Below are 144,179 nucleotides of genomic sequence, written 5' to 3' on the forward strand. Positions count from 1 at the left end.
TCCCAGCATGGGAGAATTCTCCTGCTTAAGCACTGAGCGCAGGAGAATTCTCCCACGCTGGGATGGCATTGAGATGACAGGCGGGATCGCAGCTGAACGCTGCCATCCAGCTTGTCATCCTTCATAGACACTGCAGAGCGCAGGCATGCTTGCGCTCTGCAGTGTCTCTGAAGGATGAAAAGCTGGATGGCAGCACTCAGCTGCGATCCAGCCTGTCATCTCAATGCCATCTCAGCGTGGGAGAATTCTCCTGCTCAAGAGCTGAGCGCAGGAGAATTCTCCCACGCTGTCAGTGACGTGCATGAGGTGAGCTGAGTTCATAGGACATGAACTCAGCTCATCTGGATGCCGTCACAGCCAGACACTGTGAGCGCAAGCATGCCTGCGCTTCTCAGTGTCTGCGGCATGGCAAGCTGGATGGCAGCTTTCGGCGGCAATCCAGCCTGTCATGTGAATGTAGCAGAGCTGAAGCTGTCCTGGGAACCATGGAAAGGTAAGGATGAGGTTGCTTTATTATTTTACTTTTATTGCAGAAGACATTGGCTTCAGTTGGAATGGGCATGATGGTAAGTATGGTTTAATTTAGAACATTAAAAAATTGTGTGTTTATTTCAATTAAAGGACTTTATTCTGGGTGTTGTGTTTTTTTTAAATACTTTACTAGAAATTCATGGCAGTCATGTCTAATATTGGCGTGACCCCATGAATTTCGGGCTTAGGGCCAGCTGATAATGCCAAACTGGCCGTAACCCCTTTATTACCCAGTGAGCCACCGCACCAGGGCCCTGGATAAGTTGGGTACAGCGGCAGATGGCGCTTCTATGAACGCGCCATTTTCTGGGGTGGCTGCGGACTGCAATTTGCAGCGGGGGGGGGGCAGAAAGCTTGGGCCTCCCTGTGCTGCGGATTCCAGCCCCCAGCTGCCTAGTTGCACCTGGCTGAACACAAAAATAGGGCGAAGCCCCATGTACTTTTTTTTTAATTATTTCATGAAATTCATGAAATAATAGAAAAAAAAGGGCTTCCCTATATTGTTGTGTCCGGCCAGGTACAAATAGGCAGCTGGTGGTTGGGGGCAGCCCGTTCCTGCCTGCTGTAACTGGCTGGACACAAAAATAGGGTGAAGCCCCACGTCAATTTTTTTTAAATTATTTCATGAAATTCATGAAATAATAATAAAAAAAGGGCTTCTCTATATTGTTGTGTCCGGCCAGGTACAAATAGGCAGCTGGTGGTTGGGGGCAGCCCGTTCCTGGATGCTGTACCTGGCTGAACACAAAAATAGGGCGAAGCCCCACGTCAATTTTTTTTCAATTATTTCATGAATTTCTTGAAATAAGTAAAAAAAAAAATTGACGTGGGACTTCACCCTATTTTTGTGTCCAGCCAGGTACAACTAGGCAGCTGGGGGCTGGAATCTGCAGCGCAGGGAGGCCCAAGCTTTCTGGCCCCCCCCCACCTTCCAGCTGCAAATTGCAGTCCGCAGCCACCCCAGAAAATGGCGCGTTCATAGAAGCGCCATCCTCTGGCGCTGTACCCAACTCATCCATGGCCCTGGTGCGGTGGCTCACTGGGTAATAAAGGGGTTAGGGCCAGCTTAGTATTATCAGCTGGCCCTAAGCCCGAAATTCATGCGGTCACGCCAATATTAGACATGACCGCCATGAATTTCTAGTAAAGTATTTAAAAAAAAAACACAACACTCAGAATAAAGTCCTTTAATTGAAATAAACACACAATTTTTTAATGTTCTAAATTAAACCATACTTACCATCATGCCCATTCCAGCTGAAGCCAATGTCTTCTGCAATAAAAGTAAAATAATAAAGCAACCTCGTCCTTACATTTCCATGGTTCCCAGGACAGCTTCACCTCTGCTACATTGACATGACAGGCTGGATCGCAGCAGAACGCTGCCATCCAGCTTGCCATGCCGCAGACACTGAGAAGCGCAGGCATACTTGCGCACCTCAGTGTCTGGCTGTGACGGCATCCAGATGAGCCGAGTTCATGTCCAATGAACTCAGCTCACCTCATGCACGTCACTGACAGCGTGGGAGAATTCTCCTGCGCTCAGCGCTTGAGCAGGAGAATTCTCCCACGCTGGGATGGCATTGAGATGACAGGCTGGATCGCAGCTGAGCGCTGCCATCCAGCTTGTCATCCTTCAGAGACACTGCAAAGCGCAGGCATGCTTGCGCTCTGCAGTGTCTCTGAAGGATGAAAAGCTGGATGGCAACGCTCAGCTGCGATCCAGCCTGTCATCTCAATGCCATCCCAGCGTGGGAGAATTCTCCTGCTCAAGCGCTGAGAGCAGGAGAATTCTCCCACGCTGTCAGTGACGTGCATGAGGTGAGCTGAGTTCATTGGACATGAACTCACCTCATGCACGTCACTGACAGCGTGGGAAAATTCTCCTGCGCTCACCGCATGCGCAAGAGAATTCTCTCACGCTCACTGCATGCGCAGGAGAATTCTCCCACGCTGTCAGTGACGTGCATGAGGTGAGCTGAGTTCATTGGACATGAACTCGGCTCATCTGGATGCCGTCACAGCCAGACACTGAGGAGCACAAGCATGCCTGCGCTTCTCAGTGTCTGCGGCATGGCAATCTGGATGGCAGGTTTCGGCTGTGATCCAGCCTGTCATGTCAATGTAGCAGAGCTGGAGCCGTCCTGGGAACCATGGAAAGGTAAGGATGAGGTTGGTTTATTATTTTATTTTTATTGCAGGAGATTGTTGGCTTCAGCTGGAATGGGCGCGATGGTAAGTATGGTTTAATTTAGAACATTAAAGAATTGTGTGTTTATTTCAATTAAAGGACTTTATTCTGGGTGTTTGTGTTTTTTTTTAACTTTTACTATGGGGTTAGTAATGGAGGTGTCTTATAGACGCCTCTCCATTACTAACCTGGGCTTGATGTCAGCTGGCATTATAAGCTGACATCAACCCCAGCCCTATTACCCCACTGCCACCGCTACAGGACAGTGGGAAGAGCGAGGCTAAGTGCCAGAATTGGCGCATCCTGTGGATGAAACATTTCTGGGGCGGCTGATGGCTGTTGTTTCTAGCCTGGGAGGGGGCCAATATTCATGGAACCCTTCCTGGGCTATTAATATCAGCCCCCAGCTGTCTGCCTAGCCTTTGCTAGCTATTAAAATAGGGGGGACCCCACATCATTTTTTTTGGGGGGGTCCCCCATTTTAATAGCTGGTAAAGGCTAGGTATTCAGCTGGGGGCTGATATTAGTAGCCTGGGAAGCTCCGTGGGTATTACCCCCTTCCCAGGCTTCAAACATCTGCCCCAGCCGTCTGCTTAACCTCCGCTAGAGACTAAAATTACGGGGAACCCCACGCCAATTTTTTTTTTAATAAATCCTTTATTTTAACACTAAATGACAAGTACAGTAACCAACACTGTCACTGTACTTCTTATATATGTGACTGACATGTTTCTATCTATCTAATCTATGTGTGATGCGCTATTCTTTCTGTTCTAAATTGTCGGGTACCGGTGTATGCCGCTGCTGAATTGCCGGCTTTTCATGTTTCACTGTGAGCACTGTTCCCATCGATTTGGGCAATCACTGTAATGCCACAACCACCATGGCTGTGACATTACAGTGAGTGGCAGACAATCCCTGCATGATTGGTGCTCTAAATAGCGCCAAACATGCAGGACAGGGACCTGAGCTCCAGCCCGAGCATCTTGAAAGTACTCGGCGAGCTCCGAGCATCTCGAGTACTGAGATGCTCGGGCGAGTACCGAGCAGTGGCGAGCATGCTCGCTGATCACTACACTGTGTGCAGAATTATTATTAGGTAAGTTGTATTTCAGAGGATTATTTTTATTATTGATCAACAACTATGTTCTCAATCAACCCAAAAGACTCATAAATATCCAAGCTTAATATTTTTGGAAGTTGGAGTGGGGTTTTCTTAGATTTGGCTATCTTAGGAGAATATCTGTTTGTGCAGGTAACTATTACTGTGCAGAATTATTAGGCAACTTAATAAAAACCAAATATAATCCCATCTCACTTGTTTATTTTCACCAAGTAAACCAATATCAGTGCACAAAATTTAGAAATAAACATTTCTGACATGCAAAAACAAAAACCAACAAAATTAATGATCAGTATAGCCACCTTTCTTTATGATGACACTCAACAGCCTTCCATCCATAGATTCTGTTAGTTGCTTGATCAACATTGCGTGCAGCAGCCACCACAGCCTCCCAGACACTGTTCCGAGAGGTGTACTGTTTTCCCTCCCTGTAGATCTCACATTTTATGATGGACCACAGGTTCTCTATGGGGTTCAGATCAGGTGAACAAGGGGGCCATGTAATTAATTTTTCTTCTTTTAGACCTTTACTGGCCAGCCACGCTGTGGAGTAGTTGGATGCATGTGATGGAGCATTGTCCTGCATGAAAATCATGTTTTTCTTGAACGATACCGACTTCTTCCTGTACCACTGCTTGAAGAAGTTGTCTTCCAGAAACTGGCAGTAGGTCTGGGAGTTGAGCTTCACTCCATCCTCAACCCGAAAAGGTCCCACAAGTTCATCTTTGATGATACCAGCCCATACCAGTACCCCACCTCCACCTTGCTGGCATCTGAGTCGGAGTGGAACTCTCTGCCCTTTATTGGTCCAGCCTCTGGCCCATTCTTCTGGCCCATCAAGAGTCACCCTCATTTCATCAGTCCATAAAACCTTTGAAAAATCAGTCTTAAGATATTTCTTGGCCCATTCTTGACGTTTTATCTTATGTTTCTTGTTCAAAGGTGGTCGTTTTTCAGCCTTCCTTACCTTGGCCATGTCCCTGAGTATCGGACACCTTGTGCTTTTTGATACTCCAGTAACGCTGCAGCTCTGATATATGGCAAAACTGGTGGCGAATGGCATCTTCACGCTTGATTTTCCTCAATTCATGGGCAGTTATTTTGCGCCTTTTTTGACCAACACCCTTCTTGCGACCCTGTTGGCTATTTGCCATGAAACGCTTGATTGTTCGGTGATCGTGCTTCAAAAGTTTGGAGATTTCAAGACTGCTGCATCCCTCTGCAAGACATCTCACAATTTTGGACTTTTCAGAGCCCGTCAAATCTCTCTTCTGACCCATTTTGCCAAAGGAAAGGAAGTTGCCTAATAATTAAGCACACCTTATATAGAGTGTTGATGTCATTAGTCAACACCCCTCCTCATTACAGAGATGCACATCACCAGATTTGCTTAATTGGTAGTTGGCTCTCAAGCCTATGCAGCTTGGAGTAGGACAACATGTGATCAAAATACTCATTTGCCTAATAATTCTGCACGCGGTGTAGTTATGACCTTATAGGTGATATAGAAACAGAACTTTGTATTAATAGTCTTTAATAGTGGAGAGTTAAAGAAAGATCTCTTTCTGTATTAATAAAGCCATAACTGGTTAAGGGCCCTCTCCTATCTTCCATCTCCATCAATAAGGGCTCTTTCACATCTCACATTTTTTGATAAGTGTACTATCGATCATTTTTGCAGATAGCTCACGGTCCCATTAAAGTGAATATGCTTCTCACTGGTCTTTTTTTTAAAAAAAAGAAAAAATCTGAGACACATCCTTTTCTCCTTGCTGGCAATAACAGCACTTATCACATGCAGATTTTGCTGTGCATTTTACCTTAGCCAATGCAATCCACAGTGAAAATTGTCACAAGAAATTGACGAAATTAGAATTTCCACATTTCACTCTAAATATTTGAAACTCTGTATGCTACAGAAATCTGGAGCTTACGTTGTAACTGCTTGTAAGTGCTGATTCCATGTGCAGTTCACCATGAGACCAAGGTATACTAGGTGAGAATCACAGCGGGATATTATTTACTTATTGTAAAACTAGTGTAAATTATAAATATGGTCATATTCATTATTTAAGGCAAAACCTTCAGTAGACACACTACCCTTGAGAAAAAAGGAATGGTGATACATGAAGGTTATCTGTGGTCCCCGACTTAAAGGGGTGGTCCGGAGGTCAAAGATATTTTCATCTAAATCCCAATCTGTTTGACGTAGCACGGTGCTCTGGTACCTGGCTTGCAGAGACCAGCGCCGCCCCCACAGTCACTTTGTTAGTCATTAAGAGATAACTACAAGATTACCGTATCTGTTTTTTCTGTCACCCATGACGGCACAACGAGAGAGGGGATCCGCCCTTCAATGACAGGAAACCTTCAAGATAAAAAGGACGGCGCTTCTATCCGTCTCAGTGGTTTCCTGTCCTTGATGGGGGACCTTCCGACTCGTCGGCGGCGACAGCAGCAACTTACCCAGACCAGGGCTGGTCAGTTGTGGCAGGGCACAGTCTCTGCTGCGGCCGGTCCTGTGCATGCTGGAAGTGCCGCGGAGGGCGCCGACACTGGTCTCCTCGCGTGCAGGCGGGGGTTTGCGGCACCTACAGTATGGTGGCCGGCAACCCCGCGTCCCGGATGTGACGTCACGGGGCGTGACCGGAAGTGACGAAACCGTAAGTTGCGCTCTGATGACGCGCACTGGGACCTCTGACCCCCGGATTTTCGGGGGAGGTACCGGAAGCTGGCACAGTGATACTTAAGGGTAGATCACCGGCTAGGCAGGGGCGCAGTGCACTATAATGGCCTCACAGCAGCCCTCCCCACCGCATCAGCAGCAAGAGCAGCAGACCATGCTGCAGCTGCACGAGGAGATGGAGCAGCCGCAGCGTGTACAGCCTCGGTGCCAGAAGCGCACCCAGGAGCAGCGTCCACTGCAGAGTAGGAGCGGTGGGCATTCTGGGACACGCAGCACCAAGGATTCAAGATCCAGCCGGCATAACTCAAGCAGGATTGATGATTCTACGGTCTCCCGAGGAGAAATGTCGGATACCGTCCTGCCTCCCGTTCCGGTACCCTGTTTTTATCTACTGGGTGGTGAGTGAGCTACGTGAAAGTCGACGTATTAATATTAATGTAGACTTTTTTCGGGTTTTTTTCTCCCTCCCTCTCCTTCCTTCTTTTCCTCTGGTCAGGATGTCCCTAAAAAATGTACAGGGAAATCCAAATACAGGGTGTGTGCCCTGTGTGAACGGGGTCTGACTAAGGACTGGCCTAAAAAGTTATGCCAGCTATGTATTGAAGAAACAATTTCGGAGGGAACTCCGGACTTTGCTTCAAATTTAAAAACCCTTATTAGGTCTGAGGTGGAAAGATAGCTAAAATCGTTTTCTCAGGCAAAAGAAGCATCCCAGATCCATAGAGCAAAAAACCCCACTCACCCTTTCAGGCTCAGAATCCGATGAGGGAATGCTGGATGACTCTACTGACTCTTCCTCTTCGGACAGCGAGACAGGCACAAGTCATTGTTTTTCCCTGGAGAGTGTTGATAGCTTAGTTAAAGCCGTCAGGTCCACAATGGGGTTAGTTGACCAGAAGGCAAAAAAAATCGGTCCAATATATAATGTTCGGTACCCTGGATCGGAAGAAAGATAAAGTTTTTCCGATTAACGATAAGGTGCAGGGGCTTATCAAGAAGGAGTGGGATAGGCAGGAGAAAAAGGGTCCCCTTCCATCCTCCTTCAAAAGAAAATATCCCTTTGATAAGGAAGACACTGCATCCTGGAATAAAGCCCCAAAGCTAGATGTTGCGGTGTCCAAGGCTTCTAAAAAAATCTTCTCTCCCTTTTGAAAATACAGGGATGCTGAAGGACCCACTGGACCGGAAGGTAGATACCTTCCTTAAGGGTACCTGGGAATCTTCAGCGGGGGCATTGAAACCAGCCATAGCCGCAACCTGTACTGCCAAATCCCTCAGGGTTTAGTTAGACAGGTTAGAAGACCAAGTTAAAAACGAGTCACAGGACTCCATTCTGGCTTCTCTTCCAGTATTTAAAGGAACTGCGGCCTTCTTATCTGATGCCTCTGCAAATTCCGCCAGATTAGCGGATAGATCTGCGGCCCTGTCTAATGCCGGCCGTAGAGCAGTCTGGCTGAAATGTTGCCCAGGGGATATACAGACAAAAGGGAAATTATGTTCTCTTCCGTGTGAAGGAGATTTTCTTTTCGGTACCTCTCTTGACACAATTCTTGAAAAAGCAGGGGACAACAAAAGGGATTTCCTAAATCTTTCTTCTCGGCTTTCAAACGATCATTTCGGAGGAAGAAATTTCCCCGCAGAACATCCAAGGAAAAACCTAGATGGGAGGATTGTTCCAGGAGAGGAAAAGGGTTTTTATTCAGCAGGCCCTCCCAAGATAGTCGTAAACCTCCAAAATGACTCTTTATCCCAGGTGGGAGGGAGGCTCTCTCTCTTCCTTCCAGCCTGAGAAAGGATCTCTTCCAACAGGTGGATCCTCAGATTGATAAAATCAGGATTAAAGCTGGAATTTCTGAGGTACCCGCCAGAGATTTATCCTGACTGCCTTAAGATCCTCTCTACCGGAACAGCAGGCATTGGAGGAAGAGATTTCAGGCCTCCTTTGAAAGAATGTCTTACGGGAGGTATCACTACAAGAGGAAAGAAGAGGGTTCTATTCCCCCTTATTTCTTGTAAAGAAACCGGACAACTCATACAGAGTGATTATCAACTTGAAAGGCCTGAACAACTTCCTGAACATTCCATCATTCAAGATGGAAACAATAAAATCAACGATAAGCTTTCTATTTCCCGGTTGCTACATGGCAGTGCAGGACCTAAGAGATGCGTATTATCATGTGCCAATCCATTACCACTTTCAGAGATACCTCAGAGTGGCCGTAACTGTACAGGGAGTTGTCAGGCACTTTCAGTACAGAGCTCTTCCCTTCGGCCTAGAAGTGGCGCCCCGCATATTCACAAAGCTTATAGCGGAGATTACGGCTCATCTCAGGGAGGAAGACAGATTGATCATCCCGTACTTGGACGACTTCCTAATAGTGGGAAAAACTCACGATCATAGCCTAGCCCAAGTGGATCAGGTGTGCACCACCTTAAAAAACGTAGGCTGGTGTTTAAACCTGGAAAAATCAAAACTGATCCCGCAAACAACTCAGATCTTTTTAGGCCTTTCTCTGGATTCAGGTCGACAGGAATGCCGCCAGCAAGAACAGAAAAAATAAAAAATAAAGAACTTGGTTTTGGCAGCCATAGCAAACCCAGTAATGACTCTCAGGGGGGCCATATCTCTGCCAGGGTCTCTCACCTCCTGCATTCCAGCAGTATGATAGGCCCAATTTCACTCGAGAGTTATAGTGGGACGTCCTAAAAAACAAGGTCATCCTCCGGGGCCATCTGGAGGGCAGATTGACACTCCCTCACAATGTAATTCAGTCACTGCACTGGTAGTTAAGGACCAACACGTTCTGGACAGGAGTCCCCTCGGTTCCCCTTATTACCAGAGTAATTACCACAGACACCAGCCCAGAGGGTGCGGGGCGCACCTAGACAACCACCAGATACAGGGGACTTGGTCAGAGGGGGAGAGTCTGGCGTCTTCAAACATGTGGGAACTATGAGCCGAATAGAATGCACTAATCAGCTTCTTACCCCTTCTACAAGGATATCATGTAAAAATTCTGTCCGACAACCAGATCACTGTAGCATACGTGAATCACCAGGGGGGAACTCGCTCAAAATCTCTTATGCGGGGAGGATATTTTCTCTAGTGGAAGAGAAAGTTCTCTCTTTAAATGCCCTTCATATCAGAGGCGAGGACAACAAGGCAGACTTTCCTAGTCGCAGGCCACTATCGCAGGGAGAATGGACCCTAAGTCATTCAGTCTTCCGTCAGCTAGTTGCCATGTGGGGGTCTCCAGAAGTCGACCTATTTGCGACCCGTCAGAACAGCAAATTAAAAAAGTTCTGTTCACTGGATCTCAAAGAAAATCCTCTAGTAGTAGACGCCTTCAAGTGCAGATGGGATTTCAGTCTGGCCTATGCCTTTCCCTCAAAGTGCCTAATTCCAGCAGTGTTGAAGAAGATCTGAGAGGATCAGGCACGAGTGGTCCTTATAGGCCACTTCTGACCCAAGAGACCATGGTTCTTTTGGCTGAGAAGCATGTCAATCACGAACCCCTGGATTCTTCCAGAGATTCCCGACCTTCTTGCTCAAGGTCCTATATTCCATCCTCAGGTGAAAGGATTGCACTTAGCGGCCTGGAACTTGAGAGGTCGTTGCTAGAAGGTCGGGATTCTTATAGAATCTAGTTACTACTCTTCTAGGTAGTAGGAAACCGATCACTACTAAGATTTACGGTAGAACCTGGAAGAAATTCTTGTCATCTGAGGGATTCTCCCTGGATGGGGGGTTCCTGTAAAGTTCATTTTGGAATTTCTTCAGAAAGGGCTGGAAAAAGGCCTCACGGTTAGCACCCTAAAGGTCCAAATCTCCGCCTTAGGGGCCTTGTATAATTACAATCTGGCCGGTAACAAATGGATTTCCAGGTTCGTTAGGGAATGCAGTAGAGCCAAACCAGCCCCTATAATAAGGGTCCCTTCTTGGGATTTGAACTTAGTGCTAAACACATTCTACCTTTGAGACACTTAGCTCGGGGTCTATAAAGTTAGTTATCCTAAAAACAATACTTCTTGTGGCCTTAACATCAGCACGGAGGGTTAGTGAGTTACAGGCTCTATGTGCAGATCCACCTTTTACCTTAATTCTAGACGATAGAGTAATTTTGAGACCAGCCCCAGCTTTCCTACCTAAAATTGTATCCAAGTTTCACATGTCTCAGGAGATAGCCCTACCATCCTTCTGTCCTGAACCAAAAAATAGCAAGGGGGAAACATTTCATACCTTGGATGTCAGGAGATGCCTTATACATTATTTAGCATCCACAAGCTCATGGAGGAAGGGTAGGGCTCTATTTGTCTCCTTTCAGGGCTCCCGGAAAGGGACGAAGGTCTCAAAAGGCACTCTATCAAGGTGGATCCGAGAAGCCATCACGATGGCCTATACGGGGTCAGGCAGAGATCTTCCGGACAATCTGAAGGCCCACTCTACAAGAGCCATGGCAGCATCCTGGGCAGAAAGAGCAGACGTGCCCATTGAGCAAATATGTAAGGCGGCCACATAGTCATCTCTGTCCACTTTCTATAATCACTATAGGCTTGACCTTTCAGCCTCCTCTGATCTCACGTTTGGGAGAAGGGTTCTGCAGGCTGTGGTCCCTCTCTTACATACCTAATTCTCTCGTTGTGCCGTCATGGGTGACAGAAAAACACGTATATTACTTACCGGTAATGTTTTTTTTTCGGAACCCATGACGGCACCTTTACATTCCCTCCCTGTTACTATGGTGATCACCTTCCGGTTGGTGGGTATTGAAGTATTCACATGGGTGAAATTTGTATATAGTTAATAAGATTAATGTACTCTAACTGGAGTGTCCTCTCATGCTCTGTAATCCACTGAGGCGGAAGGAGGCACAGCCCTTTTTATCTTGAAGGTTTCCTGTCCTTGAAGGACGGATCCTCTCTCTTGTTGTGCCGTCATGGGTTCCGAAAAAACACATTACCGGTAAGTAATATACGTGTTTCCCAGTGAGAGCAATAGTGTAGCTAGGGAATGGCAAGGATAGGAATTTTTTTTGCGAGCATATTAGAAATTAGTTTATATTACAGCATCACATAGATGGGGATTTAGATTACATTTTTTTTGATCTAAGGCCTCATTCAGACATCCATTTTCACATACGTATTCTATCCATTTTCTTCACATATAGAACATGTATCCATTATAATGTCTAGGGCTGTTCACATATGTTTTTATTTCGGACCATGCATCTACACCAAATATTTACGAATATACGTCCATTTTTAATCCGAGTCACAGATCAAAATCTCCCGTACAAGTCTGTTTATTGCCATTATACTTCCCTGTTTACTTAGTATTTTACTATACTGGTTTCTATGCAGCATTATTGGGTCAGTATAGGTTTGTGGGCTCATTCTACTAGAATGGCTCCTTTGTGCAGTACATATTATTATAGCACCATTTATTCCATGGAGCTTTACATGTGAAAAAGGGGGTATACATAGCAAAAACAATTACAATAATCTTAACAGAACGAGTCAGCGACTGGTACAGGAGGAGCGAGGACCCTGCCCGCGAGGACTCACAATCTACAGGGAATGGTTGAGGATACAGTAGGTGAGGGCAGAGCTGGTCGTGCAGCGGTATGGTGGAGCGATGGTTACTGCAGGTTGTAGGCTTGTCAGAAGAGGTGGGTCTTCAGGTTTCGTTTGAAGGTTTCCACGGTAGGTGAGAGTCTTATGTGTTGGGGTAGAGAGATCCAGAATAGGGGGGATGCACGGGAGAAATCTTGTATGAGATTGTGGGAAGAGGAGATAAGAGGGGAGTAGAGCAGGAGATCTTGTGAGGATCGGAGGTTGTGTGCAGGTAAGTACCGGGAGACTAGGTAACAGATGTATGGAGGAGACAGGTTGTGGATGGCTTTGTATGCCAGGGTTAGGGTCTTGATTTCAGATTGTAAAGGCATTTTTCAAGCGGTTATAAAGTATTCTAATTTACTGAGATAATGACTTGTGTTTTCATTGGCTGTAAGCCATAATCATCAACATTAACAGAAATAAACACTTGAAATAGAGCACTGTTTGTAATGACTCTATATAATGAGTTTCACTTTTTGTATTGAAGAACTGAAATAAATTCACATTTTGATATTCTAATTTAGTGAGATGCACCTGTACCTGCCTGTTGTGGATTTCTACCCTACATCATCCCCCTTTGATCATTTTATTAACCAACTAGATCCCATTTTGGTCCAATATAGTCCACCCATAGTGATAAGATTTTTTTATTTTTCTTCAGTTTCACAGGCTTTATTTTAAATGTCCACAGCGCTGTCCTGCTTTTTATTGCAGATTTTAAAATTTCTTATTTCTATAGTAAATGGATGGTGGGCCCTGTGTTCTCCAGTCCGACACGCGTACTAGCACCTCGGGCATGCACACACATACGTCTTTAATAGCAGTTTTTCTGGTTGTTTCTCCTAGAACAAGAGACAAGCAGCAGACACATGGAGCTCACAGACATTCTTGCCAAGTGACACGAGTTATGTAAGAATGTCCATTCGTCATCAATTGAGAATCTGTATATCTGGGAACAGGATGCCTGGCCAGCCCTGGAAACAAGATGAGCAGCTCCTATGTGGGTTTGTAGGTGCTGGCACCATTTCTGCCTGACATGAGGAGTCAAACTACAATGTGGAGCACCATGTAGAGGTGATGGTGGAAAAAAGGTGAGAGCAGGGTCAAACACACTTCTCTTGTGGAGGTCAGGCAGTGGATATAAAGATGATTCTGGAAGCACTTTATTTCTTCTGTAGCCCTTTGCTTTAAAATTATGCATTCTCCCCTAGTATTAAAGATGCATTTTCCCCTTCAATCAACTGGGCATGGTGATGAGCAGAAGTCACACAGATGTATTACTCCGTGGTACACTATGGATTCTTTCCATTTCAGACAGGCAAGGTTTTTTTTTCTTTTTTCTTTTTTTTTCAGGGGACAGTGGCTTCAGGGGATTACGTGGTAAGGTGAGTATAATGTCACATGTAAATGTATAAACAGCTGTATTTGGCACATTTATTGTAGTGGTACATGTGACGAATGTACATCCTGGTGCGACTTGGTTCCCCAAACTAAAAAAAAACACTTTTATTCCTTCTGGTCTCCTAAGAGCAAAGACTAGACACTTTTTGCCCTGGAAACAGTTGCTCATTAATAACTTGAGCATGCCTATTTTCATGCAATTTAAATGGGGTAAATTTGCAATTGACTTGCTTTTTATATCTGCTGTCATTCTCCTGCAATAAGAGCTTTTATCTCACATTATAGCCATCGTCATGGAACTCAGCCACAAGTGCCTGCCCAGACCATGGCAGATTGTGCGCAGTAATTACATTCCAGGAAAAGGGTTAACTCCTAACATACCAGCCACTTCTCTCCAGTCAAGTGCTGTATAGAAATCAGTGATCTCCTTCCCACCCCTCTCGCAGCACCTGACAACCTGCTCTTCTAAATCTTGTACAAAATCACCACTTCCCACAATCAGCTGCTTTCAGAGTTGATGGCTTAATGTGTTATAGCAGAACTTATGCTGAGCTTTATAGTTCTACTAAGCCTATAACTCTGCTACCCAACACGCTAGGCGGCGAGTTGACCCTGCCAGAAACTAGGAAGTAAGGAGACTGGAAAGCAGTGTGCTGCTGAAGAGACAACTTGAGAATTACCTTTAAAACCCTCCATCACATACAATATCTGTTCTAAAGAGTTCACATACAATGTGACTGTCAGGCGCAGGCTAGAAAAATACCTATAATATCTAATGTTTGCAATTTCAGTGCTCTAAAAGTGATCAGTGATCTTCATAGGGATGTAATAAAAGAGACTACACATAATCAGGTGCAAAAACCCTTTACTTAACCTGGAGGGAGGGGATTTCCTCACAATCTGGTGAGGAAGGAGAAATGAAAGTAAAAGATGTGCCTGTCAGGCCTATTGTATGTGACGGAGGGTTAAAAGTGTTATAAAGTAGAAAACACTCTTGAATTGAGGACTCCTGAGATTAATTGCATCATTGAGATGTCTCATGCTTTCCATAAACTGTCAATTTCAAAAAAACAAACAAAAAAAAAAACACCATGGACAGACCGTGCTGAAAATCAGCGAGTGTCACCAACCTAATGCGGTCTCTTAGGTCAGCACAAACCTAGTGAGATTCTTTTTTAAAGGGAATGATCCACATATCGAATGTTTTTGCTGCCTTTGGCTACACAAGTTATCTAGCAGTAGTGCAGAGGTGTAACTATATCCCCTATACAGGAAACCCCTTTTACCATTTGTCTTTGCAAGTGGTAAACAAAATATAGCAAGATACAAGCTGCAGAAAGTGACTTTATTATGATGCAGTAGTGTTAATCATGACAATTGTACATCTACTACAGGTTTAAAACGTGCAATCAAAATTAACCTCCATTCACAAACAGAAAAATTTCAGGCACATATATATTTTTTTATATATAAATATTAAAAGGCTACATAAAACCTCTGTATGATGCATCTTCTAAGTTGGGCACCTGATTTACATGATGGACTAGCAGCCTTTGATTGACCCAAGTAATCAGGTGGCACACTGGATATGGATACAAGTCCTGGCACACTGGTCAAGCCACTTTTCTCACTGAAAAATACATTTTGGATGAAAACAGTATAAGCATTCAGCTATACATGTGTAAACCTGTGTCCACCAGCATCCTTCAAGATTGTGCCAATAGCAAGGCACAGTTTGGAAAAATTTAAATAGATGCAATACGTTTTTCAAGGTTTTGCTATGAAGTTCTAAATGAGTAGTATGAGATTAACAAAGGGGAGGGTGGGGGAGTGTACCTGCCACCAAGAAAATGCACCTCTCTGGGCCATATGCTTTGCTTGGTATTGCAGCCCTGCCCTGAATAGGGTGGAAAACTGCAGAAGACCCCTGTTCTAATCTCATCCAACTACTTTGTTCAGTTACATCTTCATAACACTGAGAAGTGGCACTGGCAATCTCTGCATCCCATAGAAGCTGGAGGAAGGTGGCACAATATATCCATGTTTAGTTACAGCTGCCTGCCCCACAGAAGTCAACGGTTGTAACTGCATCATGTGTGTCTAGCGCTAGCCAAAGAAAAATCTGAAAAAACTAACAATCTGTTCTAAGCAGTAAACCATAACATTTGAAGGCAGCTTTGGAAACAGTAGAGATGTTTTAGCAAAAATGGAGACAGGCCAAAGAAGCCCTTTATTAAGATATCCACAGTAGGTAATGACCGCTTACCTGTGGGCTTTAAAGACGTTACATTTGGAATTTATCTTACGATTTCAGAAAACTACATTCAGGAAAACAGTTCAAGTAACAATAAGGATTTATTGTGTGACAGGTTTAACTATTCACGAAAAAAAAATATTTTTGGCTTAAGCCCTCACTACAAATAACCCAACTGGTCATTTATTGCCTAGTTGTGAACCCTACCCAAGTGCGGCAGGATGATCTAGATATATAGATCTCTCAGGAAATTGACCATTACTGAAATATTAATTTAGAGCTTGAAAGGGTAAAGTCGTTGGCACTAAACCTTCTTAACAGACCAGTCATGTACATGTCTTGTCCCCCTGGTATAGGTTGGTCTTTCATTGAAATTCTGAGCTCCACATGGTAGAAGACAATAGAAAAAAAAAAAGCATTTGTAGGAGATCGGGGTACTGCTACAGACCTTTATGCACTCATTACTTAATGTGGTTTCTAGTTCCCACAGATAAAGGCAGGATAGAGCTTGGATGCCTAATATCTTAAGGCTGTTGGCTCATTTTTCTGATCAAGTTTAAGGTGCTGTCTGGGCCAGGTATAACATTTGCAAGGGACCAACACCGAATACTAATGTTGTATAATGCACTGTCAGGATGCCCCTCTGTTTCACACCACTGGCATACCTGCCACCATGTAACGACCAGCTTCTCTGCATGGTCTCAACTGGCATCAGCGAAAAAGAAAGCAGTGACTAGGTTAGGATTTCATGTTACAAACCCTCGCAAATGTTACACACTGGTCCAGACATTCCCTTTAAATAACATTCTAGCAGCCAAGACAAGTGGGGATGGAATATATTTACAAAAGTGAAGCCGTCAGCTGATTCATGGGGCCAGAGGCACAGGCAGCATGAATCAGACACCGCCTCTGTTATTGCACCCATGTGTTTCACTCTAAGGATGTAGCTTTGCATCAACAAAGCCAGACTGATTTCTGCCTTCTGTGATTAGGACACTGAATCTACTAACCTGTTCTCTACAACAGTATGCACTCAGCTCCCTCTAGTGGCGGCTGCAGGCAGAACTGTTACCAACAGATGTTACTGTTAAAGCCTCAAGAAGAAAGGAATTCATTAATTTATTGCAATACAATGGACTAGAATTGAAAAAAAAAACTTCATCCATCTTTCAAACAGCAGAGACTGCTGCTATTCTGGCTGAATTCTGATGTAGCAATAAGGCACTGGGGTTAAAAAAGACAAAGGCACAGGGTGAATGTAAGAACATTGGATTTCTCCCTGAAGTTTCAAGTGGTTTAAGGCAAAGATGACATATTTACATTGGCTTAGTCTGTATAGGACCAGAAATCTACAAAGCGTGCACTCAGCAGGTATGAAGCCACTAGAAAAAGCGGACATTGGGAATGTGTATCTCTGCAGAGTATAGCATTATCGAACTCATATGTCATCAGCTACTGGTACAGCAGCATCATTCAATAGGTCATCAGCAAATACTCTGCATATATTTGGGACAAGCAACAGCAAACCACCGGTCCAATTGTAGTGGTACAGCCAAAGCAGGAGAGCAAGAAGAGTGATGGAGGCAGCTTAGATCTGGAAAAGGCACTTCTAAGGAACTAAGCAGGAGATGCTGCAACCTGCGAATCTCCAGGTTATCGATGGTCAGGGCATATTGGAACTCTAGATTTACAACATTTAGAGCCACTTGCAGACCCCCATTACAGAACAATGGTAAATGCAAAGGCAGCACTGGACGTTATGGTACCGGAGACAGATTCTGGGGAGCTTTACGAGGAGTGGTCAGTTCTCCTGACATGGCCGTTTTAGCAAATACTTCAGTTCCCCATGAAATGACAATTCGGTAGCATATTACACCTCTGCATTGTGCTGTTACACTGTTCTTCCTCCTGGAAATATATGAATACGGGTAATAACCATTTACGCTGTCAAAATGGAAAGACCTTGCACACCATGTCTATTTAGTGCAGACAGTATCAACTCCACCCTTTGACGAAAGTAATGGTACCACCAAATTGTCAATTTATTTATAAGGTTGAATACAGGAAACACCACAATGCAGAGTTCAAAGACAAGTTGCTGCGGGTTTCATGAGGAATATAAGTAGGTATTAAAACAGACCTGTCAGGAGCCACCAGGTCTTTTCTAGACTTTAATCACACATGCAGGTTTTTTTTGGTTTTAAACCGAAGCCAAGAAGTACAAAAATCATACTTTCATATTTTTTCTTTCCTAGCTCTAAAGAACTCCAACAAAACTACGTTATTTGTTCTGAGACTTAAAACCTTTTTTAGATTTCATATTACCAGGTTAATTACTTGACTCCCAGTTGATTATTGGCTGAAGAGGAATCTAAGAAAAGGAGAACACATGGACTCAATAGCATTAAAGAAAACCAGTATGTACAATCAAGAGGATGATGACAAGTGATCAACCTGACACAAATTGTGTTAAGATCGTGCAAATGTGCAGAATGTCCCCAATAGCATCTAAATGAAGGAGTACGATGTCACAGTAAAGGCACTTAACTCTGAACAAGGAGGTTAAAAAAACAAAATGAAGTAAGCTAATAAAAGACTTGGACATCAGAATATAAACTCTTGGTTACAGCAGATTGGATATGGTGAACTGCAGCGTCACGTAAGCCAGCTTCATCTGACATCTGCCGGTGTAAGGACATCAGGACACGCTCCACACTGGAAGAAATCAGTGACAAGCGTTAGACTAGTCATCATACATACAGAAGTAGCAGAGCTGACCGTTAACTAACTCTTGGGGACATGTTCAAGGAGGACCCAAAGGCATGAGAATAAGACAGGAAAGGTGCCTAGTGTGGATCCCTCTCCATTAGCATGAATGTACATACAATACTATATTCCCCTGCAGAGAAATATATGGTGAAAACCTTGGATCGCCAAGTATTTACAAAACCAAAACTACAGCCATTAGATGAAATCAACTTCGTGACCAGGCCAAGTTTATCAAATCTGACGTGTGTCACTTTCTGGCAATAGCTCTGCAATGTTTCAACATATCCCAGTGAATTTGTGCTTTCGTGACACACACTGCTCAAAAAATAAAGGGAGCACTTAAAACACATGAGAGCATGGAGCAGATACCAGGAGATGTGGAGGGAGCCATAGGAGGGCAACAACCCAGCAGCAGGACTGTTATCTCCTCCTTTGTGCAAGGAGGAACAGGAGGAGCACTGCCAGAGCCCTGCAAAATGACCTCCAGCAGGCCACAAATGTGCATGTGTCTGCACAAACTGTTAGAAACCGACTCCATGAGGGTGGTATGAGGACCTGACGTCCACTGATGGGGGTTGTGATCGCAGCCCAACACCGTGCAGGACGCTTGGCATTTGCCTAGAACAAGAGGATTGGCAAAATCGCTACTGGCGCCCTGTGCTCTTCACAGATGAAAGCAGGTTCACACTGAGCACATGTGACAGACGTGAGAGTCTGGAGACGCAGTGGAGAGCGATCCTACAGCATGACCGGTTTGGCAGTGGGTCAGTAATGGTGTGGGGTGGCATTTCTTTGGAGGGCCGCACAGCCCTCCATGTGCTCGCCAGAGGTAGCCTGACTGCCATTAGGTACTGAGGTAAGATCCTCAGACCCCTTGTGAGACCATATGCTGGTGCGGTTGGCCCTGGGTTCCTCCCAATGCAGGACAATGCCAGACCTCATGTGGCTGGAGTGTGTCAGATGGATGACGGAATTGAAGCTATGGACTGGCCCGCCCGTTCCCCAGACCCGAATCCGATGGAGCACATCTGGGACATCATGTCTCGCTCCATCCACCAACGTGACGTTGCACCACAGACTGTCCAGGAGTTGGCTGATGCTTTAGTCCAGGTCTGGGAGGAGATCCCACAGGAGACCATCCGCAACCTCATCAGGAGCATGTCCAGGCGTTGTAGGGAGGTCATACAGGCACGTGGAGGCCACACACAATACTGAGCCTCATTTTGACTGGTTTTAAGGACATTACATCAAAGTTGGATCAGCCTGTAGTGTGTTTTTCCACTTTAATTTTGGGGGTGACTCCAAATCCAGGCCTCCATTGGTTAATAAATTTGATTTCCATTGATTTTTGTGTGATTTTGTTGTCAGCACATTCAACTTTGTACAGAACAAAGTATTCAATGAGAATATGTCATTCATTCAGATCTAGGATGTGTTATTTGAGTGTTCCCTTTATTTTTTTGAGCAGTGTATATTTTATGATAACTGTAAATTTAGGCCGTCATTTTTATGAATAAAAGCAAAACCTATCAGAAGTTTGACAAAATGTTCTAAAAATTAGCAGTTGTCAAACTTTAAATGATTAGCCCTTTAATCCAGACAGTCATACCACACAAAACAGTTAACATTTCCCTTATGTCTGCCTTACATCAGCACCATCTGTAAAAGGTTTATTTTTTTTGTTAAGGTGTTAAAATGCAGCTGCTAAAGTGTTGTTTTAAGATGTACTATACCCCATGTTCCGCAGCCTTATACTTTATATTGTCACTAAACCCTGTGGTAATGGCTAATGTGTCCTCGTTTCTCCTCCCAGTAATTCAGATAACCTGGCAGAATGAATTTAGACATTGCAGCTGAGAGATCACATCCTGTTTTTATTCTGGTGCAGCATACAAATACAGGGTGTACTCCCAGCGTTTCCCTATGAACGGTGAATGGTTTCCAGGGAAATTCCTAGCAGGAAGTTGTACAAGGGGTTTTGGCTGAGAATCCTAAAGCTGATGTGCTGACATCTAGTAGAAACTTGTTGTATTGCAGTTAAAATATTTAGGGGCATCATGGAAATGCCACCTTTACTATTTTGGATAGTGGGAAAATTTTGTGGTTTACCCCTTCACCGCTGGGTGATTATTTAAAAAAAAAAAAAAAGACATAGGGGAGAGGAAATTTAAGAGCCATAACTTTTTTTCCTTCCAAATAGCTGTATGAGGGTTTGTTCTTTTCAGGGCAAGTTGTACTTTTGAGTAGCCTGATATTTTCCAGTGCATCACCAGATAAAATGTAGGAACAAAAATTCTAGGTGCGTTAAAATTGCAAGAAGAAAAAAAAAAAAGTTGTTAAAGGCTGCACATGATGGCTGATCAAGTCTGCCATCATCTGCCGGGAAAAAAAAAAAAAAAAAGTCAGTCAGGGACACAACATATGACAAATCTATATTGTGACGGGCTTAAATATGGTACGCGAAATGTGGTTTTATAAATTGCCTGTTTCCTGCTTGATCAGTGATGCAAGAAGTTGATCTGAGCTCATATAATTCATAGGGAATTCATTCATCCAACCTCCCAACCTACTGTCTCCTTCCCCATCCTGTGTAGAATGTAGGGTCCTCTTCCCTTCGTACCAGTCTATCATTGTAAGTTCGTTTACTGTAAGTGATATTTGTATTTTGTATGTACTGAATTTTTTGGACTATAAGATGCACCTAGGTTTTAGAGGAGGAAAATAGGAAAAAAAATATTTAAGCAAAAAATGTGGTTATGATGCCCTGTTATACGGGAGGGAGTCTGCTGCCGACACTGGTATTGGGGTAATATCCTCCATCCTGGTATGTATGGCCCCTCCTTCCTGGTATACGTGGCCCCCCTTGAGCCCCCATCCTGCTGCCCACAAAAAAAAAAAAAAAAACACAAAAAAACAATCAATCATACTCAACTCCTCTCCTCCAGGTTTGTCCCGCTCTGCTGCTGACACGCTCACAGTGTGAGCCGTGCATGGCAGGGCGCGCATGGCGTCCCTGCCATGCGCTTTCAGTGTGAAAGCACGCACACTGTACCGCAGCGCGGCTCCTGCTGCCGCTCTGCGGTCAGTGTGCCTGCTATTAAAGACCATGGATATCTACTACAACCCATGGGAGTGGGTTGTAGTGAATATTCATGAGCTTTAATAGCAGGCACACAGACCGCAGCAGGAGCCGAGCTGCGGCTCCAGTGTGCCGGCTATTAAGGAAAATGAATATTCCCTGCTCCCCATGCCCATGGGCGTGGGGAGCAGGGAATATTCATTTTCTTTAGTAGCTGGTAGAGCGCAGGCTGTAGCAGTCGGCTGCTGCCTCCTATGCCCCGCTGATCCACCGCTGCTGCTCCCCCAGACCTCCTACCACACAGAGCCACAGTATATAAAGGGAGATAGTATTTGGACTATAAGACGCACCCCCCACTTTCCTCCAAAATTTTGGAGGAAAAAAGTGCGTCTTATAGTCCGAAAAAAACGGTAACTCCTTATGTACAGCACCATGGAATCAATGGCGCTATAATAAATAAAATTGTAGCAACGATTTAGTTTCTTTAAGGAAATTTTTTTCGGGACTTATTCAGTTTTGAAGTGACCCTGGAGACCTATATTTTGGAAAATCCCCAAGTGTGATACCATTTTATGAACAGCGCTCCTCAACATACTCAAAACTGTTGTCAGGTAGTTTATTAACCCTTCAGGTGCTTTTTCAGGAATTAATGCAGTGTGGCACAACCAGAAAGAAAAATGTTATTTTTACCTAAATTTTGCCAACTTCTAAATAGGTCACTATAGCCGGCAGACTCCAAGGCCATTATTTGGTGGTGAACTGCCATGGCAAACATCAGGACCACACAATCAATTTCAAGGTGCTGATTGGGTTAAAGAGGGAGACCCTACACTCTGTTAACCACCTAGAATTGTAGTCACTATTGACAGCAGCATCTAAAGGGTTAAAATAGCCATGGTCTGTGCCAATACTGATAGTCATTGATGCACCAGGGTGGCCACCAGTGTTCAGAACCTGCATTTTCATTCGATAGGAGATGTTATTCACTTATACCTCAAGTCCGCTTTAAGTCGTACTGGTGGTCACTAAGGGGTCAGTCTAAAACCTAAGACAAGACTGAGAGGTGTACTTACCAATGATAATTATGATGATGATCACAATTACTGCAATTAATATTGCCCACATCTGTAGAGAGAAGCAATTATGGCAGATCAGTCACCAGCTTCTTTACATGAGACATAACATCCTGACTGTATGACCCCCTCCCATCCAACATGATATTTACTGTGTGCAGTTCTGAGTTCCACCAAGCACTGGTGGGAGACAGTTTGCTGCATCCCCAAACCCCCCCCCCCCCCATATCATCTATAATACACAGCATCTCCCGGCTGTAGCTGCAGTATAACATGACATGGAGAAGACCGTCACCTTGCAGTTCTTCCACCAGTACTTCCTCTTCAGTTTGCCTGCACTGGTTTCGAACTGTGAAGCTCCAGCCTGCAGAGCATCTGCACGATCGTCCAGGTCAGAAAGTTTCTGGTCTCTCTCCAGGACTTTGTCTACATTGACTCTCATTATGTCAACCACCTAAAAGTTTGTGTTTTTTAAACAAAAACAGAATGAAAAGGAATATTTTTACAAGGAAAAAACAAAGTCAAGGAGTACACATAATATAGCCAGAACACTGCCATAAAACTTTGATGGCCATCATCAAGGACTCTTGACCAACAACTATTTTGCAGATCTTCCCATACACTTGCACTTCGTCAGCATACAGTGGTCTGAGAAAGAATTCACCCCCTTGACATTTTTTGTGTTTTGCTACCTCACAACCTGGAATGTTACTTTGAGGATTTTCATCAGTTCATGTAAAGAACATTCCTACAACTCTGAACATTTGGTTCTCTTTTATTGTGAAACAAATAGGAAAAAACAACTGAAAACTTCAGTGTGCATAACTATTCACTCCCCTAAACTCGTTACTTTGTAGAGCCTCCTTTTGCTGCAATTACAGCTGCAAGTCACTTTGGATAAGTCTATGAGCTTTCCACATCTGACCACTGGGATATTTGTCCATTTCTCAAGGCAAAACTGCTTCAGCACCTTCAAGTTAGATGGTTTCCTCTAGTGAACAGCGATCTTCACATCTGACCACAGATTCTCAATTGGTTTAAGGTCTGGACTTGACTAGGCCACTCCAAAACATTTACACGTTTCCCCTTAAAGCCATTCAAGTGTTGCTTTAGCAGTATGCTTGGGGTCATTGTCTTGTTGGAAGGTGAACCTGTGTCCAAGTCTCAAATTACACACTGAAACAGGTTTTGCGCAAGAATATCCCTGTATTTCGTACCATCCATCTTCCCCCTCAACTGACCATTTTTTCCTGTGCCTGCTGCCGAAAGACATCCCCACCGCATGATGCTGCCACCACGTTTCACTGTGGGGATGGTGTTCTTAGGTTGATGAGCTGTGTTAGTTTGGCACCAGACAGTTTACCTTGGTGGCCAAAAAGTTCAATTTTGGTCTCATCTGACCACAGCACCTCCCTCCAAACATTTGGGGAGTCTCACCCGTCTTTTGGCAAACTTAAAACGAGCCTTACAATTTTTATGTGTAAGTAAAGGCTTTTTTTTTGCCAATTCTTGCATAAAGGCCACCACTTGAGTGTACGGCTTATTGTGGTCGTAGAGACAGATACTCCAGTCTCTGCTTGGGAATGCTGCAGCTGCTTCAGGTCTTTGTGCTGCTTCTGATTAATTCCCTCCTTGCCCGGGCTGACAGATTTGGTGGGTGGCCCTCTCTTGGCAGGTTTGTTGTGGTACCATATTAATAAAATTTGCTAATGGATGTGATGGTGCTCTGGGGGATCAGAGTTCAGGATAATAGTGTATATACTGACAGACATGTGACACTTTAATTGCACACAGATGGATGTCATGTCACTAAGCATGTGACTTATGAAGGTACTTGCTTGCAACAGAAATTTTTAGGGGCTTCATCACAAAATGGGTGAATGCATATGGACATGCCAATTTTTAGTTATTTAATCCCATAAATGTATGCCTATATTTTCCCACTTCACCAATTTAAGACTATTTAATGCTGATGCATCACACACTAAATCGTATTACAAAAATATTTAAACACAGGTTGTAATGTAACAAAATGGGTAAAAAGCCAAGGGGAGGTGAATACTTTTGCAAGCCACTGTAGTTGCACCCCCTACAAATCTGAAGTTGTTGGTGCATGCCAAGTAAAGGCTATTAAAGGGGTTGTACACTACCATTTAAAATATGCCAAAGCTTTTTTCTGATGAAAAGCAACTTCTTTATAATTACCTTCCTCTGCCTTTTCTGCCTGTGAGCGGCGCTATCATTGGCCGCTCACAGGCAGCATGTGACCCCCCCCTGCTGACGTCCCCGCGGTGGCGGCTGGGTTGTGGGCGGGGTTATTTCCCAGTGTCACACCCAGCATCCACAGCGTGCTTTCCCAATGAATGGGGAAAGGGAGAGCGTGTGGTGGATGCTGGGTATGATGCACGGGGTAACCCTGCCCCCAGCCTGGCATCCACCGTGGAACACGGTAGAGAGACCCCCGGCTGCAGCCTGGACTTGTCGTGACGTCAGTGGATGTCAGAGCCGGCTGCAGCCGGGGGTCACATGATGCCTGTGAGCGGCCAGTGATCGCGCCGCTCACAGGCAGAAAAGGCAACTGGAGGTGATTACAAAGAAGCTGCTTTTCATCATATAAACGCTTTGGCATATTTTAAATAGTAGTTGACAACCCCTTTAATATTGTGAGGCCAGAAGAAATATTACATAAAGGCCAATAGCAGAACAAAGATCTGCTACTAAAATATAATTTTGTTAACAAATCAGCCAGAAATTAAAAACATACAACACAGAAAGAAGTTAAAACCCAGGAGGGGGTGACAAGCGGTAATGTATTACATACAAATAGGTGCAAACAGTTAATAGCAAGTACAGAGCCCAGGGAGTAAAGTATAGAAGATACAAGGACAATACACAAGTATGATTTTTTTTATTCATCCAATTTGGAGCCAGAAAATTGATGTCATGCACTAGAGCCAACACTTCACAGCAGAAAAGAAATTACACACTAAACAGATCTTTGCAACCTTCTGTCAAGCGTTTCATTTTCTTGCCTTTGCTACTAGAAATGAAAAAAAAAAAAAAAAAAAAGAAAAAAAAAAACTTCCTGCAAAACTCATCTTTGAATTATGGATTTTCCCATTCATAATTTCCAAAATCTCCGGCCCGCCACATCAATGTGATCAGCTGAATCGCAGCTTGAGGAAGTGTCAAGTAATTGGTTTCAAGAAAGGAAGAAGGGTAATTTGGAGCGACGGGATGCAAGTTTCTTTCCAGAGAAGGGGCTCGAGTGGACACGTCACAATCCATTGACAGATAGTAAAGAAAAACATTTTTTTTTTTCTTTACTAACAAAAGACAGACAAAAATAGATGTTTGCCGGAAACCAGTTCTCTGCATGAATTATCTGACAAGCCTTTGCTTTGAATGATGCAGGATAAATAATGTGTTTGTTCAGAACTAGGTCTGTGAACACTGCCGCGGAGATACTTCCAGTGTCACGAAGCCACTACCCTCTTCATAGCGCAATCAACCGACTGAAATAATACTGATCTAAAGCGGACGTCAGGGAAATTAACCCCTCTGTGCCAGACTCCCTGCCATAAGCTTTACAGTAAATTGGATAAGATGACAACATTGGACATCACCAGGCTACAAAAAAAAAAAAAAAAGCTGGTGTCCTGCTGCTTGTACCCATGTGACAGATCTATATAGCAGGAGAGGGGGCAACGTATTTTTTAGCAGATACCGGGGATGCTCACCTCATTGACCTGAGCTTGTGTCTGCTGGAGGCGTCTGTTACTGCTCGCAGCATCGCCGGGCGCTGCAGAGGACGACCTGAGAGGACCAGAGGAAGGATTAGACAGGCAACTGTTTAGGATTAGCTCTCAGAAATCAATGTTATTCCAGCAATGAACAAACATCTGATTAGATCTACACAGAAGTAACATCTAATGAATGTTCTACCTGAGAACGGGGCTTTGCAGCCTGGTCTTGAATGGAGAGGACGTGCTCATTATTGGGGTTTGCTCCATTTGTTGTCTATGGGAATGCCAGCAAGTGCTGTACTCTGCTATTTGACAGTCCCATAGAAAATGAATGGAGCGAAGGCTGAGCATGTGCACTTCCACACCAGCGTTCTCTGGGTTTGGACCCCAAGTGATCAGCATGTTATCCCCTATTTTATGACTAGAGGACTTTTCTTTAAATATTTAAATAACCTTTTAAATGTATCAAGTGAGCCACCACTATGCATCTACATGTGTATTTACAACTCTAAATATTTTTATTGTTTCATTCTGTATTAACGAGAAAAAAAAAGTTATTTTGTGCATGGAGCATGCAAGTACACCTATAAGTTTCCATGGTAACAACTTACAAATCCTGATCCTACCGGCAAATGCCATCCATACATCCCCTGCTGTTTGCCAACCTTCCAAATGCACAGAACAGATTTGGGTGTAGGAATATGCAGTTTTTTTTTTAGGTGACAAGAGCGGTAAACAGCAAACAAGACTGAAGACTGTTAGCAAAGTTACATCACTATTTTGGATGCTACGATGTGCCATAACTGCCGATTACCACAATTTACTAACCAGAGGACAGCACAGCACAAAACACACACACATAGTCCATCTGCTTCTTGGTGCCTCCACAAGGGCTGAAAATGCATCAGATCATTCTCATGTCAGCATCAACGCCACCATTATCAGCACCATGTTCAGGGAGGAGAGTGACGTCCCTGACGCGCAGCACCCCACGCTCTAAGGAGTAAGTGACCCCACTATAGAACATATGCATCCATCTGACAGTCATTACATTTAGTTAAGTGATTCTTACATGGTCTGTCAGGTGGGATATATTAGGCTACAAGTAGTTACTTCTTGAAGATAATTTCACAACCTTAGCAAGACCTGTGATGGTAAGGATATGCCTAATTTCCCACATTTTAGCCCAGAAAGGTACGGCTTAAACGGTGCACTTAACAAATTTGGCACATCTTTGGTGAAACTACAGATATGCAATAAAATCAACACCAGCAAACATATGTGCAAGTCAAAAAAAAAATACAGAAAACCTAGCATTTTTTTGCCTATTTACTTTAATAATGCTATCCACACTTCCTTTTGGTGAGTGCAGGACAAAATGATCTAATTGTGCAATTTTAGGGCAAGAAGTGATTTGCGACTGGCATGCAATGATTAGTATTAGGCCACAACCCCACTATCAGTATTCAGTTAGTATTTTTTCAGGAGTGGGACCCAAAACCAGGAGTGATAAATGCAGAATTGGTGACTTGTTTCTATTATACATTATACCATTACTATATTTTCTCTGATTGTTCATCACCTCGTTTTGATTCCCACTCCTGAGAAAAAATACTGACTGAATACTGATAGTGTGGCCATGGCCTTAGTGATGGGCGAGCGTGCTCAGCACAGTTTGATACTCGATCGAACAGTGCAAAGTATGACATGGGTATGTGCATCTCTCTGCTCAGTTTACTGCTCGATCATCAATTAGTATCTATCAAACATGACCCAAGGAAAGACAAATTAGACAAGGGTAATGGGTGCCAAAGGCTCATTCATGTGTGTGGGGAGTGATTTATAGCAGGTCTAGTACCACAAACTGCTGCAAAAGTGAATGCTGACTATGACCCTGGGTCACAGCGCTGCACCGGGTCCACTGGCACCGGCGTATGTCAGTTGGATGAGCATCCCCTGATGCACATTTAGCTGAAATGAAATGTATTGTTGCACAGGGGACCAGACATCTCCCTGCACTGCAATACACGCCACTGGCGTGCAGCTGATATCAGCATGCACATGACTGGGGCGCATGGCAGTGACATCATACACCATGGTGCGCACACCGACATCAGCTGTCGGCTCCTGCACCCGGTAAAGAAGAGGATGCTGCTTGGCGTGGGAACTGGGAGGAGAGGGTTGGGGGCACGAGGAAGAATTAGAATAGAATTTCTTTTAAGGTGTTGTAGAACAGGGCACATTATCCCCAGGAAGGGGGAGGGGAGGTGAGGTGGACGTTACCCCCAGGAAGGAGGCCAGGTTCAGAGACATTATCCCAGGAAGGGGCCCAGTATGGGGGACATTTTTACCTGATAAGATCCTCTCCCACCCCCTCCTTTCATTATAAGACCCTAACGTCTTCTCCTTCATTCTTGTTCTTCCAATTCATTATGATGCCATCAGGGCCTTATAAAAGAACACAGGACAGGGACTAAGAATATATGCACATATTCAGGATTTGCAGCAGAAAATTCTGCTGCAAATCCTGATGTGTAGTCATGAAAAATGCTGCGTAAAATAACTGGTTTTGACTATTTTTACATGCTTTTGTTGCGCATTTTCCTTACTCTTTAGTATGGGTGAAAAATGTTGCAAGAATTGACATTGCAGCAGATTAAAATTTGCATAAAGAAAAATTGTGAAACGTGCATGAATCTTATTCACCTTGCTTGTACTGTAAAACATTGTATATTTTTCACAACAAAAACGCAATGTGTAAATGAATTTGGGGAGAGTCAGACTGAGTTATATTTATTGGGCATTTGCAATTATAGTTAAGGGGGGGGGGTGCACAGCTCTGGATTATCAGTTTATGTCTTGAATGGTGTGTGGCTAATAGTATATTAGTGGTGGGGTACATCTTTGTATTCAGGGGGCGCAGTGCGGGGGATTTTTTATTCATTCAGGAGACAAATTTATAGATACACAATGCATTTAACCTTGTTACTTTTAGGGCTGCAGTGATCATTATGACAAGACAAGTTGTGGCTGGGAGATGTCGACATGAAGGTCTGACCAGATGGAAGAGAAAACAAAACAACCAAATCAGACGAGACGTTAGTGGTAAGTACCTGGATGTAATTTTTTCATACCATGCAACACAAGTAACAGAGTAATTCTGATATTTGTAAAACAACCTCAATTCTCACATTTGTGTCATAAGTCAGTGAACTGCCAGATTTTTTTTATTTTTAATTTTTTAATCAGACGGAACAAAAGGCAAAGGCTATGGGCCCACGATGCAGAAATGCTCCGGATTTTTCTTGAGCGTTTCTGCATCTTCCTGGCAGAAAAAACGCATGCGGATTGTACATGCGTTTTTCCTACCAGGGACAAGCAGAAGTGAAGCGTTCTTCACATGCATTTTCGCACGCGGGTTGTCAAGCGCTTTCCAAGCGATTTTAGCATCACTTGGAAAGTGCTTGTCAACTTGGTCAAACTATATAAATCAATGCCGTTTGCATAGATTTATATAGTGTGACCGTAAAAGAATGGTAAAAATTAAATATATACTTACCTTCTGATGGCCCCGGTGTCCTTGTCCCGGCTTGCTGGCAGCTCGCAGTAGACTAAAGGACCTGCCGACATAAGCGGTCGCGTAATACGTTACATGACTAAATGACGTCACCGCAGGTCCTTTAGTAGACTGCGAGCTGCCGGCAAGCCGAAACAAGGACATTGGGGCCATCAGAAGGCAAGTATAATATTTTTATTCTTTTTTTTTTTAAGGTACTATGGTACCCAGGTCCGGAGGAGAGTCTCCTCTTCTCCAAACCAGAGTACCATCAGCACACTGAAACGAATGGAATCCGCATCTGCAGAGATGTGGATTCCATGCGTTCCAGAGGAAGTCAATGGCGGCGAAAACACCAAGATTCTGCAAAATCATTGGTAGTGCTGCAGATTTTTCCACAATGATAATCCGCAGCGGAAATTTCCGCAGCATGTGCACAGCACATGCGGATTATCATTGGGGAACATGGCAGGCCTTCTACCAAGCGTTTCTGCAGCAGAATTGCCGCTGCTTAAACGCATAGTGGGCACACAGCCTTTAGAGTTTACAGATTCACATTTCTGTGAAAATCATGGATCTGAGAGTGAGACTGAGCATGTCTATTTCTCATCAGATTTTGAGGACATACTCAATAGGGTTGTGTGCTGTCCGAGAAAAAAAAAAAAAAAAAAAAAGCCAGGCAACACCGACCCAGGAATGTAGCATAGTCCCGTAGTATATAGAGTACGTTCTGGTTATAAGTAGCACTGTCCTTAAGTAGTAAGCTCTATAATGTATATAAATTCACTGTTGTACATACAGGAGTTTCTCACAAAATTAGAAGATCATAAAAAAGTTAATTTAATTTGTTTCAGTACAATACAAAAAGGGAAATGCATATATTAGAGTCATTAGAAACAGTGATCCATGTCAAGTGTTTAGTTCTGTTAATGTTGATGATTATGGCTTACAGCCAATGAAAACACAAAAGTCATTATGTCAGTAAATTAGGAAGCATTTGCAGGTGGTTTTGTTAACTATTCTAAGCGTTTAAAAAGGTCCCTTAGTCTGTTTCAGTAGGCTCCACAATCATGGGGAAGACTGTTGACTTGACAGATGTCCAGAAGGCAGTCATTGACACACACTCCACAAGAAGGGTAAGCCACAAAGTCTTTGCTAAAGAAACTGGCTGTTCACAGAGTGCTGCATCCAAGCATATTAATGGAAAGTTAACTGGAAGGAAAACGTGCGGTAGAAAAAGGTGCACAAGCAACTGGGATAACCAGAGCCTTGATAGGATTGTTAAGAAAAAAAACATTCAAAAATTTGTGAGTGGACTGCTGCTGAAGTCATTACTTCAAGAGCCACCACATACAGACGTATCCAGGACATGGGTTACAAGTGTCGCATTCCTTGTGTCAAGCCACTCATGACCAATAGACAACGCCAGAAGCGTCTTACCTGGGCCAAGGAGAAAAAGACCTGGACTGTGGCTCAGTGGTCCAAGGTGGTGTTTTCAGATGAAAGTAAATTTTGCATTTCATTTGGAAATCAAGGTCCCAGAGTCGGGAGGAAGAGTGGAGAGGCCACAATCCAAGCTGCTTGAGGTCTAGTGTGAAGTTTCCACAATCAGTGATGGTTTGGGGAGCCATGTCATCTGCTGGTGTAGGTCCACTGGGTTTTATCAAGACCAAAGTCAGCGCAGCCGTCTACCAGGACATTTTAGGGCACTTCATGCTTCCCTCTGCCGACAAGCTTTTTGGAGATGGAAATGTCATTCTCCAGCAGGACTTGGCCCCTGTCCACACTGCCAAAAGTACCAATACCTGGTTTACACACAACAGTATCACTGTGCTTGATTGGCCAGCAAACTCACCTGACTTTAACCCCATAGAGAGTCTATTATAGAGAATCTATGGGGTATTTTCAAGAGGAAGATGAGAGACACCAGACCCAACAATGCAGACGAGCTGAAGACTGCCATCAAAGCAACCTGGGCTTCCATAACACTTCAGCAGTGCCACAGGCTGATCGCCTCCATGCCACGCCGCATTGATGCAAAAGGAGCCCTGACCAAGTATTGAGGGAATTTACTGAAAGTACATTTCAGTAGGCCAACATTTCTGATTTCAAAAACATTTTTCAAGCTGTTATAAAGTATTCCAATTTACTGAGATAAATTACTTCTGTTTTCATTGGCTGTAAGCCATAATCATCAACATTAACCCCTTTACCCCCCCCACCTCACGTTAATGACCAGGCCAATTTTTACAATTCTGACCACTGTCACTTTATGAGGTAATTACTCTGGAATGCTTCAACAGAGCCCCCTGATTCAGAGATTGTTTTTTCGTGACATATTGTACTTCATGATAGTGGTAAAATTTCTTCGATATCACTTGCGTTGTGAAAAAAAAAAAAAAAAAAAAAAAACACAAACGGAAATTTGGCAAAAATTGAACCTTTTCGCAATTTCCAAACTTTGAAATTTCATGCCCTTAAATGAGATGTCACACAAAATAGTTAATAAACATTTCCCACATGTCTACTTTACATCAGCACAATTTTGGAACCAAAATTTTTTTTTTGTTAGGAAGTTAAGGGTTAAAATTTGACCAGCGATTTCTCATGTTTCTAACAAAATTTACAAAACCATTTTTTTAGGGACCACATCACATTTGAAGCGACTTTGAGGGGCCTTTATGACAGAAAATACCCAAAAGTGACACCATTCTAAAAACTGCACCCCTCAAGGTGCTCAAAACCACATTCAAGAAGTTTATTAACCCTTCATGTGCTTCACAGGAATTTTTGGAATATGGAAGAAAAAAAATAACATTTAACTTTTCACAAAAATGTTACTTAGACCCCATTTTTTATTTTAGCAAGGGTAACAGGAAAAAATGGACCCCCAAATTTGTTGTGCAATTTCTCCTGAGCACATCGATACCCAATATGTGGGGTAAAACCACAGTTTGGGCACACGGCAGGGTTTGGAAGAGAAGGAGCGCCATTTGAGTTTTTGAATGTAAAATTTGCTTGAATAATTAGACATGTTGCGTTTGGAGAGCCCCTGATGTGCCTAAACAGTGGAAACCCCGCACAAGTGACACCATTTTGGAAACTAGACCCCACAGGAACTTATCTAGATGTGTGGTGAGCACCCTGAACGCCCATGTGCTTCACAGAAGTTTGTAACTTTCCGCAAAAATGATGATTTAGCCCAAATTTTTAATTTTCATAACTGTAAGAGGAGAAAATGGACCCCAAAAACTTGTGCAATTTCTCCTGAGTACGCAGATACCCCATATGTGGGCAAAATACACTGTTTGGGTGCACGGCAGGGTTCAGAAAGGAAGGAGCACTGCGTGCCTTTTTGTACATAAAATTGGCTGGAATTGAGAGCAGACGCCATGTCGCGTTTGGCAGGCCCGGGATGCACTTAAATAGTGGAAACAAGTGACCCCATTTTGGAAACTAGACCCCTCAAGGAATATTTTGTTAAGGGGAATAGTGAACATTTTGCACAGAGGTACAACAGAATTTGATAACATGAGGTCATCACATTGAATAAGTTGACATTAATCTTGAGCGCAAGTGCTCGCTATGCGACTTTGCATTGGGTGCTTGGATATGCACCAAGTATCGTAGGTGCTTAAATGACATGCTCAAGTCCCCACCCTGCATGTTTCACGGTTATTAGACACCCAAAAAAAAAAAAAAAACCATGAGGGGATTGATCATGCATGGCAGGCAATCCACGCAACTTTTTGGCCACGAAGCATATGGGGCGTTGACTCAAGCACCCGCGATACTCTGCATACCCGAGCACCAAATGCAAAGTCAATTAGTGAGCACATGCGCTCAATGCTGGTCGCCATATCGTCATTTTTTCCCTTTACTTTTGAGCGCAAACCTAACCCCAGCGCTCATTTTTTACACCATTCCTCGTGCGGTATAAGTGATTAGACGACTTTATTCTTCGGGTCGGTGCGCTTACAGTAAATGCCAGGTTCATATCGGGTTTTTATGATTGACAGCTGTCACACTAAAAGACGCTTTTTTTTTCCCCAAAGACTAGTTTTTGCACTGCCATATTTTGGCAGACAGTCATGTGGTGGCTTGTTTTTTGCGGGACAAGTTGACATTTCTATTGGTATCATTTTTGGGCACGTGACATTTTCTGATTGCTTTCTGTACCGATTTTTGGGAGGCAGAATAAACAAATGCCAACAATTCAGGAATTATTATTTTTTTTTTTAATGCCGCTCCGCAAGTGATAAAATTGATAAGGTAGCTTTATTCTTCGGGTCAGTACGTTCACAGCGGTACCTCATTTATATTGTTTTTTTTTATCTTTTGGCGCTTTTACACAAACTTTTATAGAAAAAAATTTTGGGTATTGCTTTATTCTGAAAGATAACTATTTTTCGGATGATGGAGCTGTATGGCGGTTTGTTTTGTGCGGGACAAGATGACGTTTTCAGCAGTGCCATTTTTATTTACATTCGTCTTTTTGATTGCGTTATTCCATTTTTTGTTTGGCAGTATGATAAAAACAAACAAACAAACAAACAAACAAACAAACAAACAAACAAACAAACAAACAAACAAACAAACAAACAAACAAACAAACAAACAAACAAACAAACAAACAAACAAACAGCTTTACCATGTTCACTAAAGTAGTTAACTAGTGGGACAGTTTTATAGGTCAGGTTGTTCCGGATGCGGCGATACCAAATATGTGTACTTTTATTGGTTTATTTTTTTTCTTATTATGGGTACAATATATTTTTATTTTTGGGGGATTACTTTTCCCTTTTTTTTTATATTTTTACATTTTTTATTTCACTCTGTCACTTTTTTGCTTTTAAACTTTGTCCCACAATGGGACTTTATGCTATACAGCCGATTGGGCTGCAAAAAGTGAGAGCAGCAGCTCCTTATGCTATGCAGCTTGTCAGCGCTTCACAGGGAGAAGTTACTTTGGTCAAGCACTGAGCATGACCAAAGTAACTTCCTGCTGTCTGGTGACCTGGATATTGTCATGACGACATCGGGTCACCATGACCACATCCGGGAGCCGCTGCAGACAGTGCGGGACACCGGCAGAGGAGGCAAATATCGGCGCTTGCCTCCCCCTTTTATGGCGGTCATTAAGGGTACTTATTCCACAACACCGTTAAAATGCGTCGCTGTGGAATAAGTAAATAGCGCTGCCTGGCGGTGGCGATTCCTGCAGGTGTCAGCTGTGTGTGACAGCTGACACACTAGTATTGGCCCCAGCTGGTCTCCATGACGATCGGGGCCGATTAACCCCTTAAATACCGCTGTCAACTGTGACAGCGGTATTTAAGTTGTTTCAAGGGGGTCACAAGACCCCCTTAGTTACCAGACTCCGTGATGAGAACCGTGGGTCCCTATGGTTACCATGGTACCCTGAGATTATGTGAGGATCCCAGGGTACAGTGGCCTGTGAGATCCAGCAATAAGCTGGATCTCAGGCACAGTCAGTGAGTTTAGTAACTTACTGACATGTCTCACACTGCAATACAGTGAATAAAAAGCAATCAAAAAGTCATACGTAAAAAATGAGAAAATTATAGAAATAAAAATGCCAAGCCTTACGGGCAAAAAAAAAAAAAAAAAAAAAGTGTTACAGCTCTCAGAATAGGACGATGCAAAATCAAATTATTTTTTTATAAAATACTGCCTTAGTCTGTAAAAATAGCAAATAAAAAATATAAATCTGGTATTTCTGTAATTGTACCGACCCAAGGGACAAATTAGTCTTCTCAATTTTACTGCACAGCGAAAAGGCGCAAGAAGTAAATATATATCTCTCTATCTCAGAATTGCAGGTTTTTGTTCATTCTGTGTCTGAAAAATCTGAATAAACCGATCAAGAATCACTGTTCCCCAAAATGGTACAAAAAAAAAAAATCATCATCTCGTCCCACAAACAATAAGCCATCATACAGCTCTGTTCATTAAAAATTAAAAAAAAGTTCCAGCTCAGAATATAGGGACAAAAAGAACTACTTTTTATAAAAAAAAAAAAAAAAACAAAAAAAAAAAAAAAAACATTTTTACTGTGTGATAACAGCAAAACCTGAAATAAAATCTTGTATCGCTGTAATCGCACCGACACGAAGAATAAATCTGTCTCATCACTTATACAGTGAAAAAATAAAAATAACTATTTTGGTACTGCTGTCTATTTCTTCATTCGGCTTCCAAAAGAAAATCGGAATAAGGCTCGGCTCACGTTTATCCTGCACTCTCCGCTGAGCGCTTACATTGGGGTTTCTGTGTAAATTCAACAAAATTCAGACAAAAAGCCCAGATTGAGCCACTCATTTATGAGACCAATGGGAGTCCCTTTGGACTGGTCTCTGTTCCAGTAGTGTCCCATCATTTTAGGCTTTTTTTTTGTGAAAAAGTGTTGACCACAGATCTGTGCAGGCCTAATAAGATGGAGACCACCAGAGCAGACGCCAAAAGAGCTCCAAAGTGTCTCCATCGGCCTCCATTATGGTGAGTGGTTCCATTGGGGGTTTCGTCTGAATCACATTTTTGTGGAATTTACACGGAAACCCCGACATAAGTGCTCAATGTAGAACACAAGAAGGTGATCCAGCCTTATTCTGGAAGCAATCAAAAATTATGTACCCCAAAATATTACCAATAAAACCCCTTATTTATCCCACACAAAACCAGCCTATGGGACACTAGGACTAAAGGGGGTCCCACATTACTGGTAGAACAAAGACTCTGAAAAAGCCACATGGCTCCTGACCCCTCAAAATCCAGTGAATTCTGCGCTTCCAAATCCAAATGCCCCCTCCTTCTGAGCCCCACTGTCCCTAAACTGCAGTAGGCAGCCACATGTTTGGCATTATTGTAGCAGGGAGAGCACTTCATGTACAGTGTGTGTCACCAGGAGAAATGTATGGGGGCACAATGTATGAGCACTAAACTGGTATAAGAATAAAGCCTGGCGTGGATGTTGCATAAGTCACTGCAACAGTAGATGAATAATTCATTGAGATGTCTAATTTCTATAATGGGCTCACTTTTGGCGTTTTACTGCTGTTCTGGCACCTTAGGGACTCCACAAGTGTCGCCCATAAACTATTCTACCAAAATCTATGCTCCAAAAGCCAAATAGTGCTCCTACCTTCTCAGCCCTGACGTGTGGCCTAACAGCAATTTCTGAAGACATATGGGGCATCATCGTGTTCGGGAGAAATAGCATAATTATGGGGTCCGTTTTCTTCTATTATCCATTGCAAAAATTACAAATTTGGGGCCAAAACTACATTTTTGTGAAAAAAAAAAAAAAGAAAATTCTCAGCATGACGCCCTAATGTTATCAAATTCTGTGTAGTACCTGTGGGTCCAAAATGCTCACTATACCCCTGGATAAAATCCATGAGAGGTATAGTTTCCAACATGGGGTAACTTGTCGGGGTTTTCTACTGTTTAGGCACATCAAGGGCTCGCCAAATGAGACATGACACCCACAGACAATTCCAAACATCACTCCTTCCTTTCCAGGCCCTGCCATGTGCCCAAACAATAGTTTTACCCTACATATAGGGTATTTCCATACTCTGGGGCAATTGCACAACAAATTTTGGGGTTCATTTTCTCCTGTTATCCTTGTGAAAATAAAAAAAAATTGGGGCCAAAATTACATGCGAGTTAGATTTCTTACTTTCATGGCTCTAAGTTATAAACTTCTGTGAAGCACCTGGCGGTTCAAGGTGCTCACCACACATCTAGATAAGTTCCCTGAGGGGTCTAGTTTTCTAAATGGTGTCACTTGTGGGGGATTTCCACTGTTTAGGCACATCAGGGGCTCCCCAAACGCGACATGGCATTCGCTAATTATTCAAGCAAATTTTACAGTCAAATTTTAAGTCAAATAGCGTTCCTTCCTTTCCAAATGCCCAAACAGTAGTTTTTCCCCACATATGGGGCATCAGCATGCTCAGGGGGCATTGCACAACAAATGGTATGGGGCAATTTCTTCTGTTACCCTTATGAAAACGTAAAATTGGGAGCTGAAAGACATTTTATCCACAAAAATGTGAAAATTGTATTATCGCTCAATGTTATAAACTTCTGTGAAGCACCTGGCGGTTCAGGTTGCTCACCACACATCTAGATAAGTTCCCAAAATGGTGTCAATTGTGGGGGGTTTCCACTGTTTAGGCACATGAGGGGCTCCCCAAACTCGACATGGCATCCACTAATTTAATCAAATTTACATTCAGAAAGTCAAATGGTGCTCCTTCCCTTCCGAGCGCCCAAACAGTGGTTTACCCCCACATATGGGGTATCTGCTTACTCTGGAGAAATTGCACAACAAATTTTGTGCTCAGTTTTATCTCACCCTTGTGAGTCACTTCAAATGTGATTTGGTCCCTAAAAACTGGTTTTGTAAATTTTGTTGAAGAATGAGAAATTGCTGGTCAACTTTTAACCCTTATATAACTTGCTAACAAAAAAATAATTTTGATTCCAAAATTGTTCTGATGTAAAGTACACATGTGGGAAATGTTATTTATTAACTGTTCTGTATGACACCTCTCTGATTTAAGGACAAATATTCAAAGTTTGAAAATTGCTAAATTTTCACCAAATTTCCGTTTTTTTTTTTTTTTTTTCCACAAGTAAAAGCAAGTCTTATCACTATCATGAAGTTCAATATGTCACGAAAAAAAAAACAATCTCAGAATCAGGGGGATCCGTTGTAACATTCCAGAGTTATTACCACAAAGTGACAGTGGTCAGAATTGTAAAAATTGGCCTGGTCATTAAGGACATAATTGGCTCTGTCCTTAACCCCTTAATGGCCTAGGGCGTATTAGCCTGGGGCTTACTATCACCCCCAGTTCAGCGGGGGCTCTGGCGCTGAGCCCGCACTGAACCAGGCACATGTCAGCTGATTCTTACAGCTGACATGTGCCTGCAACAGCCACAGGTAGAATCGCGATCCACCCGTGGCTGTTAACCAGTTAAATGCCACTGTCAATCTCTGGCAGCAGCATTTAACAGTGACACACCGAAAGGGGGTATTAGCCCCGTCCATCGGTGATCCAGTCACGTGATCGCGTGTCACCGATGCGTGGGCATGACAACCTGGGGTCTCACTTGCTTTGAGCACCACCCAGTGGTTGGCACTCATAGCAAGTGAGCATTTCTCCTACACAGAGGAGATTTCCTCATCGCCTCTGTGTAAAAAACGATCAGATAAATGCAGCTTCTAGTCTCCTTTGGAGACTATTGAGGCATGCAGAAAGTGGCATGCAGAAAGTGGAAAAGTGTTTTTAAAAAATATATATAAAAATACACACAATTGGTATTGCCGCGTTCAGAATCGCCCGATCAATATAAAAAAAATTAATCAGATCGGTAAACGGTGTAACGAGAAAAAAAAATTCTAAAAACGCCAGAATTACGTTTTTTGGTCGTCGCAACATTGAAATAAAATGCAGTAACAGGCGATCAAAACATCACATCTGCACCAAAATAGTATCAATAAAAATGTCAGCAAGCCCTAGATTCCGAAAAATGGTGCTTTTTTTTAGTCAACTTTGGATTTTTTTCACCACTTAGATAAAAAAAACAAAAAAAAAAAAACGAACCTGTACATGTTTGGTGTCTACAAACTCAATGACCTGGAGAATAATAATGGCAGGTCAGTTTTAGCATTCAGTGAACGTGGTTAAAAAAACAAACAAAAAAAAACTTGGAATTGCATTTATTTATTTATTTTTTTTTGCAATTTCACTGCACTTGGATTTTTTTTCCCCCCGCTTTCCAGTATACGACATGGTAAAATCAGTGATGGCGTTTAAAAGTACAACTTGTCCCGCAAAAAATAAGCCCTCACATGGACATATTGACCGAAAAATAAAAAGGCTATGGCTCTGGGAAGAAGGGGAGCAAAAAATGAAAAATGCAAAAACTCAAGGTCATTAAGGGGTTAATGTATGTGTATATATTTTATGTATTCTTACCATAAAAGGAGGAGGCCAGACATTTGCTACACAGGGGCCTCAAGCTGTCAGTGTCCCCCCAGGTACAGAGTGATCTGTGTACTGTACACCTTGTGTATAATGAAAGAGGCATGTGTACTGTGCCCAAAAATATTGAAAAAAAATCCTAACCGTCAGGACTTTCCACAAACCTATAGGTACTTCTGCAAACTCTGGTGTGAATCATCAGCAGGCAGCTTATTTCCTTTCCCCATTATCATCAATGGCTGGTGGCAGTCAGGTGGTTAGTGACATAATGAAAGGTCCTTATGCTTTCAAGAAACTTGCATTGGAATTTCATTCAACAGTGTTTCCCCAAATTAGTGTTATGGCTTTGCGGAAGTTTATTAATTCGCCTGATCATTTGTTTCATTTGTGGTGAATATACAGTGTTGAATCAACAGCTGAATATTACAGACTGAAAAAAAGTATACTTCGGACTAAAACTTGGAGATCAAGATAAGGTTTGGGTGCCTCAAAGTGTCCAAATGGTGTGTTGAGCATCTCAGGAATTGGTTCAAGGTTGAGAAAAAAAGCTTTCAGTTATGGGATTCCTATGGAATGGCTAGAGCAAAAGAACCATCGTGACAACTATTACTTTTGTTCATGTAATGTGAAAGGGTATAATTCCAAATGGAAGCATTCCATTTCATACCCTAATCTTCACTCAGCAATTCATCCCATCCCCCATGGCACAGAAATACCAGTACCCAAGGCCCCTGCTACGTTGGAAGAGATGCCTAGCTCCGATGAAGGTGGCATCATACCTGAACCAAATGACAAATCAAGTTCTGACTTTGAAGATGATACAAGACCAAATCTTCCCCCCCCCCCTCCCCCAAGGATATGAAGGATTTAGTAAGAGACTTGAATCTTTCCAAAGATGCCGCTGAGTTACTCGGATTAAGGATCAAAAGCAGGAGTTTGTTACCAGGAGTGTCTCATGGTTCAGACATCGTGAAAGGAGTTTGTTCCTTACTTTGCACAGTAAGACAAGTTTGTTTATTGCATCAACGTCGAAGGTTTGATGGGTCAATTCAAAATCCAATATGATTCAGCGCAATGGCATCTTTTTATAGATTCTTCAAAAAAAGTCTCAAAGCAGTTTCTCCACAAAGGCTTTTTTTTTTTTTTTTTTTTTTACACTTCCATCCCTGTAGGTCATTCCGTACACGTGAAGGAAACCTACGAGAACTTTGAATTGGTTCTTCGTAAACTTAAATATGAAGACCACGGTTGGCAAGTGTGTGGGGATTTGAAAGTCTTGTGCATGCTGCTCAGGCAACAAGCTGGGTATACCAAATACCATTGTTTTCTGTGTCTGTGGGACAGTAGAGACCGACAAAATCAGTGGACCAAGAAGTTGGCAGCCAAGTCTGGAAAAAAATGTCCTCTGAGAAACTTTGGTACCTCCCTATAAAGTTCTTCTACCATCTCTCCACATAAAATTGGGCTTGATGAAGCAATTTGTAAATGGGGAATGATTCAAATACTTGGTCGCCACGTTTCCAAGCCTCTCGGAGGCAAAATTGAAGGACCAAAGTTAGTCAGACCAGACATTAGCAGGCTTCTAGCAAATTATGAGTTTGTCAATACCATGATGGATCCTCAAAAAGAAGGGTGGATTGCATTTATTAAAGAGGTCAGAGAAATTTTTAGGCAATAAAAAAAAAGATCCTGACTGCAAAAAGATCGTCAGACAAAAGCTGAAAGCATTTCAAGCTTTAGGTTGCCTGATGAATTTGAAAGTGCATTTCCTCCATTCCCACCTAGACTACTTTCCTGAAGATTTGGGAGCTGTGAGTGAAGAGCAAGGTGAACAATTCCACCAGGCCATTAAAGAGAAGGAAAGAAGACACTATGGAAAATGGAACATTATAATGATGGCAGACTGTCGGATGCTTCAGAGAGACATTCCAGATGCTACTCACAAGTGTTAAAGTACCAAGAGGAGCTTCAGAGGAAAAAAAAATAAAATAGATTTTAGTGAGTGTTAGAGAGCTCATTTCACTTCAAAAATGATTTTCATGAAAAATTTGTAATATAAAAAATAAATTTTAAGTATTTTCATTTATTTTGCGGTATTGCCTTATTTAACAGTTACCTAAATTGTTAGGAAACGTAATGTCCTATGACAAAATGGAGGTCATTTTCGGATTCAGCGCACCAAAAAACAAAATTACATGGAATAACCAAAACGGCTCTTGAAATTTTATTTTTTGCAGACCTGTGTAATTACATCAAAAAAAAAAAAAAAAAAAAAAAAAAAAAAGACACCACACAAACATTCCCCTTAAAGATCCACAAAAATTAGTACTTTAGGAATGCCAAGTAGAAAGGCCCATACTGTAGTAACCATATAGTGAATTTAAATTTTAATTTAAATAGGGGAGCAGTGAGACTAAAAAGAAAGCTGATCAGTGAATATGAATAGCGGTACCAGAGCGCCAATAACAGGGCAAAAATATTAAAAGGACTGATTTATTAATACACACACACACACACACACACACACACACACACACAACGCGTTTCGGTGGACACAGCCACCTTCATCAGGTGTGACAAGCAGCAAACAATTGATCCTTATATACATTTGACTAGGTATACAATTACTTAAAAGGGGCGGGGCCAGATACAGAGTAATACCTCTATATAAACCCTTTGAGTTCATATATGCTCAATAGAGTAAAAAGGATTGTTATAAAATAATGCCTAATGAAGCATATAGGGTTCTTATAAAAAGGATTCGCTGTAAAAAAAAAAAAAAAATCCCCCCCCAAAAAATAAAAAATTTTTCTTTAATTTTTTTTCTCCTTTCTCTCTCTCCTCCCTCCTCCCCTCCCTCTCTCCTCCTCCATATAAAAGATATATATAATAAATTTGCTAAAATATGAAAACAATTATTTAAAAAGTTGTCTTCTCTATATTAAGGTTCAAACCTTCAGGAGACAAGGTTCCCATTTTGAAAATCCAATAATTTTCACGTGTAATGAGACGATTTAGTCTATCAGGGTGTGTATCAACTATATGATCAATGATAGTTAGTTTTAGGTTATTAGGATTTTTTTGATGTTCTTTTAAGAAATGATTAGAAACACTATGTAGGGGAAAGCAGTTTCTAATGTTTTGGCGATGTTTATTTAATCTTGAGTGCATTTCCTGGATAGTGCGGCCAATGTATTGCAGGCCGCAGGTGCACTGGAGCAAATATCACATATGAGGACTGACATGTAAGTCTAAAGCGAATGGGATATATCTCTCCAGTGACCGCAGAGACGAATGTTTTGCCTCCGTTATCAATGGATTGACAGCATAAGCATTTAGGGACATTACATTTATAACATCCATTATTGCTAATAACGTTTTAGAGCTAAGGGATACCCCCGGAAATTATTAGAGGATGCTTTCTCCAAAACTAGATCCCTATCACAGAACCTGTGTATCAACAAATCCAAGAATACCAGCCAAGAGCCATACAACGATTTCAGTTTAAATCTGATTACTACTTATGGTAAACCTACGCAAGTGTTATCCAGTTTATTAAAAAAATACTGGTTCATTTTAAGTAATGATCCAATATTAACTGGTCATTTACCGGAATTTCCTCATGTCATATATCGGAGGAGTAAAAATCTAGGAAACTATATAGCCCCTAGCAATACAACAATTGGTAGAAGACCGAACCATTCAGCTCCTATTAGCAATAATGGATGTTATAAATGTAATGTCCCTAAATGCTTATGCTGTCAATCCATTGATAACGGAGCCAAAACATTTGTCTCTGCGGTCACTGGAGAGATATATCCCATTCGCTTTAGACTTACATGTCAGTCCTCATATGTGATATATTTGCTCCAGTGCACCTGCGGCCTGCAATACATTGGCCGCACTATCCAGGAAATGCACTCAAGATTAAATAAACATCGCCAAAACATTAGAAACTGCTTTCCCCTACATAGTGTTTCTAATCATTTCTTAAAAGAACATCAAAAAAATCCTAATAACCTAAAACTAACTATCATTGATCATATAGTTGATACACACCCTGATAGACTAAATCGTCTCATTACACGTGAAAATTATTGGATTTTCAAAATGGGAACCTTGTCTCCTGAAGGTTTGAACCTTAATATAGAGAAGACAACTTTTTAAATAATTGTTTTCATATTTTAGCAAATTTATTATATATATCTTTTATATGGAGGAGGAGGGGGGAGGAGAGAGAGAAGGAGGGAAGAGGGGAAAGGAGAGAGGGAGGGGAGGAGGGAGGAGAGAGAGAAAGGAGAAAAAAATTTAAAGAAAATTTTTTTTTTTTTTATTTATTTATTTTTTTTTTTTTTAATTTTTGGGAATTTTTTTTTTTACAGCGAATCCTTTTTATAAGAACCCTATATGCTTCATTAGGCATTATTTTATAACAATCCTTTTTACTCTATTGAGCATATATGAACTCAAAGGGTTTATATAGAGGTATTACTCTGTATCTGGCCCCGCCCCTTTTAAGTAATTGTATACCTAGTCAAATGTATATAAGGATCAATTGTTTGCTGCTTGTCACACCTGATGAAGGTGGCTGTGTCCACCGAAACGCGAAGTGTGTATTAATAAATCAGTCCTTTTAATATTTTTGCCCTGTTATTGGCGCTCTGGTACCGCTATTCATATTCACTGATTGTCCTTTTCCCCCTGTTGGGGTGCGGTAGAGCTGCCTTTAATCTATTGTTTTTTCACCTGTGGGAGCAATTTAATTAAAATTACTACCCTGGTTTTCCAACCTGCGCCGCCTTAACCCCTCCGGAACGCTGCCGGGGGTGTTGGTGAAGCTGGGCGTCTATCTCGGCAATACATGCTACTAACCTGACCACGTGATATACCACCAAGAGATCAGGATCTGTGAACGCCGCTGGAAATAGATGACAGCCACCAACAGAGCGGAGCTTGTGGAGCTTTACACTGGGGTTGTGCAGAGGTGCACAACTTCATAAGGTTAGTAGCCATCCCCACACCCCTCTACAAATTGCAATACTGAGTCACCCATTGCGCCTTGTTCTCTCCTCTCTTTACATAAAAAGAAAGCTGGACCCTTTTGACAGGCCTTTAACCCCTTCATGAATTTTGACACAACCATACGTGAAAGGACTGGAACCTCGATCCAATCATGATGGGTAGATCATGACATGGCAGGAGCTGTGCCAGCATGATCACTGCCAGGAGTTCAGCTTAAGTTATAGCTTACACCCTGCTTTCACTGCCAGGAGTGAGAAAAAAAAAAAAAGTACACATTTGGCATCGCCACATCCAGAACGACAACCTATAAAATTGTCTAGTTAACCCCTCCAGTGAACAAATTTAATAAAAGTGTGGCATAAAAACTATGCTTTTTTATCATACCGAACAAAAACGCAATCAAAAAGTCAAATGGAAAAAAAAATTGGCATCACTGAAAACGTAATCTTGTCCTGCAAAAAACAAGCTGCAATACATCTACATCAATGGAGAAATAGAAAGGTTATAGCTCAATAAAGGGATGCAAAAACAATTTTCTATAAAAAATAGTTTGTGTAAAAGTGGCAAAACAAAAAAAAAAAAATTCATGTGGTATCGCTGTAATGGTACCAGCCTGAATAAAACTGACTCACTTTCACCATATGGTGGACAGCATAAAGAAAAGCTCTAATCACTTATACTGCATGAAAGCGGCATAAAAAAATAAAGCCAATTCTTCACCTGATTTGTTTATTCTGCCTCCCAAAGATCAGAGTAAGACTCAGCGCACATGTATCCTGCGCTCTGCGCTGAGCGCTTACACCAGGGTTTGTGTAAATCTCTGAAATAAGCGATTCAGACGGAAACCCCGGCAGAAGATTCCCTGCAATGAGGCAGATGATGCCACTGTGGATGCCATCTGACCTGTGATCCAGCGGTGTTTGTACTTTTATGCATGCCTAAAAAAAAAAAAAAACTGTCTGCCACAGTTTTGTGTACATCTGAGAAGGACACTGGAGGCCACACCGAGTCCAGAGTAACTCAGCCACCTCATTATAGTGAATGGATCCCGCAGGGATTTCATCTGAATCACATTAGAGATTTAGTGCTCAAAGTAGAGCACTGGATAAATGTGATCACAAATGTTATGGAAAGTGTTCCTAACAAAAGCAAGTCTCCACTCAGGTCTGTCAATGTTAACGGAAATATAGGGGGCTTCCACGTTACTGGTAGCACATAGGCTCTGGAAAAGCTATGACTCCTTGCCCCCAAAAGCAATCCAGAGAATTCTGTGCTCTCAAATCCAAATGCCCCCTTCCCTTCTGAGCCCCACAGTGTGTCTAAACCACATTTAGCATCCACATGTTTGGCATTCTGTAGCGATGAGAGTACGCCTAATTTACAGGTCCATGTCTCCAGAAGTATGAGCACTACAACAGGAGTTTGCAATTGTCCCTCATCAACATCTGCTACTGTTTCTGAAAACACCCATGGAGTTAAAATTATCACTACACCGGTAGATAAATTCCCAGAGGGGTGTAATTTCCAAAATGGGGTCATTTGAGGGAGGTCTGCTCTTCTGTCATTTAGGGGCTTTGTATTTGGAGTCCACAAACTATTCTACAATAATTTGTTCGCAGAGTCAAATAGTGCTCTGTCCATCCTAAGTCTCACCGTGTGGCTAAGCAGTACTGTACAGCCACATATGGGGTATTTCTACATTCAGCAGAAATTGTGTGACAAATTTTGCTGCCTTTTTATCAATTTCCTTGTGTAAAAGTGTAAAATCTGGGGACAAAAAAAGTTGGTCATAAAAACGTAATTATTTTTTCTTCACCACCCAATGGTATAAAATTCTGTGACCCACCTGTGGCGTCAGTATGATCACTGCACCCTTAGATGAATTCATTAAGAGGTGTAGTTTTTAAAATTAGGTCACGTGTGTGTGTGTGTGTGTGTGTGTGTGTGTGTGTGTGTGTGTGTGTGTGTGTGTGTGTGTGTGTGTGTGTGTGTGTGTGTGTGTGTGTGTGTGTGTGTGTGTTTCTGCTGTTCCGGCATCCTTAGGGGCAATGTCAATGTGACATGGCATCTGCAAACCATAACAGTAAGGCCATGTGCCCATGATGCAGGAATGCTGCAGATTTTACATGCGTTGTTTTTTCTGCCAGGTAGAAGCATTTATGAAGCGTTCTTCACATGCATTTCCGCATGCGGGTTGTCAAGTGCTTTTCCAAGCAATTTTAGCATCATTTGGAAAGTGTTTGACAACTTGGTCACACTATATAAATCCATGCAACCAGCATGGATTTATATAGTGTGACGAAGTTACAATGCTGCAAATGCATCAATAGTTTAAAAAAAAAGAATAAAAATGGTGAGAAATAAAAACAATCAGCGGTCTCGTGACCTGTCACATGACTAAATTATGTCATGGAAGGTCTTTTTACCACCGTGAGCAGCCACAGGGCCATCAGAAGGTAAGTATATGTTTATTTTTTATTTTAATTCTTTTTTAATTACAGGTACTATGGTACCCGGGTCAGGAGGAGAGTCCGCGCATTGAATCACATAATGTCCGCGCATTGAATCACATAATATCCGCACGTGTACATGTAGTCATGCGGATGTTATGCGGTCCAATGCAAGTCAATGGCGGCTAACACACAATGATTCCGCAAAATTAATGGACATGCTGCAGATTTTTCTGCAATGATAATCCGCAGCGGAAATCGCCTGTTACCCTTATGAAAAGGAAAGATCTGGGGCTAAAGCAACATATTTGTGGGAATAATGTGATTTATTTTTAGTTTAATGTTGTAGAATTCTGTGAAGGACCTGCAGGTTCAAAGTGCTCACTGCAACGCTAGATACGTTCCCTGAGGGGTCTAGTTTCCAAAATGGTCACTTGTGGGGAGGGTTTCCATTGTTAAGGCACATCAGGGGCTCCCCAAATGCGACATGGCATCTGCTATTTATTACAGCCAATTTTGCACTCCAGAAGTCAAACGGTGCTCCTTCCCTTCCAAGCCCTGCATCCAAACAGTTTTCCACCACATATGGGGCATCAGTGTACTCAGAAAAAAATTGCACAACAAATTGTATGGTCCATTTTCTCCTGTTAACCTTTTGAAAATGCAAAACTTGGGGTCAAGTCAATACTTCGGTGGGAAAGGTAAAAATTTCAATTTTTTCCTTCCTCACTGCTTGAATTCTGGTGAAGCCCCTAAAGGGTTAAACTTCTTGAATGTGGTTTTGAGGGGTGCAGCTTTTAAAAGGGTGTCACTTTTGGGGATTTTCCATCTCTTCAAAAGGGATGTGGTCAAAAAACACAAAGACACACACACAAACACAGAAGTGGTTTTGTAAATTTTATTGGAAAAAAGGGGAAGTTGTTAAAATTTTTAACCCTTCTAACTTCCTAAAAAAAAAAAGTTTAAAAAATGATGCTGTAAAGTAGACCTGTGGTAAATGTTATTTATTGTCAATTTTGTCTGGTATAACTATCTGACCTAAGGGCATAAAAATTCAAAGTTAGAAAATTCCAAATTTTTCACTTTCAAATTTGATGTTTTCATAAATAAACAAATCATAACTACCTAAATTTTACACAAATATGAACTACAACATGTCACAAATAAACAATCTCAAAGACAGGGATACGTTCAAGCATTCCAGAGTTATTACCTCAAAATGATACTGGTCAATTGAAAAAAAATTGGCCTGGTCAGGAAGGTGCACACAGGCTGGGGAGGTGAAGGGGTTAATACAATTTAGGAATCACAATTTTTTTGACAATTTGCATATTTTCTAGCTTTGATGTGCAACCTAGAAAATCTACTTCCTGCTTTAAAATGTCTGTATGGGACAAGAGCAGCATCAATTTCTCTGGGAGTCCCAAGAGTTTTTCACTTTTAAAGGGCACCTGACAGGTGATACATGCTGCCCACAACGAGAGCAGCATGTATCAGTCACTGGCTGCACGATCACAGCCATGTATGTTTCTCTGAAACTACGGCGTTAGAGATGAAAACATACATTTAATAGCTGCCGGGGACAGAGCCGATCAGGTGACTAGTCATATAGGCAGGTCCCTGGCAGCTTCTACTTGACTGCTGCCAGTGATTGGCAAGTTTCTGCGTGTGCATATTGGCAGAAACTTGTCAGTCACTGTAAGCAGGCGGTGAGAAGCAGCTGAAAACCCAACTGTACGACTAGTCAATAGCACGGCTTGGTCCTCAGCAGCTATCACAAGTACGCCTTTCTCTGGAACGCTGTAGAGTTTGAGACAAACATACAAGACTGATCCAACAGCCAGTGCCTGATACATGCTGCCCACACCGAGAGCAGCATGCATCACCTGTTAGGTGCCCTTTAAGACCCCTCATTCACAGACTACTGCCCAGTGAACCAGTGATTGGGATAGGGACAGTCACAACACTAATGGGGATAACCTGATATCCTGGGGGGGGGGGGGGGGTTGTCGGTCTCAAGAGCACAGATGTGGGGAGCAACGAACTATCCGCTTGTGGTTATATACAAGTCATATCGGTAATAAGTCTATTTGTGCAGTGATCTACTGATCTTTTGTCCAAGAGTTTCAGGTCATTCCTATATTTGACATTTATGAATCTACAGGATGAGAAAGACAGCAGTCATTGATTCCTCATAAAAGTGAGACATCGCAATGGGTGAAGTCAGCCCCGTCCTATAACCCATCCTCTGCCATCTATAAACAGAACGGCGCTTTTAAGTTTGGCCCGTACTGTAGAGAACCTCAGGCCAGAACTCCTTACACAACGCTAAGGACTTGTGAAAAATCACTATAACGTGAAGATTGCCAAAGCTTCTACGGTCAGTGAAAAACAGAACACGTGTGGCAATGTGCAAAGCTAAGATATCCAGTTGGTATCTATAAAAGAAAGGGATGTGTGAAAGAGTAAAAGCACATGGAGGAGTTCTCTTTGCAATTAAAGAGAATCTGTCACCAGATTTTTAGCTACCCCCATCTGAGATCAACATGATGCAGAGACAGACCGATTCCAGCCATGTGTCACTTACTGGGCTGTTAACTAAATTTTATAAAATCACAGGTTGATCTGCTGCAGATCTAGTAGTTCTCTGAATGCTGAGCTCTGGATATCCCCACCTACACCACTGTGGCAGCTTTCTGTGTACACTGTGCATAGGCAGAATCAGTGGTGTGGGCAGGGATATACAGAGCCCACGAATGTAGACGACTACATGGCAGAAGTTTACAAGTCCTCTAGTGATAATCGCCTGCTGATAAAACAGCGATTTTTATAAAAGCTACAGCCAGCAGTCCAGTTACATTGCTGGAAACAGGGTCTGTCTCCACATCATGCTGCTCTCAGATTAGGTAGTAAAAGCACATTATAGGTTCCCTTTAATTGTATCTATGTGCATCTAGGACATTTGCGCACTGAAGTTAGGGAAAGTTGCTGTGTGGCTCCTGTGCTACATGCAGCAGAGCGGTATAGGGTGTGACGGCGTGTAACTGTACAGGAGTATACAGATCACTGTGATATCATTATGTAATGGTGCCGAGGAGTCATTAAACCTCAGGAACAAGGCCAAGTGCAGTGCAGCCTGTTCTACATGGAAATTGCTTCATCTCCTGGCCGATCCTGGCAAAAAAATGACCAAGTATGCAATGGACCAGGCAACTGTTAGGTGGATTCATAACTGGCTTAGTGATCGGACTCAAAGGGTGGTTGTAAATGGCTTCACATCCAGCTGGATGAATGTCTCAAGTGGGATACCACAGGGCTCTGTCCTGGGACCTGTATTGTTCAACATCTTCATCAATGATTTAGATGAAGGAATTGAGGGTAAACTGATTAAATTTGCTGATGACACAAAGCTAGGAGGGATAGCTAATACTAGAGAAGAGAGAGAGGATTCAAAAAGACCTAAATAAACTGGAGCAGTGGGCAGCAACCAACAGAATGGTTTTTAACAGGGAAAAATGCAAAGTACTACATCTGGGCAATAAAAATGAAAAAAGCATATACAGAATGGGAGGAATAGAGCTAAGCAACAGTACATGTGAAAAAGACTTAGGTATACTAATAGATCATAGACTGAACATGAGTCAACAGTGTGATGCAGCAGCAAAAAAGGCAAATACAATTCTGGGATGTATTAACAGAAGCATACAGTCTAGATCACGTGAAGTCATTATCGGTCTTTACTCCTCTTTGGTCAGACCTCATCTGGAATACTGTGTACAGTTTTGGGCACCACATTTTAAAAAAGACATCGACAAACTGGAGCAAGTTCAGAGAAGAGCGACCAGAATGGTGACCGGTCTGCAAACCATGTCCTATGAGGAACAGTTGCAGGATTTGGGAATGTTTAGCTTGCAAAAAAGAAGACTGAGAGGAGACTTAATAGCTGTCTACAAATATGTCAAGGGCTGTCACATTGTAGAAGGATCATCTTTATTCTCATTTGCACAGGGAAAGACTAGAAGCAATGGGATGAAACTAAATGGGAGGAGACACAGATTAGATATTAGAAAAAACTTTTTGACAGTTAGGGTGATTAATGAGTGGAACAGGCTGCCACGAGAGGTGGTGAGTTCCCCTTCAATGGACGTCTTCAAACAGAGGCTGGACAGACATCTGTCTGAGATGATCTAGTGAATCCTGCTTTGAGCAGGGGGTTGGACCAGATGACCCAGGAGGTCCCTTCCAACTCTTCCATTCTATGATTCTATGATCCCTCCACAATCTACGTGTTCACACCAGGAACAAACATTAAACCACAACCTGCAATGTTCTCCACTACGGACATTCCCAGGCTGGTGCCTGACTGTGAACCTGAGAATTAGGATTAAGGCTATGTGCCCACGATGCAGGATTGAAGCAGAAAATTTCCGCAGCATTTCTGCATATTCTTGGCTATAAAAACGCTTGCAGATTACACGCGTTTAAGCGTTTTTTTGCAGTGTTTTTACATGCAGATTTGACTTGCGTTTTTTCAAGTGCATTGTGACCTCAAATCCGCATGCGGAAACACACAAATAATGGACATGCTGCGGATTTTTCCGCAAGGAAATTTCTGCAGCATGTGCACAGAACATGCAGATTTTCATTGGGGGATCATGGGGCATGGATTACCAAGCTTTTACGCTGCGGAAATTCCGCATCAAAAATGCTTGAAAAAACACATAGTGGGCACGCAGCCTTATAATCGAGGGTGAAGACAAATATCTGGGGCACATTGGGAGCAGGATGGAAAGGACCAAGGTTGTGGAGTCTGTAAGCCAAACCTTCGATTCAGACTCCTCAATTTCCATGACACTGACTCCAACTCAACGACTCCCTCATACATGGTTCATGTTTAAGTGATAAATTTACGGTAGGACACCTTTTTCTCAGCTAAAAGTCTAGACCCTTAGATCAGGAATAGGACATTTCATAACTTTCCCAAATTCTTATGAAAAAAAATATTCCCACAAACTGCATTGAATTACTGTACCCAATTTATTATATATATTAGGAGTTTGAGTCGGTCCATTTCATACCAACTCCAAGTCCACCAAAAGGGGCACCGACTCCACTGTAAAGGACACTGCAAAACTGGTCCTAGCTGATCTAAGGAAACATGGAGGATTGCGAGCACTGCAGAGGCAACCAATGGACCAGCAGGTTGATGGCCATGGTAGCCATTCAGATGAATGTATGAACAGGTCAGATATTCATAAAATAATCCCTTTACAATTCTTTCCATTAGTACAGTGCTTCCATGGGGACATTTCCTATAACTGCTTGTGCTGGATCATTGAGCTACACCACTGTCCTACCACATTAGCTGTATTTTTCCATAGATTTTCTCTTCTAGAAACCAGCTGTAGGGGGGGATGCAGCGGAAAGACCCCCCCCCCCCCCCCTCCCAACCTTAGGAACCTCTATACATTGTATTACGTTGCATTTACACTTTGTATCAACTGTTTTCTGTGAAAATCATTGTTCTTGGCAAAAATCAAGACCTTAGCCAGTGTGGTATAAAAATGTAGGGGGACAGTTTGCTGCCAAAGATTTAATAGAAGACTTGAGGCCAATTTAGACAAGCTCATAAATTGGGACAGAACTCACTTGAAGATCATTGGCTTCTTTAAAAATTTCCAGCAGTCGCCTGAAGATCAAGCAAAATGCTCACTTATCTGGAGATTTAATTCTCGCTTGAACGATTCAAGGATTGTGCCACTTTTTTTACGCTGATAACCTATTCACAGTACTGAGCACCACGGATCCACTCCGATTCATTGCATAGGGCAGACCTGCAGTACCCGACAGCAGCCGCTACAAAGTAAGCAGAGATGTGGCGCTCCGCAACTGCCAATAACCAGCAGCTGGACAGCACTAGGAACAGCCATTTCGGTAGGAATTCCAAATATGACTCCCACCAATCTGATATTGACCTCTCTTAACCCTTTACTGACAGAATTTTATTTTTTGTGCTTCTGTTTCCCCTGCCCCCTCTTCAGAGAGCTATAACTTATGTTTAGATTGCTGACCAGTGCTGTGGCGTGAGTCGTGGAGTCGGTATAAAATGGACCGACTCCTAAAATATATAGTACATTGACTTCAGTAGTACAATGCAGGATGTGCTGTAAATATTTTCATAATTTGGGAAAGTTATGAAATGTCCTATAAATGTCTGTTCTGTTCCTGATCCAAGGATCTCGGCTTTTAGTTGAGATGAATCTGTGCTGCACTTTATGTACACGCTCAGTAGTGAGATGAATCTGTGCTGCACTTTATGTACATGCTCAGTAGTGAGGCAGTGAGATGAATCTGTGCTGCACTTTATGTACACGCTCAGTGAGGCAGTGAGATGAATCTGTGCTGCACTTTATGTACACGCTCAGTAGTGAGGCAGTGACATGAATCTGTGCTGCACTTTATGTACACGCTCAGTAGTGAGGCAGGGCTGTGGAGTCACAGAAAGTGAGGAATCCGAGTTGGAGGTTTGGCTTACTGACTACAGCCCTGGCTGAAGGTAAAAGATATCCATGACTAAGGGTGTTACATGCACCAGAAACATGTTGGCGTTTCACTGGATTGTAACAGATATTTAGTAGAATTTTTAATTTAAATGAAAAAAAAAAAAGCTTCAGGAATTTTTACCTGTATAGCTGGACTTCTATTCCGATTACTTCTCTTCCCACCCGAGCAGAGGCTGAGCATGTACACATCCACTTCTATCATTCTCCAGCCCTCTTCCCCACACACAAAAAAAAAAACACGACAAAGCGAATGACACTCAGATACTGCACTGCCCACCCCAGCACAGGTCATACAATCTCCACATAGTAATGCATTGCATAGACCTGCAGGCGGTGACACTGCCCTCTGCTGGTACATACATTAATATTTTTATTTCATTTTACTCACTTCTATAGCACCATTAATTCCTCAGCGCTTTACAGACATTATCACTGTCCCCATTGGGGCTCACAATCTACATTTCCTATCAGTCTTTGGAGTGTGGGAGGAAACCAGAGAACCCTCAGGAAACCCACACAAACAAGGGGAGAACATACAAACTCCATGCAGATGTCGTCCTTGGTGGGATTTGGACCCAGGACCCCAGGGCTGCAGTATGCACTAAACTTCAAACTTGCAGCTTACACAGATCTAGCAGAAAGCAAAAAAAATGTGAAGATATCATAAAATGAATCATACACCAACTGTGGGCTCATTTACCTGGCGGAGTGTGAAAGGGTTTCTTTAATCTGTCAGGCTGGTATAAATCCATATCGCCTCTCCATCCTACAACTCTATGATAGGATAATCTGCTGCATTATCCAGTAAACATACTGCACAGCATTGGTGTATTCACCATGGAAGCCTACAAGCGATGTAGGCTTATACAACGGATCCATCAGAGGAGCTGATCCTCTGAAAATCCTCTGACATAGGCTTTGCTGTAGACCATATTCAACTGTAGGGAGTAACCACATGCTGTCTCCGGTTATTTGGGCAGTGGAAGGCGTGATCCTCAGGGCCACCCTCCATCTATATAGAATATGTATAGAGTAGGACACCAGAAATCTTATCACTATGGAATAACTTACTCGTGAGGCATTATAATAAGGACGAATCTAGTGATAAGAGTGACAACAAATACATCTCCAAATAGGGCCGTCTTCCACCACGAGATAATCTCATAGTTCCCATGGGCCAGTTCAACCCCAGTACGAGACATATGACAATATTAACCACTAGAATAACGAGCAGAGCTCTAATATAACCACTCAGATTTATTCCATGACTGAGTATAAGGGGTTAACTGGTGTAAGATTCCCCACAGGCATTTGTGTGCTCTGTGATCAGCAAAAGAATTGAGCTATACTGCCCTCTAGCGGCAAGCAAATACACGCCTACTGGCAAGAATAGAAAACCCCACTGACAAACTGACTTTGTTCATGCAATATGTCTGCACGTGGAGGAGATTTCCATAGCAAAGTTTTTTTACATGCAGATTTGGTTGTGAATTTTAACTTCAGCATTGCAAAGGAAAGAAAGCTTAAGGCTATGTGCCCACGATGCAGAAAGGCTCAGGATTTTTTCCTGAGAGTTTCTGCATCTCCCTGGCAGAAAAAAAACGCATGCGGATTGTACATGCGTTTTTCCTGCCAGGGACAAGCGGAAGTTAAGCGGTCTTCACTTGCATTTCCGCATGCAGGTTGACAAGCGCTTTCCAAGCATTTAGAATCACTTGGAAAGTGCTTGACAACTTGGTCACACGATATAAATCCATGCAACCAGCATGGATTTATATAGTGTGACCAGAGAGAATGTCAAAAAATAAACCTATACTTATCCTCCGATGGCCCCTGCAGTCTTCTGCACTCCTGTGCTGGCTGCCGGCAGATCTCGGTACGCTGTACTGAAGGACCTGCCGTCACATGACTGACGTCACCGCAGGTCCTTCAGTCCTCCGCGATCTGCAGGCAAGGAGTCCGGGGGCCGTCGGAAGGTGAATATAATCTTTATTTTTTATATTCTTTTTTTTTTCACAGCTTTTAATGGTACCTGGGTGTGGAGGAGAGTCTCCTGTCCTCCACACCCAGGTACAATACACACATTAGAACGCGCCAATTACGCAAGTACAGATGCAGTCTTGCGGAATTGGTGCGTTTTAATGCAAGTCAATGGTGGCGAAAACGCAGCACTTCCGCAAAATTGGTAGTGCTGCGTTTTTTTTCCGCAATGATAATCCGCAGCAGAAATTTATGCAGCATGTGCACAGCACATGCGGATTATCATTGAGGAACATGGCAGGCCTTCTACCACGCTTTTAAGTGTTTCTGCAGCGATTTTGCCACTGCAGAAACGCTTAAAAAACGCATCGTGGGCACACAGCCTAAGGCAAAAACTGAGAAGATACCAGAATAAGCCAAGAGAAGATAACTGTGCACATCATGTTTTTACTGTTGCGCTCCCACACCATCCTCTTCCAGGGCCACTGTTCCTATAAGAAATGCGCCCTCTTCTGGCCAGTGTATTCCGTACTTTGTATACGAATTCCCTGCAGATCTCAGGCCATGATTGAACCACAAGGTGTGGATCTCTGTCCTAGACTTCGGTGGACAGATATTTTATGGTTGCTAGGGATTATCGTTGACTGTTGCAGTGGACATACCACCTGGTTACATTAGTTGTCCCACTGCAATTTAAATGCCCCATTGTTGCAAAATTTTGGCACAAATTGCTGCATCTAAATGTTAACCTGTGTCTAAACAATTCTCAGGCTCAGTCAAAAATAAAGAGGCATGGCTATAATGTGACAATGTGCCAAAATGTGTCAGTATTTGGCAGAAATATTAGCCAAAATGATCTAAAAAGGTGCCTCGAATGCATCATTCAGTACAAGCCACTGATACCACAAATGTATTACAACCTCTCTAGACCAGGGCTGTGGCGTTGGAGTCGTTGACTCTGAGCCCATTTTGGTGGAGTCGGCATCGGAGTCAGTATAAAATAGACCACCTACCGACTCCTACAATATATAAGTTGGGTACAGTAGTTCAATGCAGTTTGTGGGGAATATTTTTTCATAAGAATTTGGGAAAGTTATGAAATGCCTATAAATGTCTGTCCTATTCCTGATCTTAGGGTCTAGACTTTTAGCTGAGATTAATCTGCGCTTATTTTTTTAAATATTCCAAAAACTATATTTTGTTTCTCCATTGAACATGTCTGGTCAGTGTTAACAACCAACCCGGGCTAAAATGTCACTGCTGTGTCACAATCAGCCATATACTGACTTCTGTCTGAAAAGTCATTTTGCACAAATTACCATTTTTATTTTTTTTTCATACATGGCGCTCAGCCTGAAAACAGCTAGAGGAACTTACTCAGAAAAGTAGATTGGGGAAAAAAAATATAAATTCAAGTTAAATGGATGTAAATTATTATTATTTATTTGTATAGCACCATTGATTCCATGATGCTGTACATAAGGAGGGGTTACACAAAATACAGATATCACTTACAGTAAACAAACTAACAATGATAGACTGGTACAGGGGGAAGAGGACCCTACATTCTACACAGGATGGGGAAGGAGACAGTAGGTTGGAGTGGGAATGAATGAATGAATGAATCAGCACAGATCAACTTCCTGCATCACTGATCAAGCATGAAACAGGCAGTTTATAAAACCATATTTCTCGTACCATATTTAACCCTGTCACAACAGATTTATGTCATGTCCCTGACTGATTTTTTCCTGGCAGATGGCAGATTTAATCAGCCATCATGTGCAGCCTTAAAAAAAAAAAAAATTTGGTAAACAAATTTTTCTCCATCACTTAAACTATGAATGTTTGGTATCTGCATAATCATGCTGACCTGGAAAATCATATTGTCAGGTCAGTTTTACCATATTGTGAAAATGGTAAATAAAAAAAAAAATTGTGAAATTGCATATTTTTCTTTTTTTTTTGCACAATTTTAAACGCACTTAGGCTATGTGCCCACGTTGCATTTATGAAGCAGAAAATTTCTGCTGCATAAATGCAAGTCCTCTCCCGGAAAAACGCATGCGGAATTCCGCACGCGTTTATCGCGCATTTTTCGCGCGTTTATCACGCGTTTTCCACATGCGGAATTTCCTTGCGTTTTTTATGCATTGGACAAAGGCAATTCCGCTTGCGGAAACGCAAAATTAAATGACATGCTGCGGATTTTTGAACGCGGCATAAACGCTGCGGAAAAATCTGCAGCATGTGCATAGAACTTGCGGAATCCCATTGGGGACCATGGGGTGCGGATATACATGCGTTTTTCAAGCGTTTACGCTGCGGAAATTCCACAGCATATACGCTTGAAAAATGCTACGTGGGCACACAGCCTTAGGCTGTGTGCCCACTATGCGTTTTAAGCGTTTCCGCAGTGGCAATTCCGCTGCAGAAATGCTTAAAAAATGTTTGGTAGAAGGTCTGCAATGTTCCCCAATGATCATCCGCATGAGCTGTGCACATGCTGCAGAAATTTCCACTGAGGATTATCATTGTGGAAAACCTGCAGCACTACCAATTTTGTGCAATCACGGCGTTTTTGCCGCCATTGACTTGCATTGAATCGCTTAATATCAGCATCACTACATGTGCACATGCGGATATTAAGCGATTCAATGTGCGGATGGTACCTGGGTCTGGAGAAGAGGAGACTCACCTCCGGACCCGGGTACCATTATACAAGTATTAAAAAAAAAAAAAGATACATTATACTCACCTTCTGATGGCTCCTGGTCTCCTTAGCGATGCGTCCTGGCTCCCTGGCAGCTCGCGATTGTCTAAGTGGACCTGTCTAAGTGGACCTGCCATGACGTCATTTAGTCATGTGACGGGTCAGGCGACCGCTGACGTCGGCAGTCACATGACTAAATGATGTCATGGCAGGTCCTTTTGCACAACCGCGAGACACCAGGGACACCGGACGCATTGGATGAAAAGACTGGGGGCCATCAGAAGGTGAGTATATGTTTTTTTTTTTTTGTTTTTTTTTTAACCATTTTTATTCTTTTTTTAAACCAACTTGGTCACACTATATAAAATCCATGCCGTTTGCATGGATTTATATAGTGTGACCAAGTTGTCAGCACTTTCCAAATGATGCTAAAATCGCTTGGAAAGCGCTTGACAACCCGCATGTGAAATCGCATGATCAAAACGCTTCACTTCCGCTTGTCCCTGGCAGGAAAAACGCATGTACAATCCGCAGGCGTTTTTTTTCTGCCAGGGAGATGCAGAAACGCTCAGGAAAAATCCAGAGCATTTCTGCATCGTGGGCACATAGTCTTAGAATTTTTGTTCCTACTTTCCAGTGCATTACCAGATAAAATGTATCAAGTCACTGAAAAGTACAAGTCATCCTGAAAAACAACAAACCGTCATACAGCTATGTGGAAGGAAAAAAAAATAAAGTTATGGCTCTTAAATAAATTTCCTCTCCCCTTTGTCTATTTTTTATTTATTTATTTTTTTTTTTTTTAAATAGTCACCCAGGGGTGAAGGGGTAAACCACATAATTTTCACACTCTAAGTAGTAGTAAAGGTGGCATTTCCATGAAGCCCATAAATTTTTAACTGCAATACAACAAGTCGCTACTAGATGTCAGCACATCAGCTTTAGGATTCTCAGCCAAAACCCCTTGTACAACTTCCTGCTAGGAATTTCCCTGGAAACCATTCACCGTTCATAGGGAAACGCTGGGAGTACACCCTGTATTTGTATGCTGCACCAGAATAAAAACAGGATGTGATCTCTCAGCTGCAATGTCTAAATTCATTCTGCCAGGTTATCTGAATTACTGGGAGGAGAAACGAGGACACATTAGCCATTACCACAGGGTTTAGTGACAATATAGAAGTATAAGGCTGCGGAACATGGGCTATAGTACATCTTAAAACAACACTTTAGCAGCTGCAGAACCTCTTTTTGAAGAGGCAGATCATGTTCGGCACAATGCCATCCATAAATGGCCCCTATGTAGTTAAGGGAAATGTCCAGCTTCCACTATGTTACACATTACTGGCTGATCATGTCCAGCTTGATCCATGATGTGTCACTTCTGGTACTCCTGTAGCTGCAGATCTGAGCGTTATATTGCACTTTCATCATTTATATGCAGGTAACTAAACATTAGTGTGTTCACATTATCCACATTATTCTGTACAGTTTTAATGTGGAAAAAAAAAAAAAAAAAAACATCTTGTAGTACCAGTAAAGTGAAGACAATTTCTGAAGTCTCATACACATTCTGCTCATTTGTTCCCATCAGATTTGACCCTTCAAAGAGTTTTTTTTGTTTGTTTGTTTTTTTAAATCTGAAGATGTCAATTCTTTCAGCACTTCTCACCTATTCAAGTGATCAGGGGAAAAAAAAACAAACAAATCGCAAGTAGCAATGCACACATCTATGCAGCTTTTTACTGCCAACACCTAGTATTTGCAGAAGATTTTTCTGCTGCAAAAAAACAAAAACAAAACATGCACATACCCCCAATGCACCTCCTCACAAGCCGCCTGATAACAAGCACACACTACATTCTGGCAGTCTCCCAGTAAAGTCACAGGCACGTGTTAGGCAGCTGACCGACCTCTACAGCCATGTGCAGTTACTTACCAACCAGTGACCAGAGGCCACAACAAACCATCGTCTGATCCGCCCATCTATCAAACCAGAACCCTCCCTCCTTATCTATAAAGTACAATAAAGTGAATCTTATTACACTGAAATCAAACAGAAAATGTGATTCACCAGGTCACTGGGACATTAATGACACAATCACATCTCATGCAGCATTTATCACCAAGGGTGGAGCACGCCTACAACCAACACTGCTCCAGCCATTATACTGAAACTATAGACACTGCCTGCTGACCAGGGAACGAGTAGCTGCCCATCGTACCAACCTGACCACCCTACAGGGCACGATGCCCCTTCTACAGATGTACAGGTTTTCCCCATTAGTTGACCTGCAGCCCCCATAAGGGTAGGGAGCCATATTGTTTTAATGTGTACGCGCTTTACATCCAGACGCCAGGGTCAGTCCCACACAATCCTATATTGATGGCTCATCAGTATAAAAGTAATGGAGCACACCTTTAACCTCCTCCGATAAGGCCAATTTTCACTTTTGCCTTTTATTCTACCAAGAAATAACTCCCCGCCCCCATCAAGCCATGAGGGCTTTGATAGAAAAGTTGTTGCTTTGAGTAACATTCATTATACCATATAATCTTCTAAACAAAAGGAAAAAACCACCCACAACCCCCACATTTGCCATTTTTATTTGGCTTTTGTCTTTACGACATTCATTATGCAGTAAAACTGACCTGGTTACAGGATTCTTCAGATCAGAATAACAGCGATACTACACAAAAAATATATTTTTACCTTCAAACAAAAAAAAAAAAAAAAAAAAAAAAAAAAAAAAGGGATGTGCTGCCATTTTCTGTAGTCCTGATGCGTAACTTATTCTTCTGTGAATGGAGCTTATTGAATTCAGGTTTTATTCAGTCCCATTGCTCCGCAGTAAATAACATCCAGCCCCTCACCCCTGGTGTAAACCCCCCCCATCCCATACCATGGCTGTTGGTAAAGAGCTCACTTCATGTAATAGGAGCCACCGGTGTAACAAGTCCGGTCATGACATTTCTTCCCTCCTAAATCTTCCCCCATCACCTGTCAGTGATATTAATGAGGAGTGGAAGGAACTGCAGCAACTCAGCAATGGAGTGGAGACCACAGGATGTTACAGAGTGGGGGGGGCCGACTGCTAAGGAGCAGAGGGAGGAAAAGTCACCAATGCTCTGCAGTTATGGAGTCAGCAGAGTACAGACATCCTCTGCTATTCACATAAGCACAAACACTGCGTCCCCGCCAGGAGCTTCATGGCCGAACAGCTGCATGCTGCCGTACATCACCAAGCACAATGGAGTGGTGTAAAGCCTACAAATCTCTGTTGGAAAATCTTAATGCTTCAGCACAAGACAAATTGGACCATTGTAGCTCCCAGTTTTGTGGGAACAGTTTGGGGAAGACCCCTTTCTGTGCCCCATGACTGTACCCACAAGGTCCATACAGATACACAGTTGGTGGAGCTTAGTGGAAGAACATGACCGGCCGCACAGCGCCCGGACCTCAGTCCCATCCAACACCATTGCAAATAGCTACAACAGATTGTGAGCCCGACCTCTCCTCCATCAGTGTCTGACCTCACAAATGTTCTTCTGGATGAAGGGGAGAAAATTCCCACAGACACCACCAAAATCTTGTAAAAAACCTTCCTAGAAGATTGAAGGGTGTTATATCTGCAGAGGGGCCGCCGCCATATTACAGTCTATGAGTGTAGGATGAGAGGGGAGAGGAGCTCCCGCAGGGACACATACCTGTGGCTATGTAACAGGTCTGCTGGGCTTATAGGGCACCACACCTGGCTGAGCCTCCAGCCACTGAGTCGCCCGTTACCTCCGGTAGACGACCCCTTTAAGCATTATTTACTGATCACTAGAATGGGCTTATACTAAGCACAGATCTAATACAAAGGGGAATTGAGGCTGCAGCAGCTCCAGAACCTGTCAGGGGTCGCTGCCCACAGCCTCGGGTAATGGGATGTAATATTTAAGTCTGTTACCATGGAAACATCATCTACATGGGAGCCAGGTCCCATTGCCAGGATGTGTGGACTGCATAGTGAACTTTTCAGTCAGGCAGCAGCGGAGCGCACAAGTCGCCATTCACCCCAGATCTGACCATTTATGCAATAAGGCAGGGGTGTAGAGGCAGGACACCCCCCTAATCACCATGGACTCCCCCAACCGATACAGAACCGCACTGAATGACGACAACAGGGAAGTTGGAGAACTTTGCTCCAGCGACTTTGGGGTTAAGGGTGGAGCCACCTAAGACAGGAGCGGGCGCCCGCGGCCCTCTGCACCCGGCACATCCCCCTCCCCGCCCGTCACTCGGCCCCTCACAAACTCACATAACGACGCCGGGCGGGAGCGGACACCGAAACAGACAACCTTCAAATCGTCAACGATCCCGGTTCTGTCACAACGACACAACTGGAAGTGGAAGCTGATTGGGCGAGGCTTATATGACGTCACCAGGTTGGGACGGTCCATTTTGGGCTGAACCATTCATCCCCCGTCAGGAATTTGTCTCCGGCCGCCGCCATTTTTATGAAGACCACATTTGTCAGGAAAATGTGAGATTTTAGTCACTTTTCTATGTGCCCCGTCCTAGATATTGTATTATGAGGCAGCAGAGGTGAGGTCACCATTAGCTTCGTTATTGACAATAATCCTGGCGTTGCTCTCTGGTATCAGCCAAGAATGGTGCAGAAAATGGTGATTTTTATCACTGCTTTATGTCATATATGTTTCAGTCACGTCTGACTTTAACCCTTTAAGGAGGAGGGCATTTTTCTTTTTTTGCACTTTCCTTTTTTTCGGAAACTCCTTCAAACATACAAACTCCTTGCAGATGCAGTCATGCTGAATTTACTTATTTTTTATGTGACTTGTGGTCACCCCACCAAGATATCACCACCTAAATCCCACTGTCTGTGGTTAGCAGCTGCAATAGGGGACGATATCCACTCCATACACTCAGTGACGGATGCGTCATGGAAGGGGTTAAAACATGGAGCCCTTCACATTATATGCAGCCGTAGTCCCTTTTAACCTCTTCCCACAAATGGACGCAGTTGTGCCCGTGCCGCCAGCAAAATAAAAATTACACTACATTTTTTTTAAAAGTTCCAGATTCAACGTTTTTCTGTTCATGCCTACAACCCCCAAAAAAAACCAGTGATCAAAAAGTTGCATGTAGTGTAAAAGAAGAGTCTGACAAAGCTCCATCTAAGGAAAGATAAAAACTTATGGGTCTTAGAACATGGTGGTCCAAAAAATATATATGTTTTACTTAAAAAGTATTTTTTAGTGCAAAAGTAGTAAAACATCAAAAAAAGCCTATATAAGTATTGACGTGATTGTATCAATCCATATAATAAAGAAAAACATGACAATTATACCGAATAGTGATTAAAAATAAATAAATATAGAATTGCTGGGTTTTTTTTGCCTTCTCATAAAAAGTTAATAAAAAGTGATCAAAAAGTCACATTTGCCACAAATGGAACAAATGAAAAGTACATCTTATTCCGCAAAAAATAATCCCTCATACATCTCTGCTGATGGAAAATTGTGAGACTCCTGGCTCTCAGAATATGGCTACCGAAAACAAATGGTATTTTTTTTTCAAAGTGTGTATTAATTGTAGAAAAATAAAATAATATGAATTTGGTATTGCCATATTCATACTGACCCAAGGAATAAAGATAAAGCTTTATTTATGCAACCTGATGAATAACGTGACATTTAAAATGCAATAAGACAACGGCAAAATCACTTTCTTCACATTCCTTCGCATAAAGAGTTAATAAGTGTTTGTTAAAAGGAGTTTGTCAACCCCAAAATGCATTTTAAATAGGTTACACAGAGTTGGACTTATGGGGAAGCATAATGGTGGGGCACACTCTTGGCCAAGCCACCTCATTTGCATATGAATTAAAAGGTATTTTCTCAGGCACTGTACCAGTAACAGGTACAGGGCTAGAATGTTTATATAAGGGCTAAGACAATACAAGACTGTACAGCCCATTTAAGGCTATGTGCCCACGATGCAGAAATGCTCTGGATTTTTTCCTGAGCATTTCTGCATCTCCCTGGCAGAAAAAAAGCATGCGAATTGTACATGCACTTTTCCTGCCAGGGACATGCGGAAATGAAGCGTTCTTCACATGCATTTCCGCATGCGGGTGTCAAGCGCTTTCCAAGCGATTTTAGTATCACTTGGAAAGTGCTTGACAACTCGGTCACACTATATAAATCCATGCAAGGAGTATGGATTTATATAGTGTGACCTGAGAGAATGTCAAAAAATAAACCTATACTTACTTTCCGATGGCCCCCGAGTCTTGCTGCGCTCCTGTGCTGGCTGTCGGCAGATCGCGGTACACTCCACTGAAGGATCTGCCGTCACATGACTAAATGACGTCACCGCAGGTCCTTCAGTCCTGCGCGATCTGTAGGCAAGCACAGGGAAGGAGTCCGGGGGCTGTCGGAAGGTGAATATAATCTTTATTTTTTATTTTATTCTTTTTTTTTTTACAGCTTTTAGGGTACCTGGTTGTGGAGGAGAGTCTCCTGTCCTCCACACCCGGGTACCATCCGCACATTAGAACGCGCCAATTACACAAGTACAGATGCAGTCTTGCAGAATTGGCGCGTTCTAATGCAAGTCAATGGCGGCGAAAACGCAGCACTACCGCAAAATAATTGGTAATGCTGCGTTTTTTTCCGCAATGATAATCCGCAGCGGAAATTTCCGCAGCATGTGCACAGCACATGCGGATTATCATTGGGGGACATGGCAGGCCTTCTACCATGCGTTTTTTAAGCGTTTCTGCAGCGTTTTTGCCGCTGCGTAAACGCTTAAAAAACGCATCGTGGGCACACAGCCTAAAATGCATTTTTAAAGGTGATGCACTCCCTTTAATAAGTTATATGCATCCCTGTCAAAGATCACAGCCGGGGGGTCACACAGATCCACCCGCTGTTACCTTTGTGTCACGAACCGCCCTCTGCTGCCCCCTATAGTGAGGACAATTACGTGATTGACCAACAATTAACGGAGGAGGCCACAGCTGTTTCCACTACTAGACTGATCATTGGGGAACTCACAGTGAGCGTACTATATATATACAACCGATTCCAACGCATGGAATATATACACTGTGTTCCAAATTATTATGCAAATAATATTTTCTCAGATTTTCCCAAATTACCTATATGAATTGCAGTCATTGTAATTTTCCAGTCAAATAACTATTAGAGTACAATTGAAAGGTTTTTGTACAAACTGCCTATGATAACAGTATATTTTTTAAAAAATAAAAAACTCAAACTGCACTCAAAATGCATGTTCCAAATTATTATGCACAGCAGAGTTTTCAACCTTTTCATTTTAATAAAGAACAAAAAAATGGTCATTTTTGAAATTATAAGCATTAGCAGCTTATTACAAACTGAAATCAGACAGTTTTCAACTCAAAACTTTATTCTAGGTGATGTTACATTTGCACATAGGACCGCTTGTTCGAAAGGAGCTTCTGAACTCTCTCGTCCATTGAATTTGTCAGGTTTTGGATGGTTTCTGCTTTAATTGTTTTGCATGAGGACAGAATACCCTCCCAGAGCTGTTGCTTAGATGTGAACTGCCTCCCGCCATCATAGACACTCCTTTTGATGATGCTCCAGAGGTTCTCAATGGGGTTGAGGTCAGGGGAACATGGGTGCCACACCATACGTTTGTCCCCTTTTATGCCCATAGCAGCCAGAAATGTAGATGTGTTATGTGTAGCATTGACAGATGTCCAGAAGGCAGTCATTGACACACTCCACAAGGAGGGTAAGCCACAAAAGGTCATTGGTAAAGAAGCTGGTTGTTCACAGAGTGCTGTATCCAAGAATATTAATGGAAAGTTGAGTGGAAGGAAAAAATGTGGTAGAAAAAGGTGATCAAGCAACCAGGATAACCGCAGCCTTGAAAGGATTGTTAAGAAAAGGCCATTCAAAAATTTGGGGGACATTCACAAGGAGAGGACTGCTGCTGGAGTCATTGCTTCAAGAGCCACCACACACAGACGTATCCAGGACATGGACTACAAGTGTCGCATTCCTTGTGTCAAGCCACTCATGACCAATAGACAACGCCAGAAGCGTCTTACCTGGGCCAAGGAGAAAAAGACCTGGACTGTTGCTCAGTGGTCCAAGGTGTTGTTTTCAGATGAAAGTAAATTTTGCATTTCATTTGGAAATCAAGGTCCCAGAGTCTGGAGGAAGAGTGGAGAGGCCACAATCCAAGCTGCTGGAGGTCTAGTGTGAAGTTCCCACAATCAGTGATGGTTTGGGGAGCCATGTCATCTGCTGGTGTAGGTCCACTGTGTTTTATCAAGACCAAACTCAGCGCAGCCGTCTACCAGGACATTTTAGAGCGCTTCAAGCTTCCCTCTGCCGACAAGCTTTTTGGAGATGGAAATGTCATTCTCCAGCAGAACTTGGCCCCTGTCCACACTGCCAAAAGTACCTCTACCTGGTTTACAAACAACAGTATCACTGAGCTTGATTGGCCAGCAAACTCGCCTGACCTTAACCCCATAGAGAATTTATGGGGTATTGTCAAGAGGAAGATGAGACACCAGACCCAAAAATGCAGACGAGCTGAAGGCTACTATCAAAGCAACCTGGGCTTCCATAACACCTCAGCAGTGCCACAGGCTGATCGCCTCCATGCCACGCCGTATTGATGCAGTAATTGATGCAAAAGGAGCCCCGACCAAGTACTGAGTGCATTTACTGAACATACATTTCAGTAGGCCAACATTTCGCATTTTAGAAACATTTTTCAAGCTGTTGTTATAAAGTATTCTAATTTACTGAGATAATGACTTTTGTCTTTTCATTGGCTGTAAGTAATAATCATCAACATTAGCAGAAATAAACACTTGAAATAGATCACTCTGTTTGTAATGACTATATAATATATGAGTTTCACTTTTTGTATTGAAGAACTGAAATAAATTAACTTTTTGATGATATTCTAATTTAGTGAGAGGCACTTGTATATCATAACTTAGAGACATGCAGTACTGTGCAAAGATTTTTGGCAGCTGTGGAAAAAAATGCTGCAACGTTTGAAAGCTTTCAGAAATAGAAATGTTAGTTTATTTTTATCAATGAACAAAATGCAAAGTGAATGAACAAAAAGAGAAATCTAAATCACATCAATATTTGGTATGACTACCAGGGGGTATAGTTAGTTGGCTTGAGTGAGACCATTTAAGCCTGGGGATCGGGTACTTGGGTTAGGGCTCACAGGAGCAAGCAAGTTCCTTACCCACTGGCAGGGTCCCTGTAAGGTGGTGGAAAAGGTGGGAGAGGTCAACTATAAAGTACACCGAGCAGGGAAAAGGAAGGCCTTTCTGATATATTATGGCAACCTATTAAAACATGGGAAGGGAGGGATTGGCTTGAAACCCCTTGCTGGTTGGCCCATTCAGAAGCCAACCTTGTGAGTATCAAAGTGGCAGGAACTTCACCGCCTTCCAAAAATCAGCACGGCCAAAAGCCATGAACTAAAAATAGGGGCAAGTCCTTGGAGTTTCTAGGTCACCCTCGTATTATCAAGCACGAGCCTCAGGTTGGGGTCAATTTAAAGCCCTGTAGGCTCTGTGTTTTTGCAGATGGTGCCCAGTCCCCGGTTTTGTGCAGGGAGGGTATGTAGCCATGCCAGGTAATCTAGGGTTAAATCCTAGCAGTACAGGTTTTGATTAGATCACCTAGCTAGCCCTGCCTGTAACTAGGCTAGCTGTTATCCATAGTCAGTCAGCTGGGGGAAGCTGACCAGAGTGGATTTGTGTTGGAGCCTAAGAAAGGGACAAGCTAAAAATCTGTCTCTGAGAAGAGTCTGCACAGGCCGTGTGCACCAAACTGCAAGTATAACTGGTTGCTATGGACAATAGCTGTTTTGTTTGTTTACAATATATACATACAGCGGGTGAAATAAGTATTGAACGCATCACCAATTTTCTAAGTAAATATATTTCTAAAGGTGCTATTGACATGAAATTCTCACCGGATATCGGTAACAATCCATCCAATCCATACATGCAAAGACATCAAACCATAGATGTCCATAAATTATGTTATGTGTAATAATGAGAAATGACACAGGGAAAAAGTATTAAACACACTAACTGAAATTTATTTAATACTTCGTACAAAAGCCTTTGTTGGTGATGACAGCTTCAAGACGCCTTCTGTATGGAGAAACTAGTCGCATGCATTGCTAAGGTGTAATTTTGGCCCATTCTTCCACATAAACACTCTTCAAATCCTGAAGGCCTCGTGTGATCTTTCTATGAACTCTGAGTTTTAGTTTCTTCCATAATTTTCTATTGGATTCAGGTCAGGTGATGTCACGGGTGTGTCAGAGGTGACAGACAGTCGTCCTGCAGTGGGTTGCAGGAAATCTCTACGTTTGGCATTACAGATATCTCCTTAGAGGTTGGCTGTCTCTAGGACCCTGCGGCTACCTCCCTCTGGCTAATTAGCTGGGTGTATCTGAGAGAGAGGTGCCGGTGATATTCATTACTACTTGTGAGGCTTTAGCAAGAGCAGTACTTCGTCCTCTCTGGAGCTTGAGGCCGTGTGCGCATTTGTCTGGAGTCATCTAAAGCTAAGCAATCCCCCCTGTTTGTCTACCCCAGTTGTCTATACAGTTTAGTGGAGATCGACTAGTGCTCATCTCCTTCCTTCCCTAGCCTTAGCCATATGCCAAGGAAAGTCAGGGCGAGGCACACGTGCGGCGATTGATGAAGAGCCAATATAGGGACGGTAGTTGAGACAGGGTGACACTAGACCAGACTAGGAGGTCTCCACTCCCCCCTTTCCCTGGTGTCTGGGCTCCCTTTCCCTCTTCCCTCTGTGTTCCACTAAGTCTTTCCCATACCTGGCGTGACAGGTGATTGGTTGGGCCCAGGTTTGGACTGCTCCATAGGAGAGCAGGAGAATCCTCTGGTGCGCTACCATACTCTTGTATGAGCAGTACTTGGCTCAATATACTTGAATCACTATGTACAGACAAAGGCAGCATCTTATTCATCTAACAATCTCCCCAGTTAATTGTTATAGAAATTTGTGATTGATGATAATGTCACATTTGCATGTAGTTGAAAAGTGGGGCCCTGGAGTTGGTTACTGGTGGGCCCTTGGCACCCCAGTCCGACACTGCTTGTGTCTCTTGTATTCGGCGGCTCTGTGTCTTGGTCTTCAGTCTTCTGTCAGGTAGTTTGTTGTGTGGGACATACACTATTTCAGTGCCCTGCTCCCATCACAGAGATCGGCCCCCCATAACCCTTGTAATGTAACTTGGGACAGGGGTTGACATTATGATACCACAATGTGTGGAGATATATGTGGTCTGCCTTCTATAAATAGCGCCCCCCATAATTCCTGGTTCAATTTGTGGAGTATTGAGGCTAGTAATGATCACTCCCATCATTGTAACTGTGTAAAAAAGAAAAAGTCAAGACAAAAATCTCACATGTCACTTTTAATTTCTTTCTTTTTATAGTTTATTGGAATAGCAATAAGCAACATTGTAATAAAAATATTACCGGCCCTTTAAGAAATTAAACCTTGATCACAATGACTCTCAGGTCAGGCCCAATAGAGATCACAGAACTGGCTGTGGTCACTGAGGACCGGCTGAGAGACACTGGACCCAAAGATCCAGAGGAAGGCGAAGAAACCCCCTGGAGAGTTCTGCCTCAGGGGGGGAAAAAATTCCTTCCTGACCCCAGTTGTGGCGATCGGATATTTCCCTGGATCTCGTCTGTCCTGCTGCATATTGCTGTATATCTGGATGTATTATAAGCTCAGGAGAGCCGACTTGGATATGAAAAGATAAGTATACCCTGCTCAAGAGAAGTTTACAATCTAATATATAATATACAGGCTGCTCCTGAGGGCTTACAGAATAATGTACACCCTGTCCTAGGAGCTTACAAGCTAATATACAGTATACAGGCTGCTCCTGAGGGCATGCAGAATAATGTACAGCCTGTCCTAGGAGCTTACAATCTAATATACAATATACAGGCTGCTCCTGAGGACATACAGAATAATGTACACCCTGTCCTAGGAGCTTACAAGCTAATATACAGTATACAGGCTGCTCCTGAGGGCATGCAGAATAATGTACACCCTGTCCTAGGAGCTTACAATCTAATATACAGTATACAGACTGCTCCTGAGGGCATACAGAATAATGTACACCCTGTCCTAGGAGCTTACAATCTAATATACAGGCTGCTCCTGAGGGCATGCAGAATAATGTACACCCTGTCCTAGGAGCTTACAATCTAATATATAATATACAGGCTACTCCCGAAGGCGTTCAGAATAATGTACACCCTGTCCTAGGAGCTTACAATCTAATATACAATATACAGGCTGCTCCTGAGGGTATACAGAATAATCTACACCCTGTCCTAGGAGCTTACAATCTAATATTCAATATACAGGCTGCTCCTTAGGGCATACAGAATAATCTACACCCTGCCCTAGGAGCTTACAATCTAATATACAGTATACAGACTGCTCCTGAAGGCATGCAGAATAATGTACACCCTGTCCTAGGAGCTTACAATCTAATATACAATATACAGGCTGCTCCTGAGGGTATACTGAATAATGTACACCCTGTCCTAGAAGCTTACAATCTAATATACAATATACAGGCTGCTCCTGAGGGCATGCAGAATAATGTACACCCTGTCCTAGGAGCTTACAATCTAATATAAAATATACAGACTGCTCCTGAGAGCATACAGAATAATGTACACCCTGTCCTAGGAGCTTACAATCTAATATACAATATACAGGCTGCTCCTGAGGGCATGCAGAATAATGTACACCCTGTCCTAGGAGCTTACAATCTAATATATAATATACAGACTGCTCCTGAGAGCATCCAGAATAATGTACACCCTGTCCTAGGAGCTTGCAATCTAATATACAATATACAGGCTGCTCCTGAGGGTATACAGAATAATCTACACCCTGCCCTAGGAGTTTACAAATTAATATACAGTATACAGACTGCTCCTGAAGGCATGCAGAATAATGTACACCCTGTCCTAGGAGCTTACAATCTAATATACAATATACAGACTACTCCTGAGGGCATACAGAATAATTTACACACTGTCCTAGGAGCTTACAATCTAATATACAATATACAGGCTGCTCCTGAGGGCATGCAGAATAATGTACACCCTGTCCTAGGAGCTTGCAATCTAATATACAGTATACAGACTGCTCCAGAGGGCATACAGAATAATGTACACCCTGTCCTAGGAGCTTAAAATCAAATATATAATATACAGGCTGCTCCTGAGTGCATGCAGAATAATGTACACCCTATCCTAGGAGCTTACAATCTAATATATAATATACAGGCTGCTCCTGAGGGCATGCAGAATAATGTACACCCTGTCATAGGAGCTTACAATCTAATATATAATATACAGACTGTTCCTGAGGGCATGCAGAATAATGTACACCCTGTCCTAGGAGCTTACAATCTAATATATAATATACAGGCTGCTCCTGAGGGCATACAGAATAATGTACACCCTGTCCAAGGAGCTTACAATTTAATATATAATATACAGGCTGCTCCTGAGGGCATGCAGAATAATGTACACCCTGTCCTAGGAGCTTACAATCTAATATATAATATACAGGCTACTCCTGAGAGCATGCAGAATGATGTACACACTGTCCTAGGAGCTTACAATCTAATATACAGGCTGCTCCTGAGGGCATGCAGAATAATGTACACCCTGTCCTAGGAGCTTACAATCTAATATACAGTATACAGACTGCTCCTGAGGGCATACAGAATAATGTACACACTGTCCTAGGAGCTTACAATCTAATATACAGTATATAGACTGCTCCTGAGGGCATGCAGAATAATGTACACCCTGTCCTAGGAGCTTACAATCTAATATACAGTATATAGACTGCTCCTGAGGGCATGCAGAGTAATGTACACCCTGTCGTAGGAGCTTACAATTTAATATATAATATACAGGCTGCTCCTGAGGGAATGCAGAATAATGTACACCCTGTTCTAGGAGCTTATGTGGCGCCCAGCTGCGCTTGGTACCACAGATCCTGGAAGGGTGCATGAACGGATTCCTCCACAAGGGGGCCCCCACAGCACACACACACCTCCACCTACCACCTCAGACCACCAGAGGGTTCCCGTTAGGGATATAAAAAGGGAAGGTGGAGCTAGGCAGCTCAGTCTAGAGTACAGAGTCGAGCTCAGTCAGTTTAGTCAGACTCAGGTAGCTCAAGTTAGAGAGCTAGGAGCGTTGCCGACGCTCAGCGGCAGAAGAGGCAGCCAGCTAACTGCCAGTGTGTATAGACTAGTGAGGGCCCGAGTAGGCCGAAGGCTAGAGGAGTGAGTAGCATCGGGGGCAGAGGAGCTGTACAAGCTCACCCCAGAAAACATATACCGGACACCGGGTCCGCGTCTACAGGGCAATATACCCCCCCTGTAGAGACAACCGGAGACCCCTGGAAGACTTCAAGTCCCAGGATCACCCAAGAGCTGATACGTACCAGAGCCAGGAGTTACGGAGGCCCCGCAAGCTGGGAGCGCGTACTCCTAGAGAAGGCCCTACCACAAAGTCAGCCGCTGCAGGACAGAGACAAAGTTAGGCCTAACTCCAGGCAGGTCAGAAACTTACTACACAAAGGGAAGAAACAGGAGGCCCTATACCCGCTCACTGGGGAGGATCCTGATATGTACCCTTCACCCTACAGTGCTCCGGGATGTGCCTGAATCTCCATCAGTAAAAGGTACTGAAGTGACTATCGTGTCTGTCCCTGGTAGGACAGTCCCCCAAAGGCAGAAATCCCCCATTCCACTGGGGTAAGGAGAAAGTCGAGTCATTTCAGGAGATGAAGGAGATCCTGACAGGCGATGAGATCCTAGCTTACCCTGACTACAGTCAACCGTTCCTGCTGCATACAGATGCCAGCAACGAAAGACTGGGAGCTGTCCTAAGTCAGAAGCAGAATGGGCAAGAGAAAGTGATCACGTACGCAAGCAGGAAGCTCCACCCGACTGAGAGGAACCCAGAGAACTATAGCAGCTTTAAGTTAGAGTTCTTGGCCCTGGTCTGGGCCATCACTGAACGGTTCAAGCACTACCTAGCCTCCAGCAAGTTCACTGCCTTCACTGATAACAACCCCTTGACTCATCTTGAAACAGCCAAGTTAGGAGCCTTGGAGCAACGATGGATGGCTCGGCTGTCAAACTACCAATTTACAATTAAATACCGGGCGGGCCGCAAGAACGCCAACGCCGATGCCCTGTCCAGGATGCCTCACCAGTCAGACACAGAAGAAGAAGTGGATGACCTGGAAGAGATTGAGCTACCTGCCTTTCACTGGAATGGGATGATCCACGAGCAACGAGCCTCCAGGAGGCAGCGTGGAAAGACGTTAAACCCCCTGCCTCACCACAGCTGGAAAGAGACCCAGGACAGTGACCCAGTTGTCAGCCGTATCAAGGAGCTGATAACACAAGAAGGTTCCTCCCTGGAAAAGGAAGCGTCTCTGCAAGCAAAGCAGCTGTGGAACGAGAGAAGCCGACTGTTTATCTACCGCGAGAAGCTGTGCCGGAGGTACGTCAATCCAAAGACCCATGAGATGGTATGGCAGATAGTGGTCCCCAAGACAGATATCCAAATGGTGTTGGAGGCCTACCACGATCAGGCGGGGCACTTTGGCTGGAAAAAGCTAGAGACCCTGTTGAAATGTCGATTTTACTGGGTAGGAATGCGCAGCTCCACTGAGGGTGGTGCCGAAACTGTGGACCCTGTAGCCTCAGAAGAAAAGACTACAGCAGCCAGAAGGCACCCCTGCAGCCCATCAAGATGACTCGACCCCTGGAGATCGTGGCCCTGGACCATGTCAAGCTGTCAACCAGCAGGTCAGGGTACTCCTATGCCCTGACCATGGTGGATCACTACTCACGTTTCCTGGTGGTCACCCCCGTCAAAGACCTGATGGCAGAGACGGCAGCAAAGACGTTCCAAGCGTATTTCTGTAGTCCCCATGGATACCCTGAGCAGGAGCTGATGGACCAAGGCCCGGCCTTTGAGGAGTTCTGCCATTTGTATGGGTGTAAAAAGATAAGAACTACACCGTACCACCCACAAACTAACGGTCTCTGTGAAAAGATGAATAACATCATTATCGACCTGCTGAAGACCATACCACTTGAGGAGAGAAATCAGTGGCCAGACCTACTACCTGACCTAGTAGATCTGTACAATCACATACCAGTAAGTTCCACCAACTCCACTCCGGCATATCTCATGCGGGCAAGACCAGGAAAGCTGCCCATGGACCTGGAGCTTGGTGTTGTAGAACCAGAAGCGGATGTGACCACTGAGGACTAGGACACGACCAGACAGGAGCAGTACAGAAGAGTACAAGCCTGTGTCGAAGACAGCCTCACTCGGGTGAGAGACAAGCAGGAGGCCCACTACAACAAAAGTGCGCCAGCAGAACCCTTCACACCTGGTGACGTAGTATTAAAAAGAAAGAGAAGAAACCACAAATTGATGACCAGTGGGAGAGAGAACCCTACACTGTGCTGAATTCAAGATTTGATAATAAGAAAACCTGCATAATTAGTAGAGACGGAAGAAGAACGACTGCAACAGTATCCAGGGACCACCTGAAGTTGTGTCCAGGTCTGCTAAAGCCCCAAGAAGAAGTGCCTCTCACCGTACCGGAGGAGCCTAAAGAAGCAGTAATACACACTGACTTAGGAGATTTCCCGGCAGATTGGCCTCAACTAGGAGGAGCAGTAATCATACCTGTAATCACCTTCTACCCACAGCAAGAAGAACCTGTAGGTGCCCCAGAAGAGCCTGCTCAAGAAGAATTCCCGGATGAAGGATCCCCGGCTGGAGCAGAGCAAGAAGGCACAGCTAATGGTATACTTGCCAGACCCGCAGAGAGGCCAAGGCAGTCTAGCAGCCCCTCTACACCTAGTACTGACAGAATGGGAGGTAGTGCAAGTACTAGTGTCTCACGCATCCCAGTACCACGCAGGTCCATACGTAGTACTAAAGGTCAACCTCCTGTCAGATACACTGAGTAAAATAGTTAAACTTCTGACAAGTGTAGATAGTTACCCCTGGGGTATTATATAGCATAGTATTATGTATTATATTGTGTATTTTCATGTATTCATTGCCTTTTGTATGCATTTAACTTATATTTTAGCCTTTATTAACGGACACTTCCCTTGTTACATACAGAACTTTGTGGCTGAGGACTAAGTGCAGCCTAAAAACTATTCCTTGTAAATAATTGCACTCTGTGGAGTGCCCCTCTAGGTGACCTCAGAAGTAAAACCTGTCTGGAGTGGCTCTAATGGAGGTCCAACTCGGGATCTTCATGCCCTGCAGCCACCCCAGGGCCTACTTTGAGGGTTTGGGACAGGTCCCTCAAGCTACCAAGTACTCTGCCTGTGAGATGGACATCCTTGCGGGGAACCTCACCAAAGGAGACTTAAATTCTGAGGTTGCTTATGGCCTATATGAATATATTTGTTATTTATAATGTTATATGCAACGTTTAAGAATGTGACTCCCATAAAGGGAAGATTGTTATTGTTCACGTTTATTGTTTTGCAAAATGTACTTCAGCCCGAGAGTGCTGAGCTTTGCTAGGGGAAAATGTGGCGCCCAGCTGCGCTTGGTACCACAGATCCTGGAAGGGTGCATGAACGGATTCCTCCACAAGGGGGCCCCCACAGCACACACACACCTCCACCTTCCACCTCAGACCAACAGAGGGAGCCCGTTATTGATATAAACAGGGAAGGTGGAGCTAGGCAGCTCAGTCTACAGTACAGAGTCGAGCTCAGTCAGTTTAGTCAGACTCAGGTAGCTCAAGTTAGAGAGCTAGGAGCGTTGCCGACGCTCAGAGAGCGGCTGAAGAGGGAGCCAGCTAAATGCCAGTGTGTATAGCCTAGTGAGGGCCCGAGTAGACCGAAGGCTAAAGGAGTGAGTAGCATCGGGGGCAGAGGAGCTGTACAAGCTCACCCCAGAAAACATATACCGGACACCGGGTCCGCGTCTACAGGGCCGTATACCCCCCCTGTAGAGACAACCGGAGACCCCTGGAAGACTTCAAGTCCCAGGATCACCCAAGAGCTGATACGTACCAGAGCCAGGAGTTACAGAGGCCCCGCAAGCTGGGAGCGCGAACTTCAAGAGAAGACCCTACCACAAAGTCAGCCGGTGCAGGACAGAGACAAAGTTAGGCCTAATTCCAGGCAGGTCAGAAACTTACTACACAATGGGAAGAAACAGGAGGCCCTATACCCGCTCACTGGGGAGGATCCTGATATGTACCATTCACCCTACAGTGCTCCGGGATGTGCCTGAATCTCCATCAGTAAAAGGTACTGAAGTGACTATCGTGTCTGTCCCTGTTCTTGCTCCAACCCAGCTGGGTCACGTCTGTCCTGCATCCTTACTTCCCCACTGCCCTGAGGCCTAGATCCACCTGTGGGGAGCTATACCACGCAAGCTGCATTAACACCGGCCTCAGTGGGCTGCCGCATCGCTGGTGAACCTCACCAGACACCACAGGTGGCGTCACGAACTTTCGTATAATTATCCATCCACCCTTTTAAAAGAGAGGCCCAGGGTACGACCCCGGGAGCTGGCTACCGTGACATCCTCCAAAACTAACAACGAGGCCCGGATGCCGAGTCCTCCCCATCCCCTGGGCTACAGACTTACAATCTAATATATAATATACAGACTGCTGCTGAGGGCATGCATAATAATGTACACCCTGTCCTAGGAGCTTACAATCTAATATACAATATACGGGCTGCTCCTGAGGGCATGCAGAATAATGTACACCCTGTCCTAGGAGCTTACAATCTAATATACAGTATACAGGGTGCTCCTGAGGGCATGCAGAATAATGTACACCCTGTCCTAGCAGCTTACAATCTAATATATAATATACAGGCTGCTCCTGAGGGCATACAGAATAATCTACACCCTGTCCTAGGAGCTTACAATTTAATATATAATATACAGGCTGCTCCTGAGAGAATGCGGAATAATGTACACACTGTCCTAGGAGCTTACAATCTAATATATAATATACAGGCTGCTCCTGAGGGCATGCAGAATAATGTACACCCTGTCCTAGGAGCTTACAATCTAATATATAATACACAGGCTGCCCCTGAGGGCATGTGTGGCACCCCAGGGGTCTGGTTGCCACAGTGGTAGAAATACCATGTCTGAGAGCGAGCATGGGTTTTCCTGGTCAGGAGCATTATTGCATGCCACACCTCCTGCCCCAGTCCAGGGAGGGGAGGAACCTGCCCTTTATAAACTGGATCTGGGGCGGGGTTAGAGAGTTGAGTTCCAGAGAAGGGACAGAGCAGCAGCACGGAGCTCTGTAGGAGCCAGGAGCTGAAGACCAGGGACTGGAGCAGAGCTCGTCCTGGCAGAAAGACGCAGAGAACCGGACACTGGAGTCCGAGGCTGTGGGGATATCTACATCCAGCAGCAGAAACCACCTGGCAGGGGATTTCAGGTCCTCTAGCCATAGAAAGCCCGGAGGCTCAGTCACACGCAAGGGACCAGCACCGCCATCGAGGAGCGGAAAGAACCAAAGGCCCCAAGTCACCAGCCATACGGGTGAGCACCACACGGTACACTCAGGGACGTGGGCTACTACACGACTACAGCAGGGTAGCCAGGAAGAGTGCAGTCAGACGGGAAGGCCTATATCTCCACCTGGCCAGGGGGACTCTTGTTCACTCACAGACTGACCAGGCCTCTAATGTTAGCCAGTATTCCCAGCAGGGCCTTCTTCATTACCAACAGTAAGGACCCTGAACTGCACTGCATGGACTCTGAGTCATTTCTGCTGCGCCCACGCACCACAACCCTCACCATTTATAGATGCTGCCCTGAGGCTATACTCCTCCCGTGGGGAGTTATACTACCCTCTGCTGCGCACACAACATCAGCCTCAGCGGTCTGCCCTGCAGCGGCAGTTCTCAGTGTCCGCAATCCACGGGTGGCGTAGTCGGACAATTAAACATTACAAAACCAAAGAAACAGATCCACCACTGGTTTGACCACCCTGAGCCACGGGACCGGGTCGCCGCCACGGAGACTACAACCCCCAGCATTACACAGAGACCCGGCTCCGGGTATTCCCCTACACACACGGCCCAGGGGGCGCGTCAACTTTGGCGTAGTCGGCAGGATTTCGTGCCCGCAACCACCGGGTACTGCGTGCCTGAAGGAAAGACTGTGCTATTATCGTGGTGAAGTTTCCCGCCATCCGCAGCCGTTTTCCTGCCTTCCGCCGCCATTTTCCCACCATTGGGCGCCATTTCTGGGACGCCGCGCGGGAAGAAGAGGGGCGTGGACGCCAAAAGCACGCGAGAGCTGAAGCCCCGCCTTACGCACTGACGCTGCGAAAGGTCCTGGAAGGAGCCCAGTGGATGTTGACGTCATCAGCGCGCGCGACGCAAGGTCCTTGGCCCCGATCGCCTGCGGAGCCGCGGCCTACGGAGGAGAAGCAACGGAAGGTAGGCCACGGTTAACTAGGGGGGAGGAAGACACCAGGAATGGAGGGAGCTCCCACGGCCAGCGCGGCTGCTGCCGCAGTGATGACATTCACGATGCCGTATATCCCCGGAGCGGCGTGGTTACCCCAGTACTCAGGGGAGTCGCATACTCTGAGCGACTTTAAAGAAAGACTGTATAGCCTCTTCAAAGTATACCCCCTGTCCGAGGAACAAAAAGTGAGCATCCTGACAGGCCAGTTAATCGGGGCAGCCAAAAGAGAAGTGAAGTCCTGGTCAGCCAGGGAAAAAGGGACTGTAAAGGAAATACTGGCCCATCTAAAGGACACTTTTGACACCCGCACCTCAGCAGAGATCAAACTAAAATTCTATGGATGTAAACAGCGGGCACAAGACAGTATACGGGACTATGGTTTGAATTTGCAGGAAGCCCTGAGAGCCATTAAGCAGGCAGACCCTGACAACGTGCGGAACGAGGATAAGCTGTTGACTGAACAGTTCATTGAGGGTCTATAGTCCAGTGCCCACCGAACCCAGCTGCTTGTAATGGCCCTGCAGAACCCTGATTTGGACTTTGCGCAGTTCAAAGACAGGGCCATCCGGGTGCTCCGAGAACCGGCACCAGGTGGCGCTGTAACCCATAGACGCCCTGCTATCGCCTATCACCAGGAGGCGGCGCCCTTGTCTGCAGAGCCTGTGGGAGCTGATGCACAGGCTTTGGACAAAGCCCCGGCTGCAGACCTGCACCATCAGGTCCAAGAGCTGACTAAAAGCGTTGCCGCGCTAACCAGAACTGTACAGTCTTTACAGGTGTCTTCCCCAGGAAAGAACCAGCTGGCTTCCAGTCCGGAGGACGTCCCTTGGAGTCGACAGAGAAGGATCCCATCGTCCAGAGGAAGGCCCAGCGACCGCTACAACCAGGACGGACAACTCGTCTTCTGCCGCTGCAATCAACCAGGACATATGGCAAGGTACTGTCATTTAAACGGGCCCAACCTGGGGCAGAGGGCCGACCCCCAGGCATAAGATCATCATGCCCATCGAGCTGGCGTGATAAGTACGTAGGGGGATGACCGGTCTTGCCTGTGGTGCTGGATGGCATTCCTATGAGTGCACTACTGGACACTGGGTCACAGGTAACCACCATCCCCTATGTGCTCTTTAAGCGGTACTGGAATGACTGAGATATCACCCGCTACCCAGATGACGATTTGAGCATCATCGCCAGCAATGGTCAGCCCGTACCGCAGGTGGGATTCAAGGAGGTGACCATAAAAATTGGTAAAGTTGAACTGCCAGCGCAAGGACTGATTATTGTGGACATTGACCGTCGTGAAAGCCACCCTAAAATAACCTTGGGTACTAATGTTATTAAAAATTGCCTTGCAGAGATAATTTTCATATTGCAGCAGGTTGCGGTGAACGCCAGCTCCAGCCAGCAGCGTGTCCTACAAAAAGAGATCAGAGCCCTGATGAAAAGGCAACAGGTAGAACTGTCTGGTGGTGAGATTGGTAGCGTTAGGATGAGTGACCCGTTCCCTATCGCCATGCCCCCAAAAAGTGAGATGATGATCTGGTGCCGGACTGCAATCGGGTTAAGAGGGAGGGACTACCAAGCCATGGTAGAACCCGTCTACTCAGACAGTAGGCCAACCATTTTGACAGCACGTGGGGTGGTCGATGTACGCCATGGGAGGGTGCCCGTCCGCATCCTAAACATTGGGGAAAGGGAAGTATGCTTGCCCTGGTATGCCACTCTAGCCAAATTGTTCACCGTTAACCAAAACTCTGTAAAGGCCGTGGAACCCTTGCCTCCATCTCAACCGGAGGAGGGTAACGGCTCCAAGAAGCAAATGGAGGGCTGGTGTCAGAAACTGCATGTGGGCACCGACTCTACTCCCTCACACCACAAACAGGGAGTCTACCGGGTGGTTCAGGAGTACGAAAGAGTTTTTAGCAAACACCCACTAGACTTTGGGCAAGTAAAGGGGGTAGAACACCACATCCCCACAGGAGACCATCCACCCATAAAGGAAAGATACCGACCTGTACCCCCTGCACACTATCAGAATGCCAAGGGAATGTTACGAGAAATGAAGGAGGCTGGAGTAATCAGGGACAGCTGTAGCCCCTCGGCAGCTCCACTAGTTCTTGTGAAAAAGAAAGATGGCACCATGAGAATGTGTGTAGACTATAGGAAGGTCAACCATATCACACACAAAGATGCGTACCCGTTACCTAGAATAGAAGAGTCCTTAGATGCATTAAAAACTGCTAACTTCTTTTCTACTTTGGATCTTACTAGCGGGTACTGGCAGGTTCCTGTAGCAGAGGCCGACAAGGAGAAGACCGCGTTCACCACCCCGATGGGTCTCAGCGAATTCAACTGTATGCTGTTCGGGCTCTGCAACGCACCAGGAACCTTCCAGCGGTTGATGGAGTGCTGCCTGGGGCACAGGAATTTCGAGACGGTCCTGCTATACCTGGACGATGTCATCGTGTATTCCAAAACATGAGGACCACCTGAAACACCTGGCAAAAGTGTTTGACGCCCTGGCAGGCTACGGCCTAAAGGTGAAACCCTCCAAGTGTCATCTACTGAAGCCAAAGGTACAGTACCTGGGACACGTGGTGAGTGCTGACGGAGTAGCTCCAGACCCTGATAAGATCACAGTGATTAAGGACTGGCCAAGACCCTCCAGCATAAAGGAAGTGCGGCAGTTCCTCGGGTTGGTAGGCTACTACCGAAGATTCATCTCTGGGTTCACCAAAATGGCAGCTCCTATGCAGGACCTCCTGATAGGCCAGTCCAGGAAGGCCAAAAACCAGAAGCCGCCCTTCAAATGGGACAAGCTGGAGGATGAGTCTTTCCGCCAGCTGAAGATGGCCCTCACGGGGGATGAAATCCTGGCGTACCCTGATTACAGCCAGCCTTTTATTCTCCACACAGACGCGAGCAACATCGGGCTAGGGGCAGTGCTGTCCCAGATCCAACAGGGCAGAGAACGGGTAATCGCTTATGCCAGCCGGAAGCTCCGGCCCACTGAAAGGAATCCTGAAAATTACAGCTCCTTCAAGCTAGAGTTCCTCGCGGTGGTATGGGCAGTGACGGAGCGATTTAAACATTACCTTGCCTCCTCCAAGTTCACCGTGTACACGGACAACAACCCGTTGACATACCTGGACACTGCAAAACTTGGTGCCCTGGCGCAGAGATGGATGGCCCACCTATCCAACTATGAGTTCACCATCAAATACCGGGCAGAACGCACAAATGCCAACGTAGACGCCCTGTCCAGGATGCCGAACTTGCCGGACGGAGGGGAAGATCCAGAAGAACTGGAAGAGATTGAACTCCCTGCGTTCCACCGTCATGGGATTACCCAGTATTCCCACCGTGTAAGGGACAGGCGCTCCACCACGTTCAATCCCTTACCCCACCACAGCTGGAGGGAGACGCAAGACAGTGACCCAGCTGTCCACCTGGTAAAAGAGATGCTGACACAGGCTGATGCCCGCCTTGACCCAGACGCTCCGGAAGAAACCAAACAGCTCTGGAAGGAGAAGAGTAAACTGTTTCTCTACAAGGGGAAGCTGTGCCGGAGAATTGTCAACCCCGGACACATGAGCTGACCTGGCAGGTAGTGGTCCCGAGACGAGACGCGGCTATGGTCCTGGAGGCTTACCACGACGGAGCGGGGCACTTTGGATGGACGAAGTTGTAGTTCCTGTTGCATGAACAGTTCTTCTGGGTAGGCATGAGAGGGGCCATTGAGAGATGGTGCAGAGACTGCGGCCCGTGCAACCTGAGAAGAAAGGACAGTGCCAGCCAGAAGACTCCTCTGCAGTCCATCATCACCAAGCAGCCACTAGAACTTTTAGCCCTGGACCATGTGAAGCTGGCTCCAAGTAGGTCCAGGTACGTCTACGCCCTCACCATCGTAGACCACTACTCCCGGTTCCTGGTGGTGGTCCCTGTCAAGGACTTAACAGCTCAGACAGCAGCTAGAGCCTTCCAGCAGCACTTCTGCCATCCACACGAGTATCCGGAGCAAGTGTTGACTGACCAAGGTCCAGCCTTCGAAGCGGAGGTCTTCCAGGAGTTCTGCAACCTGTATGGCTGCAAGAAGATAAGGACAACGCCCTATCACCCCCAAACCAACGGATTATGCGAGAAGATGAACCAGGTGGTGATAGACTTGCTGAAAACGTTGCCCCTGGAAGAACACAGCCTGTGGCCTGAAAAACTGCCTGATCTGGTGGACTTGTATAACCACATCCCAGTAAATTCCACCAACTGCATCCCGGCTTAAGACCTGGTAAGCTGCCTATTGACCTGGATATGGGAGTCCTGACGCCCGAGGACACCTCGCCAGAGGCAGACTGGGATACAGAATGGCAGCAGCAGTACCGGAAAGTGCAGGAGAGTGTTGAGAGAAGTCTGTCTCAAGCAAGAGAAAGGCAAGAGAGGACTTACAACCAGCATGCTCCCGCTGCTCCCCTGGCACCTGGAGAGCAGGTCTTGAAGAGGAAGAGGCGGCTCCATAAGTTGGATGACCAGTGGGAGAAAGAACCGTACACAGTACTGCCCTCAAGCCATAAAAATCCGAAAGTATGCGTTATCAGTAAGGATGGAGGAGAGACCACAGCCACTGTCTCCAGAGACCACCTGAAGAAGTGTCCCGAGCAGCTGTAAAGCACTGATGAAGACCAAGATAGCCCTCAACCCGCAGAGGAAAGGGAAGAAATGGTCAGTACAGTACTCGGAGAATTTCCCCGGTCCTGGACACAAATTAACAACGCTATTGTGGTACCCGTCCTTACCTTTCTCCAGCCAGCCCCTCAAGGGCCTACAGAAGAGCAAGTAGAGTTGGGAGAGCAACCGGCCCCGGAGGCAGCAGATTCCATACCAGCAGCCCAGGAGAATCAACCCTCTGCTAGTAGTGAGCCTGCCGTGCCCGTGGTAAGCCAAAGAGTACGCAGAAAGCTGCCCAACCTACCCGTACCAGCTCCAAACACCAGTAGTACAGACACTAGTTAGCCCACTACACAAGGCGTAGAAACAGGGGACCCAGAAAGAACACCACCAGATAGTGTGTTACGTAGGTCCACCAGGAGCACTAGGGGTCAAATGCCCGCTCGCTGGAGAATTTAAAATGTGATATAAGTACCTGTATATTGCCAATGTTAAAATGTTTGCTGCCTGCATACTAATTATGTCTTTCTAGTTACCCGACAGGGTTCATGGACTAACAGGTTATGGACAGTGAATAACCGGAACTGTGCCATGTATATAGTTGCACCTGCTAAGTGCCCCTTTTTGTCCCAGACCACAGAACAAAAACCCGTGGAGGTGGCTGAAGACGTGGTCCAACGCCGGATCATCAATGCCCTGTAGCCACCCCAGGGCCTACGTGGAGGGTTTGGGACGGGTCCCTCAAAATACAGCTCGGGTGACATGGACACCTGGTTACGGAAGCGCCGTGACCTATAAAGACTAAACTTCTTGTATATATGTTGTGTTATTGCTTATTACTTGTATGTTTTCATAAACTGTGTTTAGTCCCGGAGTACTAAAATTTACTAGGGGGGAATGTGGCACCCCAGGGGTCTGGTTGCCACAGTGGTAGAAATACCATGTCTGAGAGTGAGCATGGGTTTTCCTGGTCAGGAGCATTATTGCATGCTACACCTCCTGCCCCAGTCCAGGGAGGGGAGGAACCTGCCCTTTATAAACTGGATCTGGGGCGGGGTTAGAGAGTTGAGTTCCAGAGAAGGGACAGAGCAGCAGCACGGAGCTCTGTAGGAGCCAGGAGCTGAAGACCAGGGACTGGAGCAGGGCTCGTCCTGGCAGAAAGACGCAGAGAACCGGACACTGGAGTCCGAGGCTGTGGGGATATCTACATCCAGCAGCAGAAACCACCTGGCAGGGGATTTCCGGTCCTCTGGCCATAGAAAGCCCGGAGGCTCAGTCACACGCAAGGGACCAGCACCGCCATCGAGGAGCGGAAAGAACCAAAGGCCCCAAGTCACCAGCCATACGGGTGAGCACCACACGGTACACTCAGGGACGTGGGCTACTACACGACTACAGCAGGGTAGCCAGGAAGAGTGCAGTCAGACGGGAAGGCCTATATCTCCACCTGGCCAGGGGGACTCTTGTTCGCTCACAGACTGACCAGGCCTCTAATGTTAGCCAGTACTCCCGGCAGGGCCTTCTTCATTACCAACAGTAAAGACCCTGAACTGCACTGCATGGACTCTGAGTCATTTCTGCTGCGCCCACGCACCACAACCCTCACCATTTATAGACGCTGCCCTGAGGCTATACTTCTCCCGTGGGGAGTTATACTACCCTCTGCTGCGCACACAACATCAGCCTCAGCGGTCTGCCCTGCAGCGGCGGTTCTCATTGACCGCAATCCACGGGTGGCGTAGTCGGACAATTAAACATTACAAAACCAAAGAAACAGATCCGCCACTGGTTTGACCACCCTGAGCCACGGGACCGGGTCGCCGCCACGGAGACTACAACCCCCAGCATTACACAGAGACCCGGCTCCGGGTATTCCCCTACACACACGGCCCAGGGGGCGCGTCACATGCAGAATAATGTACACCTTGTCCTAGGAGCTTACAATATAATATACAGGCTGCTCCTGAGGGCATGCAGAATAATGTACACTCTGTCCTAGGAGCTTACAATCTAATATACAATATACAGACTGCTCCTGAGGGCATGCAGAATAATGTACACCCTGTCCTAGGAGCTTACAATCTAATATACAATATACAGGCTGCTCCTGAGGGCATGCAGAATAATGTGCACCCTGTCCTAGGAGCTTACAATCTAATATACAATATACAGGCTGCTCCTGAGGGCATGCAGAATAATGTACACCCTGTCCTAGGAGCTTACAATCTAATATACAATATACAGGCTGCTCCTGAGGGCATGCAGAATAATATGCACCCTGTCCTAGGAGCTTACTATCTAATATACAATATACAGGCTGCTCCTGAGGGCATGCAGACTAATGTACACCCTGTCCTAGGAGCTTACAATCTAATTCCATGAATATTTTGCTGATCTAATAAGCAATAGATATTCTGCTGTCAGGGGTGCATTTACACTACACGATTATTGCGAACAAGAGTTTCCTAGGGACCCTCGTTCACGATAATTGTGCCATCTAAACAGGCTGCCGATCATCCAATGAATGAGCAAAACGCTTGATCGTCAGGTGAAATGATCTTTTGTGCAGCACATAAAGATCATTGTTCTTGGCGGCACATCATCCTGTGTAAATAGGACATGTGCTGCTGAGAATATTGCACACTGAATGATTTCTTACAGATCGTTCATTGAACATCTGAAACCAAGTCTACCAGTGGGAATAAGCCGCACATTGGGTAATGTAATACACCACAAGGCTTCTAAATGTCTATGCAAGGCCGGAATCAAGGGCACAAACTTGACACTAGCCCATACACAAAGCGACCCCCGTATTTTTTGGATTATAAAACGCAGTTTTTCCCCTCCAAATTTGGGAGGAAAATGGCGGTGTGTCTTATCTGAAGGCTTCTTACTGGGGGGGCAGCTGCAGTTAAGCGGGGTCACAGGAGGCAGGGTCACTGCTTCAGGAAGCCTGCAGCGGCTGCAGGAGTGGGGCGATGCTGCAGGCCCTGTGCTCTCATAAGATGTCTGCACTGGTGAGTGGAGTCCCCTTTCCCATTGATATCCCTGTGGTGGGCTTTGGGAACATGGCCTTTGGAGGTGGCACATGCGCAGATTGAGATCTCAGAAGACGAGATCTCATCTTCTGAGATCTTAATCTGCGCATGCACTGTCTCCGGCGGTCATTTTCCCAAAGTCCGCCGCAGGGATATCAATGAGAAAGGGGACTCCACTCACCAGTGCAGACATCTTATGAGAGCACAGGGCCTGCAGCATCGCCCCACTCCTGCAGCCGCTGCAGGCTTCCTGAAGCAGCGACCCTGCCTCCTGTAACCCCGCTTCACTGCCGCCGCCGCCGCCCTGCCGGTAAGCTATCATTAAACAGACTGGAAGACGCACCACCATTTTATCTAAATTTTTTTTTTCCTATTTTCCACCCCAAAATTTGGGATGCGTCTTATCCTCCGGTGCATCTTATAGTCCGCAAAATACGATATATATCAGACTTTGATCAAAGAGGTGGAGAGGGAAGAAAAAAAGTTTCCCCATCCTCTCTATTTTGTCAGTCTGTTAAAATCAGAAAGTATATATATATATATATATATATATATATATATATAAAAATAAGTATATAGTATGTATACATAGCGCTGTGGAATTAATGGCGCTATGTAAGCAGGTAAATATATATATGTGTATTTGTGCAGTCTATAAGGCTGTACACAGGTGGAATACAGGCTGATAGCTTTCTATGGAGCCTGTACATGGATCTGGACCCGCTCAGGCAGAGCTCTGTGCTTCTGTCTGTTGATCAGCATGCTATAGAGCAGTTGTTTTCAGCAATTAGTGGATTTCTCAGGACCCAGTCCTCTACTGACCGCTCCACATAAGGGCTTGTGCACACAACCGATTTTCTCGTCTGAATGCTATCCGTGGTTTTGACGGAGAGCACTCGTACCTATGATATTCTATGGGGCTGTGCAAATGTCACATTTTTTCCTCGGATTGAGTGGTCTGCGGAAAAAATCAAAGACAAGTCTGATTGTGATCCCAGTGTTGGATCAAAATCGACAATGCAAGTCTATGGGTCCGTTAAAAAATTGGACCGCACTCAGATGACATTCGAGTGCAGTCCGATTTTCACAGACTGACAAAGTGGAGAAGGTGGGGAAACCTTTTTTTTTTTCCTCTCCATATCCGAGAAAAACTGATACCACTCTGATCAAACTCTGATCAGAGTCTGTAACTCTATTATGCCAGGTGCCTCAATTCTGCTGATGATATCTTGTGGTTCCAGTTCTAGTCCTCCTGATGCCATCAAACTACTACGTTCTCTGTTGTTTCCGCTCGGCCATCCTGCTGCGCCACCGTCATCTGTCCGTGCTTCATCACAGCTGCTCATCTTAGCTAGATGAGACATGACACCTATCATACAAAAAAGAGGATTAAATGATAGGTCCTATATAAGGAGTCATCCTGATACACAGGAGAGAAAACGTCACTCCGAGATGTTTGCTGAGATTTTTAGGGGTAAATGGTGCAGTTCTAAACTTCACCACAAACACCCCACAGCTACACTCTGTGTGAATGGGGCCTTAGGCCACAGCCCCACTATCAGTATTTTATCAGTATTCGGTCAGTACTTTTTCTCAGGAGTGGGAGCCAAAACCAGGAGTGGGTGATAAATGTAGAATTGGTGACTTGTTTCTATTATACCTTTTCTCTGATTGTTCCTCACCTGGTTTTGGCTCCCACTCCTGAGAATAAACACTGAACAAATACTGATAGTGGGGTCGTGGCTTTAGTGTTAAGTGAAGAGCTACCGACCTGGACTCGTCTTCCTCAAGCTGCTACCTGGACACAATACGGTTCAGGATTAGAACTCTACACATTCTGTACCAATTGTGATGTCATGTGATATCTATGATGTCATTTGCCCTGTGATGTCATGTGACTTGTGATGTCATGTGCCCTATGATGTCATAATAACTGCCACTGCTGTGTTATGTATTGAGTTTCCAACATCAGGGAAGAGTTGAATTAATAAAACAAAATCACAGGCTGCAAATAACCACTGGCCTCATTTTTAATTGAGTCATGACGCACGTTATAACCTAAATATTTCCACTCTTTTATTCTAATCCGTATCACCTACTGCTCTATAAACTAAAGGAAAATTCAGGACGCCATACTGCCATTCCTGATCACGATAAACCGTCAGTTCTCGATCTCCTCTGATCCAGCAGAACCAAGAGAGCTGACAATGGAGAACGGGAGCAGTCTGCAATTACATTTATGTTATAAAAACTCTATGTTTTGACAACATTAATGGCAGAGATAGCCAAACATGGAGCCAAATGAAGTGGTCTCAGCTGGCCCACCCCTTTCTATATGCTTTTATTAGAGCACATGGGTGTCATAGAGGGCAAAACCAGCCGATTGCTGAGGGTCTCCAAGACCTCTGACAGATGATCAGCTGATCGCCAGCAAGTCCTCATTTAGGGAAGGGGTTGTCCAGATTGGTAACCCCTGTCAGGCCGGGCTCACACTTCCTTACTAAAGCACCTGAATGTACAGATTTTCCTAGGAATCTGGTCAATAACTTTTTTTTTTAAATCATAGAATCATTATAACAATCACAGCACAGGACACAGGATCCAGCGCTTTCTGCTGAGATTTTCAGGTGAATGATGCAGTTCTGAATCCCACCACTAACCCCCCATCTATACAATGTATGAGTGAGGTCCTAAGTGAAGACTTCCCTACCTGGACTTGTTTCCTTCAGGCTGTCCGGCTCTAATGAAACAAGATGGCTCAGGTGTTGTACTTTGTACATTCTATACCAATTGTGATGTCATATGATGTTTATGTGCTTTGTGATGTCATCAAAACTGCCCGTTTAACCCGTTCCCTCCCACATACTTTGATTTTGTGAACAGGTTATTTAGATGCAACGGCGCAGACAATGAAGGACAGTGGTAGTCAACCAAATCTATTTATTTTTCTACCATGCAAAGGAAATCTAACTATAGGGACACACACATATATATTTATATTTATATATATGGATATAAGCAGGTAAAAACAATGTTAGGAGCAGTAACAATAAGAGCAGTACAATACTTTACAACACTTACTAAACTAAATGAAATATCTTATTCAACATTGCCTCGGCCGTTCTAGCAGCTTTATTTTCTTTCTCTGAAACCAATTGAGAGTTCCCTTGGCTGTGTGTTTGGGATCATTGTCTTGCTGAAATGTCCACCCTCATTTCTTCTTCATCATCCTGGTAGATGGCAGCAGATGTTTATCAAGAATGTTTTGGTACATTTTTCCAATCATCCTTTCTTCAATTACATGAAGTTTGCCAGTGCCGTAGCCTGAAAAACAACCCCACACCATGATGTGCCCACCTCCAAACTTCACTGTTGGTATGGTGTTTTAACATGGTGTGTATTATGGAATCCAAAGACTTCAATTTTGGTCTCATCTGACCAGACTATATTCTCCCGGTATTTCACAGGATTGTCTAAATGTTGTGGAGGAAATGTTAAACCTGCTTAAACATGTTTTTGTTCAGCAATTGAGTCTTGCGTTGTGAGCGTGTATACAGGCCAAGGAGATTGAGAGCATTACTTATAGTTTTCTTTGAAACAATTGTATCTGCTGATTCCAGGTATTTCTGTAGCTCTCCACAGGTGGTCCTTGGCTCTTGGACATCTCTTCTGATATTTCTTTTAACTCCTCTGTCTGAAATCTTGCAGGGAGCACTTGGTCGTGGCCAGTTTATTGTGAAATAATTTCCTTCCACTTCCAGATTATGGCCCCAACAGTGCTCACTGGAGACTTCAGTAGTTTAGAAATTCTTCTGTAACCAATGCCATCAATATGCTTTGCAACAATAAGGTTGCAAAGGACTTGAGAAAGCTCACTGGTTTTACCCACCATGAGATGTTTCTTGTGTGGCACCTTGCTAATGTGACACCTTTTTACAGGCCATCCGGTGAACCCACTGATATTATTTTTCACTAAGTGGCAGGATTACTTTCTAATTACAGATAGATTCCAGCTGGTGTCATGACTTTCCATGACTTTTGTGCCTCTCTTGCTTCATGTGTTCAATACTTTTTCCCTGTGTCATTTCTCATTATTACACACAACTGAATTTCATGTCAATAGCACCTTTAGAAATATATTTGCTGAGAAAATTGGTGACGTGTTCGATACTTATTTCACCAGCTGTGTACATATATATATATATATATATATATATATATATATATATATATATATATATACTGTATATACATACACACAGTGACTTGAAAAAGTTTTCATACTCTGTGAACTTTTCCACATTGTTCCACATTACACCCCCAAACTTAAAGGGAATCTGTCACCAGGATTTTGTTCCATCATCTGAGGGCAGAATAATGTTGGAAATGAGACCCTCATTCCAACGATGTATCACTTAATTTAGTGAGTGCAGCAGTTGTGATACAATCATAGTTCTTAGATGTAGCATGTAGCAGAGGTCAGGAAACTAACCCCACCCACATCACAGCTCTCTGTGTACATTGTCTATTAACAGTGAGCTGCTAATCCGGGATGGGGGTGTGGTCGATCAACTGCTCACTTGAGCACCAGTCCTGGCAGTGATAATCTTCATTCTATGGAAATAACAGCACACAGTCTAATAAATGACACATCGTTGAAAACTGTGACTCAGCTGCTACATCATGCTGACCTCAGATTACATAGCAAAAACTTGCAGACAGATTCACTTTTAATATATTTGTTTGGATTTTATGTGGAATAACAACACAAAGTAGCAAGAAGTGTAAAGGAAATGATGCATGGTTTACTAATTATTTTGAAAATATAAATCTAAAAATTGTGGCGTCCATTTGTATTCAGCCCCCTGTAGTCTGATACCCCAAAATAAAATCCAGAGTGACCAATTGCCTCAAGAAATCACACAATTCATAAATTGAGTCCACCTGTGTGTAATGTCTTCTCAGTACAGCTGTTTTGCAAAGGCCTCAGAGGTTTGTTTAAGTACATTAGGGGTCAAACAAATTCATGAAAACCAACGAACAAGCCAGACATGTTAGGGATAAAGTTGTGGAGAAGAGTAAATCAGAGTTAGATTATAAAAAAATAGCCCAACATCTCACGGAGCACTGTTCAGTCCATCAGCCAAAAATGTAAGGAGTATGGTACAACTGCAAACCTACCAAGATATTACTGTCCATCTAAACTGACATCCCAAGCAAGGAGAACACTAATTAGAGACGCACCCAAGAGACCCATGGTCACTCTGGAGGAGCTGCAGAGATCCGCAGCTAAGGTAGGGAGAATCTGTCTACTGGACAAATATTTCTTGTATACTCCACTGTAACATCCCTGGCGGCGTGCTGGCATGGCTTACCACCTCCCACCATGCAAGACCGCCATCTTACCTATCAGTTCAGGCTGCACACTTTGCTCCAGTACCTGCTGTGTGCATGTTTCTTGTCTGATTGCTTAGGGCGGCGGCGCGGTTACTGCCTGTTTCTTATAGTTACTGTGTGCACAGTCCTAATGCGTCCCCAGCCTATTGCTGTGAGTCACTGGATACTTAAACCCCCTCCACCCAGTAGGAGGAGCCTGAGCAACACTTCCTTCAGTGTGTTCTGTGCAACTGAGTTGCCAGGTCCTATCCTGTATCTAGTCTGTTCCGCCATCCTGGGGGCTGTATGCCCAGGCCCGTTATCAGTATCTGTGACTTCTAGTCTGTTTCCGCCACCCTGGGGGCTGAGTTCCCAGGCTCGTTCCTGTATCTTGTTCAGTTCCTGTCTGAACTGTGTCCTAGCCCATTACCTGTTTGTCTCTATGTCCGTACCTGCCCTTTTCCTGCAGTGTCTGAACCTGCACCTAACTCCAACTCGTTGTCTCTGTACTTCTGTTTGTGAGTTTTGTGTCCACTCGCTGCTTCATTGTAAGTAACTTGTGTGTATCTGGTTCTGCCTGTCCTGTTTCCCTGCCTCCGTATCCACCTCCTGTGTTCTAACTATCTTCCTGTATTTTCCAGTCTGTTCCATGTGAACAGAGCCCTGTCCTGTCTGCCTGCACCTGTTCTGCTCTGCTTGTCCACCGCACCTGCGGTTTCACTCTGCTCTGCTTGTCCACCGCACCTGTGGTTTTGCTCTGCTCTGCTTGTCCACCGCACTTGCAGTTTCGCTCTGCTCTGCTTGTCCACCGCACCTGCGGTTTCGCTCTGCTCTGCTTGTCCACCGCACCTGCGGTTTCGCTCTGCTCTGCTTGTCCACCGCACCTGCGGTTTCGCTCTGCTTTGCTTGTCCACCACACCAGCGGTTTCGATCTGCTCTACTTGTCCACCGCACCGGCGGTTTCGCTCTGCTCTGCTTGTCCACCGCACCTGCGGGTTTTGCTCTGCTATGCTTGTCTACCGCACCTGCGGGTTTTGCTCTGCTCTGCTTGTCTACCGCACCTGTGGGTTTTGCTCTGCTCTGCTTTTCTACGGCACCTGCGGGTTTTGCTCTGCTCTGCTTGTCTACCGCACCTGCGGGTTTTGCTCTGCTCTGCTTGTCTACCGCACCTGCGGGTTTTGCTCTGCTCTGCTTGTCTACCGCACCTGTGGGTTTTGCTCTGCTCTGCTTTTCTACGGCACCTGCGGGTTTTGCTCTGCTCTGCTTGTCTATCGCACCTGCGGGTTTTGCTCTGCTCTGCTTGTCTACCGCACCTGCGGCTCTGTTCCTGTATCCCAGTCTGTACTGGTCCCTATCCTGCCTGCGTTCCTACCTGCCAGTACCTACTTGTCTGCATACCAACCGTGCCTGCCAGTACCCACCTGTCTGCATACCAGCCGTGCCTGCCAGTACCCACCTGTCTGCATGCCAGCCATTCCTGCCAGTACCCACCTGTCTGTATGCCAGCCTAACCTGCCTGTTCCTGCTTTCCCCGGTGTGGGTCAACAGCTGTGACCGGGGTCTGACCTGGAGTAGCACCTGGTCCCTCTGCTCGGTTCCTCCCGGGTTCACGGAGTCGACTGAGCCGCCGTGCGACCTTGGTCGGACCGAGTTGATACTTAGTCACGCCCCTCCAGGCACTCCTCGGTTCATGGTCCAGTGGGATCACTAATTATGCTCACGCTAGTCAGTCCGGCGTGTGCGTAACAGTTTGCTCAGGCCATGGTCCCCGTTGAGCCCCACGGCCCTTCGCTCTCGGAGACATTTGAATCCTTGTCTGGCGAATACGTGCACCAAGAAAAAATTTTTTTCTCAAGCTGAGGTCCAGGCGATTTACACACCAGCCCAAATGGAGCTATTAGCACTCGTTCCTGCGGATCCACCACGGTACCATGGGGATCCAAAACAAAGCCTTGCATTTGTGGAGCAATGCATGCTGCATTTCAAATTCTATGCTCACTATTTTCCCACTGATCGGGTTAAAGTAGCATCTCTGATGTCCTATTTAGCGGGTGATGCATTGAATTGGATAACCCCCCTATGGGAAGCATGGGATCCTATCGTCTTTGACCTGCAGGCCTTCCTGGTGGCCTTTCTAATGGTCTTCGATGACCCTAACCCTGAGGCTTCTGCTAAAGCATCCCTTCCCAATATCCTGGAGCAGTCCCGATGGGTGATGCGTGTAGGTAGCCCACCTGCTCTCCAGCCTGAAGAGACTGCTGCCCACACAGAATCCACACAGGATGACAATGCTCCACAGAATACTTCTCTTCCCAACCTCAAGAGGCAGTCCAGACGTGCAAGGCGTAGAGGTAAACTGTCATGCCAGGTTCTGTCCTCCCAAAGACCTCCTGTTCCCCAGCCTGTAGAGGCAGCTTTCCACACAGAATCTATGAAGCATGACCATGTTCGTCAGGCAAAGCAGAGGCCGGAACTCAGTCACAAAATCGGATTGCGGTCCCGCTGCAGTTGTTTGGGACCCCCTGACGGTATTTGTCCAGCGAAGGTTGGAGAATCCCAAGACATTATGCCTGTAGGAGAGGCTGCCCTTGGCGTTAGTGTTTCCTCTCCACAGATGACCATGACGGTCTCCGTGGCAAGTGAAGGCCTCGGATTAACCGGAAGTTTCGGGCTTAAAGCCTTGAAGAGTCGGTGTCTGATTCCCGTCCGACAACTCCAGAATCCGGTTGGGGCATTGTCAGTGGAAGGACGAGCCCTACTTAGAAACAGTCAAAATATGTCTGTACAAATTAAGCTCCAGATTGGAGCATTACACATGAAGAAGTTCACATTCCAGGTGCTGTCTGCTATACCCACAGGTCCTCTAGAGCCGAGAGATCTAGTGCCCGCTCAGGTCTGGAGATCCTGTATAGTGTTTCCTGGGGGACTTCTGAGGTACAAGGGGTGTCCAGTCCCCATATCTTCAGGACAGTCAGCAGTTTCTTCTTCTTCTTCTTTACCAGATCAGCTAGTCGCTGACTCACTGTGCACTGAAGTCTCCGAAGGAAGGGAAGCGGAGGCATTGTCTCCACACAGTCTCGACGATTGTACCAATGATCTGGCTTTAGGCACTGCCCCGCCTCACAGACGTGTCATCTCAGAAACCAGACTGAAGTTGGTCCCTAAGCAAGGATCCTCCATCTCTAACAAATCTGGCAATAAGTCCATCAAGGCGGTGGCTACCTTCAAGTCTCTGCACCCCTCCAACCAGACGGAGGACCTCAAGTTGCCTCCTGAATCCTCCGGGGTGCTACCTGATAACAAATGGAGAGAGACTTTTCTGCATCCTGTACCTGGTACTTCGCCCACTTCATCCAGTAAGCTTGGCAAAGTGTACGTCAAGGCGGTGGTTACCCCCGAGTCTCTGCACCCCTCCAACCCGGTGGAGGATCTTCAGTTGTCCCGTGAATCCTTTGGGGTGCTACCCGATATTAACAAATGAAGAGAGACTTTCCTGTGTCCTGTTCCTGGTACTTCGCTCACTTCATCTTTTGCTGAGGATGGCTCGATGGGAGGAAGCATCCTAGTCATCAAGATGGTGAGACCAGTTTCGTTCCCTCTAGTAGACAGAAGAGATAATCTTCTTGAAGAGAAGGATCGGCCTCCAAATTCTCTGCATAAAATCCTTGCAGGCTTGAAGAAGAGGGGGCGTGAAGGGGGGGGTTGTAACATCCCTGGTGGCGTGCTGGCATGGCTTACCACCTCACACCATGCAAGACCGCCATCTTACCTATCAGTCCAGGCTGCACACTTTGCTCCAATACCTGCTGTGTGCATGTCTCTTGTCTGATTGCTTAGGGCGGCGGCGCGGTTACTGCCTGTTTCTTATATATGTGCACAGTCCTAATGGGTCCCCAGCCTATTGCTGTGAGTCACTGGATACCTAAACCCCCTCCACCCAGTAGGAGGAGCCTGAGCAACACTTCCTTCAGTGTGTTCTGTGCAACTGAGTTGCCAGGTCCTGTCCTGTATCTAGTCTGTTCCGCCACCCTGGGGGCTGTATGCCCAGGCCCATTATCGGTATCTGTGACTTCTAGTCTGTTTCCATCACCCTAGGGGCTGAGTTCCCAGGCTTGTTCCTGTATCTTGTTCAGTTCCTGTCTGAACTGTGTCCTAGCCCGTTACCTGTTTGTCTCTATGTCCGTACCTGCCCTTTTCCTGCAGTGTCTGAACCTGCACCTAGCTCCAACTCGTTGTCTCTGTACTTCTATTTGTGAGTTTTGTGTCCACTTGCTACTTCATTGTAAGTACCTTGTGTGTATCTGGTTCTGCTTGTCCTGTTTCCCTGCCTCCGTGTCTACCTCCTGTGTTCTAACTATCTTCCTGTATTTTCCAGTCTGTTCCATGTGAACAGAGCCCTGTCCTGTCTGCCTGCACCTTCTGCTCTGTTCTGCTTGTCCACCGCACCTGCGGTTTCGCTCTGCTCTGCTTGTGCACCGCACCTGCGGTTTCGCTCTGCTCTACTTGTCCACCTTATCTGCGGTTTCGCTCTGCTCTGCTTGTCCTCCTCACCTGCGGTTTTGCTCTGCTCTGCTTGTCCACCGCACCTGCGGTTTCGCTCTGCTCTGCTTATCTACCGCACCGGTGGTTTCGGTCTGCTCTGCTTGTCCACCGCATCTGCGGTTTCGCTCTGCTCTGCTTGTCCTCCTCACCTGCAGTTTTACTCTGCTCTGCTTGTCCACCGCACCTGCGGTTTCGCTCTGCTCTGCTTGTCTACCGCACCGGCGGTTTCGGTCTGCTTTGCTTGTCCACCGCACCTGCGGGTTTTTCTCTGTTCTGCTTGTCTACCGCACCTGCGGGTTTTGCTCTGCTCTGCTTGTCTACCGCACCTGTGGGTTTTGCTCTGCTCTGCTTGTCTACCGCACCTGCGGGTTTTGCTCTGCTCTGCTTGTCTACCGCACCTGCGGCTCTGTTCCTGTATCCCAGTCTGTACAGGTCCCTATCCTGCCTGCGTTCCTACCTGCCAGTACCCACCTGTCTGCATACCAGTCGTGCCTGCCAGTACCCACCTGTCTGCATACCAGCTGTGCCTGCCAGTACCCACCTGTCTGTATACCAGCCGTGCCTGCCAGTACCCACCTGTCTGTATGCCAGCCTAACCTGCCTGTTCCTGCATTCCCCGGTGTGGGTCAACAGCTGTGACCGGGGTCTGACCTGGAGTAGCACCTGGTCCCTCTGCTCGGTTCCTCCCTGGTTCACAGAGTCGACTGAGCTGCCGTGTGACCTTGGTCGGACCGAGATGATACTTAGTCATGCCCCTCCAGGCACTCCTCGGTTCATGGTCCAGTGGGAGCTTTAACCACGCTCATGCCAGTCAGTCCAGGCATGTGCGTAACATCCACCAATCTGGCCTTTATGGAAGAGTGGCAAGAAGAAAGCAATTTTGAAGGCAAGCCACGAGAAGTCCCGTTTTCAGTTTTCAAAAAGCCACGTACCAAACACATTGACCATGTAGAAGAAGGTGCTCTGGTCAGATGAGACCAAAGTAGAACATTTTGGGCTAAATGCAAAATACTATGTGTGGTAGAAAACTAACTCTGCACATCACCCTAAAAAAACATTCCCAACATAAAACGTGGTGGCAGCATCATGTTGTATGGATGCTTTCCTTCAGCAAAGACAGGGAAGCTAGTCAGAGTTTATTGGAAGATGGATGGAGCTAAATACAGGGCAATCCTGGAGGAGAACCTGTTAGAGAATGTAGAAGACTTGAGACTGGGGCGTAGGTTCACCTTCCAGCAGGACAACAACTCTAAACATACTGCCAGAGTAATTGCAGTGGAATGTGGTCCTACAAAGTATTAACTCAAGGGGGCTAAATATAAATGCACGTCACAATTTTCAGAATTATACTTTTAAAATATTTAGAAAACTAGGTATTCTATTTTGCAGTAATGCACTGCACTTTTTAGAACCATTTGAAAAGTATCCATAATTGGAATTCTTCAGTGAAGCGGATAAAAATCTGGATTACTTGTTCTCTTGAGATTTGATGTGTTATGAATAAAGGATTATGAGTTTTGTTTTTATCACAATGCAAATCCACTAATGTTAAGATGGATAATTATTCATGGAATTCCATGGAGTGTGGAGCGGTAGACACACATGTGAGAATATTTTGATCAGTCCATCTCATGTATTTGAAAATTTTTTTGTCGCTTGTCAGGGAACACATAAACTCAGGGTCGGACTGGGGTGCCTAGGGCCCACCAGGGGAACTGACTCTAGGGGCCCACACTACAGCCCACCATAAACGGTTTTATTACTTGTTATGTTTTTCTATAATGTACTATAGTTACATGATTGGCTGCGCTGTGGAGCACCAAGCGGCAGGACTTTGTTTGAACAGTCATTCCGTACTGCCAGAGTCCCTTTAATGGTAACTTGTCACCTTGAAAAACGCTATTTATCCATGGAGCCCAACCTCAGGCTGAGCTTCATTGAACGACTAACATGGCAGCAGCACCTGGCAACTAGTGCTGAGCGAGCGTGGTTGGATAAGGTGTGATCCCAGCATGCTCGGGTGTTATCCAGGTATCTTGTAGTGCTCTGCTAATATGCTCGAGTCCCCGGGGTAGCATGTTTTGCGGCGGTAGGCAGACGCAACGCATGCAGGAATTGCCTGTTTGTTAGGTAATCACTGCATGTGTTGCTTCTGTCTACCGCCGCAAAACATGTTACCGCAGGGACTTGAGCATATTAGCAGAGCACTACAAGATACCTGGATAACACCAGAGGATGCTGGGATAACACCTTATCCGACCACACTCACTCAGCACTACTGGCAACCCATCAGCAACCTGCAACTGCGTCACAGGGGGCAGAAGGGAGCAGGTGACTGCATGCACCGGCCATCTAAATGCTGCTGTCAGTGATTGACAAGGGCACTTAAATACTCAAAACAGCAGCAATCAAGGCGAGCTCTGATCACTGCTGTTACAGGCAGACGCCGGCTATGTAACACAGCCGACATCTGCCTGGTATGGAGCAGGCTCAGCTCCTGAACCCGCTCCATACAAGTACAACCCTATGGTTATGACAAGGTTAGCAAATTTCACTTGTCTGTTCCTAAATGTGGAAAGACAAATGGAATTCCCTAACACATGTGAGCAAGTCCTAATAGATTTAGTAAAGGTGCCCCAAGCATATGAATGTTATTACACACCACAATGGACTCTTACATACACGCATCTTTCAAAAATACATATTATTCCAGATACGTAGACACATACAAACACGCAGACGCGCACAAACACGCGGACGCGCACAAACACATCAGTACATGAATACATCATCTGAACCACCATCATTTGTAATGTCAGGTCAGACCCATATATCTTTGTATCACATAAACCTACAACTCCCAGTATGTAATTAACAATAGAGATACTGGGAGTTATCAGTCATCATCAGACTGCGGACCATACAGGAACCACAGTACTGGCGAGACACAGGCAGGATCACAAATGAACATTTACATCCAGGTATCTTACCTGAGACGTCTTCTCTGATTAGAGTTGTTCTCTTTCTTTTCGTCTCCATCTTGTCCAGGCTCCATGATGACTTTTCTCATCCACAGATCGTCTCTGCAGACGTCCATCTTCTCCGGTCTTCTGCAGCTCATCACCACACGATGCCCTTAAAGATAGCAGAGTCATTATAATGCTCCTGAATAAAAATATCTACACTGAGCCCCTGAATAAACCTAACTCTTACAATGCTCCCTGCACAAAACATGACATACACTCTACCCCTCTTATGGTACCTGCTCTCCACACTGTCCTCTCCTTACCATACTGGGCCCCCTGTTCACACTGTCCTCTCACACTGTGTCCCCCCTATAGTGCCCAGTCTCTATAACGTGCCCCTTCATCACACTCCCCCTCCTCACCATTCTGTTCCTGCACTCATTCCCACCCCTCCTCTGGTTCACCATACTGTTTCTTCACACATCTCCCCATTCTCTCTCCTAAAATTTCTCTCCCATCTCTCTCCAAATATAATAAATCTTCGGAAGAGCACACAGACATGCAGAAGCGCGCTTACACACACGAAAACAAGCGCACACGGACACATACTAAGGGCTCTTTCACACGTGAGTACATGCGGTGACCGTTTCCACACGTACCAGAGACACTGACACACGTAGACCCAGTCACATGAATGCGTATGTGCACATGTCAGTGTGTTTCCACTTTCCACAGATCATGTGGTGTCCGTGGGCAAAACACACTGACATGTCTGTTTTTTACCTGCTGTCCAGACCGCGAAATGTCCCGCACACTGATGACAGTTAGCACCCGGTGCTTGGGAAGAGCGCTGAGCGCTGCCCTCATCATAGATCCCTGCAGGCGCTGCGATCAGCACCAGCAGGGTCAATGATGAGAGTAATAGTCTATACCCGCTGTGTCCAACTGTAAAAAGAATAAAATAAAAAAATCCTTATACTAACCTCTACTAAGTGTCACCCGCTGTAATCTGTGCGAGCTCTCACGCCGAGGAGAATGTCTCCTGCAGCAAGTGGGCTCCGGAGCTGCGCTCAACAAGCGGTGCCCTGTCATTCAATAAGCGCAGCTCTGGAGCAAGCTCGCTGCAGGAGTCATTCTCCTCGGCGTGAGCGCTCGCACGGATTACAGCAGGTGACACTTAGGAGAGGTGAGTATAAGGATTTTTATTCTTATTTTTACAGTTGGACACGGACACGGTGGGAGTAGACTACTACTTTCATCATTGACCCCGCTGCTGCTGATCACAGCGCCTGCAGGGATCTATGATGAGGGCAGCGCTCAGCACCCGGCTCTTGGGAACAGCGCTAACTGTATACTGATTCCCAAGCACCAGTATGTGTCACACGGATGACACACAGGTGGACACGGATATTTCCAGTCCCGTAAATATCAGGACATGTGAAAGAGCCCTAATATACACACGCAGATACACATACTCACAGAAATGGGGACACGTACACACACAGGCAAGCACACACAGAAATGCACAGACACACTCAGACAATCACACACACAAAAATGCAGACACGCAGGGAAGCACACACACATGTGAAGACACATAAACACACAGGCATACACAATGTACACACACAGGCATATAGACACACACAGGCGTATACACACACACATACACACAGGCATATACACACACACAGGCATATACACACACACACACAGGCATACACACACACACACTGTACACACACACACAGGCATATACACACACTGTACACACACACAGGCATATACACACACTGTACACACAGGCATATACACACACTGTACACACAGGCATATACACACACTGTACACACACAGGCATATACACACACTGTACACACAGGCATATACACACACTGTACACACACAGGCATATTAACACACTGTACACACAGGCATATACACACACTGTACACGCACAGGCATATACACACTGTACACACAGGCATATACACACACTGTACACACACTGTACCCACAGGCATATACACACACACTGTACACACAGGCATATACACACACTGTACACACAGGAATATACACACACTGTACACGCACAGGCATATATACACACTGTACACACAGGCATATACACACAGGCATATACACACACTGTACACGCACAGGCATATACACACACTGTACACGCACAGGCATATACACACAGGCATATACACACACTGTACACGCACAGGCATATACACACACTGTACACACATGCATATACACACACATGCAGGCATATACACACACTGTACACGCACAGGCATATACACACACTGTACACACAGGCATATATGACGCGCCCCCTGGGCCAGTGCTGTTTGGGGATACCCGGAACCGGATCAGATGGGGGTTGTAGTCTCCGAGTGGCGGCGACCCGGTCCGTGCCCAGGGTGTCAAACTCAGTGTGTGGCAGTCTTTACAGATGTTATTGGTGTTCTTAGTGTCGACTACGCCACCCGTTGATTTGCGGTCAAAAGGCCGCCGCTGCAGCAGGGTCCGCTGAGGCTGTTGGTATGTGTGCAGCTGTGGTAGTATAACCCCCAACGGGAGGGGTATAGCCTCAGGGGGTCAGATGTAGAGGATGGTGGTTGTGAAGGTGCAGGAGAGCTAAGCAAGAAGACTCAGAGTCGGGCTGTGCAGTTCAGGGGTTTTTACTTACGGGTGTTCTTATGGTCACTCTGGCCTGAAGCGACCACCCGAGCCGTGCTGCGTCCACCAGGTCCTGGACTCGGCCAACCCCCAAGCAATTCTGGAGCGTGGTCCTGAGCTCCTGTCTGACTTTCCCTCTCTTCTGGCCGTTCTCACCAGGGATCCACCTATGTCCGGCTCCCTCGGGTCTCTTGGTGGGTACACCTCTTCTGGGTTCCCTGACCCTATACTTGGTCTGCCTTTCTAGTGGATTTGGTGAGGGTCGTGGCAGATCCTGCCCACGACCTCCGGTTCCTGGCTAAGGTGTGCTTTTCTCTCTGCCAGCTTGGGATCCGGTACCCTGGGTGCCAACCCTTCACCCTGCTGTTTGTATTCTGGGGTCTTGGGGTTCCTTCTTCTTCTCTCTGGGTCCTTCTGACTCCTCTCTCTCTCTCTCTGACTTGGCCTTGGAGCTGGGCCCAGCCGGAACCACAACTCCCTGTCAGCCCTTCTGGCTGAGCTTCTCTGCTCTGCTCCTCTGACTCTACAAAGGCTGACTCACTCTACAAAAGACCCTGTCCTAAGATGGTGCCCACCTTATATACTCCCTCTATGTGTGAGCTCAGGTGACCAGCACCCAATGAGCTCCTAGCCTTACCCAGACTGCTCCCCCTATCTGCCCCTACACTACTGGGATGTTCCACCCCCCTCCCACTCCAGCCAGGGACAGACACTATCGTACCTGCACATAAACTGGTGGGAGTACCGTCGATCTGTCCCCCGGAAATGGGATGTATGTAGTGCATGCAGCCTACTAGCTCAGTTCCACACTCCATCCTTACCCGGGAGTGGAATACCACACCTCTGGCTTGAGGTGTAATACCCCTGTAGCAGCCGAATCCTCAGGGTGCTACATTCCCCCCTGGTAAATCACAGCACGTCCTCGGGCTGTAAAAGAATAAAAACATCCATAAACATACATTTTTTTTCATAAAACATAAACATATAAAACATCATATATTATCAGCATAAACTTTTCATAAATAACACTCTTGTTCCTCCGGCCACGATGCAACTTGTGACCGGGTAAAGTGCGACAGTCTCTTGTAGTAAAAACAACAGTTTCCTATAAAACTGGTAGGGGGCGCCTTAGAAAGCGCAACTATATACAAGGGGAAATATGGCCGCTCTCAGTCCTCGACCAGTGGGGAAAAGGGATGGCTGCTCACAGTCCTCAGCCTGTGGGGAGATGGGACACACTGGAACAGTTCACACTTGTCCCAACGGGGACCTTATTTTAAGTTAGCAGCATGGCATATACCCTGACGGGTAACTATGTACAGTCTCTTTACCGTACTTTAATGACGGCGTACTCCTGCTCCTCCTTCAGACCCGTCCGGGTCCTCTTGCTCCTCTTCACACCGTAGCTCCTCCTCCGTCAGCCGGTGTACATGGAGGGCGTAGGGTCCTTTGGCACACTTGTGCCGGGTGAACGTGACCTCGTCCCCTACATATAGGTCACGACCTCTGTGTCCCTCCGGCAGGTGGGACTCCACGTCTCTGCGGGTGACAAAGACGTCGCCGGGGGTGTGATGATCCCTGATGAAACCCCAGCCGTGCTGCAGTTGGAATTTAATTACAGTCCCGGTGGCACGGGGACCGTGGGCTGCACGGGGGTTCCTCCTGGTCCTGCTCTTCTGCTCTGCACTCTGTTCCTGCAGCCGCTGCTCTCGGACCCGCCTCTCTCTTCGCTCCCGGTCAAAGACCTCTAACTGCTGCCGGCAGCACTCCGCACGCTCAGCTGCGGCTGCCCGAGTCTCTTGGGTGAATCCCATGAGGTCTCCTCCGGTGGGGTCCCACGCAAACTGCGCTTCCTCCAACGAGAGTGGGGTGATCTTAACGGGCTTCGGAACCGGAATCAGGGGCTCATCTATGGGTCTTTCTTTCCGGAGTCGGGGATGGTGGAACTCCGGTGGCCACACAAAGGGCTGCCCATCCGGGCACGTGTGCTGGGCAAACAAGTCTTCACCCAGGTGCGGCACTCTAGATGTTGAGGGCGCGGTGGTGGAAGCGGCGCCCGGATTGACCAGGCCTTGCGACCAGGCCTGGGGCACCCTGAAGGTAAAGGGCACCGTGAAGACGGCGGCGCCCGGGGTTACTTGGCCCAGCGACCAGGCCGGTGGCTCAGTGGAGGTAGAGGGCGCTGTTGGAACTGCGGCGCCCGGGGGTACTAGACCTTGCGACCAGGCCGGTGGTGTTTCCTGCTTTGCCGCGCTCAGGGTTGAGGCGCGTGACGTCACAGGGGTCGCGGCCGCGGCTTCTGCTTGAGGCCTTGTCTGGAGCGGTGACGATGCAGCGACGGGCACGGCAGGGGGAATTTCGGGCTCTGCGACGGGGAGCTGGGGCAGGCACGCGGTTTCTCGGCTCGGGGTAGTGACGTCCCCTTTACCTGCCTCCATCTGTCCAGCTCCCTTCTCGGCGCCGTCTCCGGCCTTCACTCCTCCTGCACCATCCTCAGAGGCGGTCTGTCTCCTCGTCTCGGGTGGCGTGCTTCGCTGGCGGGTTCTTGCCTGCAGGGCCATCTCTCGGCTCCACTCCGTCAGCGTCTCTCGCTGCACCTGGGCCATCCTCCATGCGAGGCGCTCCAGCGCGGTCTGTGCACACTCCCGGTCTCGGGGGAGCTGTGCCAGGATCTCCACTAAGCCTAGTGGGGTTGTTGCTTGCAGCAGGCTCCTGACCACAGGGTCGGTGCTGCCTGACTCTCCTTCCATCTCCGGGTGCGACTTCTCCGGAGTCCTCTCCAGACTTCTTGTCTCCGGGTGCGCTCTCTCCAGACTCCTCCAGGCTGCACCCATTTTCGCTCTCTTGTTCTGTCTCCGCCCACATTGAAGGTAGTCCCGGGGCAACTTTGTGATTGTCAGTTCCAGGGGCAGTTCTCTCACGCTGATGGACATCTCTAGCATCACAGTCTCTGTTGGTGGGGGCGGTTTCCGCTTTTGGCGCCATTCCTTGACCTGGCCCACGATGGGAGGTGACCTCTTGCCACCCTCTGGCACGCCCATAATGGCATCCGCTCTTCCAAGGCGGGAAATCTTCTGGAAATGGCGGGAATCGTCTCCCAGTGGCGGGAAACTCCGTGGATGGCGGGAAAAAGCTGCAGATGGCGGGCAACCGGCGGGAAACGATCCGTGATGGCGTCCCATGGCGGGGACCCTCTGGAACCGGCGGGGGACTTCTTCTTAAGGTAAATTTGAACTTCTCTTCAGGCACGCAGTACCCGGTGGTTGTGGGCACGAAATCCTGCCGACTACGCCAAAGTTGACGCGCCCCCTGGGCCAGTGCTGTTTGGGGATACCCGGAACCGGATCAGATGGGGGTTGTAGTCTCCGAGTGGCGGCGACCCGGTCCGTGCCCAGGGTGTCAAACTCAGTGTGTGGCAGTCTTTACAGATGTTATTGGTGTTCTTAGTGTCGACTACGCCACCCGTTGATTTGCGGTCAAAAGGCCGCCGCTGCAGCAGGGTCCGCTGAGGCTGTTGGTATGTGTGCAGCTGTGGTAGTATAACCCCCAACGGGAGGGGTATAGCCTCAGGGGGTCAGATGTAGAGGATGGTGGTTGTGAAGGTGCAGGAGAGCTAAGCAAGAAGACTCAGAGTCGGGCTGTGCAGTTCAGGGGTTTTTACTTACGGGTGTTCTTATGGTCACTCTGGCCTGAAGCGACCACCCGAGCCGTGCTGCGTCCACCAGGTCCTGGACTCGGCCAACCCCCAAGCAATTCTGGAGCGTGGTCCTGAGCTCCTGTCTGACTTTCCCTCTCTTCTGGCCGTTCTCACCAGGGATCCACCTATGTCCGGCTCCCTCGGGTCTCTTGGTGGGTACACCTCTTCTGGGTTCCCTGACCCTATACTTGGTCTGCCTTTCTAGTGGATTTGGTGAGGGTCGTGGCAGATCCTGCCCACGACCTCCGGTTCCTGGCTAAGGTGTGCTTTTCTCTCTGCCAGCTTGGGATCCGGTACCCTGGGTGCCAACCCTTCACCCTGCTGTTTGTATTCTGGGGTCTTGGGGTTCCTTCTTCTTCTCTCTGGGTCCTTCTGACTCCTCTCTCTCTCTCTCTGACTTGGCCTTGGAGCTGGGCCCAGCCGGAACCACAACTCCCTGTCAGCCCTTCTGGCTGAGCTTCTCTGCTCTGCTCCTCTGACTCTACAAAGGCTGACTCACTCTACAAAAGACCCTGTCCTAAGATGGTGCCCACCTTATATACTCCCTCTATGTGTGAGCTCAGGTGACCAGCACCCAATGAGCTCCTAGCCTTACCCAGACTGCTCCCCCTATCTGCCCCTACACTACTGGGATGTTCCACCCCCCTCCCACTCCAGCCAGGGACAGACACTATCGTACCTGCACATAAACTGGTGGGAGTACCGTCGATCTGTCCCCCGGAAATGGGATGTATGTAGTGCATGCAGCCTACTAGCTCAGTTCCACACTCCATCCTTACCCGGGAGTGGAATACCACACCTCTGGCTTGAGGTGTAATACCCCTGTAGCAGCCGAATCCTCAGGGTGCTACATTCCCCCCTGGTAAATCACAGCACGTCCTCGGGCTGTAAAAGAATAAAAACATCCATAAACATACATTTTTTTTCATAAAACATAAACATATAAAACATCATATATTATCAGCATAAACTTTTCATAAATAACACTCTTGTTCCTCCGGCCACGATGCAACTTGTGACCGGGTAAAGTGCGACAGTCTCTTGTAGTAAAAACAACAGTTTCCTATAAAACTGGTAGGGGGCGCCTTAGAAAGCGCAACTATATACAAGGGGAAATATGGCCGCTCTCAGTCCTCGACCAGTGGGGAAAAGGGATGGCTGCTCACAGTCCTCAGCCTGTGGGGAGATGGGACACACTGGAACAGTTCACACTTGTCCCAACGGGGACCTTATTTTAAGTTAGCAGCATGGCATATACCCTGACGGCTAACTATGTACAGTCTCTTTACCGTACTTTAATGACGGCGTACTCCTGCTCCTCCTTCAGACCCGTCCGGGTCCTCTTGCTCCTCTTCACACCGTAGCTCCTCCTCCGTCAGCCGGTGTACATGGAGGGCGTAGGGTCCTTTGGCACACTTGTGCCGGGTGAACGTGACCTCGTCCCCTACATATAGGTCACGACCTCTGTGTCCCTCCGGCAGGTGGGACTCCACGTCTCTGCGGGTGACAAAGACGTCGCCGGGGGTGTGATGATCCCTGATGAAACCCCAGCCGTGCTGCAGTTGGAATTTAATTACAGTCCCGGTGGCACAGGGACCGTGGGCTGCACGGGGGTTCCTCCTGGTCCTGCTCTTCTGCTCTGCACTCTGTTCCTGCAGCCGCTGCTCTCGGACCCGCCTCTCTCTTCGCTCCCGGTCAAAGACCTCTAACTGCTGCCGGCAGCACTCCGCACGCTCAGCTGCGGCTGCCCGAGTCTCTTGGGTGAATCCCATGAGGTCTCCTCCGGTGGGGTCCCACGCAAACTGCGCTTCCTCCAACGAGAGTGGGGTGATCTTAACGGGCTTCGGAACCGGAATCAGGGGCTCATCTATGGGTCTTTCTTTCCGGAGTCGGGGATGGTGGAACTCCGGTGGCCACACAAAGGGCTGCCCATCCGGGCACGTGTGCTGGGCAAACAAGTCTTCACCCAGGTGCGGCACTCTAGATGTTGAGGGCGCGGTGGTGGAAGCGGCGCCCGGATTGACCAGGCCTTGCGACCAGGCCTGGGGCACCCTGAAGGTAAAGGGCACCGTGAAGACGGCGGCGCCCGGGGTTACTTGGCCCAGCGACCAGGCCGGTGGCTCAGTGGAGGTAGAGGGCGCTGTTGGAACTGCGGCGCCCGGGGGTACTAGACCTTGCGACCAGGCCGGTGGTGTTTCCTGCTTTGCCGCGCTCAGGGTTGAGGCGCGTGACGTCACAGGGGTCGCGGCCGCGGCTTCTGCTTGAGGCCTTGTCTGGAGCGGTGACGATGCAGCGACGGGCACGGCAGGGGGAATTTCGGGCTCTGCGACGGGGAGCTGGGGCAGGCACGCGGTTTCTCGGCTCGGGGTAGTGACGTCCCCTTTACCTGCCTCCATCTGTCCAGCTCCCTTCTCGGCGCCGTCTCCGGCCTTCACTCCTCCTGCACCATCCTCAGAGGCGGTCTGTCTCCTCGTCTCGGGTGGCGTGCTTCGCTGGCGGGTTCTTGCCTGCAGGGCCATCTCTCGGCTCCACTCCGTCAGCGTCTCTCGCTGCACCTGGGCCATCCTCCATGCGAGGCGCTCCAGCGCGGTCTGTGCACACTCCCGGTCTCGGGGGAGCTGTGCCAGGATCTCCACTAAGCCTAGTGGGGTTGTTGCTTGCAGCAGGCTCCTGACCACAGGGTCGGTGCTGCCTGACTCTCCTTCCATCTCCGGGTGCGACTTCTCCGGAGTCCTCTCCAGACTTCTTGTCTCCGGGTGCGCTCTCTCCAGACTCCTCCAGGCTGCACCCATTTTCGCTCTCTTGTTCTGTCTCCGCCCACATTGAAGGTAGTCCCGGGGCAACTTTGTGATTGTCAGTTCCAGGGGCAGTTCTCTCACGCTGATGGACATCTCTAGCATCACAGTCTCTGTTGGTGGGGGCGGTTTCCGCTTTTGGCGCCATTCCTTGACCTGGCCCACGATGGGAGGTGACCTCTTGCCACCCTCTGGCACGCCCATAATGGCATCCGCTCTTCCAAGGCGGGAAATCTTCTGGAAATGGCGGGAATCGTCTCCCAGTGGCGGGAAACTCCGTGGATGGCGGGAAAAAGCTGCAGATGGCGGGCAACCGGCGGGAAACGATCCGTGATGGCGTCCCATGGCGGGGACCCTCTGGAACCGGCGGGGGACTTCTTCTTAAGGTAAATTTGAACTTCTCTTCAGGCACGCAGTACCCGGTGGTTGTGGGCACGAAATCCTGCCGACTACGCCAAAGTTGACGCGCCCCCTGGGCCAGTGCTGTTTGGGGATACCCGGAACCGGATCAGATGGGGGTTGTAGTCTCCGAGTGGCGGCGACCCGGTCCGTGCCCAGGGTGTCAAACTCAGTGTGTGGCAGTCTTTACAGATGTTATTGGTGTTCTTAGTGTCGACTACGCCACCCGTTGATTTGCGGTCAAAAGGCCGCCGCTGCAGCAGGGTCCGCTGAGGCTGTTGGTATGTGTGCAGCTGTGGTAGTATAACCCCCAACGGGAGGGGTATAGCCTCAGGGGGTCAGATGTAGAGGATGGTGGTTGTGAAGGTGCAGGAGAGCTAAGCAAGAAGACTCAGAGTCGGGCTGTGCAGTTCAGGGGTTTTTACTTACGGGTGTTCTTATGGTCACTCTGGCCTGAAGCGACCACCCGAGCCGTGCTGCGTCCACCAGGTCCTGGACTCGGCCAACCCCCAAGCAATTCTGGAGCGTGGTCCTGAGCTCCTGTCTGACTTTCCCTCTCTTCTGGCCGTTCTCACCAGGGATCCACCTATGTCCGGCTCCCTCGGGTCTCTTGGTGGGTACACCTCTTCTGGGTTCCCTGACCCTATACTTGGTCTGCCTTTCTAGTGGATTTGGTGAGGGTCGTGGCAGATCCTGCCCACGACCTCCGGTTCCTGGCTAAGGTGTGCTTTTCTCTCTGCCAGCTTGGGATCCGGTACCCTGGGTGCCAACCCTTCACCCTGCTGTTTGTATTCTGGGGTCTTGGGGTTCCTTCTTCTTCTCTCTGGGTCCTTCTGACTCCTCTCTCTCTCTCTCTGACTTGGCCTTGGAGCTGGGCCCAGCCGGAACCACAACTCCCTGTCAGCCCTTCTGGCTGAGCTTCTCTGCTCTGCTCCTCTGACTCTACAAAGGCTGACTCACTCTACAAAAGACCCTGTCCTAAGATGGTGCCCACCTTATATACTCCCTCTATGTGTGAGCTCAGGTGACCAGCACCCAATGAGCTCCTAGCCTTACCCAGACTGCTCCCCCTATCTGCCCCTACACTACTGGGATGTTCCACCCCCCTCCCACTCCAGCCAGGGACAGACACTATCGTACCTGCACATAAACTGGTGGGAGTACCGTCGATCTGTCCCCCGGAAATGGGATGTATGTAGTGCATGCAGCCTACTAGCTCAGTTCCACACTCCATCCTTACCCGGGAGTGGAATACCACACCTCTGGCTTGAGGTGTAATACCCCTGTAGCAGCCGAATCCTCAGGGTGCTACATTCCCCCCTGGTAAATCACAGCACGTCCTCGGGCTGTAAAAGAATAAAAACATCCATAAACATACATTTTTTTTCATAAAACATAAACATATAAAACATCATATATTATCAGCATAAACTTTTCATAAATAACACTCTTGTTCCTCCGGCCACGATGCAACTTGTGACCGGGTAAAGTGCGACAGTCTCTTGTAGTAAAAACAACAGTTTCCTATAAAACTGGTAGGGGGCGCCTTAGAAAGCGCAACTATATACAAGGGGAAATATGGCCGCTCTCAGTCCTCGACCAGTGGGGAAAAGGGATGGCTGCTCACAGTCCTCAGCCTGTGGGGAGATGGGACACACTGGAACAGTTCACACTTGTCCCAACGGGGACCTTATTTTAAGTTAGCAGCATGGCATATACCCTGACGGGTAACTATGTACAGTCTCTTTACCGTACTTTAATGACGGCGTACTCCTGCTCCTCCTTCAGACCCGTCCGGGTCCTCTTGCTCCTCTTCACACCGTAGCTCCTCCTCCGTCAGCCGGTGTACATGGAGGGCGTAGGGTCCTTTGGCACACTTGTGCCGGGTGAACGTGACCTCGTCCCCTACATATAGGTCACGACCTCTGTGTCCCTCCGGCAGGTGGGACTCCACGTCTCTGCGGGTGACAAAGACGTCGCCGGGGGTGTGATGATCCCTGATGAAACCCCAGCCGTGCTGCAGTTGGAATTTAATTACAGTCCCGGTGGCACGGGGACCGTGGGCTGCACGGGGGTTCCTCCTGGTCCTGCTCTTCTGCTCTGCACTCTGTTCCTGCAGCCGCTGCTCTCGGACCCGCCTCTCTCTTCGCTCCCGGTCAAAGACCTCTAACTGCTGCCGGCAGCACTCCGCACGCTCAGCTGCGGCTGCCCGAGTCTCTTGGGTGAATCCCATGAGGTCTCCTCCGGTGGGGTCCCACGCAAACTGCGCTTCCTCCAACGAGAGTGGGGTGATCTTAACGGGCTTCGGAACCGGAATCAGGGGCTCATCTATGGGTCTTTCTTTCCGGAGTCGGGGATGGTGGAACTCCGGTGGCCACACAAAGGGCTGCCCATCCGGGCACGTGTGCTGGGCAAACAAGTCTTCACCCAGGTGCGGCACTCTAGATGTTGAGGGCGCGGTGGTGGAAGCGGCGCCCGGATTGACCAGGCCTTGCGACCAGGCCTGGGGCACCCTGAAGGTAAAGGGCACCGTGAAGACGGCGGCGCCCGGGGTTACTTGGCCCAGCGACCAGGCCGGTGGCTCAGTGGAGGTAGAGGGCACTGTTGGAACTGCGGCGCCCGGGGGTACTAGACCTTGCGACCAGGCCGGTGGTGTTTCCTGCTTTGCCGCGCTCAGGGTTGAGGCGCGTGACGTCACAGGGGTCGCGGCCGCGGCTTCTGCTTGAGGCCTTGTCTGGAGCGGTGACGATGCAGCGACGGGCACGGCAGGGGGAATTTCGGGCTCTGCGACGGGGAGCTGGGGCAGGCACGCGGTTTCTCGGCTCGGGGTAGTGACGTCCCCTTTACCTGCCTCCATCTGTCCAGCTCCCTTCTCGGCGCCGTCTCCGGCCTTCACTCCTCCTGCACCATCCTCAGAGGCGGTCTGTCTCCTCGTCTCGGGTGGCGTGCTTCGCTGGCGGGTTCTTGCCTGCAGGGCCATCTCTCGGCTCCACTCCGTCAGCGTCTCTCGCTGCACCTGGGCCATCCTCCATGCGAGGCGCTCCAGCGCGGTCTGTGCACACTCCCGGTCTCGGGGGAGCTGTGCCAGGATCTCCACTAAGCCTAGTGGGGTTGTTGCTTGCAGCAGGCTCCTGACCACAGGGTCGGTGCTGCCTGACTCTCCTTCCATCTCCGGGTGCGACTTCTCCGGAGTCCTCTCCAGACTTCTTGTCTCCGGGTGCGCTCTCTCCAGACTCCTCCAGGCTGCACCCATTTTCGCTCTCTTGTTCTGTCTCCGCCCACATTGAAGGTAGTCCCGGGGCAACTTTGTGATTGTCAGTTCCAGGGGCAGTTCTCTCACGCTGATGGACATCTCTAGCATCACAGTCTCTGTTGGTGGGGGCGGTTTCCGCTTTTGGCGCCATTCCTTGACCTGGCCCACGATGGGAGGTGACCTCTTGCCACCCTCTGGCACGCCCATAATGGCATCCGCTCTTCCAAGGCGGGAAATCTTCTGGAAATGGCGGGAATCGTCTCCCAGTGGCGGGAAACTCCGTGGATGGCGGGAAAAAGCTGCAGATGGCGGGCAACCGGCGGGAAACGATCCGTGATGGCGTCCCATGGCGGGGACCCTCTGGAACCGGCGGGGGACTTCTTCTTAAGGTAAATTTGAACTTCTCTTCAGGCACGCAGTACCCGGTGGTTGTGGGCACGAAATCCTGCCGACTACGCCAAAGTTGACGCGCCCCCTGGGCCAGTGCTGTTTGGGGATACCCGGAACCGGATCAGATGGGGGTTGTAGTCTCCGAGTGGCGGCGACCCGGTCCGTGCCCAGGGTGTCAAACTCAGTGTGTGGCAGTCTTTACAGATGTTATTGGTGTTCTTAGTGTCGACTACGCCACCCGTTGATTTGCGGTCAAAAGGCCGCCGCTGCAGCAGGGTCCGCTGAGGCTGTTGGTATGTGTGCAGCTGTGGTAGTATAACCCCCAACGGGAGGGGTATAGCCTCAGGGGGTCAGATGTAGAGGATGGTGGTTGTGAAGGTGCAGGAGAGCTAAGCAAGAAGACTCAGAGTCGGGCTGTGCAGTTCAGGGGTTTTTACTTACGGGTGTTCTTATGGTCACTCTGGCCTGAAGCGACCACCCGAGCCGTGCTGCGTCCACCAGGTCCTGGACTCGGCCAACCCCCAAGCAATTCTGGAGCGTGGTCCTGAGTTCCTGTCTGACTTTCCCTCTCTTCTGGCCGTTCTCACCAGGGATCCACCTATGTCCGGCTCCCTCGGGTCTCTTGGTGGGTACACCTCTTCTGGGTTCCCTGACCCTATACTTGGTCTGCCTTTCTAGTGGATTTGGTGAGGGTCGTGGCAGATCCTGCCCACGACCTCCGGTTCCTGGCTAAGGTGTGCTTTTCTCTCTGCCAGCTTGGGATCCGGTACCCTGGGTGCCAACCCTTCACCCTGCTGTTTGTATTCTGGGGTCTTGGGGTTCCTTCTTCTTCTCTCTGGGTCCTTCTGACTCCTCTCTCTCTCTCTCTGACTTGGCCTTGGAGCTGGGCCCAGCCGGAACCACAACTCCCTGTCAGCCCTTCTGGCTGAGCTTCTCTGCTCTGCTCCTCTGACTCTACAAAGGCTGACTCACTCTACAAAAGACCCTGTCCTAAGATGGTGCCCACCTTATATACTCCCTCTATGTGTGAGCTCAGGTGACCAGCACCCAATGAGCTCCTAGCCTTACCCAGACTGCTCCCCCTATCTGCCCCTACACTACTGGGATGTTCCACCCCCCTCCCACTCCAGCCAGGGACAGACACTATCGTACCTGCACATAAACTGGTGGGAGTACCGTCGATCTGTCCCCCGGAAATGGGATGTATGTAGTGCATGCAGCCTACTAGCTCAGTTCCACACTCCATCCTTACCCGGGAGTGGAATACCACACCTCTGGCTTGAGGTGTAATACCCCTGTAGCAGCCGAATCCTCAGGGTGCTACATATACACACAGGCATATACACACACTGTACACGCACAGGCATATACACACACTGTACACACAGGCATATACACACACATGCAGGCATATACACACAGGCATATACACACACTGTACACACAGGCATATACACACACATGCAGGCATATACACACAGGCATATACACACACTGTACACACACACATGCAGGCAGCATATACATAAAAATCCATACAAACACACAAATATTACAGTACCTTGGCTTGTCTCCAGCCCATACAGTGTACAGACAGGCTCCTAATGTGGGAGATGGCAGTGCAGGGCGCGCTGTGACGTCACTTTTAGCAGACGTGCGGCCCTGTCTGCTGAGTGTGACGCTGCAGTGCAGCCCCTGCTCTCCTGCTCCCAGGCCCCTCCCGCTACTGTCCTGGGCATCGCGTCGGTGAAAGTGCGTGCGCGCGCCCTTAACCACTTTGCGCCAGAGCCTGTTTTTGCCTTCGTGACCGGGCCAATTTTTTCAATTCTGACCACTGTCAGTTTATGAAGTAATTACTCTGGAACGCTTCAATGTATTCCCCTGATTCTGAGATTGTTTTTTCATGACATATTGTACTTCATGATAGTGGTAAAATTTCTTCGATATCACTTGCGTTTATTTGTGAAAAAATCGGAAATTTGGTGAAAATTTTGAAAATTTTGCAATTTTCAAACTTTGAATTTTCATGCCCTTAAATCAGAGAGATATGTCACACAAAATAGTTAATAAATAACATTTCCCACATGTCTACTTTACATCAGCACAATTTTGGAACCAAAATTTTTTTTTGTTAGGGAGCTATAAGGGTTAAAAGTTGACCAGCGATTTCTCATTTTTCCAACAAAATTTACAAAAACAATTTTTTAGGGACCACATCATATTTGAAGTCACTTTGAGGGGTCTTTATGACAGAAAATACCCAAAAGTGACACCATTCTAAAAACTGCACCCCTCAAGGTGCTCAAAACCACATTCAAGAACTTTATTAACCCTTCAGGTGCTTCACAGGAATTTTTGGAATGTGGAAGAAAAAAATTAACATTTAACTTTTTTCACAAAAATGTTACTTTAGACCCAATTTTTTTTATTTTAACAGGGGTAACAGGAAAAAATGGACCCCAAATTTTTTTGTGCAATTTGTCTTGAGTGTGCTGATACCCCATATGTGAGGGAAAACCACTGTTTGGGCGCACTGCAGGGTTCGGAAGGGAAGGAGCGCCATTAGACTTTTTGAATGTAAAATTTGTCTGAATAATTAGCAGATGCCATGTTGCGTTTGGAGAGCTCCTGATGTGCCTAAACAGTGGAAACCCCCCACAAGTGACCCCATTTTGGAAACTAGACCCCTTAGGGAACTTATCTAGATGTGTGGTGAGCACCTTGAACCCCAAGGTGCTTCACAGAAGTTTATAATATTGAACTGTAAAATAATAAAATTTTCACATTTTTCCCACAAAACCGTTTTTCATCCCTTAATTTTGCATTATCATAAGGGTAATAGGATAAATTGCACCATGAAATTTGTTGTGCAATTTCTCCTGAACACGCTGATACCCCATATGTGGAGGCAAATTACTGTTTGGGCACATGGCAGGGTTTGAAAGGGAAGGAGCGCCATTTGACTTTTTGAATGTAAAATTTGTTTGAATAATTAGCGGACGCCATGTCACATTTGGGGAGCCCCTAATGTGCCTAAACATTGGAAACCCCCCACAAGTGCCACCATTTTGGAAACTAGACCCCTTAGGGAACTTATCTAGATGTGTGGTGAGCACCTTGCACCCCCAGGTGCTTCACAAAAGTTTATAATATTGAGCCGTAAAAATAAAATTTTCACATTTTTCCCACAAAACCGTTTTTCATCCCTTAATTTTGCATTATCATAAGGGTAATAGGATAAATTGCACCATGAAATTTGTTGTGCAATTTCTCCTGAACACGCTGATACCCCATATGTGGAGGCAAATTACTGTTTGGGCGCATGGCAGGGTTTGAAAGGGAAGGAGCGCCATTTGACTTTTTGAATGTAAAATTTGTTTGAATAATTAGCAGACGCCATGTCGTATTTGGGGAGCCCCTAATGTGCCTAAACAGTGGAAACCCCCCCCAAGTGCCACCATTTTGGAAACTAGACCCCTTAGGGAACTTATCTAGATGTGTGGTGAGCACCTTGCACCCCCAGCTGCTTCACAGAAGTTTATAATATTGAGCCGTAAAAATAAAATGTTCACATTTTTCCCATAAAAAATGTTTTTCATTCCCTAATTTTGCATTATCATAAAGGTAACAGGATAAATTGCACCATGAAATTTGTTGTACAATTTCTCCTGAGTACGCCGATACCCCATATGTGGGGGAAAACCACTGCTTTGGTGTACGGCAGGGTTCGGAAGAGAAAGGAGCGCTATGTTGGCTGGGATAGGCAGCAGACGCCATGTCACATTTGAAGAGTCGCTGACATGCCAAAACAGCAGAAACCCCCACAAGTGACCCCATTTTGTAAACTACACCTCTCAAGGAATTCATCTAGGGAAGTAGTGAGTATTTTTTAATTTTTAAATTTATACCATTGGGCAGTGAAAAAAGCATAATTATATTTTTACCACAAAAAAATGTTTTACCCTCAGATTTTACATTTTCACACAGGGCAATGGGTAAAAATGGTGCCGAAATGTGTCACACAATTTCTTCTAAAAGTGGCAATACCCCATATGTGGCTGTGTCGTACCGCTCAGCCGTACGGCGAGATCTGGGGAGGACGGAGCGCTATTTGATAATTGGAGAACAAATTATTGTAGAATAGGCATTTGGATTTGGGAGCACAAAATTTTCTGAATTTCTTTTGGGGGGCAAGGGTCATTTTGCTTTTCCAGAGCCTTTCTGCTACCAGTAACTTGGAAGTCCCTTATATTTTTAACAGATGACGGACCTGAGTGGGGACTAGCTTTTATTGAGGACTGAGTTGAAGCTTTTATTGGGAACATTTTACGTAACATTTATCCGGCGCTCTAGGCTGAGCACTTACATCGGGGTTTCCATCTAAATTTCCAAGTGATGTAATTCAGATGAAACCCCTGCGGGATCCATTCACTATAATGAGGCAGCAGAGTTACTCTGGACTCCGTCTGGCCTCTGTTTAGCGGTGTCCTTTTTTTCAGAAGTGCACAAAACTGTGGCCAACCGCACTTTTATGCACGCCTAAAACAAATGACACCGTGGGATCCCAGGCTAGACGGCGTCCACAGTGGTCTATATCTGCCTCATTACAGGGAATCTCCCATCATGGGTTCCGGCTGAATCACGTATTTCAGAGATTTACACGGAAACTCTGGTGTAAGTGCTCTGCGCAGAGCACAGGATAAATGTGAGCAGAGCCTTACTGGGATCTTTGGGAGACATAATAAACAAATCAGTAGCAGGTGAAGAATTGGTTTTATTTATTTTTTACGCCGTTCCTAGTGTGATATAACTGATTAGATTACTTTATTCTTCGGGTCGGTGCGATTACAGAGATACCAGATTTATATCGGGTTTTTATGACTGACAGCTGTCACACACTAAAATACGCTTTTTTTGCAAAATCTAGTTTTTGCATCACCATATTTTGAGAGCTATAATTTTTCCATATTTCGGCCGACAGAGTCATGTGACGGCTTGTTTTTTGCGGGACGAGTTGACATTTTTATTGGCACCATTTTTGGGAACGTGACATTTTTTGATCGCTTTCTATTCCGTTTTTTGGGAGGTAAAATTAACAAAAACAAACAATTCAGGAATTGTTTTTTGAGGTTTTTTTTTATGCCGTTCTGCGTGTGGTAAAAATGATCAGGCAGCTTTATTCTTGGGGTCAGTACGTTTACAGCGATACTACACTTACTGTATTTTTTTTATGTTTTGGCGCTTTTACACAATAAAACTATTTTATAGAAAAAAATATTTTTTTTGCATTGCTTTATTCTGAGCACTATAACTTTTTTATTTTTCGGCTGATGGAGCTGTATGGCAGCTTTTTTTTTGCGGAACAAGATGACGTTTTCAGCGGTACCATTTTTATTTCTATTTTGTTTTTTGATCGCATTTTTTTCCACTTTTTGTTTGGCGATATGATGAAAAAGCATATTTTTTTGCTCCGTTTTTTATTTATTTTTATTACGGTGTGCACAGAAGGAGTTAATTAGTGTGACAGTTTTATAGCTCGGGTTGTTTCGGACGCGGCAATACCAAATATGTGTACTTTTTTTGGTTTTGTAAAAATATACGGATTTATTAGTTTAATATTTTATTTATTTATTTTTATTTATTTTGTGATTTTTTTTTTTAATAGTTTAAAAACTTTTTTTTAACTTTTTTTAACATTTTTACTTAGTCCCTGTATGGGACATTAATTTTTATTTTTCTGATCACTGATCTCATGTAATGTAATAGACATATATTACATTACATGAGATCTTCCCTGACTGTTTCAGTCAGTCTCCTGTCTGGCTCAGCTTGCAGGCTGAGCCAGACAGGACACCATATATGGCAGAGCTGGAGGCGGTCATGTGACCTCCAGCTGCCATAGCAACCCCAGGTCCTGGAAGGAAACGGAGGTCTTCGGAGAGGTAAGACGACCCCCTCTCCTCCTGCTGTCTCCTATATGCCGCGATCACTATAGATCGCAGCATATAGAAGACAGCAAGGGGTTAACATCACTGGGACCTGATCTAATCAGGTCCCGATGATGTTCCCTGTCAGAGCTAACGCTCTGCACCGGAATCGCAGGGCTTGCAGGACCCTGGGGGTCCTGAGCGCTGCGAGACCACCCACCGTTTTTAAACGTCGGCGCTGCACAGAGCCCGGCAAGCGCCGACGTTTATCTACAGTGGGCGGTCGGGAACCGGTTAAAGGGCCCACGACCACTTTTTTTTTTAATTCTCCTGTTCTCTCTGCAAGTGGCCCGGGGCCCACCGGGAAATTTCCCGGCGCCCCGCCAGGCCAGACCGAGCCTGCATAAACTTATTAACGTCTTTAATAGCGTGAAATATATCCATACGTATTGTTGATACAAAATCTGAGGCTTTTAGATAAGTCTTCACATTAAGCGGTTGTTATATTGGTAGCAGAAAAATGTATCACAGTAAAATCTGGTGTTTTTGTTGTAAATCTACATGTTTGGCTTTTTAGCTGCTCTATGGCCTGCCTATTTTTTGTAAAATATGTCAGAGGACTGATTTCTTAATGATATATCATTGTGTTAGTTCTTAGTTCCTATTGAAACATCAGATCTCTCAGTTTCCAATATTATTGTCCATTATTGACATCTGATGATTTCATTTCAGAGTAACTGAAGCTCACATGTGTGGAATGTTTGCGGCTTTTGTTTCATCTTATTTTCAAAATGGACTTTGGAGTGAAGTTTTCACCTTTCTTGTTCCATGGGTACACGGTATTAGAATTGTAATCATGTTGGTCTCTATCAAATGTGGATCTTTGTTCATCTTCATGATTGAATCCTCTGTGGAGGTTATTTTTTGTGTAACTTGTTATTCAAAAGTTTGAAATCTTTTTTTTTTTTTTTAAGCAGAACTTTTTTAATGAGTCCTGTAAGGTGGTAATGGATGACTCAATGTCTTGTAATATTATGTGTTCATATTGAATAATAAGTTGTATCAGTGTTAATGAGCATTCCAATAATATTCCATTCTATTTTTAAAATCTTGCTGTAGCTAGTTGTAGACCTTTTTATTTATCAAAAATCTTCTTGGTATCATTTTCTACTTTGTTTTTTGTAATGTAATGAGTCCTGCCAAAAACATAATCTTTATAACATGACATTCTCTAGATCCAAGAAAATAAGTTTCATTGTTGATATTGTTTCCTCTTCTGTTCATGACAGTACCAGTTTGTTGCATTAGCTTGACTAGCGTGCATCAGTGATGTTAAGCTATGCCGTCGACATTGTATTTTGCCAGCAGAGACAACCCCTAGTAGACAAGTTGCAACCGAGGTGCCAGGCTAATTATACTGCCCAGCGTCGGCAGCAGGATGATGCACGAGGAGGTGGGTTGTTTTGACAACATACAACATTGATTCAGTGTGGCTCCTTCACGGGAGCCACATTACTGCATGGAAGAAAGGCCTGGCAATCTACTTCCATATTCTACCTAGAAAAATCGATTGAGAGTACAGCTAAAATAATTCAGTGTAGTGCTGGAGGATGCACCCTTAGGTCGGAAGGCACAAGCTATTGGGGAAAAGCCTATGGTCAACCTAAGTATGATCAATGCTTATGATTCGCCAGGATAAACGCCGCAAGGTTGCCTTGGTGCTGATGTCGCTTGGTCGAAAGGAAAGTTGAAAAGCTGTAGAGATATCATCAGATTCGGAAATTGATACGTACAAACCATGAACCAAGGCAAACTCGACATTGTCAAAGCCGAAATGGACAGAAAAGAACTTGACTTACTCTGACTTAGTGAACTAAGATGTACTCAATTCGGACATTTCCAGTCAAACAAACATTGGGTCTACTATTCTGGCAATGACAAACAGAGACAAACATTGTCACTTTTATTCTCAACCAAAGATTGGTTGGCACTATCCTGAAGTACAATGCAGTCAGTGATAGAGTCATCTCAATTTGACTACAATGAGCACCAATCCATGTCACAGTTATACAAGTCTACTCAACAACAGATGCCAAGGAGGAGGACGTTGAGCTATTCTACAATCAAGTTCAAGAGGAAATTGAGAAGATGCCAAAATAAGACTTACTCATTATCAGGGAGACTTGAATACCAAAGTGTGCCACGGCAAACATAGAACCGTTGTTGGAGACTTTGGACTTGGTGAATGAAATGAGGCTGGAGGAAGATTCATTGACTTTTGTATGACAAATCAACTGTCCATTATGAACATTTTCCAAAATCACAAATGGAAACTCTACACATGGACATCACCGAATGGGGCTTATAAGAATCAGATTGACTACATATATTAGAACTTTTGACATCAAAGATTAGAGTCAAGCTGCGCAAACCGACTATACAACAGGCCGTTTCCAATTTCAATTTGACCAAAATATCTGAAGTTTTTTGGAACTGAGTGCACAACCGATTTACATCACTTGACACGGATGAAAGAAAGCCTGAGGAATTATGGACACATATAAAAAACAATATTACTGAAGAAGTCAGTAAGACAATAAACAAGAGGAAAAAGAGAATCACGCAGCCATGGTTAACAGAAGAGACTCTAAAGATGATCGAAGAAAGACGAATGGCAAAGGCAAAAGGTAACAAGCAGGCCGCAGACAACTTCAGTAAAAGACTAAAGAGAGCCATTCAAGCAGACAAAGAATTTTATTACCAAAAGATATGTACAGAGATAGAAAGCGAACCTCTGAGGGGCAAGACCAGGAAGGCATACCCAAAGATCAAAAAGGTACGATGAAAGTTTCAACCAATAGTGGGCAAGCTGAAAGATGCCAATGGGAACAAACTAAGTGAGCCAAAACAGTTCAAAGAAAGATGGAAAGAATACACAGTGCACATTTACAAGAACGACTGTAACGGGTCTGGGAGGCGGAACCTCTTGGCTACAATACAAGGGGGCGGTCCTTGTAAGGGAGCGGGTGGCGACCAGGCAGGTAGTCACAGGAGGTGACCAGGACAGTCTCTGGGTGTACAGGCAGGAGGACACGGCAAGTGATCGGGGCAGTCTCTGGATAAAGGGTAGGTACGACCTGTGATGGCTGAACCTCCAGGTAGGCTAGCAAGGCAGATGAAGAATGTGTGCTCCCAGGTGAGCAAGCGAGAGTCTCTGGAATAGCAGGTGGTCACAGCACGTGACGGCGGAGCCTCCAGGTAGGCAAGCAGGCAGGTAACGGAGAAGCGCTCCCAGGTGAGCGGGCAAGAGTCTCAGGAATAGCTGGTGGTCACAGCACGTGACAGCGGAGCCTCCGGGCAGGCAAGCAGGCAGGTAGCGGAGAAGCGCTCCCAGGTGAGCGGGCAAGAGTCTGGAGTAGCTGGTGGTCACAGCACGTGACAGCGGAGCCTCCGGGCAGGCAAGCAGGCAGGTAGCGGAGAAGCGCTCCCAGGTGAGCGGGCAAGAGTCTGGAGTAGCTGGTGGTCACAGCACGTGATAGCGGAGCCTCCGGGCTGGCAAGCGGGCAGGTAACGGAGAAGTGCTCCCAGGTGAGCGGGCAAGCTGGTCCATAGACAGACTGACCGGAGTTGTAAGGCAGACCGTCGGACCTCAGGAAAGCAGGCAGGTAGCTGAAGTGCGCTCCCAGGTGAGCGGGCAGGCTGGTCCTTAGACAGACTGACAGGAGTAGTAAGGCAGACCGTCGGACCTCAGACTAGTAGACAGGTAGCAAGTAATCAGGCAGGAATCTGACAGGTAACTGGCAGGTAACTGGCAACGGGACCTGAGGGCTGAAGCACAGGTGAGACACAGGTGCAAACAACATTGCTCGGGCACCTCCATTTTGGAGGAGGTGCCTTATATATGATGAAGTCCTCCGGCCATTGGCCGGGGACTCCTTAGGACGGCGCGCGCGGCCCCTTTAAGAGGAGGGGAGCGCGCGCGCCCTAAGCACAGGGGCCGGGAAGGAGCGCGCGCTGAGAGCAGAGCGGGAGGAGGACGCCGGGAAGGAGCGCGCGCTGACAGCAGAGCGGGAGAGGGACGCCGGGCACGGGGCAGAGCGGTGAGGGGAGCAGCGTCCCTGCCTAGCAGAGGGCAGGGACGCCGGCACTACAGTACCCCCCCCTTTAGGCCCCCCCTTTTTTAGGCCAGACAGAAATTTAGCTAGGATGAGAGGGGCATGGATGTTCTCCCGGGGATCCCACGTTCTCTCCTCAGGACCAAACCCCTTCCAATCTACCAGAAAAAAGGTCTTTCCTCTTACCCTTTTGGTGGCAAGAATGTTATCTACCTCAAACTCGTCCTCAGCAGAAACCGGAGCAGGAGGCGTACCTGTAGACTTGGAAAAAGAGTTAAGTACCACAGGTTTGAGGAGAGATACATGGAAGGAGTTAGGGATCCGTAAGTTGGCCGGGAGTTTCAATTTATAGGCCACCGGGTTGATCTGACTGGTGACCTCCAGAGGTCCGATGAACCGAGGCCCTAACTTGTAAGAGGGTATCTTGAGTCGAACATATTTAGATGAGAGCCAGACCTTATCTCCTGGACGAAATTGAGGAGGATCCAGGCGTTTTTTGTCAGCGTGTCTTTTCATCCGCTCGGACGACTGAAGGAGTGCGGATCGGGTACTCTCCCAAATGGAGGAAAATTTGCTAACGAGAGATTCCGCAGCCGGGTTGTCCACCGAGGTGGAGACAGGAAAAGGAATCCGAGGATGCTGACCAAAGACTACAAAGAACGGGGATTTGGAGGAGGATTCGCTCTCGTGATTATTGTAAGAGAACTCGGCCCATGGTAGGAGATCCACCCAGTCAGAATGGTGGGCATTAACGAAGTGCCGGAGGTAACTGGTCAGGTTCTGATTGATCCGCTCCACTTGACCATTGGACTGTGGGTGGTAAGCGGAAGAGAAGTCCAGGGTGACGTCTAGTAGTTTACAAGTGGCTCTCCAGAAGCGTGAGGTGAACTGTACCCCACGATCCGACACGATGTGGAGGGGCAGGCCATGAAGACGGAAGATGTGACGAATAAAGTCTCTAGCTAGCTCGGGTGCAGACGGGAGGCCTGGCAGGGGAACGAAATGAGCCATCTTGGAGAAGCGGTCAGCGACCACCCAAATGACCGTACAACCGGCAGAGAGTGGGAGGTCAGTTATGAAGTCCATTGCAATATGCTGCCAGGGGGCAGCAGGTACTGGGAGCGGAAGGAGGCGACCGGCTGGCAGATGTCTCGGAACCTTGTTGCGGGCGCAGGACACACAGGCAGAAACAAAGTCTATTACATCCTTGTGCAGGGTAGGCCACCAGTAGCGCCGGGAAATAAGCTGGAGGGTCTTCTTCTGACCAGCGTGGCCAGCCAGTTTAGACGAGTGACCCCAGTGAAGGATCTTCTCCCGATCAGGTACTGATACGAACGTCTTTCCGGGAGGGAGACGATTTAGACTCACGGGAGCCACCTGCATTACTCTGGCGGGATCGATGATGTGTTTCGGATCTTCCTCGAGATCAGATACCAGAAAGGATCGAGACAAGGCGTCCGCCTTGACGTTTTTGTCAGCCGGGCGAAAATGAAGGACAAAATCAAAACGAGCAAAAAACAAGGACCACCGGGCTTGGCGCGGGTTAAGTCTCTGGGCATGCTGGAGGTAAGCCAAGTTCTTGTGGTCAGTGTAAATTATTACCGGGTGAAGAGCCCCCTCAAGCAGGTAACGCCACTCCTCCAATGCCAGTTTGATGGCCAATAACTCTCGATCTCCAATGGAATAATTGCGCTCTGAGGAGGAGAAGAGTTTAGAGAAGAAGCCGCAAGTTACCATCCTCCCGGAAGAAGATTTTTGAGTAAGTACCGCTCCAGCTCCAGAGGAGGAGGCGTCCACTTCCAGGAAGAACTGCTTGTTGCCGTCCGGGCGATGCAGCACCGGGGCGGAAGAAAAGGCCTGTTTTAAGGAAAGAAAGGCTTCTTCTGCTTCGGGCGGCCACTCTTTGGGATTAGTACCCTTACGGGTGAGCGCGGAAATTGGGGCAGTCCGGGAAGAGAAGTGTGGTATGAAGAGGCGGTAGTAGTTGGCGAAGCCCAGGAACCGCTGAATGGCCTTCAACCCCTCCGGTCGGGGCCATTTCTCGATGGCAGACAGTTTCTCTGGATCCATTCGTAGGCCGGTCTGAGAAATAATGTAGCCCAAAAACGGAAGCGAGGTCTGCTCAAAGAGACACTTCTCGTATTTAGCGAAGAGGTGATTCTGCCTGAGCCTGAGCAGGACCTGACGAACGTCCCTCCGGTGAGTCTGGAGATCCGGAGAGAAGACCAAGATGTCGTCCAGGTACACCACTACGCAGGAGTAGAGAAGGTCCCGGAAGATGTCATTGACCAACTCTTGAAAGACGGCAGGAGCGTTACAGAGACCAAAGGGCATTACCAGGTATTCATAGTGGCCGTCCCGGGTGTTGAATGCCGTCTTCCATTCATCCCCTTGACGGATACGAACCAGGTTGTACGCCCCACGGAGGTCTAGTTTGGTGAAGATTCTAGCCCCCCTCAGACGATCAAATAATTCTGGAATGAGCGGAAGGGGGTACTTATTCTTCACCGTGATCTGGTTTAGGCCTCTATAGTCTATACAGGGACGGAGAGAGCCGTCCTTCTTTTTGACGAAAAAGAAGCCTGCTCCCGCCGGGGAGGTAGATTTCCGGATGAATCCCCTGGCCAGATTCTCCTCAATATATTCGGACATCGACCGGGTCTCAGCAGCGGATAAAGGATAAATACGCCCACGGGGAGGAGTAGTACCGGGTAACAGGTCGATGGGACAGTCGTATGGTCTATGAGGGGGTAATGTCTCTGCCTCCTTTTTATTAAAGACATCAGCATAAGACCAATAAGGAATTGGAAGTCCAGGTAGATTAGCTGGGGTAGGAGAGGGACGGACGGGATGGACGGGAACCAGGCAGGTCTTATGACAGTCTTGTCCCCAGCGAAGGACTTCTCCGGTTTGCCAGTCAAGCACGGGTGCATGTCTCTGGAGCCAAAGCAGACCTAGCAAGAGGGCGTGAGAGAGTCCAGGCAGAACATGAAAGGAGATACTTTCAGAATGCAGCATTCCCACCTGCAGAGTAATGGATTCGGTGATGAGTTGGATGGGGCGTGGTAAGAGCCCCCCATCCACGGCAGCCACAGACAAGGGTACAGCCAGAGGTTTGGTGGGGATGCGGTATTTCTCTACCAGGAACTGTGAAATAAGATTCCCGGCCGCTCCAGAGTCCAGTTGGGCTAGTTCGAAATAACGGTTCTCCCCGTAGATGATTGAAACTGACAACAGCAGGGATGGAGAGGATTTATTCTTGTCTAGGTGGACCTCTCTGAGCGAACCTAGACACAGGCGTTTCCCGACCTCTCCGGGCAGGCACGGATCCGGTGCTCCTTGCTGCCACAGTAGAAGCAGGTCCCCTCGGCACGGCGTAAGTCCAGACGGGTCTTGACCATCTTGGTCTGGTCGACCTGCATAGGCTCAGGAGGGTGTACCTGGTTAGAGACAGAAGGAGTGACGGGTTTCTGAAAAGTAGGAGCTAGACGTGGTAACCTCCTCTCACGGGTGACCTCTCTGGCACGCTCCTGGAACCGTAGGTCAATCCGGGTGGCAAGAGTTATTAAGTCATCGAGAGTGGTAGGAATGTCCCGACCGGCAAGTTCATCTTTAATACGGCCGGACAGACCCTCCCAGAAGACGGAAACCAGAGCGTCGTTATCCCAGGCCAGCTCCGAGGCAAGGGTACGGAACCGTATGGCATATTGGCCCACGGTGAGACTCTCCTGACGGAGGCGTAGCAACGATGATGCAGATGAGGTCTTCCGTCAGGGTTCGTCGAAGACTTTCCGGAAAGCCGTGAGAAAAGCAGGCAAGTTGGACACCAGGGGGTCTCCTCTCTCCCATAGAGAATTTAGCCAGGCCAGGGCCTCCCCGGTGAGATGGGACATGATGAAGGCAATTTTGGCCCGGTCGGAGTTAAACTGGTGGGACAAAAGTTCAAAGTGCAGGGTGCACTGATTTAAGAAGCCCCGAGCCTGGACGGAGTCGCCTCCGAAGCGAGGAGGTGCAGAAAGCCGGGGTCCGGGGTAGGATACCATGGTATTAGTGGGCAGCGGAGCTGCCGGATTGCAAGATATGGCACTGGCGGAGGTTGTTGGTGGATCAGACAGAGTGTTCAGGCGAGTATTGACATTCCGCAGGTGACCCAGGATGGACTCCTGTTGGGACCTCTGACGGGACAGTTCAAGACAGAGGTCCGAGAGCGAGGGAGCTTGGGTGCCACCGGGTTCCATGGCCCGAGCAAAACTGTAATGGGTCTGGGAGGCGGAACCTCTGGGCTACAATACAAGGGGGCGGTCCTTGCAAGGGAGCAGGTGGCGACCAGGCAGGTAGTCACAGGAGGTGACCAGGACAGTCTCTGGGTGTACGGGCAGGAGGACACGGCAAGTGATCGGGGCAGTCTCTGGATAAAGGGTAGGTACGACCTGTGATGGCTGAACCTCCAGGTAGGCTAGCAAGGCAGATGAAGAATGTGTGCTCCCAGGTGAGCAAGCGAGAGTCTCTGGAATAGCAGGTGGTCACAGCACGTGACGGCGGAGCCTCCAGGTAGGCAAGCAGGCAGGTAACGGAGAAGCGCTCCCAGGTGAGCGGGCAAGAGTCTCAGGAATAGCTGGTGGTCACAGCACGTGACAGCGGAGCCTCCGGGCAGGCAAGCAGGCAGGTAGCGGAGAAGCGCTCCCAGGTGAGCGGGCAAGAGTCTGGAGTAGCTGGTGGTCACAGCACGTGACAGCGGAGCCTCCGGGCAGGCAAGCAGGCAGGTAGCGGAGAAGCGCTCCCAGGTGAGCGGGCAAGAGTCTGGAGTAGCTGGTGGTCACAGCACGTGATAGCGGAGCCTCCGGGCTGGCAAGCGGGCAGGTAACGGAGAAGTGCTCCCAGGTGAGCGGGCAAGCTGGTCCATAGACAGACTGACCGGAGTTGTAAGGCAGACCGTCGGACCTCAGGAAAGCAGGCAGGTAGCTGAAGTGCGCTCCCAGGTGAGCGGGCAGGCTGGTCCTTAGACAGACTGACAGGAGTAGTAAGGCAGACCGTCGGACCTCAGACTAGTAGACAGGTAGCAAGTAATCAGGCAGGAATCTGACAGGTAACTGGCAGGTAACTGGCAACGGGACCTGAGGGCTGAAGCACAGGTGAGACACAGGTGCAAACAACATTGCTCGGGCACCTCCATTTTGGAGGAGGTGCCTTATATATGATGAAGTCCTCCGGCCATTGGCCGGGGACTCCTTAGGACGGCGCGCGCGGCCCCTTTAAGAGGAGGGGAGCGCGCGCGCGCGCGCCCTAAGCACAGGGGCCGGGAAGGAGCGCGCGCTGAGAGCAGAGCGGGAGGAGGACGCCGGGAAGGAGCGCGCGCTGACAGCAGAGCGGGAGAGGGACGCCGGGCACGGGGCAGAGCGGTGAGGGGAGCAGCGTCCCTGCCTAGCAGAGGGCAGGGACGCCGGCACTACAACGACTCAGTGATACAGGTAGAAACTGAGACTGGAAATAAAAGAGAGCCGAATATCCTGAAAGATGAAGTTGTTGCTGCGATAAAGCTTCTGTCAAACAACAAAGTGCCTGGATGTGACAATATTTCAATAGAGCTGATAAAGTCTTCTGAAGCTGATGTCATCACACTCCTGTGTCAGCACATATGGACGACTGGTAAATGGCCAAAGGACTGTACAAGATCTGTGTTTATTCCTATTCCAAAGAAGGGAGATGCTACTGACTGTGGAAACTATCGGGCTATTGCGCTAATACCTCATGCCAGCAAAATATTACTGAAGATCCAACAAAGAAGGTTACAGCCTTACTTTACAAAGAGCTCCCAGAGGAACAAGCAGAATTGAGAAAAGGCAGAGGAACAAGAGATGTGAGTGCTAACATTATATGGATAATGGAAAAAAACAAAGAATACAAAGAGATATGTTTTTGCTTTTGCTTCATCGACTACAACAAAGCCTTCGACTGTGTTAATCACCATGGAATACCATGAATGATATGGGTGATATCTGATCAGCCTCATTAGGAACCTTTACATTGACCAAGAAGCAACAGTCCGAACAGAAAATGGCAAAGCAACATGGTTCAAAGTAGGGTGGAGCTTCAGACAAGGCTACATATGTCACCATTGCTCTTCAATTTATATGTAGAAGCTAATTTCAGGAACTCGAAGCGGACTGCATGTGATTTGACAGCGTTATACTCAAGTATTCCTTATGACAAATCCTTGCAAGCTTTCACATTTTACTTGACCAAATATAGCAATTGTTTAACCATATTACAAGAATGTTACCGGTAACATAAATTTTACTTACCACTTATTACTTCTGTATTGATGATCAATATTTCTTGCAGATCCAAAGTTGTCCACTGGGGGTGAAATTCCCGCCCTCATTTGCTATTCTTTGTATGGCCTGGGGGGAGGCAAGTCATGTGTATTTGTCCATAAATCGAATGGTTTGGCTGATAGATAGATGACCTCTTCATATTCTGGGACTAAGGTCATTTGAGCCTGGCTCAGTTTGAGTGGTTTTGTGGTGCCCCTGCGGGTTCAGTCGCCACAGAGGTACTGCATCCACTCTCAGGTAAGGATGGAGTACTGTCTGGGACCCACCCACCTGCATCCAACATTATACCCTTCCAGACCAGCAGTCGGGGCAAGATGCATGTGTCCAATGCTGAGCCCTGTCCCTGGTTGGAAGTGGGGGGAACTGAGTGAGGGGGAACCATGTAGTGGGTGTCAGTGGAGGAAGAAGAACAGGGGAGCACTTCAGTAGGAGTATAAAAAGGGGAGCCATCTTGAGAGAGAGAGTCCAGTCAGAGAGTTCAGTGAGGAGAGAGTGTGGGAGCAGGAGCTCTGTAGGAGCTCTGCTCAGGGAAGAGGGCCTAGATTGAGAGGCCCAGGAGGACTGACTGAAGAGGAAGGGAGCAGAAGAAGGCTCCAAGAGTGAGGGGATCCCAGGGGCACAGTGAGTGCGGAAGCCACCCGTGCGCCCGAATCTGCAGGAACGTGGAGGGATCAGGCCGCAAAGGAGACCGGCCCCTAACTAGTGGAGAACTACAAGGCTCAGGTAGAAACCGGAGGCTTCTGTACTTTCAGAGTGCAGCTGCTCACAACCGCAACTACATCGCTAAAAAGGTAGCCACATAGGATTCAGGGCACTGCAGGTTGCCCGCCAAAATCCAAGGTTACCGGCGAGGTACACTGGTTGCGAGGTGCAGGGCAGGAGGGTGAGAGCCAGCGCAGGAAGACAACCGAGGAAGGCACACAGACTGGGGTCCCGTTATGTACTCCTGAAACACCTGGGAGTTTGCTGAACCCTTGCCTTGGTAAACATAGGACGGCGTGGGAGGTTACCCTGGTCCTGGTAACCTGGAGTTCAACAACTGTGAGTAAACCTTGAAGACTGCACCACACTGTGTCCTAGAATTATTATCTGCGCCATCACCTGCACTACACTGCACAGCAACATCTACCTCATTAACCATCACTTACTGCCCTGGAGCTAAGCTCTGCTTGTGGAGAGCTGAACCAAATCTGCTGCGTCGTCATCAGCTCCAGAAGATCTGCACCGCAGCGGCGGCCCCATATAGCCGCATACCACAGGTGGCGTCACGAACATTATATAAAAACTCTATTCCTTTTTCTTTAATTCCCCTTTTATTCACCGCCCTTGGTCACGGACCGGGTCACTGCCACTGTGACACCCCCAGCACCGACCGGCCCGGCTACCGAGTACCCCACGGCCCAGGGAGCGCGTCAGTTTCTTGATGACAATTCTTTGAATTTGTGTTGTAGGGTCCAGTGTCACAACAATATTGCACCTTTTCTTGATATCTTATTCTACCGTGATCCTGAATACATGTCACTATTTATACTAGCTTTTATAGAAAACCTACTAGTGGCAAATTGCTACACCTGTGGAAAGTTGCCAACCCCCCATGTTCTTAAAAAATCAAACCTCGCCACCCCGCCTAACGTCACTAATACATCTGGGGTCATGTGGTACAGTCTCCCCACTTTCACCAACTTGACGTTCCGCACCCCACTGGGGATACGCAATGTCAGCTTGGCATGTTTTTACACAGACACCCCCTGTCCACACGGACACAGGGAGGCACTGGGAGTGAGAGAGGGTGGCCCACGTGACCGCTGGCATGGCACAACACTTGCTCACAACCCTGACAGGCTGAGAGACCCTTTCACTAGCACCAGTGAAACAGCCTTGCCAGCCCGGTAGGACTGCCACCAGTTCCTCGCTAGATGTAAACCCAGTCCGATAACACGATTATATCAGGTCAGAAACCAGCCCCGGTAGCATGTGACATTGAATCGAGAATACGGACATGTGGATTCGTGGATCGAAATAAAAGAGCAGCCCATGGTTTAATTAGATATTTAATCGCCTTAAGGGCACACTAGACAAAACACTATATACCCAATGGATATATGTATACGGTGGTCAGATATGCAAATGCAGGTGGTAGTATAAGAAGATGATACAGAAGTCCATTACAAGTTGGTTGTCAGGCCTTGGTGCTGGCAGCAAAATGGGAGTTGTGGGTTGCCAGGTGTTTCCTGTTTCTTCCAACACGATACACGGCGTGGCCTCCCTCAGAAGAAAAAATGGCCACAGTCTAGCACGAGCAATTAACCCCTTGGTTTATTCACGCCCTTTCCCCGCTGCAGGATGGTCCTATTTTCCCTACCCTCTGGTCTGGTAGATGAAACTCCAAAACCTATGATGGATCATAACTTCTCAATGGAAGGTCATAGGGATGTGGTTTTGGTGCCATCGGATCCGGCTGGGCCCCTGTTGCGCTTTGAGACCAAACACCGCTTTCCTACCTGGCTTTTACTATCCGTTCTAAGTATCTCCCCACCCCGTGGTGCTAGAACGGGTCAAGACCCCGGTTGGCGTTCGGTCCATTCTTGAGATCTTGAAAATGGAATTGGTATACTGCTAGGGCACACAATAACTCTATAACGCCTCATGAAATTACGACTCCCGTTTGTCTAGGGGGATCTTTAAAGTCGTTAAGCAGCTTGGGCTCCCAGTAGTGGTTCATCCTGCAGGAAAGGCCTTGGTACCAGCTAAGATGCTGAGGGTGTGAACTTTTCCACTTGGAACTTTTGAAGCTATACCACCAGCTGAGTCAGGTGTCCTTTCTCAGCTTCACACTTTGAAAGAGATCTATAATCTCGGAGCGGATATGATACAGTCGATTGGCATGAAATTATATCCCCCCTATTCTTCACATCTTCCTTTGGGTGAGATTACACGTGCACTTCGTGCATGTACAGATAGAGCTTCATGTATTGCAGAATATAATATTATTACAAAACATTTGCTGCAATGCAGCTACAAAAATAATGTTCTGAACAGAGCACAAGCAAAGGTTTGATAACACATCTCCTATATGTGTGCATAGAGAGAGACTTGTCAATCACCTGGAGCAGAGCGGCGAGAAGGTGGCTGAGGGCAGAGTCAGTCACGTCAGGTCCCTTCCTATGTTCTCCAGCCAGCTTTTCAAATGCCACAAAGTTTCAGAGAAAGACAAACTGGCTGCAATTGTGTAGCCAGGCACTGATTCATCCTACACGTGGTTCGGTCAGTATAAATTTAATGATAGGTTCCTTTTGAGATGAGTCCAGCTATAGTGTTATTGCTCATGCATCAAAGTGTATTCAGTCTCCAATCACCCAGCCTGATTGACAGCCACAGCTTGTACAGAGCAGTGTGAGATCTAAACAGTGAGGAAGAAACCTCAGGAGCATGATTATCAGCAATTTTTACATGGATTTTCAAAGTAAATACAGCATCCTTATCACATCTACGAGATATGTTTAGTACCGTATGCAGTTTGTATTGTAAAATCTGGTGACAGATTTGTTTTAACTCTTGCTGAGACACGTAGCGCTTTATGTTGAAAGCGCTGCAGCCAATAACTGAGCGCAGCGGCTCATACGTCTACTTCAGCAGACCTACTGAGGTCAGTTATTGCCTGCAGCACTGTCAACATGATGTGAGTGGTGCAGACAACAGATACCGGGAGTAGAGGTGAAGACTCAACACTGGACCAGTGGAGGGTGAGTAAAGCGTAGTTTGTATTTTTACTGCTAACAGAGCATATTAGAAAAAAACTTTTCTGACAGGGGACAATCCCTTTAAAATTGTGCAGTAAAAACCCGAATTATCTCCTTTTTGATGTGCAGATGTTGGATTTGTTGAATACTCCTTGCATATAATAGTCACAATAAGAGCAATGACCCGCAGCTTAATCCTTATGGAAAATTAAGAACATTAAACGCATATTATGAAGGAAGTAACATTCCAGCAAAAGGTCATATATCAATAATTTACTGAAGCTTGAATAATTCAATCTCAGCCTCTCCACAGAGACCTCAGCGGGGAATTTTGTTAGTTCCACATCATATGATGCGAAGCAACTGGAGACATTTTTTTTTTAAAATGCAAGATTACATTATATTAATTTGTTTGGAAAAAAAATAAAATTCAACACAGTGGAAGAAATTCATTAAAATCACTATTTTTCTCTGTAAAATAATAGCTGGAATTTAATTGATTGCTATGATCAACTGCACCAGTTTTGATTTGCACCCATTTTGATAAATCTCTGCAACAAGGTGTAGTCTTATACTGGCCTTACATGAGATTTGGTGGTCAAGCCGATTTCAGAGTGACCAGCCAACAATCTCATGTCTACGAGGGTCGTCTGACAGTTATCACACAGGTCTTTTTACTTTTATTCATGTTTGTTCCTTTTTTGTGCCAAGTATTCCTCCAAGATGAATGGTGCGAGACATATCCTGCTGCCGCTTATATTTCTCGTTAAAAATAGTCTGGGCCAAACAGATATGTTCATGGAGGAATTGTAGAAAATAGTTATCTTCACTCGTTGACCAGACATCATAAAACGCTGAACTACAGGTGCTTCTCACAAAATTAGAATATCATCAAAAAGTTAATTTATTTCAGTTCTTCAATACAAAAAGTGAAACTCATATATTATATAGAGTCATTACAAGCAGAGTGATCTATTTCAAGTGTTTATTTCTGTTAATGGTGATGATTATTACTTACAGCCAATGAAAACACTAAAGTCATTATCTCAGTAAAGTAGAATACTTTATAACAACAGTTGAAAAATGTTTTTAAAATCTGAAACGTCCTACTGAAATGTATGTTCAGTAAATGCACTCAATACTTGGTCGGGGCTCCTTTTGCATCAATTACTGCATCAGTGTGGCGTGGCATGGAGGCGATCAGCCTGTGGCACTGCTGAGGTGTTATGGAAGCCCAGGTTGCTTTGATAGCAGCCTTCAGCTCGTCTGCATTGTTGGGTCTGGTGTCTCTCATCTTCCTCTTGACAATACCCCATAGATTCTCTATGGGGTTAAGGTCAGGCGACTTTGCTGGCCAATCAAGCACAGTGATACTGTTGTGTGTAAACCAGGTATTGGTACTTTTGGCAGTGTGGACAGGTGCCAAGTCCTGCTGGAGAATGACATTTCCATCTCCAAAAAGCTTGTCGGCAGAGGGAAGCATGAAGTGCTCAACAAATTCCTGGTAGACGGCTGTGCTGACTTTGGTCTTGATAAAACACAGTGGACCTACACCAGCAGACAGCACCAGACTGGGGTGTCTGGGGCCCACCAGGGAAATTGACTCCAGGGGCCCACCCACCCGGGCCAACCCCCACCCGGGCCAACCCCCACCCGGGCCAACCCACCCTTCAGCTATTTGCAAATACCTGTTAGCCGTTATACCCATTTTATTGGCGGCTCCTGCCCATCACTGTGCGCTCACCAGAAATGCGATGTACAATTACTGTAGTTTGCATTAAAGGGTTTTTATTGGTGAAAACAAGTTATCAGCGATGCACAGGTTGGGAAGGTGATCACTTATTTATTGGTGGAATCTGCACTGTCAGAAGATTGTGGCACTTTGAGTATTTGATGAGATTTTTACCTCAGTATTTATAAGACAAATCCAGGAGTGGAGCAATCAGAGGTAATGTTTTATGCACTTCTCACCCACTCCTGGTTTTGTCTTATAAATACAGAGGTGAAAATCTCACCAAATGCCAACTTGCTTTCTCTGGTGAACCTCTGTAACTGCATCTCTGCTGCTGTGTAATAGTCACAGGACAGGGAGGGGTTAAACATCCAAGTATTTAATATCTATTGAAAATAAAGAGGTTTCCCCTTATTGACATCAGATAAAACAAATGACCAACCACAATCCACTCTACCAAGACCAATATTACCAGATAGAAGGCAGAAATACTACAACATCGTGAACAGATCACATATTACCACCACATAGTGCCCAAATAATGCCACATACAAGGCACAAATACCGCCACACCATGACCAAAGCACATAATACCACCACATAGTGATCAAATGCTACCAGATACAAGGTATAAATACTGACACACCATGAGACTACATATTATCACCACATAGTGACCGAATAATACCACATACAAGGGACAAATATCGTCATGTCATGACCAAAGCACATAATGCCACCACATAGTGACAAATAATACTAAAATAATAAAAATGTAAAAAAGCTCTGTATATTTGGTCATTGTACAGGTTATACAGTGATCACCAGTGACATTATACACAGGAGCTCTGTATATAGTGTACAGGTTATACAGTGATCACCAGTGACATTATACACAGAAGCTCTGTATATAGTGTCAGTGTACAGGTAATGCAATGATCACCATTGATATTATACACAGGAGCTCTGTATATAGTGTCAGTGTGCGTGTATAGGTAATACACATACTCACAAGTTCTTTATCTGCCGCAGACCGATATATCACATCTTCTATACAGGACTTATCTCTGCAGAAAATAACATAGTTAGCTATAACTGATCACTTCCAGAGCACAATCCACACTTTTCCCAAGACTTCTACACTACATGAAATGACAAAAAAGCAACATAGTGCCGCACTACACAGTAACAGTGCTCCAGTGTCATTCTGTGCCTGCTCATCTCTGTCAGCAGACAAATTTGTCTGATGGCAAAGATCTAGCAGAGCTGAAGACAGAAGACCTATGGATTACGTTGGAGTGAGGATTTTTCTTTATTAAAGATGGAGTCCCTAAATGTGTTTTATTTTTAATAAAAATAAAAATTTCTGTCTTTTTTTTTTCTGTTTACTAGAAATTCATGGTGGCTATGTCTAATTTGGCGTGACACCATGAATTTCGGGCTTAGTACCAGTTAATAATACAAAGCTGGCCTGATACTAACCCTATTATTACCCAGGGTGCCACTCACCACCAGGGCCGCTGGAACAGTCGGGTAAAGCACCTGGAAATGGTGCTATGATGCATGCGCCATTTTCAGGGGTGGCTGCGGGCTGCGATTCTCAGCGTGGGGGGCCAAGAACGCTTGGGCCTTACCATGCTGTGAATCCCAGCCCCCAGCTGCCTTGTTTTATCTGGCTGGCGATCAACATATGGCGGGAGCCCACGCATTTAAAAAAAAATAATTAATGTTAAATAAGTTTAAAACAAGTATTCGGCTTCTCTGTCTTTTGATCGCCAGCCAAGGTAAAGCCAGGCAGCTGGGGGTGGCAGGCCATAGCTGTCTGCTTTATCTGCGGTGAGAAACAAAAATTCTGCGGAGCGCTACATCGTTTTTAAAAATTTCTTTTCACACTTCTATATGTGACAGACCCAACAACCAATCGCAGATGCTGTCAAAGAGGATGGGCGTCTGTGATTGACTGTTCGAGTAATGTACAATCAGCCCATACATTCTAGTATGGTACTATGTATGGGCTGCTTTCAGGTTACTCAAGCAGCCAATCACAGACGCCCATTCTCTGTGTCAGCGTCTGTGATTAGCTGTTGGGACTGTCACACATATAGAAGTGTGAAAATAAATAAATAATAAAACAAAAATTACATAGCGCTCCGCAGAATTTTTGATTCTCAGCGCAGATAAAGCAGACAGCTACGGGCTGCCACCTCTAGCTGCCTGGCTTTACCTTGGCTGGTGATCAAAAGTCAGGAAAGCCCAATGCTTTTTTTTATTAAAAAAAATAATTAAAAAAAAAAATGCGTGGGCTCCCGCCATATTTTGATCGCCAGCCAGGTAAAACCAGGCAGCTGGGGGCTGGGGATCTCAGCATGGTAAGGCCCAAGCATTCTGGGCCCCCCACGCTGAAAACGGCAGCTCGCAGCCACCCCTGGAATTGGCGCATTCATCGTAGCGCCATTTCCAGGCGCTTTATCCGGCTCTTCCAACGGCCCTGGTGGGGGGTGGCACGCTGGGTAATAATGGGGTTAGTACCAGGTTTGTATTATCAGCTGGTACTAAGCCTGAAATTCATGGCGTCACGCCAAATTAGACATGGCCACCATGAATTTCTAGTAAACAGAAAAAAAAAAAACACAACACAGAGAAACATTTTTTTTAATAAAAATAAAACACAACACACATGTAGGGACTCTTTAATAAAAAACAAAAGGGGCAATGGGCATGCATGATGGTACCACCAGTGGCTGGCAGGACTTGCTGGACATGATAGTACCACAGAGGCTGACAGGACATGATGGGCATGATAGTACCACAGAGGCTGACAGGACATACTAGGCATGATTCATGCCTTGTATGTGTTGCCAGCCTCTGTGGTACTGTGGCGCCCTGCTGCGCACTGGTGCCACAGAACCCAGAAGGGTGCATGGATGGACTTCTCCACAAGAGGCCCTCACACATTCACACACCTCCACCCTACCACCTCAGACCAGCCGAGGGAGCCCGTTAGGGAGGGTGGAGCCAGGCAGCTCAGTGACAAGTCTAGAGTCAGAGAGTGTGCTGGCACTTAGACTAGTGAAGAGGCAGAACGCTGGCTGCTGTGCTTAGGCGAGCCAAGGCCTACAGCATGTGTGAAGGCCTAGTGAGGGCCTTGAGTGGGCCGAAGGCGAGAAGAGAAGGAAGAAGTAGCAAAGGGGGCAGAGGAGCATACCAGGCTCACCCCGAGATATATACTGGACACTGGGTCCGTGCCTACAGGGACTCTTTACACCCAGTAGGGACTACCGGAACCCCTGGAGGACTACAGGTCCCAGGTTTGCCAAACGCTGACTACAGTACCAGGGCTAGGAGTCTCGGAGGTCCCAGCGTCCAGGGAGAATGATCTCCAAGAGAAGGCCCTACCACCAGGTCAGCAGGTGCAAGAGAGAGACAGTAATCAAGCTAGGCCTAGCTCCAGGCAGGTCAGAAGCTTAGCGAGTAAAGCCTCGGATCAGGAGGTCCTATACCCGCTCACTGGGGAGAGTCCAAAAGTGCACCCTTCTCCCGGAGTACCCTGGACCGTGCCTGCACCATCACCAGTAAAGGTACTGAAGCTTACCCCTGTGTGAGTGTCCGTCTTTCCTCCGGGACCATCCTGCCGTCTCTCACCAGCATCCACCATTACACCCCACGCTGCCCTGGAGCTAGCTCTACCTGTGGAGAGCCACACCATCCCTGCTGCCGTAACAGCCGCTCCAGAGGACTGCTCTGCAGCGGCGGCACCCCTTTTGCCGCATTCCACAGGTGGCGTCATGAACTTTCCAAATCCCCTATAAATTCCCCTTTTTACTGACCGCCCTGGGTCACGGACCGGGCCAGCCACTGTGACATCCCCCACCGGCATGCGCAGAGGCCCGGCTGCCGAGTACTCCCACGGCCCAGGGGGCGCGTCAGCCTTGGCGTCACGAATAGGATTCCGTGCCGGTTGCCACCGGGTACTGTGCGCCTTAAAAGACTGTGATACTCACTGTGGTGAAGGTTTCCCGCCATTCCCGAGATTTCCCGCCATTGTCCACCATTTTCCTGTCGCCGCGCGGGAAGAAGTGGGGCGTAACCGCGGGAATCGGAGAGGCGTAACCGCTGGAAGCGAGCGAAGCCCGGGACACGCCCTGCCCCTGACGTCGAACCAGGAAGCGTTAGGTCCTGGAAGGAGCCCATAGGACGCTCTGACGTCAGACGCGAGTGACGCAAGGTCCTGGAAGAAGACCGTCGCCCATGGAGCTGCGGCCTACTGGATGAGAAGTGAAGAAGGTAGGCTCCGGTTCACTAGGGGGGCGCAACCATGGCCGACGACCAGCAAGCCGCCGGAGCACCGGTTAATGCTCCCGATGCCCAATTTGCGCCCGGCACTGCACATGCCGGGGCGGCTGCTTCACCAGCAGGGGTTGTGACCCCGTTGATACCCATAGCCCTGCCGTATATCCTTGGAGCGAAATGGCTCCCCCAGTATAACGGTAAAACAGACACCCTGTCCGGATTCAAGAGAAAAATATGCGGTGTGCTGGATATGTACTCTATGACTGGCAAACAGAGAGCCGCTGTTGTACTAGGACAATTGACTGGTGCTGCAGAGCAGGAAGTTGAAACCTGGCCAGCCGCAGACCAGGAATCAGTATCCATCATCTTTAAGAGACTGCAAACTGTGTTTGAAAACCGCACTGAGACAGATCTCCGGATGAGGTTCTACCACTGTGTCCAGAGACCTGAGGACAGTGTCCGGGACTACGCCTGGCGCTTCCAGGAAGCCCTGCGGGCCCTGAAACAGGTTAGTCCAGCCAGCATACAAAATGAAAATAAAATGCTGACGGAACAGTTCATCCGGGGGTTGAGGTCCCAAGAGGAGAGCAGAACTGTACGGTGGTGGGCCTTAGATCATCCAGATGTCACCTTTGACACCCTTAAGGACATGGCTATAAATGGTCTGCAGCCCCTGGAAACAACAGATACTGCTATCCAGCGTTACCAGGGTGGGGCCACCCCAGTACTCGCAGCACCCACTGCTCCTTCATTGACGGCTGAAACAAAGATGCAAACAGTGCCCCCTAGCGAGCTGGACAGCCTGCGCTCTGAAGTGCGCCTGTTAAGTAAAACCCTGTCCACTGTCCTAAGCACCCTGCAGCCACAGGCAGAGCCTGAGCCGGAGGGAAGGATCCTACTGGCCAACAGCCCTGAGGATGTCCCCTGAATGAGGAGAAGAAGGAGGACAACGCTACCCCGTAGGAGGACGCCACCCCGGAGGAGGACAACGCCACCCCGTGGGAGGACCAATGACCAACGTCACCCTCCAGGAGAATTCATCGGCTACCGCTGCCAGAAGGCAGGCCACACAGCGCGGAACTGTCCTTTAAACGAGAAAACCCTGTGGCCGAGGGCCGACACCAAGGAGTAGGTTCGTGGGAGGAAGACCTTTCCTGTCCATTGTGCTGGAAGGCATCACGACACCTGCCCTGCTGGACACTGGATCTCAGGTAACCATCATACCTGCTGTCCTCTACAAAAGGTACTGGTCCGTAGATGAACTCCAGCCGCCAGCCCCGAACCTCTCCGTGTATGCCTCTAACGGCCTTCCTCTTAACCTAGTAGGGGTTAAGAACGTGACAGTGAAGGTGGGGAGAGCGGAACTAAAGGACCAAGGACTGATTGTAGTGGAGTCTAATCCTGGTGATACAGACTTGTATATGATACTTGGTACAAATATTGTCGGTAACTGTTTGGGAGAAGTGTTGTTTTTGCTCCAACAGATTGCTGACACCGCCAAACCAGGGCAGAGGAGGGTGCTCCAGAAAGAGATCCGAGCCCTTATGTACCAGCAACAGGTAAAGCTAACAGGTGGTGAAATTGGTAATGTACGGGTGACAGACCTGATACCCATTGTGTTTCCCCCGATGAGTGAAATGCTGATTTGGTGTAGGGCAGCAATAGGTCTCAAGGGACAGAACTACCAGGCGGTAGTGGAGCCCATTGGCTCAGAGCACAGACCTACACTCTTAACTGCCTGAGGGGTGGTTGATGTATGCAATGGGAGGGTACCCGTACGTCTCCTAAATTGTGGGGAGGATGAAGTCAAATTACCACGATATGCCACTGTTGCCAGATTGTACACTGTAAATAACAATGCTATCCACCAGACAGAGTGGAGGATAACGACTCGGAAACCCAGGTGGGGGATTGGTGTCAACAGCTCCATGTTGGGACTGGCGCCACTCCTGTCCATCAGAAACAAGGTGTACACAGGGTGGTCCAGGAATACGAGGGAGTATTCAGCAAACACCCACTTGATTTTGGTAGGATTAAAGGGGTACAACACCATATACCCACAGGTGACCATCCACCCATCAAAGAACGTTACAGGCCCATACCACCAGCACACTACCAGAAAGCGAAGGAAATGTTGCATGACATAAAGGAGGCAGGGGTAATAAGAGATAGCTGTAGTCCCTGGGCAGCTCCTCTGGTCCTGGTCAGGAAAAAGGATGGAAGCATGATGAGGATGTGTGTAGATTACAGACTGGTAAATCGCATAACACACAAAGATGCATACCCTTTGCCCCGTATAGAGGAATCCCTGGCTGCACTAAAGTCTGCAAATTACTTCTCTACCCTTGACCTCACTAGTGGGTACTGGCAAGCAGCAGTTGCTGAAGAGGACTGGGAGAAGACGAACTTCACTACCCGATGGGACTCTGAGTTCAACAGTATGCAGTTCGGACTCTGCAACGCCCCTGGAACGTTCCAGAGATTGATGGAGTGCTGTTTTGGACACCGTAACTTCGAGACCGTGCTGCTATACCTGGATGACGTGATAGTGTACTCCAAGACGTATGAGGACCATTTGAATCACCTGGCGGAAGTATTTGAGTCGTTGTCCCGGTATGGGATGAAATTGAAGCCTTCCACCTGCTCAAACGGAAGGTTCAGTACCTAGGGCACATCGTCAGTCCAGAAGGAGTAGCACCAGCCCCGGAGAAGTTCACTGCCATCCAGAAATGTCCGGAACTGAAGAATCTCAAGGAGGTACGTCAGTTCCTGGGACTGGTCGGGTATTACCGGAGATTTGTAAAGGACTACACCAAGAAGGCAGGGCCTTTGCAAGATCTCCTGGTAGGACAGTCCAACAGAGGCAAACCCCCCCCCCTTCCAGTGGGGTAAAGAACAGGCTAAGTCCTTTGCAGTGATGAAAGAGATCCTGACTGGCGAAGAAATCCTGGCCTACCCTGACTACAGCCAACCTTTCCTGCTGTACACTGATGCCAGCAACGAGGGACTAGGAGCTGTGTTGAGTCAGAAGCAGTATGGCAGCAGGAAGCTTCGTCCGACTGAGAGGAATCCGGAAAACTATAGCTCCTTCAAGTTGGAGTTCCTGGCCTTGGTCTGGGCCATCACTGAACGATTCAAGCACTACCTAGCCTCCAGTAAGTTCACGGCCTATACTGACAACAACCCCTTGACACATCTAGAGACAGCCAAGTTGGGAGCCATGGAACAGCGTTGGATGGCCCGACTGTCAAACTATCAGTTTACCATCAAGTACCGGGCAGGCCACAAGAACGCCAATGCCGATGCCCTATCCAGAATGCCTCACCAGTCGGACACTGAAGAAGAAGTGGATGACCTGGAGGAGATTGAGCTACCTGCCTTCCACAGAAATGGGATGGTCCACGAGCAGCGCACCTCCAGGAGGTATCATGGTAAGACACTAAACCCTTTACCTCATCACAGTTGGAAGGAGACCCAGGACAGCGACCCAGTTGTCAGCCGTATTAAAGAACTGATAACCCAGGAAGGTTCCTCCCTGGAGAAAGACGCTCCTCCGCAAGCCAAGCAACTGTGGAATCAGAGAAGCCGGCTGTTTATCTATAGAGAGAAGCTGTGCGGAAGGTATGTCAACCCCAGGACCCATAAGATGGTATGGCAGATAGTAGTGCCCAGGACAGATATCCAGATGGTGTTGGAGGCCTACCACGATCAAGCGGGGCACTTTGGCTGGAAGAAGCTAGAAACCCTGCTGAAGGGTTGGTTTTATTGGGTTGGAATGCGCAGTTCCATAGAGAGATGGTGCCGGGATTGTGGACCCTGTAGCCTCAGAAGAAAAGACAACAGCAGCCAGAAGGCACCCCTGCAGCCCATCAAGACAACTCGACCTTTGGAGATCGTTGCCTTGGATCACGTCAAGCTGTCACCCAGCAGGTCAGGATACTCCTATGCCTTGACCATGGTGGATCACTACTCCCGGTTCCTGGTGGTCGCCCCCGTCAAGGGTCTGACGGCAGAGACTGCGGCAAAGACGTTTCAAGCGTACTTCTGCAGGCCCCATGGATACCCGGAGCAGGTGCTGACGGATCAAGGCCCTGCCTTTGAAGGCGAATTGTTCAAGGAGTTCTGCCATCTGTACGGGTGTAAGAAGATCCGGACTACACCGTACCACCCCCAAACCAATGGGTTATGTGAAAAGATGAATAACATAGTCATCGACCTGTTGAAGACCTTACCGCTAGAGGAGAGAAATCAGTGGCCAGACAAACTACCTGTCCAGGTAGATCTGTACAATCACATACATGTGAGTTCCACCAATTGTACACCAGCGTAGCTCATAAGAGCAAGACCTGGAAAGTTGCCCATGGACCTGGAGCTTGGAGTGGTAGAGCCAGAAGCAGATATGTCCACTGAAGACTGGGACACGACGCGACAGGAGCAATACTGGAGAGTACAGGCCTGTGTCGAAGACAGTCTGAATAGGGTAAGAGACAAACAGGAAGCACAGTACAATAAGGCTATGTGCCCACGTTGCGGAAATGAAGCATATTTTTTACGCTTCTCCCTGGCACGAAAAACGCATGCGGCATGGATTTATAGTAGTGTGACCAAATTAGTTAAAAAAAAGAATAAGAATGGTGAAAAATAAAAAAAATAAAGTTTATACTCACCTTCCGATGTCTTCCCGGTGTTTTGTCTGCTCCGTCCGGTGTCTTGCACTGCTTGCGGTGGTGTGAAGGACCTGCGGTGACGTCATTGAGTCATGTGATGGGTCACATGACTCAGTGACGTCATGGCAGGTC

General features: G+C 46.5%; 1 protein-coding gene across 1 annotated transcript; it reads right to left on the reverse strand.

Annotated features, from left to right (window-relative positions):
- Window positions 1-14,879: 14,879 nt before the first annotated feature.
- VAMP3 (vesicle associated membrane protein 3) lies at window positions 14,880-63,205 on the reverse strand. Its single transcript, XM_073656514.1, has 5 exons — window positions 63,077-63,205; window positions 26,464-26,539; window positions 23,019-23,177; window positions 22,724-22,775; window positions 14,880-18,517 (listed from the first exon to the last, which is right to left on the reverse strand). Coding segments are annotated over exons 1-5 (306 nt in total). The 5' UTR covers window positions 63,079-63,205; the 3' UTR covers window positions 14,880-18,500.
- Between the last annotated feature and the right edge of the window lie 80,974 nt (window positions 63,206-144,179).

The sequence above is a fragment of the Phyllobates terribilis genome, unplaced genomic scaffold (genome assembly GCF_046119375.1).
Source record: "Phyllobates terribilis strain yellow unplaced genomic scaffold, ASM4611937v1 Scaffold_12__6_contigs__length_324123572, whole genome shotgun sequence".
NCBI lineage: Eukaryota > Metazoa > Chordata > Amphibia > Anura > Dendrobatidae > Phyllobates > Phyllobates terribilis.

Coding starts and splice junctions, on each gene's coding strand:
- VAMP3 (XM_073656514.1), bottom strand. Junction 23,178..26,463: donor CACAAGCTCAGGTCAATGAG/GTGAGCATCCCC, acceptor ACAAACTTTTAG/GTGGTTGACATAATGAGAGT. Junction 22,776..23,018: donor ACTGGTGGAAGAACTGCAAG/GTGACGGTCTTC, acceptor TTCTCTCTACAG/ATGTGGGCAATATTAATTGC.